General features: G+C 47.8%; 1 protein-coding gene across 1 annotated transcript; it reads left to right on the plus strand.

Annotated features, from left to right (window-relative positions):
* The first annotated feature begins 8216 nt into the window (after positions 1–8216).
* Slc6a11 (solute carrier family 6 member 11) lies at positions 8217–117340 on the plus strand. The gene is made up of 14 exons (XM_051203690.1): positions 8217–8492; positions 11501–11635; positions 11750–11890; positions 15482–15572; positions 37930–38062; positions 67474–67608; positions 95129–95232; positions 99560–99684; positions 105949–106061; positions 108625–108762; positions 113453–113555; positions 114350–114450; positions 115204–115374; positions 116903–117340. The coding sequence occupies exons 1-14, from the start codon at positions 8252–8254 to the stop codon at positions 117053–117055; spliced, it is 1884 nt and encodes a 627-aa protein (XP_051059647.1). The 5' UTR covers positions 8217–8251; the 3' UTR covers positions 117056–117340.
* The last annotated feature ends 26839 nt before the right edge of the window (positions 117341–144179 follow it).

The raw sequence follows: 144179 nt of genomic DNA on the forward strand, positions 1-144179 counted from the left end.
AATGGCTGAGCCATCTCTCCAGCCCCTAATCTTATGAGGCATTTTCTCAATTAAGATCCCCTCTTCCAAGTTAGCTTTGTGTCAGTTAGACAAAGAACCATCAGTACGGATGTCTGTTTCTAACCAACTGGTACTCCTTCTTTCACCCCACCTACACTGCTGGGGACCAAAGCCGGGGCCTCCTGCTCCCCCTGAACTGTACCTAGCTGCACCCCTCTCTTCAATAAGGGACTTCTGATCTCCACTTGCACCCAATTTTCTTCAAGAACAGGGCAATCAAAGGCAAGTTCATGCTTTTATGGTCTGTCACAAATAAAATGACAGCTTGACATTTATTAAGCACCACCTGTGTGCCACACCTTGATAACATTCTTGTGTGGATTAGACTGCCATTTTCCAAAACACAGGAAATGTCTATTAAGCATGCAGCACACAGACAGGTGTTACATCAACACAGTCTGCAATGCCTGCTGCCAGGAGTATTTGGCTTTGAGAAGTGTGTGTGTGTGTGTGTGTGTGTGTGTGTGTGTGTGTGTGTGTGTGTAATTGCATATGTAGTATGGAGAAATGACTCATACAATAAAGTACTTGCATATGTAGGCATGAAGATGTATTTGATCCTCAGAATTCATGTAAAAAGCCAGACATGGACATATCTACTTGTAATATCAGGGCTGGGAGAAGCCAAGAAAGGCTGTGTAGCCTAACTTTGTGAGCTGCAAGCCAATGAGAAACCTTGACTCACAAAATAAGGTAAATGATTCCTGAAGAAGATATGTGAAGTTAACATTTGGAAACACACACACACACACAAACACACACACACACACACACACACACACACATGCGTGCGCGTGCAAAAAGGGGGACATACCACATGGATGTAAATTCACACTGAGATTATATAGTGAGCTCTCTTGGTGGTTTGGGTCCTATACTGTGGTATCATGCCAGCTCCTGAGAAGTTCTGGATTGGAGACTCTTATGGATTGTGAACCTTTGGATCATGGATGGCTAACCTGTTCTTCCATTATGCATAGGCTGCCTCCTATCACAGCAATAATGTTGCCACTTCAAGTTACAAGGTAAAGTCTTCTTTTAAATAAATATGGAACTGGGCATGGGTTGTACATCTGTAAGCCCAGCACTTGGAAGGCAGATACAAGAGGATGTCAAGTTTGAGGCCAGCCTGTTCTAGGTCAGTGTGAGCTATAAAGCAGAACTCTGCCTTAGAAATGAATCCTATAAAATGAGGAAGGAGAACAGAGACCAAAGCCACAGCCAACCATGCTGCACCCATTGGGATGGTTATAATTTCTTTTTTGATCACAGATGCTAACAGATGTTGGGAGGGATGTGCTGCAGCTAGAACCTTCGCACCCAGCTGGGGGAAAGGTCCAACAGTTCAGCTGCTTCAGAAAAACAAAAGGCTAGAAGCACCTCAACATGCTAAACAATTACCTATGACCTAGCAATTCTCTCCCAAGGCTCTACCCAAGAGTAGTGAGAACATATGTCCTTGTGAAAAAGTTCATACTGGAATGCTCAGAGAAGTAACAGCCCCAACCTGCAAGAAACCCACATGTCTGCTGATGAGTAGATAAAATCTGGTGGAACATTCGGATAAAGGAAAGGATAAACTATTCACCAAGGATCAATCTCCAAAGGGCTGTTACAGGGAAGGAGTCGGTGGGTACTGCTCTAGTCATGAAAATGCTCAATATGTGAAACCACAAAGGCAGAGGATAGAATAGTTTAGGGCCAGAGGGAGGCACAAGGAGTGACAGCTCAAATGAACAGCATCCCTTTATCTTTGAGGAGATAACAGAAATTGCAGTGTTTGGAAACTGCTTATGCTCATCGATGTTGTCCACTTTAAATGGTGGGCTGCAACACATGTAAAATAAATATCAATAAAACTACTATAAAATACATGCAGAAAGTGCTAGATATGACTACAGTTGGTACATGAAGTTAAGAAACAATATACAAGGAGCTAGATAGGAAATCTGTGACACTCTCGATAAGCAACCAACCTAACAACCTCTGGAGAGTATCAACATTTTCCTGCTGTCAGAGCAGTTAGCCTCCAGGAATAAGCTCTCCACAGGCAGATGATTCTAGGTGTTTTCAGCCTGGCTTCAGCTAGCTGCAAAACAAGAGACCTGCTACATGGCTTCAGAGGACCCTTCCTCAGACTCTGCCCTTGATACTGGGTTGATTCAGCTTCTAGCTGTGCTTTATGTGAGGTATCCCAGGAAGGTCTGGGTGAGATGTGACCTTCACCAGTCAACATCACCTCCTGGTGAGTTCTCAGAAAGCTGAGACAAGAGAGATCTGCACTGGAGGATGACTACAGGGGTAGGAGGCTGAGGTCCGGGTCACACAGGTAAGTAGTCAGGTGGCCATTGACACCACTAAAATTCCTAGAAGGAGCACTATGGCCACTAAACACCTTATCTTCCTCATGGGAAGAGCTTGCCCTGAAGGGCAACATTGATGACATGTTTATCCACCTATAACTTATGTCCCCAACTCTCTTGTAATGTGGTGTAAGCTAGCCCAACAAAGGGTTCACATCTGAACTTACTGCCTCCTACTGCGAACCGGAGGGTAACATTTTGTTGCTACATAGCACTGAACAAGCAGTCCATTCTTGGTCCTCATTGCTCTCTAAGAAAGAAATATTTGAGCACCTGTATGGATACACGGGGTCTCTGTATATGTCCAATTACTTTCCATTGTTCCAGTTACATATGGTCAGCCATAGTCTGACAATATGAAAAAAATCCAGATATAAGTTCTGAATTTTATCCAGTGATTTATTGAGATGAGAGATCCACTTTGTAGATCAGGCTGGCCTTGAACTTAACAGAGAACTGTCTACCTCTGTATCCAGAGTGCTGGGATTACAGGCATGCACCACTATGCCTACCTTTTAAATTCTAAGTTTTAAATAGTTTTTCTTGCAGTTGTAACGCTGATTTCATTATTTTATTATTGTTCATCTCTTCTGGGGCCTGCTTTTAAATTAAACTTTATTTACGGTATGAGAAAACTAACTACATGTAGGGTTCAGAACTGTCTGCTGCTTTAGACATTGATAGAGCACAGCTACAAGGCACTGTGTATCTGGGACCACAGGACATGTCATCATCAGGAAGTACGTGAACAAATTTGACAAGAAGGAACATGCATTTTACCAACTAAAACCTGGGGTCACATATGACTTGTCCTAAGGGGTTCAGGGTCATCATGTTGCGTAATTTCAGGGGCCACCGCAGAGGGACAGCAAGCATGGTGTCCTGCAGCAAGAACATCCTGTGTGATGGATGTTATGCTCTCAGAAGTCTCACCTCAGGTAAATGCAAATGTCCCTAATGTGTCACTCACTGGTTTCACAGATCTGAGCCCTAGAACTGAGCAGTGAAGGTGCAAACTAGGGCATTCTCAGTCTAGAAGGAACCATGTGTGCTCATATGCACAGATGCTAGGCTGTTCCAGGTGCCAGGCAGTTCCAGAAAGCCTGCACTCACAGGCAAGATTACACAGAATTGGAATTTAAAAACCATGCATCCATACAAACAAGGACCATATAAAGGCTCCTCTAAGGGTGGCATTCCCTCCAGGACACAATGACTCATTCTGAGCTAACACGAATGGGCTTGTTCCCCTTAGATGAAGAAGACACAGACTCTTTTGCCCCCAACCTTTTCTATCATAGTGAGTTGTGTGATTCTGAGTAAGTTATTCAACCTCTCTGAGCCACAGTTTATTCATCCACAAAAGAAAGGTATCTCCATGCTTATATCCCTCAGTGGTGTGTGTATGAAACTGTACAGAGGCACACGTGACAGTCCATGCACAGCCTGCGGTGTATTAGCCATCCTTTGCTGTGTAACAATTTCCTAATTCACACTGGTACATGCCAGTGAGCATGGTCTGTCATCCCGTGACACCGACAGCCTGACTTTAGGCTTTGAGTTTGGAGTTTGGCTCAGGTGTGTGTGCTCTGGCCTCATTTTGGAGCCTAGACTGGATGGGCAGCAGCTACCAGCCAAATTCTTTACATGATAACATCACCAGATACTAGAGTAAGGCAACTTCAATCAAGGCCAAAGTAAAGGTCAGAGACATGAGCCTACCATGGGGCCACAGCAAGAACAAGGATGGAGGAGACAAAGAGGCAGGATCACTATGGTATAAAATCAGGATATACACTCCCACATAGACATTCATTTAATTATTGACTGGAAATCCGGGCCAGTTTTAGCATATTCTTCCAGAAGGCTATCCTATGTAAGGTGGCCCAAGGTAAGCACAATCAAAAAAATTAGATTACCAAGGGGCAGGGAAGGGAGGCTTACCAGGAAAGCCTGCCCATCCTTTCATGTTTGTTCTGGTCCAGCTGTGAAGATGGCTCCCTGAGCCTGAACAGACAGCATCAAAGGAACAAGTGTTTCACTAGTTACCTGGCCAGGTTACTTCCAAAATGTGACGAGTGAAGTACACAAAGCATGACTTTCTCCTGGGAGGTGCCCTGAGTCCTGAGAGTGTACCAAGTACTTTATGAAAAGGGGAGAATTAAGCTGGACTTACAATGATGACTTGAATCATGTGGGCAAAGAGGGGCATCTAAGAAATTGCATGGGCTTAGCTAATACTTGGTGGCTCAGAATAGCACATTGACTGTGCTAGAGTTGGAAGTAATGAGGCCAGCAGATTGGACTGATGACGGTGGGGATCTGAACTAGGATAGCCTGGAAGTTTAGGGTGGGGTGGAGTGGGCCCTCGGTTAAGTCTTAGGTTTGTCCTGGACACTTCAGCTAAGATGGGACTTAACTTTTCTCCTGAGCTGCCCGAGGAAGACGATTCTTATGGCACTGACAGAAGCAGAAGGCAGCAAAGCTTGGGACCAGGGCCAAAGCAAGCCCATGGTGGAACCCTTCTGCTGCAAGGCCTCTGCAAAGATATCTAGAAAATTCCACAGCAAAACAAGGTTTTGAGAAAAGAAAAATGTGACTCAGACTGTGTGCTTGGGAAATTCTATCCTAGTCACCTCCAGGGTTCTCTGTGTCATGATGACAGCCCAGAGTCTAAAAGTAGACAGCCTTCATGTCTCTGCTTTCTGACTTCAGTGTTGAAGTGACCGATTGTCACACACTCTGCCATCATGATTTCCCTACCATGGAGGTTGTACCTTCAAAACGTGAGCCAAATAAATTGCTTTGGTCAGGTATTTTGTCACAGTGATGAGAAAGAGAATGAATCATAATAGCTCAGAGAACTCGGTCCTTGAAACTCACCCTGCTGAGTTCCACACGATGCAATGGGTTTTACTTCGGTTTTGAAGGAGCTTTCCCGGGGTTCTAGGGTAACAAGCTCTTCAACACAAAGACTCAGGAATGAACCTCTGACTTTTAACGCAGTTGTTCAGAAAACAGATTGAGTCCTAGTTGCCATGTGCTGCCGGATACTAGGACACTTAAGTTTAAAATGAATTGCTCCCATAATTGTTATTTTACCTAAAGTACTAGTGGTCACCAGAAGGAAGGGAAATAATGGTCTGACCATGTGAGAAAATTAGCTTTGATTTGGAAGGGAATTGTGGGACAACTATAAGGGTGAGAGAACTTGATATCAAGGTAAACAGTTTGGTTTTCTCTGGTAGGAAAAGCAGAGCCATTGAAGGCTGTCAGCAAGAGAAAGACATCTCTTCTGTCTCATCTTCTTCCTCCTCCTCATATTCCAAGTAATAGGCACTGTTCAGAAACAAACCAGGCCTGCCATCTTCAAGTCATTCTGAGGTGAGGAACAATGTGAACCCATTTGACAGATGGAACCTAAGCAATGAGGAGACAGTTTGAGTTTCTGTTGCTGTGAGATACACTGTGACTGAAGGCACCCTGGGGAGGCGAGGGCTTACTTAGTTTTATAGCTCTCAGCCCTTCACTGAGAGAAGCTGGGCAGGAACTCAAGGCAGGAATCTGGAGGCAGGAACAGAGGCAGAAGCCACAGAGCTGATTGGCTTGCTCCCCATGGCCTTTCAGACTGCTTTCTTATTTAACTTAAGGCCACCAACCAGGCCTTCCCACATCCAGCAATGAAGAAAATGTACCACAGCCTTGTCCCAAGGGGCATTTTCATGGAGGCATCTTCTCAGTTGAAGCTCCTTCTTCCCAAATGACCCTGGCAGTTGGCAAAACACAGCCAGCAGAGATGTGTGTAAAGCCAGGCCTTTCCTGAGCAATCAGTAGGACCTTAGTTTTTTAACACCTGACGAAGGGGTACCACAGCCGGCAGTTCTGTGGTTCAAGGACAGATCAGACCAAGCAACCAGTGACAGGGAGGCAGGAAAGAGCAGGTCAGTGGGAACTGCAGAGAGGGAAGGAGGTACACAAAGCTACCTCGGGCTCAGTCAGGCTGTGGATGGAGGAGCCTAAGAACCAATATGAGCAGGTCTGAGGATTTACAGCCTGCTCTTCAGAGAGTAACCCCTGCACTCCATTTATTCTTTCGAGAAATGCTGGGAACTAGGCAGAAAGGTATCTACCTGTCTGAGTGCCACAGAGCAGGGTACTCGGGAGCCCTGGGACCAGAGGGACCCAGCACTACACAGGGAATCTGTTCTGGGGGTGTGCAAGAAGCATGAACCTGTCCACACAGGCCACATCATCACAGCCTCTCCTTCCTCCCCGTCAGTCAGTCAGCTTTTCAGTACTGAACAAAGAGCTCCGAGAACCAACTTATACAGAGGACCAGACACTGAACTTCTGGAGGCTCCTGCACTTTGGGGTCACCCTGAAGCAGTGTGCCATGGGGCAGGGAAGGCTTACCTCGGGATGGCAGGAAAGATGAACCTGAGGATGATGGGCTCTCACATTCCCAGCACACACATGCCCCCAGTAACCTGGAGACCCTCCTGTAAGGCCCCTCCTCTCAAAGACCCCACTGTCAGCTGGTGGCACCACAGGCAGGGGACCAAGCTGTCAACTCACAAATGGCATCCAAACCAAAGCACCTCCATTTCTATCCCCCACCCCCCGACACTTGAGCTTGGTCCTAGGAGTGAAACTCAGGGCTTGGCACCTGTTAGCAAGGACTATTCTACTGAGCGATATGCCCCTCCCCCACATTCTATCTGCAAATATTTTCTAAGCATGCTATGCTAAGTTCTCTGTCATTGTCACAGGATACTGTGTGCTGTTCATACAACTGATTGGAGGAACATATTGAACAAGATGGATACATGTATGAATTACATGGTGACACTAACCGCTAATGGGTGGGTATTGACAATTTCTACTGTAGGAGTACTTTATCAGCATCTTGTCATTAAACTTTCACCACACAGACCACAAAAACAAAACAAAACAACAACAACAACAAAAAAAAGCAAAACAAAACGAAAACTTCGAAACAAAACCCAAAACAAACCTAAGAAGATGTTGGAAACACCATTTGCAGACCAGGAAATGAGGACCAGGCAATCAGGAGACTGACCAGAGACGCACAACTCATATAGCTGAAGCAAGACATCCAACTTAGACTTGCCTGCTCCTGTTTCTGGATGTCTCTATTCAACGCCGCACCTTGGTGACTCACCTGTGTATAGAGCAGGGGACATGGGTAGAATGAGACCTCCATGGTAGGGGCAGAGTGGGGCTTGGGGCTTAAGGCCCAGTACCATCAGCAGCATATATGAGCTTGCAAAGTGCTTTCCATCTCTCAGCCACCCCTAACCCAACCAGGCCTATCAAAAGTTAGAGCTTCCCATTCACCTCTGAGTAGAGATGGGAAACCTGAGGCTCAAGCATCGAAAGATCACAGAGAGGGGGCAGAACTTCAAGTGTCACATTCACAGCCCACTTGGGCCTGGATAGAGGACTGCACTGACATCTGTACTCAGAGGTCAGTTGAGTGGGGTTACCGCAGGGCAAACTCTGTGCACCGAGAAAGCCCAGGTGCATGGTCAGGGGCTGAGTGCAAACAAAGTGATGGGCATGCAAGGTCCAGATGCTGAGCGAGGTGCTAGGCATGCAAGGTCAAGTCACCAGACTTGCAGCACCCCGAGATTCAGAAGGGCCCGGAGGTGGCCTGGGTACCATGTCCCCATCCCGTGTGGCCAGGCCTGGCGGCTCCCTCGGCTCCACCCCCGGCTCCCCCGCCCGCCGCTCGAGCCTCTCAAAAGCCCGGGTGCCCGGGGCGGCGGCGCAGAGCCGGGGCCGGCGCACGAGGCGGCAGGGCGGCCATGACTGCGGAGCAGGCGCTGCCCCTGGGCAACGGGAAGGCGGCTGAGGAGGCGCGGGGGTCCGAGGCACTGGGCGGCGGCGGCGGGGGCGCGGCGGGGACGCGCGAGGCGCGTGACAAGGCGGTCCACGAGCGCGGCCACTGGAACAACAAGGTGGAGTTTGTGCTGAGCGTAGCGGGCGAAATCATCGGGCTAGGGAACGTGTGGCGCTTCCCCTACCTGTGCTACAAGAACGGCGGAGGTGAGAGCGGCGGGGACACCGGGCCTCACCTATGTGGGGGACACCGCTCGTGCTCGGCCCCGATCCCCCCTCCCAATCCCCATGAGCTGAGGGGCTGCGCGGGGGCCCACCTGTTCCTCTGCGCCTGCGTGCAGGGATCCGCTTCGCACCTGAGCGCGCCACCACCTGCCACCTGCCACGGGGCCCAGAGCAGCGTCTGTCACCTGCGTGAGGGGCCGACCTGGCCCAGGAGCTCTGCTTTCAGGCAACTGGATGGCGTTTTGGGCAGAAGTCCTTTAATTTAGCCTAGGAGGTTCAGCTGTCTTCACTGGAAAAGACGGATAAGAGCAGTCTTTTGGAGAGGTCCCTTAAGTGCCAGGATCCGGGGCTCAGCTTTACACTTTCTTTCTTTCTTTTTTTTTGCCTCACAGTTGCCTTGGAAAGCAGTTCTTTTACCGATATCAAATTTGATGAGGCTAAGGGTCCAAGAGGCACTCTATCTTATTACTGCCAACGGTGGGATTCTGACCCCAAAGGCCTGGTTTTCGTGCAGAGTTGAGCTGACTCCGGGAACAACTTTTGGAAAGGCTTTGCGGTGTGCTCTTCACTGTGGTCTTTTAAATTTGCTCTTCAGGCCATTTCTAGGGAAAGTATTTTAGGCCTCTCTGGAGGAAAACCTGGCACCAAGCAGCTTCTTTTACTGGGCTCAGACTCACCCACAACAATTGCAACCAAGCTTATTTGGTATGTGTAAGATGCTTAGATATTGGGGAAGGAGACCAGAGTCCGTTCCAGTGGTGGCATCTCAGAGTGCCACTGAGCAGGAGGGGGGTGGAAGCTGTGGCTCCTAATGCAGCTGAGAGCAGGGCTCAGACGTCCCCCCCATATTCTCCCACCCCTCATATTGCAGTAGGATGGTAGAGTAGCAAGGGATACTATTAAACCCTTCTGTGGTGGCACAGTTCCTTTCAGAAAAGGCCTGTCTTGGCATTTCCTTACCCCTTTGTGATACTCTGATTTTCAAGAAGATTTTCAAACCCTAAAAAAGGTGGTGAAGGAGTTGTCTGGCATTGACATGAATGCAGGGCCTCCTGTTCGAACAGCAGAGGAGCCTGTGAACCACACTTTCTGGTCCTGGCCCTTTCTTTGGGGACATTCACCTCAAAGGCACAGGCTGCTCCAGGCCTGCACTGCACTGGTGATGAAGTGGCCAATAGTGCCCGGCTCTTGGCAAGGGGAAACAGCAGGCCCAGACTTAGAGACACAAAATATGCCCTGTGCCCTCAGGCAGGCCTGGGTCTCACTTTGCAGGCTGAGTCTTTAGAAGCCACTGTGTCCTCTGAGGAAGCTATGGAAGCCCTTTAGGGTGTTATGAGACAGAAACTATATTAGCATCTTTATTCGTCTAGGAAATGTTTGGCCTAAATAAGAAGTGTTGTGTAAAGTCGAAAATGGAGATAAATTGGGTTAATCACAAATTCTGCTACAAACTGTTTTTAAGGTTGTAGTGAGTAAAGTTGAAAAAAATGACTCATTGTTGGTTTTTCCCTCTTTCTCTCTCTTTTTCTGTCTTTGATTTGCCAAGAGCTTCCATCCGTGCAGACACCCGGTTTGGTTGTTGGTTATTTTAAGAATTACAGTACTAGCTGTGTGAGTACACAGGCCAGCTGGCTTTCACCCAGTGTCATCTGTTGAGCTCTTGGAGGCTCACAGGTGAATCACAGGTTCTTAAGGGAACCACTTCAGCTTTTTAATCAAATAGATTTGGACTCAGGCTCAGATGCCATTTACTGTTATACAAGTCCTTGCCTTCAATCTAGCTGGGCTGTGGTTTCCTTTCAAAACAATGTGTTCACAGGCTGCATTTACCACAGGGTAAAATCTTAAATTAGACCCTTGCCCAGAAAAGGCTAAGCCCCTCTCAAAGCCGAGTAGATTGATTCACCCTATCAGGATTAATCAGGGTTGTTGCTATTAATCCAGTGGTTAAAGAGGCTTCATTTAGGAAAAGCAATTTCAGGTAAAGCCCCCATTCATAACAAAAGATGAAGAATCTGTGTTTTCATGCTTTGTTATTAGGTGGGAGAAAGAAAATGGGGAGTTGGGGGGGTGTCCATCTGTGTCTAGGAGCTCATTTCATTTATTTTGCAGAAAGGCACAGGCCATGAATATTGCGTTTAGGATGGTCCTTACCCAGGCTGACCCTAAATCAGTTTTGCAGGGGGATCCTTGATATAAATTCCTTAGGACTCAGCTCCATACCCTTTGAAGGCCGGTACTTCTCATTGTATGATTTTTTTTCTTTGTGAGAAAAGTCTTTCAGGGGGCTCTGTAATAAAATAATAAGGGGGTGTCCTTTACCCATCTTTTGAGATGGAAAAGAGCTTAATCTGTGCTGGAGGATAGAACTGGTAGGGTGGGGGCAGGAAACATGGCTCAGCTACATGCTTTCTCTTCATGCATGAAGGTTGAGTTGGAGTCTCCAGCATCCCTATAAACAACCAGCATGGTAGTACAAATCTGTCATTCTAGCACTGGGATGGTACCCGGAGCTCACTGGCCAACCAGTCTAGCTGGATCAGTGAGCCCCGGGTTCAGTGAGAGACCCTGTTTCAAAAACAGGGTCAAGATTATAGAGGAAGAAATTTGGTAATGATCTCTGGCTTCTACATACATGTGCACAAATAATTATGTATGTATACATTCACAGAAAGTAAATCACACAAAAAGAATTGATCAAACAAAGCAATTTTTTTTTTGACATTCCCAGTGGCAGATACTACTCAAGTCCATTTTACAGCTGGAGAAGTTGAGGTTGGGAGATATGAGGGAGAGTTGCATAAGGTAAAAGGTGACAGAGGACACGAAGCCCCCTTCCATGTTTTCTGGCTGCAGCCCGCCCAGCCAGATGGGAATTCCATCTGGAAGAGCATTGTGTGCTGTCCTGTGGTAGATGGCCACTGAAGAGCACTGGTGCTGATGGGAAAACAGCAGGGCAGTTTCCATGTCAACTCTCTGCACCCTCACAGGGGCATTCCTGATTCCCTATGTGGTGTTTTTCATCTGCTGTGGAATTCCTGTCTTCTTCTTGGAAACGGCCCTGGGGCAGTTCACAAGTGAAGGTGGCATTACCTGCTGGAGGAAAGTCTGCCCTTTATTTGAAGGTAAGTGTTGATTTGGTGAGCAAAGAAAACTTTGCCGCATTGTTGACAAGTTTCCTGGTGCCACCAAAGGCTGTTTCAAAGGTCAGAGACCCCAGCTGCTCTTTTCCCTCACAGGCATTGGCTACGCAACACAGGTGATCGAGGCACACCTCAATGTCTATTACATCATCATCCTGGCGTGGGCCATCTTCTACCTAAGCAATTGCTTCACTACCGAGCTCCCCTGGGCCACCTGTGGGCATGAGTGGAACACAGGTATGGTCTCCAGGCTGTGTATCTCCTGGTCCTGTGGAGGGATTTGGGGTTGAAGGTACATCCTGAGCCTCCAGGCTCTTGTCATAAGTTCAGTTTCCTGGGACTGGCTTCTGAAACAGTGGTCACCTGACCAGGGTATATTCAACAGTTACTGGTGAGGTTGATCCCTATGACTGGAGTTAGAGTGTGACCAAGCTCCAGGCTGTAACTTGGAGATCAGGAGTCTCTCTCCAGCCCTGCCTGTCTGAGTGGTTCATTTTCCATTAGATGAAGGAGTTAGACTAAATTAAGGACAGTTAAGATGATTGCATTTATGGTAATGAACACAAACTAGAAAAAGCATTTGGTTGCCAGAATTTGAAAGTCGGAAGACATTGTGTAGAAATCTGATTTTCATCTTCTCTCTTTTTAAAGACTTACTCTAAGCTTATGTGTATGAGTGTGTGTCTGCTTCAATGTATGTAACCATATGCATTCAGTGCCTGTGGAGACCAAAAGGAGGTATCAGATCCATTGGAACTGGAGTTAGAGATGCTTATGAGCCACCATGTTGATGCTAGGAATTAAACCCCAGTCAGCTAGTGCTCCCAACTGCTGAGCCAACTCTTTAGCCACCCAACTTCTCTTACAGAATTAAGTCTCTGGCAACCTCCCTACTTGATAGCAGCATTCCTAACCTTGACTGGGAAGCAGCTGTTACTTATAGATAACATAGTTGCCATCACCACACCCAAGTTACTTGTTTGCTTTACTTCAAACCAGCTAAACATCGGAAGGCAGAAACATGCCCCCCCACACACATCACACACAATGAGGAGTCTTGTAGGTCACCTTTGACTTTGATACACTGTTTGCTTTTAATCTCTCATCCTATCAGAATTTCTTTGACATTCTTAAAGAGGGAATACCTGTCCAATCTTTTCTGAGATTGTTGTGCTCAGAGCAGGCATCACCAATGGATTGTAGCACTCTTTTTCTAAGACAAACCTTGGCCTTGGAGCCCTTCTCAAAGGTGCTTCCTTTTGTTTGGAACTGGGACACATACTTAGAACTATCCATCTCTGTCATCATCTACAGTTAGATTATGTTTCAGAGAGGCCTATCACCCCAAGGGCTGCAATACAGTGAGCCCAGGTACTGTACAGAGTCTGCCTAAGAGAAGCAGCCACAGGTGTTAAGTATAGAAAGTAGTGCAGTCTAATTTCTAGGCCTCTGTGACTTTGCCTTACCTACATTCCAGTCACTTCTGTGACTGGAATTGCAGTCACATTGCAAACTCTTTTCAGGCCCAGGGTTATGTCAGCCTCCCTTTGGCAAGGGACCTCATGGAGATGTTTACCAAGTTAAAATTTAGAGATGCATCTTTAGATTCCTGACAGTTGGTGTGCTAAGGATGCTACAAACCTGCACATGTCCTGAGTCTTCACCCCAGTCACCACAGTTGAGGACCCTTGGGAGATACTGTTGCTTGACTCTGTGTTTGTAATTTCTCAAAATTTAATTTTTAAATCCTGTGTCAACAAGACATATGTGGCTCATTGGCTGAACAATTGGCCTAACATACATAAGGCCCTGGTTCCACCAGAGTGCTGGAAAAGGAAGGAAGGAAGGACAGACATGTTAGTATAAGCTGAGGCATGCTGTGAAGGGGAAGGTCTTGCAGAAGGGTGAGCTGAGGAAGTCTGGGGGAATATGCAGGAGTCCTGCCTCTGCTGTCAGATCTGATTTTCTACTAAGAAAGCAGTTTATTACCAAATGGGTTATTCTGCACTTCCTTGGAGGGTATAGCTTTGCTTTGCATGGTGTCAGTTCCCCAGTTTAGTTGGTATTTCATTTATAAAATTAATTAATTCATCTTTAAGATGGCCTCATGTAACCCAGGATGGACCTGGAGTTCCTGGTCCTTTTGCCTCCACTACCCAGGTGCTGAGAGTACAGATGTACACAGGGGGGCTTTAACTGGTGGTGTGTGTTATCTTAGACCAAAGGCAGAGAAGCAAATGACTTACTATAATTAATTTTGTTTATCTAGCTTTGAGAATAGTACCTGGTTTATAACCATTGTTTATTTATACAGAACCAATTTTAATAAAAATGACAGTTTAATTTTGAATGTCTGAAGAAGTGTGTGGTGTGTGTGTCTGGGTCAGTGTCTCTGTCTGTCTGCCTGCCTGCCTGCCTGCCTGCTTTGTTTTACTCTGCTTTAGCCTCAAGCACACAGAGATCCTTCAGCCGAGTCTTCAGGAACAAATCACCACACTCAGTTTCTTTTCACTCTAAGGAAAACTATTTAGGAAGCATCATTTTAGAGTCTGATACAAGCCACCAACACTGTCATTGCAGAAATAGGCAGGGGTTTATATCCAGTCATTTTGCTGGTAATGTCAGGTTCTAGGCTCCAGTATAGACTCCCTGCGGCGCTCAGACCCACTTGCTTTCAGGATAAGCTAGCACTAGCCAAGAGGAGAGAATGAAGCAGACATTGGGCCATTTATCCCCAGTGGATCACAGTCCTCCCTGGCTTGTGATCCTCTTTCTCCAAAGCTGGTGACATGAATGCCTGCTGTGCCTCAGATGCTTCTTCCATATGACAGGATTAACTGGGTTTTCTGTGTGAGAACCCAGATGTTGCAGCACCTGCCTCTCACTGGCCTCTGAGTTGGATGAATTCCTGGCTCCCAAAAGAGCTGGTACAGGAGGCCCTGCCCCAGGGAGCCTACAGACCAGTGGTCCAGGCAGCTGTGTCTGCAGATGGCAGGGTCTGCAGTAGTCAAGAGGTTCCAAATCAACCACAGCCAGCAGTGGAGCCCTGGCTGGACTTGCTCTTGGTTCCGTCTTTAGTGGGTTGTGGACTTGACAGAGGGAGGGAGAGGGTGTACATGGGGGCCTCAGATATTCCTTGGATTCTTTTTCTTAATAATCAAGAGAGAGAAGGTGATTCCTTGGAGGGTCTTGGGGTTTTTATTTACTTAAAATTCGGGAGAGGGAAGTCAGGGAAGGCTTCCTGGAGGAAGAGGAGCAGGAGGAAGGTGAGACAGCTCAGAAATGCCCTAGACCTGGACATAGGATGGTTCCGCAGCAGACCCTTGGCGATCAAATGTTTGAGAAGAGTTGTTCAATAACTGATTTTTTGACTCATTGAAATGAGTGAAGGGATGAGAGAACCAAAGGTCTCCTCGGTGTGTCCCTGCTGGTTCACCCAGCCCTTAGCCCTTCATAGGACCGAATGGGAATCACAGCTCCATCAGAGCTACTGGGGGTGATTGGCCTATTCTGTTCATTCCAGGGAGGGCCACTGGGCAGCAGAGGCCAAGGCCATGGACAGGGCTAAGCAGAGAAAGAGAAGACTAGAAGATGGTGCAGGTGTGAGGCCAGGGCAGAATGTGGTTAGGTTCTGGGCATAAGCAGAGTCCCTGCTACCACTCCCTCTTGTTAGAGCCCGGCCAGGCCACCAGGGAAACTTGTCAGAGCTTGGATTCTCCTGTGACCTGTTTGCCAACACCACCTGCCTGTGCATTAGCTCCTGGTACTCACCCGGTTCAGGCCCATGAAGCTTAATTTCCTCCTGTGTTTTGTCTTGTTCTCATTCAGAGAAATGCGTGGAGTTCCAGAAGCTGAATGTCAGCAACTACAGTCACGTGTCCCTGCAGAATGCCACCTCCCCGGTCATGGAATTCTGGGAGTAAGTGAAAGATCAGCTGGCCTTATCCTCATCCCTGTTTCCCCATCTTTGCCCACCTTCCACACCCTCCTGGAAAAGCCTAACCAGAATCCTTCCATTCCACGCTCCTTGGCTCCTGTGGCCATCTGACTGCTGTAGAAGCAAGCACATGTGGAGGTTCTTCTGGGGTGTCCCATAGGAACAGCTGAGAGAAACTCCTTCTGGTTCTTTGAAAACATGTCAGCGTGCCTAGTGCTTATTAGGGCAGGAAGTACTTGGTAAAAAGACAGTTTAAAAATTCATTCTGAACATCGGAGAAGCTAGAGCTCACTTGCCATAAGCAAAGCCGAGAGTATATTTAGCCTTAGAAAGCTGAAGTCTCCAGTGGGCGGGGTGGGGGGGGGCTATCTTGCTCTCGATGACTGAAGTAGTGTGTGAAAAAGTAGATTTACTTTAATGGAGAGAGGGTGTGGAGAGGCAGGTTTCAGTATTTTTTTTTTTAAAGAAGGATGTGAGATCAAAAAGATCCGTAAGGTTGTGAGCACTCCTTATCCCAGAAAAGGGCACCATTTTATCCAGGTTCTAAAGCATTGTGATTCTCATGGGACTGAGAGATGCAGTTGTGTAAGCTGTATGCATGCATAGGGAGCATCATTCTGAGATGTTTTCTGAAGTGTGCACTGTAGAAGTGTGAGGTGCACAACCTGCAGGATGTATGCAGTCACCCTGACTTCTGCCACAGTAGAGCCCCCCCCACCAGATATAGATAGGTGGTTTTTGCACATGTTGAATGCTCCCTGTCTTTCCATTTGCTCTGCTTACATCTGTGCCTGCAATAGAGCAGAGGTCCCTTAAGTATTATAAACATTTCCAGGACTAGAATCCAAGCCTTACATTTTGATTCTACATTGTTTCTTTTCTCAGCTGTGATTCTAAGAAGAGTCTATATTGATACATCAGTTCTGGCTTCTTTACACACACACACACACACACACACACACACATCCTCAATAGTGTTGCACTCTATGAATGGTTACCTTGTATTTACATCTTCTTGATGGGGTTAGACTGTTTCCCATTGCCACAGTGGTTGGGTAGCTGTGCTTTCTTGACTGTTTCTAGTTTGCAAGCCCATCTTAGTCTGTTTTATACTACTGTTAAAAAAGACTTGGCGACTTATAAAGAACAGAGGTTTATTTCCCATACTTGTAGAGTTTGGAAGTCCAGGGTGGAGAGCCTGGTGCTTGGCAAGAGTTGGCTGTTGCACCATCCCATGGTGAAAGGCAGAAGGGCAAGAGAAGAACAAGGAGTCCAAATCCAGATTTTCCTTGGGAATCTGTGTTGGGCTCATGGTAACAATTCAAATCCATTCCCAAAGCCACCTTTCAATGCTATTGCACTGGGGTTTCACACTCCAAACCACACTGCAAGGGAACACGTCTAAATCATGCACAAGAGTGCAACTGCTGGGTTGTGGGCCATCCATGGTACCCGTTTTGTCATATAAAGCAGAGATTGCTCTTCTGTGCATCCTAAATATCAGCTTGTAAGAATTTCTGCTGCTCTACCATTCTTATTTTCCCCAGTGATGCTTATTTTTTAAAAGATTATTTTACTTTGTGGGTGGGTACTGTGCCTCCTTGTATGCCTGTGCTCCACATGCATGCAGTGCTTACAGAGGCCAGAAGAGGTCGTCAGGTCCCTGGAGCTGGAGTTACAGATTATTGTGAGCTGCCATGTGGGAACCAAACCCAGGTCCTCTACAAGAGCAATATGTGCTCTTAACCACTGAGCCATCTGTCCAGCCCCTAGTGAGCGCTCCACTTTCTACACAGCAAGTGGTTTTTGTTGGCTTCATTTTGTTCTTGCCGTGTAACCTGGTTGGCCTGAAACTTGCTGTGTAGACCATGCTGAACTTGAACTTGGGAGCAGTGGCCCCTGCCTCTCCAGTCAAGTTTTATTTCTCCTGGGTAATAAGTGTGAAATGGTATTTCACTATTTTAAACTTGCATTTCTCTAGTTTTCTGGTGAGGTTATTTTTTTTTCCATAATTTTGATCCATTACCCATAAACTCCAGACTTCTGTCTTTCTCTGGTTTGTGTTTTCTTATGGACAAACATTCTTAATACTTTAATTTTTTTTTTTTTTTTTTTTTTTTTTTTTTTTTTTTTGCTGTAGGATCTTTTCTCAGTGTGTGGGTTTTCTTTTTTATGGAGTACAGATTTTTCTACTTTACTGACATTGTATGTACCAGTTTCTCCTTTTGTGGCTGGCACAGTTGGTCTCTTATTTAGGATGACTTTCCCTCCCTCAAATTTGAACAGTTTCTGTATTTTCTCCCAAGAGTTTTGAAATTTTTGTTTGGTTCCATTTAGGAATGCCATGGGTGATTTAAAATGTAGCTTTTGCTTTTTACCTAAATACTGGCTTTCTTCAGCAGTTACCCACTCCTTACCCCTTTTCAGTCAATTTGCAGTGTCTCCTTGACTAGACATGATTTTCCTAAGAGCTGGTCTGCTTTGATGTTCTTTGCCCATCTAGTTATCTTTTTGTCTCTGTACAGATGTTGCCTCAGTGTTGTTGTTATGATCCTTGACTTGGTCATGCTTTGTCCATTTCCAAAATGATCTTGCTGTTCTGAATGACTTTTAATATCGCTTGTTTAGCCTAAGCAACAAGAAATAAATGAAAACAACTTAGTGGGGATCAGGGTGAAAGTCTATTGACCTGTTAGCTTAATTTGAAGAAAGTTGCCTCTCTTGTATTGAGCTTTCAGTCCACCAGGTCTTTATTTGGGTCTTTTAAATGCTTTTCCATCAGCGTGCTTCTGCTAGCTCTTCGTTTATTTGGGTCTTTTTAATGCTTTTCCATTGTGGCCTTTGGAGCAATTAGCCTCCGAATCAGTGACATCTGCCTAGTCAGTCACAGTCTCAAAAAGGAGCTTCTGGAAAGTATGCATCAGAGAGGAGGCTTCGGTTCTGGGTGGGACAGGAGGGTTTTCCCCAACCACAGTGGACTGGGGTTCCCTGAATACAAATAATTAAAGATCTAGGGAAAAAAAAATCTGTGTAAGGCCATTCCTTTTGTAACATATGCATAACCCTTTGTTTGTTTGGTTTGTTTTTTAAGTTTCCCTTGTATTACTATTCATTTTTAAGGGGATGCATGCATATCTCAGTGCATGTTTGAAGGTCAGAGGACAAGTTTTGGGGTTTGTTCTCTTTTTCTACCATGTGGGTCTTATAGACTGAATTCATGTCTCAGACTTGGTGACGTTGCCTTTACCCATGGAGCCACTTTGCCAGCCCAAGTCACTGTGTTTGTGCAATGTGTTTGCTTCCAGTCTGTGTTTCTCAGTCAGTATGTCCATTGCAAGGCTTAGGAAGGCTGTCGGTGAGTATTGAGAGGATGAATAGATGGAGTAGGAAGGCTAGACAGTTGGTACAGTCTAGAAAACTCTACATGAGAAAGGGTAAGGTGTAGTGAGATATCCACCCCCCCCCACCCCACACAGGTAGCACCGAGTATGCCTGTTTGGGTGTGGTCACAGGTGTGGATATGATGGAGGGTAGGACTAGGTCTGGGGTCCCTCTCTTGCTTCCTGTCGGACCATAGAGAGCAGCCTGGGTGTGGATCCTTGGAGAGGGAACTGGCAGCGGTCATCTGTTTCTTGTGTAAGTAACTTCTCCCCAAATAAAATTATACTGACCTATATCAAACGTAGTCTCGTGAATCTCTATCCACGAATCTATAGCAAGGGGGTGGGGTCCTGGACACCACTGCACAGTGTCTTCACTAGGCATCAGAACAGCAACCTTTTCCAGCTGCCTGGTCACTTCAGGCGAATGGTTGTGGTAGACAGCATCTCTTCAGTGGGTCTGCATTATCTATGCTGTCTTGATTGCTGGGTTCTGACAGTACTTCCTCAGGTGCCTCTGGTCACACTGTAACAATTCCTCTTCTCAGAAGAGAGCTCGGAGCACACAGAGACCTGGTAAGGGCTCACACCAACCTGTGAAGATCTTAGAAAAGCCAAGAAATTTGAGGAGAGCCAATGGCTGTGCCATTTGATGGGATGGATCATCCTTGTACCTTTGATCAACCCAGATTCCTAGTCACCTTGTATTTGCTGGAATCGTTTAGACTCCTCTTCAGCGTGCCTTTGCCATCATGAACATTCCACCAAACCAGTGCTGGGGAATGCTTTGCTGGGAAATGGTTCCTTCTTGCTTTGAGTTGATAGCTGGTTCCAGGGCCCTGGAAAGAACTTTCTAGTTTTCCACCTTGTATGTTGGATCAGTTTCCCCAGAGGTATCCCTCCGCCATGCTTCCTGGCCTCTCTCTTTTGTGGCTTGTTCGGATTCCCCATTTGTACTCAGCTCCCCAGTGTGTCCCTGTTTGTCACACCAGGGCCACCATGCTTGGTCAAAGCATTGGCTTAGGCTGCCTGCTGGTTCATTCATTCTACAAATGCCTGCTTCTTGCTGCATGTAAGAAAGACACTGTATTTGAGGGGAGCAGAGATGAGAGATGCCAATCGCCAATACACAATGAAAGAAACCCACAGATTACCATCAAATCCACAATAAGTAGCTGCTTCTCTGCCCACAACTGGTATGGCTTCATATTGCTGAGGGCACCCATCCCTACCCACATCAAAGCCATTTAAAAATTTCCTTTTTGGAATGTATTTGAAATGACTCACTCAGCCAACAAGACAAGCCAGACCCTGCATCTGTCCTGGTTCTGACTCTGGCAGGGGCTTGTAGGGTGGGACAGCTTGTCTTTCTAATGTCACATTTCAAAATCGGGCCATGGTGGTTTCCCTTAGTAACCATTATGCACCAAGTCCGTGTGCTTATCTAAATATGTCTGCATTTCTAAATCTTGAGTCTGTATCCACGGGTGGGACTGACTTGACGGCATTAGACGGGCCTCGTGTTCACTACTCTTTCTCAATCTCCTCATTCTCCCCAGTCCCTGGGTTTTATGAGCAACCTCAGACACACTCATCTTGGGTACAATTACAGTCACTCTGAGCAGAAGCCCTTGTGAGGAACTACCCTAACACATGCTGCATGCTGGGCTGGACTTAGGCTCTGAGGGTTTTCAGCTTTTTCTTTATCAGGACCCAGCCTTGTCTTTCTGGGTTATCTTTATTGTGTGTGTGTATGTGTGTGTTTCCTTTGGATTTTGAAAAGCCCCACAGATATCTTAATTCTTCGTCTTTGGGCAGAAATCAAGGCTCAGAGAAACAAAACCTGTTCTTACTGTGAGACTGGGCATCCATCTCCCTTGCTGCTCATTGCCCTTCTCTCTGTATTTTCCTCCTCTTGCTCTTCCTCCTCCTCCCTGCTGGCCTCCCTCCCCTCCCTATATTTTCTTTTTTCTCCTCTCCCCCAATCAATGGTCTCCCTCCATTATCTTCCTCTTCCTTCTCTCCTCCTCCTGTAGCTGGCTTTTGTTCCTGCCAACCCATTTTTGCCTTGTCCTGTACCCACACTCACCTGGCTTTTGCCCTCCCTTTGCCTGTGTCTGGCTCTGTGTTTTCACTGAGTCTCGATTCAGATGTCAGCTCCCTCCTGAGTGGCACAGTGAGGTGAGATGCCAATGCTTTCTCTCTGCATAGCTCTTTTCTGAACACCTGCGCCTGTGAACTGGCTCATTCCCCTCAGCCTTCAGTGTAGGTAAAGCTCCATGCTAGCACAGCCTTTATCCTTTGTTCATTGCTGTTTGCCAGCACATTTGAGGTGCTTATAAGACACTGTCAAAATCAATGAACACAATAGTGAGGGAATGGATGCATGCATGTTACATAGCCCCTTCCATTTCAGCTGAAAGTTGGAAGTGGGTATCTCCACCTGGAAATATTGGAGGCAATGATATTTCTCCTACACTAAGCTGTGTGGACAGGTTTGGTGCACAGGTGGCATATTTGTAAATGACTCTTCCACCTGTGAAGTGGGGACTTGAGCTAGTCAGCATCCCTTGTTGTGGCAAAACACCCCAGGTAAGGAGCTTCAAGGAACAGGAGGGTCTGTTTCTGCTCGTGACTCACAAGTTTCAGTCTTTGCTCACTTGGTCCTGTTTGGGTCCATGGCGGCAGAGTGCATTGTGGTGGGAGTAAGTGATGAGGAGGCAGCTCACCTCATGGCAACTGGGAAGTGGACAAAGACGGGAAGGGGACTAGGTTACGGTGTCATCTTCACAGGCACACCCTCTTAGGCTCTTAGACACCTCTTAGACTTACCCCCTCCATGCCATTACTGGGTGTTAAGTCTTTGTGGGGTCATTTAAGATCCAAGACATCGTGGGGATTATTCCTGTTCCTTGTCTTACCAGCCTGCCTGGGTAGCTGTGAAGATATGTGACACAGTAGGATGTGTGGGCTGTAAGCCCTGGGTGGGCTGTAAGCAAGCAGACACACTGTTCAGCTCCTGTTTACTGAGTGTCCTAGTTAGGGTTACTATTGCTATGATGAAATGCGATGATCAAAAGCAAGCTGGGGAACGGGGCATGTATTTGACTGACACTTCCACATTATGGTCCATCATTAAAAGGAGTCAGGATGGGAATTCAGACAGGGAAGGAACCTACAGGATAGGGCTGATGCAGAGGCCATGGTGGAGTGACGCTTACTGACTTGTTCCTTATGACTTGCTTAGCCTGCTTTCTCATAGCCTCAGAGTGGCCCCATTCACAGTAGACTGGGCCCTCTCGTGTCAATCACTAATTAAGAAAATGCCCTATAGGCTTGACTGCAGCCTGATCTTATAGGAACATTTTCTCAGTTGAGGTTCTCAACTCCCAAATGATTGGTTCACTTAGCCATGAGGTGGAGTAGTGTCAACATCTATGCAGCCAATCTGTGGCCCGAAGAAGCTTTTGTATCATACCCCTGCTTCAGGAACAGAAGGATCCCAGACCATCTCCCTAGGTCAGAACTGAACACTGTAGTAGCATCTGCTTCCTGACCCTGTTCCCCCCTCTCCCATCGCCCTCCCCATGGCTGCAGTATAGATCTCAGGGGGTAGGTGCTGTGGCCCACCTGGAGTCCCTGCTTTCTCTTCCCATGAAGGGCGTGCCCCTGGGTGACTTGGGTGACCTCTGGAAGCCTGTGTGCTCCTCTGAACATAGCTGGCTGTGTCACATTAGCATCAAATGAGACACTGTTTACAGAGCACTGAGCATGTGGTACACGCTCAATGAACAGCTTTGGTGTTTTTCAGACTTCTCCTGGGTGTGCTCACCACATCTGTATCCACAGACAGGAGAAGCACCCATCCTAGTAGAGGAAGCCAGTAAGGGAGGGGGTTGGAGTCTCTGAAGTACATGACAATCTCTGTGTGTTCCCCTGTTATGACCTTGACACCCCTGGCTTGTGGAGCTCCTCCTCTCTCACTTTAACAGGGGAGAGGGGAGAGAGAGAGATTGCACAGGTGCACAGGTCAGTGGTTGCCAGAGGTGTCTTTCTCGATCACTTCCCACTGTCTCTCTCTCCCAGGTGTGTCCACGCTTTTATACGATGCTTGCCTGTCAGTCACTTATAGCATCTTGGTCAGATGCTGTGGTGACATGAAAGTGCTTGTGTTCAGGTGGCCTTTTTATTTTATTTTATTTTATTTTATTTAACAATGGCTCAAGCATTGGAGGCTGGTGCTGGAATTTTAGATGTGCCAAAGAGGAGTTAGCAAGTGCTTTATTTACAGAAAAAGTAAGTCAACCATTTCACCTCACATCCTCTCTCTCTCTCTCTCTCTCTCTCTCTCTCTCTCTCTCTCTCTCTCTCTCTGTGTGTGTGTGTGTGTGTGTGTGTGTGTGTGTGTGTGTGTGTGTGTTAAGGAGCCATTTTTCTCTTTAGCCTAGGATGACCTCAGATTTCTTATTTGTTGAAATTTGTTGAATTCCAACTTGACTTGGAATTCACAACGCTCCTACTTCAGCCTCTCAAAGGACACAATCTACACTCAGGTGGCCAAGACCCTTGCTTTATAAATTTGACTTTATTGTACATATAGTAGTATAGGGAAAGCATGGTGTATATAAAGGGCTCACGGCTGTGGTTTCAGACATCCACTGGGGATCTTGAAGCATCTGTTCTGTGGATAAGGGGGAACAGCCATGCATGTCTTCAGAGAAAGCTTACTCTATATCAGGCATCAGTGGAGATCCTGAGGTACGTCATGAGCAAAACCAAATGAGAAAGTGCCCCCAGTAAATCAAGGAAAACACTAGAAGGCTAAAGGAACTGAGTGTTGGGATCAGGGTGGGGACCTTTGGGTGGATGGCATTTGAAGGAAGTGGAATTACAACTTAATATGTCAGGTGCAAGTTACAAGGCCAGCGGAGTAGTGCAGGGTGTAGCCCCACTATGGAGGACATGTGTGTGTTCTGAGACTGACCCACAGACCCCATATGCAAGATGGACATTTCCCGATAGCCACCCGAGAGAGGCCCTGACTTGTTATGCTTTCTATTGCTATAATAAAGACCATGGCTAAAAACTATTTGGGGGCAGGGCAGGGAGGGTTCCTTTAGACCAAATAGGCCATCACTGATGGAAGTCAGGACAAGTACTCAAGCAAGAAGAGAGGCCAGACCATGCAGGAGTGCAGCTTACTTACTCAGTCTGCCTTTTCATACAACTCAGGGCCACCTGCCCACCCATAATGAGCTGGGTCCTATACAGACTTGCCTACAGGCCAATTTGATAGGGGGCATTTCCTCAATTGAGGTCCCTCTTCTCCAGTGACTCTAGCTTGTGTCAAAATATCTACCCAGCACAGACCCTAAGTCTATCTGGACCTAATTCCTTTGTGGTTGGAAATTATTCTGTAGACTGCCTTGAAGGAGCCTGCCTTATGGCTCTGGGAATAAAACAACTCTTCCCTGCATCCCAGGGGTGTGTGTCTGGGTGTGGCCTGGGTGCAGGAAACTGTTTTCTGCCCAGGCAGAAGGAGGCTGGGGCAGGACTGTCCTCAACTGTTGGGAAAACAGTAATGGAAGCAATCTTGGAGTGTGTTGGTTTATTCTGCTTAGCTGTGCTGTTCCCTGAGGTAGATGACAGACCTGTGGTCCTGCTTTACTAAGGCCCCACCAGTGCCAGCCCATGCTTTAAGATGTCTTTCGAACTCACTCACCACAATTTGAGTAGGTCTTTCCCAATAGACACTCATGGTAGGCTCCAAATTGGCCAGGACTCAAGGTTCGTGTCTTTTGTTTGTTTGACAGCAACAGGAGTTGGTTCTTACAGGTACCAGCTTTGGGGCCGTACATGTGCATATCCCATTCCTGAAAGCCTTTTCTGGGGTAAACTATATGTTTAGCCCAAGCATGCCCATGGAAGCACCATTTGTGATGATTAAAAAACAACAACAATGACAAAAACCAAATGTGAAGTGTTCCATGAGTAAAATTTTGCAGCAACTAGAAAGAGAGAGAGAGAGAGAGAGAGAGAGAGAGAGAGAGAGAGAGAGAGAGAGAGAGCCAGGCAGGAGAGGTGTTGGCAGAGCGAGGAGCTTTGATGCGGTGAGAAAAGAGTCAGGTGTGGAGAGGGGCATATGCAGGCTGAGGTGCTGTCATCTGAAATGTTGCCCCCCTTCCTTGGCTTCAGGAGTATTTGCGTAACCACACCGATTGGTCTAAATATGAAAACATTTATTATGGAGGTGTATTTAGTATAAAACCTAAAGGTAATTTGATGTTGTTCTTTTGGGTGCTGACCTTTCGACTGCAACTTGTCACATGAGGTCTACTGTGGAATGTTGGTATTCAGAGACTTTCATATAGGCCTGGGGAGATAGCTCAGTGCATAAAGTGCTAAGAACATTGGCTTCAAGGCACATAAAAGACAGGTGGGCATGGTAGCCCACCTATAATCTTAACACTTGGAAAGTTGAGACTGGAGATTCCTGGGCAAGCAGGGTAGCTGCATTCAATTGGTTAGGTTAGCTTTTGGTTCAGCCAGAGACTCTGACTCAGTAAATAAAATGGAGAATGATCATGGAAGATACCAGACATCAACATATGGCCTCCACATACATGCAAACACACATTCATGAGTATCTGCACATATGTATGCCTCCTCCCCACATGAGCATTGCATATACTCATGTGCTCATGTACACACACACACACACACACACACACACACACACACACACACGAAGAGCAAGAGAGAGAATTTAAGATTTAAGAGCATTTCAGATTTCAAGTTTTCAGATTGGGATATTCCACTTGTATGTATGTATGCTCGAAGATACGCACACCCTTTCCCACATAGACATGTCTGGAGGGATACACGAGATGCCATTTATCTGCAGACAACCCAGAAGTAGAACATGGAGCAATGGAGTAGATAGTGGCAGAGTTTTGATTCCCTGCTCTGTGCTCTCTCCTAGTTACAACTAACAGCATGGTTATCTTATAATAAAAGCAGGACTCATGGTGCTGGTGAATAAGCTGTCAATCATGAATTTCTTTGCTTGTATGACAGCTCCCCTTAGAGAGCCCCATTGTGCTAATACTTATCTCATTCTTTTTAATATTAACTCATTTAATTCTGCAGTTAGCTACAAGAAGTGGGCAGAAGACAAATCTCTATCTTCCCATTAACCACCACAAGGGCATTGCCTCAACTCATGGACCTGAACCCTAAAGCCACCTTGGCTTCCCCTGTGAGCACCTGGTCTCTGCTGCTACAGGCCACGTGTATGCAAAGACCTCACCTGTCATAGAAAGGACCCTGCTTGTCATTGCCCCTTCACTGAGGCACTGGGGACCCTTGAATACAGTTGAGGAGAACAGGGAAGGTGTCAAAGACACTTGCTAACTTAAATCAAATGACTTCGTTGTTCCAGCAGGGTTGTGGCCTCTTTATTCTAACTATTGAATATGTAACTGGTTGCAACAATGGTAGGTGGAGTTCTTAGTGAGTAAGATATAGTAGATCTATGTTTCTATAGTAGATTGTAAATCACATATTGTTCCCCAACCCCTAAGAAATATCACCACTAACAATTCACTCTCTTCCTGCCCCTGGATTCATGTGTTGTTGAAGAAAGAAGACTCTTACCAAAATCTACTATTCTGGCTTCCTTATATCCAACAGAACCTCTCTGGCAGCCCCGCAAGTCTCCAAGTGGAGCCAGCCTTACATTCTACTGCCTATGGCATTTGGGGGCCAGAGAGGGCCCAAGGGAGACCTCTGTTTGCTCTTGTATACCATATGAAGCTATCTGTCCTAAGCCTTCCCCACTAGGGTTGTCTCCTCACCCAGGCCCATCTCAGCAAGGACTAATTTATGTTCCAACATGGTCTGAACCCCATAATGGAAGTGTGGCCGAGGGCCAGACATTGCTTGAACAGATGGTTGTGAAAAGCTATTTAATGTCATGGTGTGATATGGGGATTCAGAGACTTGGGCCTCAGGGCTAGCAGTAAGAATCATTGTGTTGTTGCCTTGGGCTTGCTACTTACAGCTGCTGCCCCCACCTTTGTGTAGCAACAACAGAAACCGGCCTTAATAAATTTAATAAACTGCATAGTTTAATTGGGGCCTATTCTTGTACATTTGTGACCATTTGGGCAAAGATACTCATAAATACTCTGAAATTAGCCAGGAGGGCACTGGCAATTTTAACTGACACCTTATACCACATGCTAGGAAGGAGCCAGTTGATGCATAGGTCCCCTTTTACATCCTCACAGCTACAGTAGAGAAAGGGGAGTCATCTTCAGGTGGTCCTAACTGGGTACACTGTTTTGACACAGAACTAACCCTGTTCCTTCCTTCTACCCCCTGCTCGGAGAATGATTGCGAGGCTGACACCTGCCATGCACATCGCAGGGAATAGAGGGGTCAGAGGTTAAGGGGCTTGTCTGCAGTACCTCTCAGGGTTAGTCTGAGCCTCTGACCCTACCGGTCCTCCTATGATTGCCTACTCTGCTCTTCTACCTTGTCAGCTTCCTGCTACATCTCAGGCACGTGCCGCCCACACAGAGTTCGACAGCAGCCCCTGCAGGTAACCCTGGGAGATCTTCATTAGACAGGGAATGTTTGTGACAGGAAAGGAAGGGAGGGAGGCTGGAGGAAACTCACAGTGGGCTCCAGAGTCTGTACTGCACCAACATGCGCGGTGTTTGTGGTTCATCTCTCTTGGATTCTAAGAGGCTCCTTTAGGAAGTGACTTGAACCTTGTTTTAGAAAAGCTACCTTGGTGTCCAGCTGGGCCAGATGTGGAGTGTGAGAGTGGTCCTCAATGCTACCTGCTGGGAAGATGGAACTGGTCAATTGATGCTGGCTCTGCTGTGCTCTCTTGTGGCCCTCTCACTGGTGGCAGGAAGCATCAGTGAGTAAATGACTTTAGTGCAGGGTCAGGAGCAAAGTGGCTTAGATGGCTGTTTCATCATCACTCCAGATTGCTTTTTAACACAGTTATAAGAGCATATTACACTATCAAGATTTACATGCATACACACATTCGCACATGCACACACACACACACACACACACTGGTCCATGATGGCTCCTCTTGGTTCATGGGCTCCTGTCACTCCCAGCAGCCCTTCCCATACTCTCTGTTTAACTCTCAAAGGCATGAAGGAACAGGACAGAAGTGGCCTCTGGCAGAACCACTCCTCATTGCCATTGCCTGTGTGTCTCTTGACTATTATCTGGTTATCACAACTGTGGCTCTCAGCCAGAGTCTATGAAAAGCCCCGCCCCAAGTGTGAGTGGGACACAGGAGGCTGAGTGTTCTTGAACTTATAGTTCCTCCCTAGTGTGGAACAATTATGGGCCTGGCTGTGGCTTGGACAGTGCCTCTGGGCTCCTCCAGTCCTGTTGAAAGGTGGGAGGAGGATCCTTGTTTGACAAACAACCCTGAGGTCCCATGCATAAGGACAGATTACGTTGTGAAGCTGCACTGAGACCCCAGAATCTATGCAGTCCTCTGCTTCTCCATCTTCCCAGGGTATACTTGTCTCTGGCCTGTCTCTGTGTCCTTGCTGTCTTGAATGTGCACACTTCTAGACTCACTGTCCCCATCTCCTTTCCTCCTGCTCCTCTGACCACACCTTACATCTATACACAGTGCAGCAGAAGAGGCATTGAACTGATGTTAGGGACACTAGAGTTCAAAACCAGGCTGGGCCACCCATCAGCTTCGTGATCCTTGGCAAGTGCATTAGTTAATTTCCTATCGCTGTGATAAAATACCTTGGCCAAGGCAACTTATAAACGGTAGAGTTCACTCGGGTTTGTGATCCCAGAGGCTTAGAGTCCATCAGGGGTGGGAGGGATGGCATCAGGCGGCAAGGTGACAGGTCTGGTGGCAGCAGGCGGCAAGGTGACAGGTCTGGAAGCAAAGAGCTTACAGCCTGAGCCAAAAGCCAGAAACAGAGGGCAAACTGGGAATGGAGTGGGTTTTAGAGCCCCAAAGCCCACACCCCATGCGTGATGTAACTCCTTCAAAGAGGCTACACTTCCTAAACTTCCCCAAGTAGTGACACCAACTGGGAACCAATCATTCAGACACATGGTCCTGTGGACAACATTCTCCTTCAGCCACCACACAAGTTAAACATGTGTGTGGCACCTGTACTTCTTCTGAACGATGGTTGTAAAACAAAGTGGCAAGCGTAAGTTTCTGGGTCCTGTCTACATCATGGCCAATGCTTATTCTTGAAGGACATGCTCTAAACCACACAACTTCAAAACCACAGGAAATTTGAACCCTACAGATGCAAAGGTTTTTCCTACACGCCTGTGATAAAGTTTAATTGATAAATTTGGAACAGTAATTAAGAACAATGACTAATAGTAACATCAAATAATAACACTGTGACAAAGCCACCAAATCCACATTCTTGCACTTTGTGGTCCTTACTAAATAAGATAAGGGTAGCGTCTAAGGTGGGTAGCATACAGACTGTGGACACATTGCTCAAAGGGCCAGACAGGATGGTAGCAGTACTACTAAGTGAGAGTTCGCCACACTACTCAGAATGACATACCATTTAAGACTTAGAAATTATTTATTTCTCAGATTTTCCATTTAACATTTTCAGAATATGACAAACCATAGGTAACTGAAATCTCAGGACAGTTGGAGATAACCTTAGACTGTTGGGGACAGCCTTGGAAAAGCAGAAACATACTGGGAGGGCACTTCCTCCTGAACAGCTGCTTAGTAGACTTACTGCGGTACAAGTTGCATGGTATAAGGTGAGATCAAAAACTTACAGAGGGCAACATCACAGCACAGGCTTAGACCATTCCCATCTCCCAGATTAGTCACTGCTGTCTACTCCTGCCTCCAAGCTGCTTTGTCTCCATGGACTCACCTGTCTAGACAGTGTGTAAGTGGGACTGGGTCTTTGGTAATTAGCTTCTTTCATACAACCATTCGAGGGTTGTTTCATGAACCTACATCCTGACTCTGCAGGAGGGGTGTCCTTAATCTTCACTGCTTAGGACCAGGAGTGTTTCAGACTTCAGATTTTCCCCCCTAGCTTTTGGAATATCTACACCAAGTTTTCTGTTTCACACGTAGTTCATACAGGCAGAGTGAAGGTAACCTTATGCAGTGCTCCAGTGTGTCTGGATTTTACTGTGACCTGTTTCTGTAAGACCAGGTGTGGAGTTTTCTATTTATAATGTCAAATTGCCACACACAAGGGTTCTGATTTTGGAGCACTTTGGGTTTGGGTTTAGGAATCCTCACCCTACACCTTACTCCCTTTTTTTGTTTTTAAATAATACAATCTATATCATATGAGCATGGTACATTTTGTTGGTATCCATACGTTGATGGACATTTGAGCAGCTTCTCATCAGGAACATTAATGTGTGGGTTTGGGGTTGAGCCTCTACTTTCTACTTCTGGCCAATGTGTATTCAGGGTTAGAATTGCTAGGTGGATTCCTTTTCATTTAGATCTTAGTGTTCTCTCTCTCTCTCTCTCTCTCTCTCTCTCTCTCTCCCTCTCTCCCTCTCTCTCCCTCTCTCTCCCTCTCTCTCTCTTTCTGTGTGTGTGCGCGTGCGTGCGTGTGTGTGTGCATGCGTGCCTATGTGTGTGTGAGAGAGAATGTGGACATGTATGTATGGAGGTCAGAGAACAGCTTTCAAAAGTCAGTTGTCTCTCCACACCATGGTTCCCGAGATTGAACTCGGGCCATTGGGCCTGCATGGCAAGAACCATTACCCGCTGAACCACCTTGCTTGCCTGAATTGTTTTTGTGTCTACTTTTTATAAAAGTGCCATAGTGCCCCCCAGGGCCAATGACCTATACTGCATCTCTGTGATTTATGAGGGTCTATTGCTTCTTCTGGTGCTGTTTGTTATTTTCTGCCTTTTGCATTGCAGCCATCCTGCTGGCTGGGGACTTGGGTGTTACTGTGGTTTTGCTCAGTATCTCCTTGAAGGATGCCTTTAAAGGCATCTGGGGAGTGCTAGGTCAGATAGAGTGATTTGGGATGTTTATTTCAGGCCTTCTAAGAGAGTCCCTTGGGAAGACTGGAGTGGGCAGCATTTTCCTGAATGAGGTTCCACTGTGGTCTGAGGACTCAGAGTGTCTTGGAGAAGTCACAGGGGTCAGCAAACTACTGGCCAAATCCCTGTTTTTGTAAATAAAGTTTTATTTACAAAATTTGCAGATTGCCCCTGGCAGCACCCACACCAGAGAGGCAGAGCTGGGGGCTGGAATGGAGATAGATGCCTTGCAAAGCCTGGAGCATTGGCTCTCTGACCCTCCATAGAGCTGTGCATACTTCTGGTGCACAGTGATATGTCAGCACTATATGTAGATGACCCTACTGTGGGTATGGGAACAAGGGGCATGCAGGGTGGCCCGTACTTTCTGAACTGGAGTGTGTGGGGTGAGTTTGGGGGAACTGAGAAGGAGGTTCCCTGCAGAGGTAACAGGAGAGTGGATGGATACAAGCAGGGAGCAGATGAGAGATTTGTTCAGCTATCAGCAAAGTTCTACAGAGACAAAAGAAACTAGAGACAGCCCCAGATACTCCACACCAAGGTCTTTTCTTGACTATGCACTTTCCCCTGGATTCTGATGGTTCTAATGCCACCCACAAGATGCGCTTCTGATCTCGCTGCCCCTAAGACAAGGAGGAAGGGTCTCACTCTTCATTCCAGTTTGGTCGTGGGGGCAGCTGTGCTGTGGACACTGTAGGAGCCCCTCAGGCATGGGAAGAGTGAAAGAAGCTGAATTCATTCCCAGAGGAGTGTGAGTAGAATCTGGGAGGTAGAATCCAGGAGGCAACACTGGCTCCCCAGAGGGGCCAGGAAAGCACACTTGTTTTGGTGATAGGCCTTTTTTTTGTTGTTGTAGTTGGTTGCTTTGGGAGACCAGCATGGCTATTTATAGCCTAGCCCCTCTGGGCCAGCTTTTAGGGCAGTCCATGTCCCTGCCAGCACTTCCCCACATGGCAGGTTAAAGAAAGGTGATCTGTTTCCAGGCTCCGTGCAGGACATGAAGATGAGGCGTCCCTGGGGAGGGTGGGAGCTGTTCCTTGCATAGCCTCGCTTGGGCTCTAATGGAGGAAGGAACAGAAGGAGATAAGGGGGAGGGGCAGTGCTTGTCTCCAACTACACAGCCTCTGATCAGAGCCACCTCATCCTGAGAGGCCATTGCCTCCTGCCCAGAGCCAGCACGGTGGGTAGGTGAACCACCTAGAGATACAGGAGAGGGATGCTTAAGGAACCCACTGGAGATTCCAGATATTTCCTTTAGGCTGTCAGAGACAGAACTTTGAAGCCCAACACACCCTCCCCTTGGTAGGTCTCCACCAGGCAGCTGGTGTCAGCCAAGGTACTTAGCTTCAATCCTATAATCCCACCCTGGGCAATTGCTTCATCAGCCTGGGCTCTAGTTTAACCATGCATGTGTGTGCAGTCAGTATTTAATATCTGGGTTCTGAGTCTCAGGTTTCAGCCAAGCGCAGTCTGAAGATACCCAGAAAAAAAAAAAAAAAAAAAGAATCGCATCTGTCATCAATGCATTGACTTTTCATGAGTCCCTAAACATCACAGAGAAGCTCAGTGAAGAAGACTGTGGCCTATGAGGTGTTAGCAGTACTTGAGCGATGGTTTAGACCACACAGCAGGCTGTGCCCGGTTCTGTGCAAATACTTCATGATGCTTTAGAAGAGCCTGGCATCTGTAGGGACAAGAATTGATGCTCCGTGGACATAGAGGATGATGGAACTAACTCCCTGGCAGTAGTTGTTCAAAATGAAGTGAGATGAATACCCCTACCCATAGCACCTGTCACAGCCCCCCACCACACACACACACACACACACACACACACACACACACACACACACATACACACACACACGTGCACGAGCACACACACAGTGAGCTGCTTCCGTTCATCTCCTCAGTCTCTTCATAGGGAAGCACAGCGCATGCCCCAGGCGTGGCTTCTATCACCTTGTATCTCTTTGGTAGAGAGGTCCTTCCCATCCCTCCTCTCATGCCCATGCCAGTGTCTGGAACTCTTTCCTCCCTCGTGACCTTTTTTCTGACAGCTCTTATATCTGTGTCCCTTTAGCCCCCTCCCTCCTCTAACCCAGGACTTCCTTCCCTGAAAGAGCCACTTCACCGAGATCTCTCCTGGAATCCATTCTCCATGGGTCTGCCCTGCAGAGTGAAGCCCTCTGCCCCATGATGGTGGGAAGATCAGTCACTTGCCCCCATATTCTCCCTGCTTTGTCTTGGAGTTGCCCTTGCCCATGCTGTCTAGTCTTCCTGTCCTGGCTGTACCTCCTTGAAGGGTTTTCTCTTCCTTCCTGAGCCCTGGACTTGGGGTTCTGGGGACCAGTTGCAGATCATCTCCCTTCCCCAGCTCTCTCAGAAAGGCCCAGAACCAGGGTTTAGGTATGACTCTTTACCCTGCTTCTATTTCCCAAGCTTTGGGTCCAGAGTCCCAGTGGCCTCTGGGTTTTTCAGTTACTGAGTATCTTGAGCCGTCTGACCCACTCTAAAGTTATCTGAGAAAAGGGAACCACAGCTGAGAAAATGACCCCATCAACTGGCCTGAAGGCAATTCCTGTGGGACATCTTGATTGACGATTACTGGGGAAGGGCCCAGTCCATTGTGGCAGGCGGTCCTGGGTTGTATAAGAAAGCAGGCTGAGCACACCATGAGGAGCAAGCCAGGAAGCAGCGTTTCTCCATGGCCCTTGCTTCAGTTCCTGCCTCCAGGGCCCTGCTGTCTCCCCTCTGTGGTGGACTACAAGCTGTAAAATGAAATAAACCCTTTCCTCTCCAAGTTGCTTTTGGTCATAGTGTTTTGTCACAGAAACAGAAAGCAGACCGGGACACCAGCTTGTCTTAAAGAACGGTGGCCACCCACCACTTTCCCCTCGGCCTCACCTGCCTCGCTGCTGTCCCTGTGGACCTTCCCACCTCATCTGAGGGGTCCTCAGCCACCTTCTGCCTCTGCCACTTTCAAACTCATCCACCCCTCACCCCTGACACTTCCCACCTTGATCCCAGCTGCCCCCATTGCTGCCCTAACTAAGGCCAAGTCTGCACCATGCACCCCACATTGCTCCATCTTGATAATCCATCCTTCTTCACACAGCTGAAGCTGGGTCTCCAGGATCACCTGTCTGACCTCACAGGGAACCACCCCCTTTAGAGTCTCCTGGGTACACACCACCCTGGTGGGATGTAGCCCCACACACTGAAAGAAAGGCACATGCTCTGCCTCCTCTACACCTCCGCATCCACACCGACCGCGTATGCCCCACAGCATCCTTTCTAGCCTCTAGCTTTTGCTCTGGGTTGACCTTCTGCCCCCAAACCCTTTCCCTCTCTCTGCCTTCTTTGCTAACTTCCTTCCTACCTTTCAATAGACCTGCCCACCCCCCATTCTGACACTGGTGTTAACCCAAGTGGCAATGTCCCACTATGCCTTGAGACTTCACTGTTCTCTCCATGACTGACAGTTTCCTTATGTTCCTGTTCCACTGGGTCCTGAGCTCTAGACTTGGCACAGCACCCACCATCCCAATGTAAGCGCTTGAATATAGTGATCCTTGAGTGGCTCTGGATTAGAGCTGGAGTTAGTAAAGCTGGAAGGAATACAGTGGGAGGCCCAAGGGTAGCATGGAAGCTTCCAAGTTCCTATCCAAGCTCTGTCACTTGCTGATGCGACTCTAGCCAAGTTCCTTAACCTGGTTGTACTTCAGTTTCTCCATCCTTGCCTCAAGGCTCATGGGGGTGAGTTAAGTTCTTTCATGCCTGGGCAGCCTTTACCATTAATGCCTTTCTATGGATGAGGAAGCTGAGGCCCAGAGAGGTGATGTTCACAACCAAGGAGGAGCACCTGGCTGGAAACAGAGCTGGGCTTCAGCCCGGCTGTTTGATGTGTGCCAAGGGCTGGAGACACATGGCCCTATCTTTGCAGGCTGAGACCTCAGCCTCTAGGGGGAAGTCTCCAGAAATATGCTGAAAGGTGCTCTCTCTGGACCTACTCCAATGCCACCATGTAGTGCTCAGCTAGTGTGAGTTGCATACACTCATCTGCCCGAGGAGCTCTGGCTAGTCCTGAGTGCTGAGTGCGTCCGCTCTGGGCAGTGTCCAGAGGTCCGGTCCTGGGTCCTTGCCGGCCAGCCTGTTGGCAGCAAGCTCTTCCTCATTGAGCCGCCTCCTGTGCTCCAGTGCTTTATGGGGGAGGGTCATTAAGAAAGCTTTTTCCCAGGAAGAGCTGTGCCTTCCCTGAGTCTCTGCTGTGGAGTGCCCCAGCCCCCACACTCTCAAAAGCTGCCCTTGTGGGTTTCAAAACAACCCCACAGCCCAGCAAGCTGAGAACCCCACCCCCTGAGCCCACTTTTCTCCAGAACCTTCTGGGTGACAGTTAGCTCTAGATCAATGCAAAGAAAATTGTTTGGAGATGTTTTCAGATAGAGTCTGGTGGAACAAAAGAGCAGTTCATCCACTGTGGCTTTTTTGTGTGCTGTTTCCCAATTGGGAAATGAGGTTGTTCAGTTAAGTGAGGGGGTGCCAGAGGCCTCTGAGCCTTGCAGTTTCCACAGTGCAGGCCTGCTCCCTCCTTCTCCCTGTCGCTGTGTGTTTTCAGACTTCAGATTCCCAATTCATCAGACAAGTCCACCAATAAGAAAACACACACACACACACACACACACACACACACACACACACACACTAGCTTGGTAACCTGTATGTATTTTCATGAGCTGTCCCAAACCTAGAGCAGACAGATGTAGAGCGTGCCATGTCATATCCATGCCTAGGGACCTAAGGTCTTGTGTAGGTTACTCCTCCTCTCTAACCAATGGGCTGTCCTTTGGGGTGTTTGGGGTACCAATTTATATGACTATAGATGTACATCTGCTAGTGGGTTCCTAATATGCAGACAGGAGAGGCATGGGGCATCCTGAAATTCTATGCACAATTTAGGGAGTTACGATATCTCTAGTGAGAAATTCTATCCCTGCAGCAACTCATTCAAAGGAGCAAGAAAAGAATATTGTTGCTTTCCACCTTTGAAATCTTTTGTGGGGATGCTTGTTACTGTGGCAAAACTCAACCTGTCCTGACTGCTACAGGAGCCCCAAAAAAACTTCCTGTAAGAAATTATAGGTAAAACATACTTTGAAAGGTGAGCTAGGAGGGGAAAGGAGAGGAAATTTCACCCCCAATTCTTGTCAAGAAAATGGCAAAGTTAAAAATAACTTCAGTGGCAAATGTTGCTTTCTTCTCTGTTACTGGGGTCCTGCTTCTGTGAGTCCAAACCTTTATCATTTGGTAAGAAATCCACATAAGTCATGGCCCAGTGCTCCCGGGGATCTACTGGGTAAAGAGGCTTCTTAGTTTTCACAGTAGGCTTTCTTTAACGTCTTTGTGAGGTGTGGGATCCTCCAATGAATTCAAGCACTCAAAGCAAGAACCGTGGTCATTGTTGGGACTGGCCAGCCGACTCCTTTCTTACTTAACTTGCAGTTCTCTTTCATCCAGCTTAGCCTAGTTGAGCATACTGACCTATTCTTGGAACCTACAGTAGTGCCCAGTACGTACTAGGCCCCTAGGAGATATGTTCTGAGGATGGTTGCTCCCGTTTCTTCCGTGAGCTGGTTTTTAGTAACCCACAGTCTGATTTTGTTTGGGGGCCTGCCTGATTTCTTCTGCAGGGGCTGGGTCTGCAGGGAGCCTGCTGACCAGTGCTAATTGGTGTCATTGAGTAATTAATGCAGAATCAGGCCCGAGCTGATTCCCAGGGAGACAGACACTGAGGGTGGCTTTCATGCTTGGTGGGATGGGAGTTCCTTTCTCCGGGGACATTCTCAGAGCACTAAAGGCAACTGGCACCGTCTGGTGGGGGTGGCTTGGCAGCCAGAATGGGGTTCGTGGAGCAAGTGTAGAGGGGGTTTGTGCTGGTGCCATGGTTGGACACAATATGGAGCGTGGCAAGTTTGACTTTAAAGAAACACAACCCCAGGGTGGGCTCTGGGAGCCAGGCATGCATCAGCTCTGAAAAATTGATGGGGCTTTGGAGAAAACCAAGGCAGAGACATTTATGGCATACCTGGTATCCTTGCTGCTCTATGACCTCTTGGTATGGGCACCCCTCCCCCTTAGCATGAGCCCTCCTCTATCTACTCCTTCCACTATTCCGTCTGTCCTCTGCACCCTGTGCCTCTGTCCCCTAAAATGCACCACATCTTATCTCTAGATGTCTAAAAGTCTCACTTATTTTAGAACAGTCACCTTCCTTCCTTCAGAGTGTAGATCCTGCACTCCTTCTCCCAGGAAGCTTCCAGGGAGACCTGAGTGATGCAACCCACTTATTGCTTGCCTTGTGTCTTGGGCAGTCCCTTAGGAACAGGAGTTACTGGAAGCCTCCTCACCTTGACCCTCTTCTATAATCGCAGCAAGGAGGAAAAGGGGGAATTGGAGAACCACAGCATCTGGCTCTAGAAGCTTCTCTCTGACTTGACACGTGTTCCATAGTGCTGTGGCTGCCTTTGAGTTCAGCAGGGCAGCAATGTGTAATCTCCTCTTGAAAACACAGGCCATTTACACAGCAGTGCAGTCTCCTAGATACCCCAGACTCGATGGGGTGATTCGGAAGTCCATTGTACCGTGTGTGTGGTTTTTTCTTACTTTCCTCCAGCACATGGCTCCACAAAGTCACAGGCTGTGTCTTGTCCTTTCCAGAGGCCTCCTTCCCAGTTCACTGTCTCACAGTTGGTGAACAGTGGAGGATGATGGGTGGTGGTATTGGAGGACAGCCCATCCTCGTTCCTCTATTGCTGTGGCTCTGCCACAGGTAGGGGTACAATGGGATGTCTTCGATCTAGTAACTCCCAGTCTCTTTCCACAGACGCCGGGTCCTGGCTATATCTGATGGTATCGAGCACATTGGGAACCTCCGTTGGGAGCTGGCATTGTGTCTCCTGGTGGCCTGGACCATCTGCTACTTCTGCATCTGGAAGGGTACCAAGTCGACTGGAAAGGTAAGAGGTTAACTGTTGAGTGGCGAGCCTCACGAAGAAGCTGGTTTTTGTACAAGCTTAACAAGTGACCTATAGATCACCAAGAAGCTCCTGCTGGAAACACCAGTTCTAAATGGATAGGTCTGAAGAGCACTGGACAGGGAGTCTACCTGAGAGGCAAAAGAGCAAGGGCTCTTCTGATGTGCTTAAGCTTTGGCTTTCTTCTCCGTGAAATAGCAAAGTGTTATCCCCCATCTCTAGGCGAGTCAAGAGTCACATAAGGTAAGGTGGGATGAGATGTCTTGAAAACTGGAATATGCTAAACCACTAGGACTATAATTCTTATGCTGCTGAGTCTGACTCCAGTTACGTAGCAGGACAGCCAATGCTGGCTCCCCATTAGCCATCCTAGGTGTCTCTGTCTCATGTCCCTGCAGTGTGCAGGGGAAACAATGACTTCTGTCTTACAGCCTTACTATGCCAGCTGTACCAGGTGGCCTCCAGGGTCACCGGGGAAGAGAAAAGGGAGATAATAGCCAACTCTGAACTGTCTGGGGGATTGTATGAGTCTCCTCCACTTGAAAGATACTGGTAAGAACCTGGGCCATAGCCTCTTCCATCCAGAGAGGATCTGGAAAGCACAGGGTGCCTTGGGTCAGAGCACAACATAGAGTGTGCCACCACAAGATTGACAGAGGAATCAAAGTGTGACATTTGTGGCTCACTTGTGTAGTTTGAACAAAAAAGGAAAGGAAGGAAAGAAGGAAGGAAAAATGTTAATTCATTGGCAATGTTTAGAATTCAGGTGTTCTGAATCCCCTCCCCCACTGTCCTCTGCTGCTCCTGTGGCAGAGTGTCAAGACCATTACTCTCTAGTCTGAGACTCATTTTAATATTTTCTTACAAGAAATAGGAAAGGAAACACACCTTGTACCTGAGCCTCCTTGACTCCATCACTCTTCATGGAGGTGGGTGACATGGACAGTTGCTTGTTACCTGTGCTTTAAGTTCTTGACTGGGACAAGAGCCTGAGGTGACGAGGCCTCCAAGGACAGAGGGATCAGTAACTCTCAGTCCTCTGCTGGCACCTGGGAGGTGGGGTGACCCACAGGAGGGCAGCTGGGAAAACAGAGGCAGAGAAGAAAGGCATGAGTGAAGCAGGCATGCTGGAAGGCTGTCCTGGAGGTACCTGGAAGGCCAGCACGGAGAACAAGGACGTTTGTGTCCCTCCAGCCATGGTGATCAGCTAGACTTTGCTTCCGTGGGTTAGGATGCCATAAAGGCAATAGGACTCCTCTGTTTTCACAAATAAGGAGTGCTGATAGTTTTGCTGTACTTTAGGCTGTCACCTTGCTCCCCACTGTGCCTCTCCTTGCTGCCTCCTCTAGCTGAAGAAGAGGATGACTGGATGGTTAAGAGCCAGCCTCGGTGGCTTGAGAGCTGGCTAAGCAGTTGAGAGTACTTGGTGCTCTTGCAGGGGACCTGAGTTCAGCTCCAAGCACCCATGTTGAGTGGTTTACAGCTGCCCAAAAGAGTCCAGCATGTGGCTACAGTAAGATATATAGCATTCAACCCTTGCACGGACTATGTGCTGTTGTCTGGAGTGGTAGGCAGACCTGGTGTTGGAGAACTCCTGTTTTGGGCTGGGCTCCAGGAAGGGCAGGTGCAGTCTGGGGGATTTCAAATGAGGCTGCCAAGAAAGAGGAGAAGGAAACATGTCTTTCACTAATTCATTCATTCATTCATTCTTCTTTTTTTTCTGAGACAGGTTTCTTTGTGTAGGTTTGGAGACTGTCCTGGAACTTGTTCTGTAGACCAGGCTGGCCTCGAACTCAGATATCCACCTGCCTCTGCCTCCCAAGTGCTGGGGTTAAAGATGAACACCACTACCACCCAGCTAAGCAAGCATGTCTTTAGCCATGTCTTCCCTCTTGGCCCTCCTGGTACATCTGCCTTGGCAACCCCTTTCCCCTTTGTGGGGAGTTGCTGTTCTGTCTCACAAGTGGAGAACCAGAGACTGATTGATCAACAGTCCTGGTTCTAGGTATCTTGTGACTGTGCCTCAGCCTCGCCTCAGAACTTCACCCTCTCCTCTCAGAGTCTTGATCCTCCTGCCTCCACCTCCTGGGATTACAGATATGTGCCACCACACCCATTGGCATACCCTTGACTAACATGTAGACTATTGTAGTGTCATGAGGGGCACGGCTTCCTTGGCCCCCTTTGTGACATCTTTGGTAGGAGTGACAACCACAGCTGCAGTCATAACCAGAGTTCTTGGCGAAGCATTGCCATTCACTGTGCTGGGTATGGTGGCTGTTCCACTCAGGCCTTGGAACATCCCTGTAGGATGGGAGCTCGGTAGCCCTGTTCACAGAGGTAGCAGATGGAGTAACTAACTCAAGCACCCTCAAGCAGGCAGCAGCAGATGGGGCTGGAACCTTAGCTCTGGTGGCTGCACAGCCCATGTTCTGCAAAGGGGCACAGACATACCGTCTGCAGTGTCCTGAAGACAGTGATGGCTTTCTTGAGATCTAAATATAAAGAAGTTAAAGAGACTACTTAGCACATAGTAGGTACACAGGAGTTGCTGCATATGTCTGAGCAAGTGCTTTTCACTGATGCTGGATTTGGTGAACTGATACTCTTGCAGGCTGGCATCCATAGGATGCTCCTGTGTCCCCAAGACCAGGGTGACATGCAGGGTGAGAGGTATTTTCCCAGAACTAAAACTCCTTAGTTTATGCATGAAAAACTGAGGCATGGGCACAAAAAAAGGGACTTGTCCAGTGTCAGATAGCAAGTGTGTCAGACCAGACTCCCAGCTTGTTATGAAGGGTGGGATTCTAAAGCCACACTTAACAACCTGTGGAGAATGAGGGCCCTGAGTTGTTGTGTGGGGGTTGGGTGGGTGGAGTATAAGGATGGCATGGGCTAGCTTCTGTCTTTCACCCCACTGCATCTTGGATATAAGTCTGGAACCTAGAAACCTTTTAGATTCTGTACAAAAACATCTGAAAATAAAACATGGATAATCTGAGGTGTCCTGTGTAGGCAGTGGTTGTTCATGGTCCCAGAATGGGGACCCTATTCAGAGCTGTTTACATGGCATTCCTCAATGAAGGAGGCATCCATCTTCTCTGAACTGTCCATGCCTCTGGACATGTTGGTGTCTCCTCTTCATCACTTTCATTAAGATCCAGCATGCCTTCCAGAGTCAGAGTACAGCAGACATGTTTAATTGACATGTTCATCAATGTGAGAAAATTCCCTGGTCCCTCCCATCTTCAAGCTAAAATCTGCTTCTGACTTTAGCACAATTTTCTCAGTTCTTCCCATGGTCAGGAAGGCAGACAGTGCTGGTGTGACCTCATCATCAGTGGATCTGGGAACAGATCACCAACATACAGATCCCAGGGGAAGCTGTGACATACCACAGGTAAAATCCCCATAGCACTGGTCAACAGTCTCAGTGTTCAGGATGGCCAGGATAAGCCATAGGGCTTTTCTGGCATTGGTATCTCCCTCAGAAGATGTGTGACACCATGGGGGCCAGCAGTCAGTGTCTTCTGGAGTCTGAGGAATAATCCCAACCTCAGAAGATGCTTCTCCAACTGGAAGGGCTGTAGGAAAGGACTCTGTCACCCACTTGTTGCGTCATGAGCTGGTGGGTGGAGTGCACAGATCCCACTCCATGCAGTGAAGACAGTGGACAGTGTGGTCCTGGATAAGCTTGCAGTGTGCAGCCCTCAAGGGTAGGTAATATACAGCCTGTGAGAGTGGGCATGCTAATAGAAGCAGTTGTAATTGAGTGCCCAGATGCGGGTCGACAGTAAAGCAGCAGCTGAACAAGTCAGATCCTGAGAACTGGTAGAGCCTCTAGAATTAAGTGCATTCGCCCCTGGGGGCATCTTTGTTTTTAAGGCAAAACTGTTTCAGATGGCCTTGAAGTTGGTCCAAGACCACCCATTGGCCAGGAGCATCACTAAAATTCAAATTCATGTCTTACCTGTCTGTGCCCTCAGTGAGAAAGAGTGTGTAGCAGATTCAAGGACACGGCCTTGATTATAGTTTTGAGCACATAGGAGCTGCTCTTTCATTACTTTCTTTTCCTGCCTCAGAAAAATAGCTGAGGTTTCCATGCCATTTCTTCTCTCTCAATACTGTGGAAGCTCCATAAGTTTCCTGTGGATTAAAAAGAAAATCAAATGGTTTGTTATCATATCATACATAAGCCCTGCATGAACAAGGCTGAATCGGGACTCAATACCTCCCAGGTGATAAAGTGTCACTGTGGAGGACTAACACCAATGACCCAGATCACTGATGTGACTGTGATTTTCTTGTGTCTATGTTTTAGACATCTACCAAATTCACTATGCTTGCCTCTGCTCTCAGCTCTCTTTCTTAGTCCAAGAGTCATGAAACCAGAGTCATTTTGGTCAATTCCACTAACCTCTCAACCAGTTCTCAACCAGTTTGCTGATAATCTTTGTGCAGACAAAACCACTTTTGTGCATAGACCAGCACACTCAAGTATGTTGACGAAGCATAAAGTGAATTCTCGAAGTCCTTCTTTCACGCCATCCAAGTAGAACATGCTATGGTTTGCTATTCTTTTGCTTGTAGCTCTGTGTATTCGGTCTGAATTCTCCTGTGGTGGCTTTACTAGGCCTTTATCTAACCCAGCAGTTGGCCAATCATTGCTCCAGCAGATCTGACCCACTACCTGAATTTTTAAGCTGCACCTGCCACTCCAGCGTTGGCCGGCTACTTCTCATGGTGGGACTAGGGAACGGCAAGGGGCCTTGTGTTCCACAAAGACTTCACTTGTAGGTTGGACATCCCTTATCCAAAAACCTGAAATCCAAAAATATTCCAAAATCTAAAGCTTTCTGGACACTGATGTAACACCTGAAGAAATTCCATATCTTGAAACTGTTTCTTATACAAATTTACAGAAACATAAAATTTACCTTTAGACTGTGTATTTAAGATGCTTAAGAGCATAGTTGAATTTTGTGTTTAGTCTTGGACCTGTAGCCAAGCTATCTCAATGTGTACAATATATATATATAAATATCACAAATACATGCAAATATCCTAACTTAAAAATCTGAAATCAAAAACAGTCCTGGTTGCAAAAATTTTAAGTAGCTTTGATACATAGTTCCATACCATAGTTCAGTCTTCTAAACTGGTTATAAGAGATGACTAAAAACTGGTGTAACTTAATGCATGGGCCATTTCAATCACTGACAAGCAACAGTGACTGTGAAGGATTTTTCACACACACATTGCTGCCAGATGCACATACACACACAAGCACACACATATACACACACCACATGAAAAACATACATAGGAGCATATATCCAAATTCACATATTCACATACATGCACACAAACACACATATAGATACAAGTGTGCACGTATACATGCATGCACTTACAGACACACACAGACAAAAACATGTACATACATATAACCCCATTAAACATGCATGTACATATATACATATAAACATGCACATATACATACATTTATGTACATATACATATATATATGTATTTACAGAACATGTATATATATGTATATATATATATGTGCCCATATACACAGATACACATATACACACATGTACATGTAGATACATACAATCATACACATATACATATGTACATATACCCATGCATATGCATACACATACATATACATACACATAAACATGTACACAAATGCATATACACACAGACACAACTATAGACACATGCACATATACACAGACACACCTAAATACATATGCAGATATCCATACAGACACATGCAAACACATACATAGGTACATATAATCACACATAGATACATGCACACACACACACGCACATATATACACACATATAGACAAATGTGCACACACACACACCTGTGTGCCCACACATACACTCACAAACACACACTGCTTTTTCTAGCTCTTCATACAGTATATCTCATGTCCAGATGTTCTTTGGTGTGTTTGAGGTTTAATTTGTTATTTTGACAATGCTGAGGTGCAGCCCAGAGCCTTAGGCATGATAGGCAAGCTAGTCCACCACAGAGCTCCTATCTCAGCCCAGCACTTAGTTTTAGGCCTGATCCTTCTGTTCAAGCCTTCATACCCCACCCTGCTAGCCATGTACCCACTCTATACTTCACGCTATGTGGGGGCTCTTTTCAGTGGCAAGTGGCACAGCCCATGGAGCCTTTGATTTCCTGCAGAGGGAGGGAAATAAGTAACAGAAATGCTGTTTGAGGAGTGATGGGGTCTGACAGAAAGATGCAGAAGAGGCTCCCCAGAGGCAGCGTGGAACCACAGAGGAGGGTTAAGCCACATGATGCAATTCCCCGGGGTGGGGATGCCTTGATGAAGTCAGGACCATTATAAAGCCAGGGCAAGAGTTGATGATTGACAGGCAGGGAGATGAGCAGAGACATGAATTGGGCCTTCTGCACCGTACAAAGGGGTGGGACACTATTCTAAGGACAAGGAGACCTTTGGAGCAGAGGAACATGGCTGACTTTCTGCTTGTTGTTGAGGGGTTGGTGGAGGAGAGACTGAGGTCATCACTACTCACAGTTAATCATGGATGTGGTGGCAGAGGCATGGGGCAGACAGGTTATACCCTAAACCCTTTAGGATGGTGTTCTTGCTCTGCATGCACAGGACACTGAGCCCTTGCTGTCTTCCACCTTTGGAGCAGAGGTGGTCAGCCCAGCTTCTGGCTTGGACACTTGGCTTTCAGTAGAGAGCTGTCCTCCCCAGCAGATACAATGTACCCTCAGGCTGTCCCAATACCTCCTCTTCAGCTGGCACCCTGTCTTTCCCTGTTCCTTCTGTCCTTCACCGTGGATGATTTATGGATTTTTCCCCCTCATTTCCTGGTCTCCAGGAGAAGTGGTTGGGAGGGGAGGACCTATAAAAACAATTCTGGTCCCTTCCCACCTCCCCCTGCTGCCCCTTCAGAGGAAGCTGCAGGATTAGCTGGGATTTGAAGAAGAATCCTGTCTTTTCACTGCTCTGGGGCTCTGTTGTTATTCCTTTCAAAGCCCCAGGACACCAAGGCAGGGAGAAAAAAGTTAAAAAAATAAAAGCCACACACACACACACACACACACACACCCTCGCCCAGAACAGCTGCAAACAGCCTTGAATTGAGTTTGTTTTCTTTCCCTCATTCACCCACAAGGAGAGGAACTGGAGGTGACACAAGGACTCCCAAACAGTCTCGTCTAGTCTCTTCTGGGTGTTAGACATAGTGAGGCAGACGACTGAGCTCCTTCACTCAGACTCTTAACCCATTCTGTCCTCACACAAGCCTGTGAGGAAGGTGCCGCCATTGTCCACATTGTATAAATTAGAAGACAGGGTTTCACGGCCTGCAGGTCCTGAGGGATGCTGTCAGAGTCCATGGAGGTCTGGGAGGAGCTGGCAGATGGAGGCCTGTGGGTGCAGGTTTTGTAGATGGAGCTGCAGATGGAGTTAGCCCGAGGGGCTCAGAGGACTCTAGCCTCCCTACCACCACTGAAGCAGAGCTGACAGCAAAGACAGGAGTCCCACATGGGTGATCTATGCATCAGGAACACCATGGAGAGCCTAATAGGTTCAGTGAGGCATGAAGGAAGAATGAAGGGGGAGGGAAGTTAGGGAGAAAAGTAAGAGAGCAGAGGCCAGGCCCAGAAGCAGACCTGGGCAGCCCTGCCTCCCAGCCCTCAAGGAGCCTTGGCGGTGGGGCTGCACCAGTGGAGGGTGACGTCTGCTCTCAGAGAGGAAACTGGAGCGATCATGAGAGGCATGCAGAGCACCCCAGCAGCTGCCATGTGAAGATCCCAGCCAGGGCCCCCCAAACTCAAGGGTATGGAAGCCACGCCACAGTGTCGGGGTGCTACTCACACTGCTGCAGTTTGGGAGAGGGGTAGATTGTGACATTAAGTCAAAAGAGTCCAGCATCCAATTCAGCCCTTTCTCTGCTGTTGAATAGCTGGGCTTCACCTTTAGCGGGACACTGGCAGCAAAGGGGACTTGGAAGGGAGGAAGCTTTGCTACTCAGTAATACTGTCTTTATTAAAGCACAAAGGCCCCCCAAAGTCTGAATGATTGCTGGGGGGGGGGAGGGTGTTCTGCAGGCCCAGCCAGCTCTGGAGAAAGCCTGCAGGATCTCAAGTGGGGCCTGAGGGGAGGCAGGCACTGTTAACCCTTTCCAGTCCTGCCCTGGCACCAGGCACTGTGTGGAGCCTTAACCCCGTGTGGTTGGTGGGTCTCCTGGGAGCACAGGGCGCCATCATTCTGCAAGGTGGACACAGAAAAACCAGAGAGACTTCTCCCAGTAGAGACAAGCACTGTGCTGTCGGGAAAGCAAGCCAGAAATGAAGGGAGCTTTTGCTCTGCAGCCATGCACTGTTGGGGGCCCAGGGGATGGTAGAGATGACAGTTTACAGGCAGCAAGCAGGAGTCAGGAGTCCTGCCCTTTCATTTCGCCCATGTTGTTATCCCAGTCTCAGTTTCCTCTTCTGTCAAGGTGAGCTTAATAAGTGCAGAACTGTGGAAGATGCTTGTTCTCTAGTGTGTGGTACAGGGTAGGAGGATACTGTGTGTCACCATGTGTTCAAGGCTCAGGATTAGGTTACCTGAGGGCCAGCTCTGTGGATGCATTAGAACTGTAGTAAGGAAATGCCATGGGGGGGCATTAAGGGTGAGTCTAGCTGTTTACTGGAGAGCTAGCAGATGGTAGACAAGTCACACCTGTCATACTGTAGTCCCCACACACTGTCACCTGCAGACCATTGGCCAGCTCACTCTGTGATGAATGGAACCTGCTCCATTCCCTTAGAAATTGCCACATCCCTGTGTCAGTGGAGATGTTGCCACCAGGATTAGCCTGCAACTACTCAAATATCAGAGCTGTGTGCCACACATGGATACTTTAGTCAACAAGGAACCACCCAACAGTGGGGCTGAAGATTAGCAGTGAACGGGCAGGCTCCTGTCAGTTACATCAGAGGCACTGTAATGTCACAGCACAGGTGATCCTTCCATGCTGGTGCTGATGTTGGTGGAACACAGTGGTTGTCCTGGCTGTATAAAGGATAGCAGGCAGCTAGTCATGGTTCACTAGTGATGAGGAAGTACCTGGCTGTTTTACAGTTTCCTGTACCACACTTTTGATAGTGAGTTTAGGGTGTGGTTCTATTCAGCCAGGCTAATTGTAAGACAGCCTTCCTCCTCTTCCCTTCCTTCTTGTAGACAGTGAGCAAGGTCTACTGCATGCAGGTCAGGGATGCTGAGAGTAGCCATGACTTTGTCCCCAGAGGAAGTCCCACAGAGGCACCAAATGATAACCTGACAGATTTAGTGGTTCAAAGAGCATGTGATGCCTATTATGTGCAAAGACCTGCTGGACTGAGGTGACAAGACACAGCATCTCCTGGGCAGTCACACATCAGTCCTTCTTGCCTCCTACACTCCTGTACCCACGGTGGCTCAGGAAACAGTGGTGGGAATTGCTATTTGGGGGAAGAAGATGGATGTGGGCAAAAATGAGTGAGAATGTAAAGTGACTCCAAGTGTGTGGGACCCTTGTCTGAGAATGAGCTTTACATGGAGGGTGACCAATAAATGAGGGGGGAAACAGGACCATGCTACAGAACCCATCTGACAGCAGCCAGACAAGCACAGGCTCCAGGTTCAGGCCTTCTCCACTGAGCTAAGGAGCAGCATTCTAGATGCCTACTGTGTTCCTGACATGGAAACTTGACACGTTGCTATCATTGTGTGATTCAGCCTTCACAGAAGGTGTGCGTGTGATTGTAGGCAAACCCACTTTAGAAATGGCACTAAGGTCCAGAGAGATAAGTCACATAGAGAGTCACACAGCCAGTAGACGAGCCAGGGTTCAACCCGTCTGCCATGGTGCCTGACTAGCCAGTGTGCCATACAAAATCCCCTTGCTCGTCAGCACGTGGGGTAAAGCAGAAGCCAAGTGCTCTGTCCCTGGGTCCTGGAAGATATGGCTTTCAATGAAGCTCTTCCCTCCAGGGTGACCACTGGCCCTTCTTTGCCTCTTGGGATACAAGGAAACCTACCTTGTCATGAGGTTTCTAGAAGGTGCTGCATGTAGAAATGTTCTCGGTTTGTTTGTTGCAGGCACATGTAGAAATATTCTAGTTTGTGTGTAACAGGCACATGTAGAAATGTCCTAGTATGTGTGTAGGAGTCACATGTAGAAATGTTCTAGGTTTGGTGTAGCAGGCACATGTAGAAATTTTCTAATTTGTGTGTAACAGGCACATGTAGAAATGTTCTTGGTTTGCGAGTAGCAGGCACGTGTAGAAATGTTCTAGGTTTGTGTATAACGGGTACATGTAGAAATGTTCTAATTTGTGTATAACAGGCACATGTAGAAATGTTCTAGGTTTGGTGTACAGGCACATGTAGAAATGTTCTAGGTTTGGTGTAGCAGGCACGCTGGCTGGCTTCACTAGGTCTTTGACATCTCTCTGCCTTGTTGAGCTTGTTGTCTGGCTCCATGTAGGTGGATAAGATTGAGCCCCTCACCTGCAAATATTGACAGAACCCTTTAACAAACAATGATGACAGCTCTTAATCAGAGGTGTTTTCAGACAGTGGAGGTGGCACCAGCAGGCCTCACACTGTGCCCTCTGTGCTGTGACAGCAGCTGTCTTCCTGTTTAACATCCTCAGGTGTGTTATGAATGAGAACCCCCAGTGAGAGCATCGGGGAAAGAGAGCACTTCACTCTCCAGAAGCCGGCAAAGTCTTTCTCCCAATAAATCGCTTATGTTTGGCCCAGTGTGTTGATCATAGCGCTAGGAAGCACTTGCTCTATGCCAGCCTGGTCCAGATACTTAGGGCCCCTTAAACCACTCACAGCTGCGGTGCGTCCTGCTTATAGCTTCATAACACACCTTCACCAGCCGGAGATGCCAGCCACAGTCAGCCCTCTCGGATCAATTCCAGAAAACCTAGCTTCATTACAGGAAAAACCAAAGGCAGCTTGTATATACAGCACATCTGTAAAGATGTGAAAATTCAAGCAGGCAGGCAACACAGTGAGGTCCACCAGAGGTTACTCCAACTGAGAGGCCAGATGGAGGCAGAACTATTGCTCTGGACTTTCCATCTTGGAAGAAGAGCTTCAAGTAATCACAGATATTAGTTCAGAGTGCCCATGATTTGATTACAATGACCATAAACATGGCGGCACAGGAGCGGTGCCCTGGTCAGGAGGGTTATGAGGATGTTGACATTGCAACATGATTTATCTGAAAGGAGGTATGATATTTAGATGACCTGCCTCACCTCACCTTGAGTGGTGATTGCATTTGTGGAAACCTTGGTTTTAATTAAAATGAAAAAAGGAAGGAAGGAAGAAAGGAAAGAAAACATACTCAAACTCAAAACACTTGGCTGTATGAGGCCCTAGATTCACTTGTTAGCAAGCCCAAATAGAAACTTTCAGTTTCATATAAAGCAAACTTTAAGCTCAGTGGTTAGAACTCCCTACTTGCATGGTTGCCTGACCATTTAGAAACCTTGGAAAGCAAAGCTTTTTGTTGTGGTTGTTTGGTGTATGCTGTAGGGTTCCCTAGTTCTTGGATTTTAGAGCAGTGCCTTGGTCTCTCCTTTGGCCCACAGGAGGCAGGACTGGTGTTACTGTAACCACCAGTTTGCACGGTACCACTTAACCTTCCTAAGAATCCTTTAGCATTTATAGATAATCCATGTGTAATGAGGTGCCTGCAGGAAGAGCTGATCCAGGTCTCATGGCAGAAATGAAGCATATGGTGCTGCTTCGTTGTTTTATGCAGCTGGCCTTCTTGAAGCAAAGTCAATCAGCAAATGTTTTGACACCTGTTTAGACCTTGAGACAGTAATTGGGTGGGCAAGCCTAGAGAGAAGGTGAGAATGCAGCCAGTCACAGAAAGGCCTTTTGACATTGTCACACAGTGTTGCCATCTGCATATATATTGGGCCACATTCATAGCTATCCTGGGACTCATGTGGCCCACATAACCCAGCTTGGACATGTCTGGAAGCTAAGGGGTGGCATGGCCTGGCTTCCTTCCTGTGGTGCCTCTGGAGTTAAGGCATGTGAATAGGTATAGGCAATTGTGGAGGGAGGTCCAGCTCAGAGATGGTAGGTGGCTTAAAGTGGAGAGAAGAGGGTGGGGCTAGGAAATGCTCAGAGTGTGAACCCTTCCATCTGGTAGAGGTGGGTTTAAGAGGCAGAGGAATTGATGGTGAAACTGGGGCTGCAAGCTAGATGGTCAGAGCCAGGTGTGGTGCCACTGGGGAAAAGGGAAATACACTAGGAATAATACATAATGGATAATAGAATAGAGGCTATAATTCACTCTTCTGAGTCCCTATCAAGATTGCAGTTGCCCATGAAAATATACAGGGAAATGCCTGGAAAGTCACTGAGGTGTGTGGGCCCAGAAGAGGCATGTGTAGTGGAGTAACATCATGCATGTTAGGATTATTTATCCAAGGCCTGTAAAGATATCAGGGCTCCCATGAATCCCTAGGAATTCTAAAAAAATCATGGGGTTATTTGGGTATATGCATTTTCTATACTTGGAGTCCATAGATACCATCTGGTTTATATTTTATGCCCAATTATGTCTCTCATCAAGATGCAACAGAAGTCAGGAAGGTGCCACATCTAGGTTGGCACTATGGCAGGATGGTCTGTGGTACATCAACATGGACACTTGCTGCTGTAAAGGTTTTCCCACAGGCTCCTCAGCATCTCTGACCTCAGATTGCTGGCCAGAGCTTTATCATGCGATGTATGTGCTTAGGCCACAGTAACAGAACATGTTACAGCCTCCTCTGCCTATGGATATCTTTTCTTGGATCTGAAAAGTACTGGGTTACTTCAGGAAAATGGAGAGTGTGTTATTGTTGTTGTTTTGATTTGTTTTTTTGGACTCAAAATCATATTTCTAAAGTTTGCTTTTTAGCATCAAATTCTACTAACTTATTTTGATACATTCCTTCAGAAAAAAAATAGTGTCATCTTTTAAAGATGTTTTTAACTATTTTATTATAAATTTAGTGTGTGACATACCACTATGTGGAGGTCAAAGAACAATTTAAGGGAATCCGTTCTCTCTGTCCATAAATGGCTTTTGGGAATTGAACTCAGATCCTCAGACTTGCTATCCAGTGCTTTTATCCACCAAGCCATCTCACTGGCTAGAGACAATCTGAACATTAAACAGGTGTTCTAAATTATTTTTAAATTACTTTAACCAGGGATTGAACAGACGGATCAGTGATTATGTGCACCGAGTACTCTTCTAGAGGACTCATGTTGGATTCCCAGCACCCACGTGGTGGCTCACAATCACCTATAATTCCAGTTCCAGAGGATTTAATATCATCTTCCGGCCTCCACAGGCACTAGGCATGCACATGGTAGACAGACATATGTAATTGTAGAGAAAACACTGATGTACATACAAAATTAAAATTTAGCTATTTTAACCAATAAAATGTGAGGCTCAGGTATAATTATAGGGATGATAAAGGCCCTGGTGACTTGCATTCTAGCAGTTTGGTAGTGGACTCTCACTTGGATGCACACCCTGCCATGATGTCATGAGGTGTTGACCAGTGCTGAGCTGATGCATGAAGGCGGGGTTTTAAATGAGTTCACCAGACCCAAGATAAATAATAAACAGGTGTTTATTAGGGAAGGACTTACACAGATAAGAGTAAATAACTACCTTGGTTCTCCTGCTCCAGAAGATGCAGGCAGTCTCTGCCCTTCAGATGCTCTCTGAATCCAAGAGAGCACGAGCCAGCCCCTCCTCTACCTTAATTGGTCATGTCTGCACCTGAAACCATGCCCAAAAGATGTGACCACTACAAGTTCGATGGCAAGGCAAGGTGTCACTACAGATGCAAATGTCATTGCCCCTGTATCTCCCGAACTGCTACCTAAATAAGCCTCTTCTCTTTATAAAGTTAGCTGTCTCCAGTGTTTGATGATAGTTAACAAAGAATAGACAAATGCATCGATTCAAAAGCATGTGTTATAGGACATGGAATGTTATTGCAGACTGTGGGGGGTCTAGCCCCCACCCCAGATCTACTCCAGAGTAATGAAGAGAAAGCCTCAGAGTAGTGGGGAAGATTATTATCTGAGAGTTACTAGACTTTTCTATCTGAGGGGAAAAATAAACAAGCACACGCTCTCTGCTGGTTATCTAAGGAAAAATAACATGCATTTTCCTGATTTTATTTCATTCTTTTATAATCTCTTTCTTGACAATCTCTCTTTATATATAAACATGTCTCTCCTGCCCAGTACATATTTTTATACTCAGTTACAGCTACAGATCTCCACACAGCCACAGCTACTCATCTCATTTACATAGCCTCTTATCATATGGTGCTTTACACAATTCCTAGGTGCAGCTTCTCTATGTAGCAGCTGTCTCCTACAGCTTTCTCACACACTCACTCACAAATGCATACTTCTACATGACTCATTCATTCTTTACTCACTCTCTCGGATTCATTCTCTCACGCTTTTCTCCTTCTTCTTCACCTCTCAGACTTCTTTCTCCCATGGAAGCCTTCTCCTGCATATCGCTGCCTTCTGCCTCTGTTGCCCTATAATTGCTGTCCCTTCATTCTCTGCCTTGCCACCACCCTCTCTCGCCTCTCCTCTGCTCTCACTCTCCTTCTCTGTCTTCTGCCTGTTCTACACTGTCTTTCCTCTCTCACAGCTAAACTCTGAACAATTATAGGTTGTTTTACATGGTCCTACCCAAACTCAAAACATAAGTCATGTAGTTTCTCTCAGGCTAGGAATGTCACAATGTACGTAGCTCAAAGTTGGTGAAAGTTCACAGACAGAAAATGACATTGGAAATCAAGACTTAACAATAACAATTAGTTAGCTGATCCTTGAGTGGTAAGGAGTATGTGCAAGCTAGAGTTGCTTTGAGCTCTAGCTTTGAGTCAGCAAAAACACCTGGGGAAATGACCTTGTGCATGTGTCTCTAGGGGCAACCACTCTGCTTTGAGTTTGCTCTAAAGTCTAAGGTTAGTTTGTCTTTGTGAAAGGCTGTCTTTGTGACTGAAAATTATTTCCATTCATCAAAATTATGTAGCCTAAGCATTATCTTTTTGACTATCCACAGTTATATATGTGCCCAGCGGGTATCAAACACACCATCAAAGGGCTGTTCTTATTAAGGATGTAAGTAAAGGCACTCAAGAATGTTGCTGACAGGAGCAACCAGTCATTCGTTGTCAATAATCCTACTGACTTTGCCAAGTGGAGCTCCCCCACAATGTCTAGTGGGTAGGTTTATTAAACACTAGTTCTCACTGCTGTACATTCCATGGCCGTTGCAAGATGGAAGCTATGTGAGCAAAGGGTTGCTCGTGAAAAGAATGCAGGAGAAGGTGGAGGAGTGCCAGTGGAGCCTTGGGAAGCACCAACATTTAAGAGATACAGAGAAGGGGAGTGAGGCCCAGACGAGCAAGGCGAGAGTGCGCACTGAGGCTGGCTAGCATGATGAGGGCAAGAACCAGAGTGCAGAGTGCTGAAACCTCTGTAAGTAGTAGGTCTTTCTTTGCTCATTTCCAAATTCAAGCTAAGGGTGAGAAAAGGAAGCTACAGTCAAAGGAGACACACGGGGCCAGAGTCTGGTAGACACCATAGTCCAAGGAGAAGATGGAAGGAGGTGAAGGTTTGGGAGAGAAGGTGAGGACTGTATGTTTAAATATAAAGCTTTGTAGATCCATGTGGAGCTGTGGAAAGTCCAGGCAGATATAATCATAAAGGATTTGAAAATGTGGGTCTTAAATTCTGGGATTCCCACCAGCTGCTGAGTGGGTTTAGGAGGCACTAATCCATCTGCAGCCTCAGAGACCATAGGAAAAAAATGGCTGGGGTGTGGCTCAGAGGATGAGAACTTTCCTAGTGTGAGTGAGGCCTTGGTTCAATTCTAACACACACACACACACACACACACACACACACACACACACACACACACGCTGGGTATAAGGGCACACCTTTAATCCTAGCACTCTAGAGACATAATCAGGTGAATCTCTGTGAGTTCAAGGCCAGCCTGGTTTATAGAGAGCATTCCACTCCCTCCAGGGCTGCCAGGAATGGGTGCAAGGAGAGAGGGAAATGTGTTATCTTAGTCTGTTTTCCATGGCTATAATTAAATATCCAAGGCTGGCTGGCATTTATTTGTTTGTTTGTATTTATTGGTGAGGATGTTCATATGTATGGGTGTACATGTGTGCATGTGTATAGATGCCAGAGGTCAGCCTTGTGTGTTTCTCCTTAGGAGCCATTCACTTTTTTTGAGTCAGGGTCTCCCACCTCATTGACCTCATGCTTCATGTTTTGAGGGTAGGCTGGTTGGCCAGCAAGCTTCAGTGATCCTCTTGTCTCCACGACCTCCCTGATCTTGGATTATAAGGGAACATCACTATGCCAGCCTTTTCCATCAGTTCTGGGGAATCAAACTCAGGACCTCAGGTTTTCACATAAGCACTATAATAACTGCAGTCTCCCCAGGCCCAAGGCGGAGCACCTTAGGAAGATTTTGCTTATCAGCATTGGTTGATTGGTTCATTGATTGTTTAGTTGATTAAGCGAATACATCACAAAACAAAGTGAGGCAAGAGACTTTTCAAATGGGAGGAGAAGCAGAAACAAGTGTAAGGAAGGGAAGTTTAAGTCTTATCAAGGCAGAACAAAGAAACTGTCAGGCTGGAATTTTCAAGGTGAGCACGGTGTTTTCAAAGATGCCAGCTGAGTAGACATGGGACAAAAGACTAACAGAGACAAGTGTGGGACATGAGCTGAGATTCTTTTCTGCCACAGATCTAGTTTGGCTGAGATGAGGACTATTTTCAGGAACCTGGCAGTGGCTATGTTCCCTGATCAAGGCTTTGCTATTGTTCACATCTCCATCTTTACAAGAATATTCAAGAGAGCCAGAACACATGGGGTGACACACACAGACACATACATACATACATACATACATACATACATACACACACACACACACACTTGTGAATCCACTCCAGGAAATGTGTGCTTCCTTGGTGGACTTGGTTGCTATGGTGACAGAAGCCTTCTAGCCCAAGAAGATGGATAGGGCTTAAATTGTTATTAGTCAAGGTACTAGGAATGTTTTTCAGGCAGAAAGCAATAGCTCTTAATACCAGAGTAAGCTTGGCTGGGCACAGCATGGAATATTTATGTCACTCAGGTTTGTTTTGAGATTGTTTCCATTTCTTTAGCCTTTATGGGAGTGATGTAAAAATCAATAGCATTGACTCTCTATCTAATCTTAATGCACCATGAAATAGGCTTAAACCCTTGCCTCCTGAATCTGGTCATCTTTCGATATGCTGTGGACAAGGATTTCAACTGGGCTCAGACATCCTAATGAGCGTGCAAAAATGCCCTTTGTTTCAGGACTGTGTCACCCAGCATGCGGGGCTCATTTCTGTCCCTGGAGATGATGTTTTCCCAGGCTGACATATTCTGCCTTGCAGGGATTTGCTCTCACAGTGGTTTCTAGGTCAGGACTGGAGCTATGGGGGCTTCCTGTACCCCTTAAAACCTCCAGGAGCTATGAATCACCCTCCCAACAGCTACCCTTCCATCTAGTCTATTCTAGTGTCTTTCAAGGTTGGTGAACCAGCTCAATCATAAGCCTCAGCCTGCTCTCAGAAGCAAGCACAGGGCCTGGCCACAGTATGTGCAGCAACTCTGACTGTCTGCAGTTGGAATTCAGTAGAAAGATCTCCAGTAGAAGGAGCAGAGTAGCCTCAGTCCCATGCCAATGGCCTGCTACAGACTTGTGAGGGAAGGGGCTCACCTATCTTGAGCCAAAATCTGAATTTCATAGTATTTAAAGTGTTCAGAGGACTTAGCAAGAAAAGCTTAAGAGCCTGTGAGCATATGTACAGGCCTTAGCCTTGAGCAGCTCCGAGGAAAGGCTTGGCCAGCTGTGTCAGCAGCTGCTACAGTGTAGGCCTTAAATGACCCCCAAAGGCCTGCATGTTAAAGACTCAGTTATCAGCTGTGGCAATGTAGGAACATGGTGGAGCCTTTAGCAGGTAGGGCTTGGTGGAAGGAAGTTAGGTCATTGGGGGTGTGTATTTGAAAATGATTTTGGGATTCAGACTCCTCCCACTCCTCTCTTTCCACCCTGCTTCATCCTCCTTCTCTTCAATCTCCTTTTTCTTCTTCCCTTTTCTCTTCCCTGACTCTCTTCCTCCCTGACCACAATGATGATATAAATGGGTCTCCTCCTCATCCTCTTCCTCCCACCATGTTTCTGCAGACCCCAAATTACCAGAACAAGCCACCACAGGCCAAACCTTCCCACCTCTAAGCTGTCTGCCTTGGGTGTTTTATCATGGAGGTGGAAAGCTGACACACACATCAGCTAACTGCATAATGAAGCAAGATGAAGCAGAGCTGAGTAAAAGGAAGACCGTTGCCATTTACTGCTGATGCTGTGTGTACAGTGGCTGGGTTAACTACCAGAGTTAGCATAGAGGTGGGCACTGTCATGGCAAGAGCCTGAGGCTCAAAGGAGAGAGCTAATGAGCGGTGGTATTATTCTCAGTGTAAAGAAAAGAGGATCAAAACCCAGAGGCTGGGTTCATGTCTGTGTTGTGTTATTGTGCTTAGTGTTATGAGCCATGCAAGGGTGGTTCATATAGCCTGGCTGAAGGCGGCCATGATGAAGGAGGCTGTAAGAAATGGTAGGACAGAAGCAAAGGCCTCTGGCAGGGAAGCACAGGAAAGCATGGGTATGAAGATTCTCGTTGGATCACAGAAGGCAAGACTCTCACACTGGTCCATGTGGTGGTCAAGGGACAGGCTTGGGAGTCAGATGGATCCGGCCTGAAATCCTGTCCTTTTCTGGTTGTGCAAGTGTTTCCTTCTGGACACAGTCATAGGTTTTTGTTATGAGCACTTTCCTGCCAGCCTGATCCCACATCTGCATCAGCCCCAAATAACACACAGAGACACTGTATTAGTTATGAAACTGTTGGCCTGTTATTAGCGTTTCTTTTTGGCTAGCTCTGTCCTAAATATTAACTCATTTCTATCAATCTAAGTGTTTCCACATGAGCTTATCTTACCGGAGAAAGGGTCCAGACCTCTTACTCCTCTTGCATCCTACCTTTCGAATTTTCTCTACTATATCCCCCAGAATCCTCCTTGTCTCCTAGTCCCACCTATCTTACTTCCCTATAGGCCAACAGTACTTTATTCATTAACCAATAAGAGAAACATATTTACAAAATGATGTCTCCCATCAGATTTTTTTAAATAGAATTAGAAATTGTAGGAACAATGTAAATAGAGTGGATGAGGAGGCCAGTGTCATCATTAGTGGCATCTCCTGAAAGCACATTCCCTTCTCAACCCTCTACTTCTGCCAAGAGTGGCTTTGGTTGCTGAATGGTAGATGAACAGAGCTCAGAGTTAGAATGAATCATGGGTAGAGGTGATCTATGGTCCCAGCCATCATGAAGAAGACAGCATTCCCAAGGCTTCTGAGGGCTTGGGTTTCTTGCCCTCCATTTCCCAGGCTTTGAGATTTTTCTGTAGCCCCATCATCTACCGTGGCTGACACTGGGTCTCCCAGATGATTCTCTTGGCAGGGGCTGCTTGAGCTCATTTCTGATGCCCCCACCCCTGCTTCCTTGAAGAAGTCAGGGAGTCATGTGTATGCCTGCATCTCTCCTGGCCCTTTGCCCCCAGGTTTCCCCAAGTGAATTAGCCTCCCTTAACACCAGCTTTTCAGTCCTAACCCAAGTCTATTATTGAGGTGTTCTAAGGATTTTCCAGAGCCATTGCCCTGACTCCCTCACAGCTGGAATGGGGCCAGTACAACCTCTGCCTGAAGTCTAGAACCCCGATACATTGTTCCACACACACAAAGGCTACTTATTTGCTAGGATGAGAGAGAGGCCACTCCAGCCTTTCTCATGACTGTGTGATAGTGACCTCTGATGTACCTTCATTGTTTGTGTGGGGATTGACCATTCTTTGCAAAACAGGAAGATGTAAGCTTGGAGGACCATGTGCACACCTTGCACATGCTATTGCACCATAAGTAAAGATCTCTATCAACACTGTTCTTCAACCATGGCAGGGAATCTTGAAGCTTTAATTTTATAACTGAGCACTTTTTATCTGCTCATATTTCTGGTTGACTCCAGGGATAGCAGATGGTCACTTTCAATGGCCTACTTCTAGGATCCTCAGGTCATCTTCAACATCTAATGTGTCTGTCAAAGGGAAATATGGATCTCTTAGCCAATACCTTTATTTAACAACAGAACACCAAGACCCAGAGTGGTAATAGCAGTACCTACCCAAGGTTAGAGAGGCATCTGGTTCCTACTTAGATTCTGTATTGGACTAAGGCTCATCCCTTCCTTCTCACCTGATGGGCCAGCCTCAGGGGCCCGGCCTTTCATTCTGCATCCTGGCTATCTTAGGGTATTTCCCTCAGTTTCATAACCATGAAAAGGCAAGATGGAAAGGTAGCCCTTCCCTTCACGGGCATGACCTGGAAGTGGTACACAGCACCTTCTTTTGTCTTATTAGCTAGCTGTCATCTCATGACCACCTAGCTATGAGGTAGTTTGGGATTAGGTAGCCATGAGGCCTGTTAAAAGTGAGGGGCCTTTGGCTGGGGAGATTTTTTTAGTCAATGAATAGTTTGTATCCCAAAATCCACATAAAAATCTTGGTGTAGCAATTTGTACTATAATCCCTGCAGCAGGAAGGTAGAAAGCAGCAGGAAGGTGGGTTTGCTGGCCAGCCAGTCTGGCCAAATCACTGATCTTCATAGTGAGTGATCATATCTAAAATGTAAAGTGGCCAATGATTGAAGAAGACATCTATAAGCATCCCCAACATGCACACCCATTATAAAGAGAGGTCCCTCATGATGTTGCGATGAGTTCCAAGGTTCCACTGGGGTCCTTCTCTGATGCTGTCCCACAGCACCTTCCCCTCTACTTCCTTAACCCATCCCAGGGATGCCAATGTGAAACATGCATCCTGAAGTGGCCCAGTGTTTAGTGATAGTCATGCCGTCTCTGCCATTATTAAAACACCACTAGTTGGTTGGTTATTGCTTAACAATTGTCTCTTTAGCTGCCCAAGAAAATGGCACTGTCTTGTTAAAATACCATTACCTCCATGGGGAGATACCCTTATTATCTTGTGAAAACATGACACTACCTATTCCAGATTTAGTTACTTAGAAGTATGTTTTCCCCCACATATACAAATTTTGTTAGGATATTTTTGGGAAAACACTCAAAAAGTAATAAAAATGTGGGAAATTAATTTTGTCTATGGCAGTTTCCACTCTTCAGATTTTCATCTTCTTTCCTTTGTCTCAAGGTCCAAAAAGTCCTTAGTGGAAGGTATGTGTATTTGGTGACTGTTAGAATATTCTTCCCTGGCAATTCTGGGAGAGGTTCCTAGGAATCCAGGTAGGAGGAATAGCAGGGATCTAGTAATAGTAAAAAGGATGGTTGTCTAGGACCTGCATGTTTAGTGTTGTGTTTTCTAGTCCACAGGATAGGAAAGTGTGATGGAATGACCATCTGGGGAGGGGCATTGTATAGGCTTGCCATGGCCGGAAGGAGTTTCTGTCAAAATCAGTTAAGCCAGAGGCTCTGGGTTAAGGATAAACATGGAAAGCATGCAGAAACTGCAGCATGAGGGTTAAGAACAGGTGTGGAAACCATGCAAAGGCTGCAGCATGGGGGTTAAGGACAGTTATGGAATGCATGCAGAAGCTGCAGCATGGAGAGGCTGAACTTCTGAGTGCTTCCAACTGTGCCCAGAACAAGCTACTCCCTAATATTTGAGTGTTTCAGTCTTCAAAGTATACAGAGAAACCCATATAAGTGATGTTGAAAGAGATGATTGCATGAGCCATCTCTGGCATCCTGCAGATACTCAGCTAACCAGAAGTGTTGCCTAAGGCTCTGGGCAATTAGCACAACCCAAATCAGTGTCAGGACCCTGGAGAGCGCCAGGGAGTCATGGTTCTTTGGGGAAGCTCACATTTGAGGAAGGAATAGTCTCTTAGAAATGCTGAGAGCTGGGGAGGTTGGGATACTCACATAGCATCCATCTGGTCTTTCACTACAAATATGGAAGGAACTCTACTAATGGCGAGCCTCAAATGATCTTATCCAAGTGAAACGCAGATAAGAACATCCAGTCACATTTAATTTTACAGTTACCCTCCTGTTGGGGCTCAGAGATAGCTTGCTGTCTTATGGAAGCACTTTCCAGGTTCTTTGTCATGTTTGGTAACATAAAAGGCATCAGGTAAATAGCAAAGATTAGCACACATACGTGAGTCCAGTTGTGAAATATAGTGTAGGCATGACTGAAGCTTGAATTAGTCTGCCCCATCTTCTCTGTAGCATGCCCTCTGCCTCAAGGCTGAACGGAATATGCCTGAGGAGCCCTGGATTCTGCATCTGCTGACCCCACATCAGTTTACTTTCCAAGTAGCTTTTGAACAGCACTCCACTTTATAACTCACCCCACTGTCCTGAAAAACAGGGAGGGCAGGCCCTTCTGCAAACTCTATGGCATTCCCAGTGACCAGACAGTCTCCCTGCTATGAAATAAATAGCTGTGTCCTGGAAGTAGGGGGAAAGGCACCCCAGGATTCCAGTATTGGGATGCAAATGAGCAATTAGAGTCAATTAAGACAGGATACAGTGTAATTACCACAATTATGCGACCTTTCTGTGCAGAAGGAGGTGACCTGATGCATGGGGATTAAATAATAGTGAAACTCTTCATTAACCTAGGGGTGTGCCTAGGGCATGAAGGCCTCACAGCCTGAGCCTAAGGAAGCTGACAACTGGGACCTTCCCTCACCCATGCCCACCTCCCTGGGTCTGAGCCACTGCTGGCAACAGCAAGGAACAGCTTGGCTGGGTGCTACCTTGTCAGAGAACATATTGTGCCTGTCTCAGACACCCAATCATCTAGCACAGACTCGAGTGTTGTGCCTCTTCCAGACAGACATATGCCCCAGACACCTTTGGAGGAACCCTATTCCTTGCCAGGGAGTACCTTAATCATGAGATCCCTGACTCTCAGTGTCTGACCTCGGGGGTCTGTTACAAGGGAATCCCTTGTGATAACCTTCCCTATAAACAAATCTACAATCCAACACTCACCCAATCCATTTCATGTGGCTCCAGCATTTCACGTGGGCCTGGTGTAAAACTGTACTCTAAATGAGCAGCATTCTAGCCTAAAATGTGTGTTTCTGCTTTTCTAGCCAACAAATGGCGACCATGCCAATCTCACATGCCCTCAATGCTCTGGGACCTGTGGGTGTAGTAGAAGTTAAACAGGAAAGTTCATCCTTCCATTTTAGAAGTCAGGAGCTTGTAAATCAAGGCAACCATAGTATTTGGTGCTAGAGAGAGCTGAGATGGCTCAAGTGATGGGTGATAGCCATTGAGTAGGAGTGATGACATGGTAGTCCTTATAACAACATCTGGGCTGGCAGTTTTGTTTATCATTTCTGAGGTGAGCAAGGCATGTTTTGAGTCAACCACTGTGAGCCACTGCTTCCAGAGCTGTGAGATGGGACAAGGACATCCCGGTGGAGGGCAAAACATGTGACCTGGAAGAAGCTCAGCCAGCTGTGTGGGGACTCAGACACACAGAGGGTGAACACTGTGGGTGGCCTTGAGCTGGCGATGGACTCTGTGGACAAAGAGGCTGGGAAAAGGCAGGGGACTTGGAAGAGTCTGGCATGCTCCCTAGCAGTGAGGAACTGGCGGTGGGGATGGGTGAAGACCTGCCAAGTCACACAGCAAGAGGCAGGATTGGATGCTCACACTCTCCACCAAAACTCGACCCTTTCACTGCACCCCACCTTGAGCATGGTCTGCTGGCTGAGACTACAGGACAGAGGTGAACCAGATCTTTGTTTCTGAACCTGAACATCACTGGATTGTCACAGTGACCCAGAAGGAGGGGAGGGAGGGAGGGACCCTTGCTGTGAGTTCAGAATACAGTGAGTGGACCAAATGGTAAGAATCGACTGTAATGGCATGTGGAACAGCTGAGGAAAAAGGGTAACTGCCCATCACCCCAGTGACCACCTGAAAGCTTCTGCGCCTGTCCCACACCCGTGGCCTCTGTCACTCCCGCTTACCCAGGAATGCCCAGCTCCAAACCACTTTTACAGCTCCAACTCAGAAACCTGGGAAGTCTTCTTTTCCTGTGTGATCCTGCTGCATAGTGTGGGGACCCCAGGGACTCAAATCCACAGGCACATAAGTCTTTCCTTAAGGATTAGATCTGAGTCTTATACATCCATGGACATGCAGGAAACTGGAAATGCACATGGGAGATATGGTGCAGATCAGACATAACAGATGGATTGCATGGCTGGCTCTGAGGCTGTGGGTAGGCTCAGTTGCAAGGAATGCTGAGATTGATTAGTAGTGTCTGACAAGAGCACAAGAGGAGTGGGTGCCAGCACTTGTTTGTGGGCAATCTCTTGACTGCCAGATCTATAGGCTGATAGTCAACAGCTGCTCTTGGGGGGAAACAAAGATAACAAATACCTGGAGTAGCGAAAACTAGAAACACATCAGAAGGGATTTGGGGAGATATTAATTTTTAACTTCGACCCCACTCACACCTTGTGTATATTATGCAGTGATGCTCCCAAACTACCCTTTGTATTCCTATTGATGCCCTCAAACTCTGGTTTATGAGTGAATCTTACGTAACACATTCCAGCCAGTGGTTTCATTCTGGCAGTAAACTTGCCTGCTTGTGGTCTGTGGGCAGCTCATTTGCACATTATCCTTCCTTTATGGTTTTATTAAAAGTGTTAAAAGGAAGGTACAGACACCTGTCGGGGAGTATGCTGTCATAATGTAATAGAGAAACAGCATCCCCTGGGAGCTGCAAGCTGTGGCATTGCTTCAGAACCATCAGCCATTTAATGGGTCAAACCACCACCATTTTGAGGCTCAGGCTACTGTCAACACTACCTGGACAAAGTGAGGGTCTTAAGTGACTCCCTGAAGGACACTCCAGTAACCCTAGCCACTCAGTAGAGACAACAGAGGAAAACTGGCAAATTCAGCCTCACCAAAGTGGCCTCATAGGCTGAGGATTAATTGCCATGAACGCGGGTCATCCTTATGTTTTCATTCTCATCCTTCAACTGTGTGAGCAAGGGCTCATGGAAGGTGAGCCGGAAAAAGAGCTGTGGGGAGCCTGGACATGGCAGCTCCTGGCCACTGCACCTGATTGGCACATGGATGTTGCTAAATGACAACAGTCCTCCTTACGTTTTATATGTATATATATATATGTGTATATATATATATGGGCCAGTGAGATGGCTCCAACAGTTAAGGGCATTTCTGCCAACCCTGACAGCCTTAGTTCAATCCCTATGTGATGGGAATCCTATGACTTGCACCCCACCCCTGCCACACACCCACGCCCACATAAAATAAATGAGAAATCTATACTTTAAAATATTTCATTTTTCTTTATGTTTTAAATTATGTATAGGTGTGTGTGTGTGTGTGTGTGTGTGTGTGTGTGTGTGTGTGTGTGAACATGTACACAAATGCAGGTGCCCTCAGAGGTGTTAGATCCCGAGGCACTGAAGTCATATACAATTGTGAGCTCCCTGATGTGGGTTCTAGGAACCAGACTTGTGCTGCCTGGAAAAGCAGCAAGTGCAAGTCCTCTTAACCACTGAGCCTTCATTTCAGCCCTAACAAATGCTGAATGTCTGTCATTGACAAGATCTATTAAGCTGTGTGGAAGAGGATATTTTAATAGCAGACAGCTCCATGGCCAACAATCAGCCACCCTTGTTGGTTGGTGGCTGACCTTTTTCTTATTGTTGATATCAACTGCCCACTGCTATTGTGTGTCTTACTTGCATACTCTTTCTCTGGATTACAATATGTGACAGTGTGTATGACAGTAAGAGAATGCATCAGTCACATGACATGCCTAGGAGCTCATGATTCATTTGGCAGCCCCAATGCAGGCATTGGTGGGCTGGGGGCTGAGTGGGCTACAGGCAGCACTATCATTGAAGATCAGACATAACACTCACATAAAATATCCAACCTTCCAGGTGTTTCCACCCCAGCTGATCCTCATGTCCCTTGTCTGAGGGCTGTGTTTAAACCTGTGCTTTGTATTAACCAAATGACTGGACTTCTCTCAGATGGGAGAATGAACAGGGTACTTTTAGGAATGTCATGATGATCTCATGTGTGGTGGGATGTGAATAGGTGGCCTTGGGAGCAAGCTGACTTTGCTATGAATCCACACCCAGCCATGATTCATTAGCTGGGTGACTTGGACAGGCTACTGAGCTCTCTGTCCTTCCTCACATATAAAATGTGACAACCATCCCTACCCAGAGCACCCTATGCACTTGCCCAGTGTGCAGACATGTGGATGAGCAAAGCCAGTACCACTATCATGTGCATGTATGTACATACAGTGTGTGTGCAGGCATGTGTGATGGATATATGTGTATATGCATCTGTGCAGGTGTGTGCATGTGTGTGTACATGTATGCATATTTGCATATGTACATTGTATTCATGTGTGCCTATGTGCACATGTGCCTGCTTTTGTGTGTTTATATTTGTGTGCCATGCATGCCTGACATGCAGTAGAAATTTCCTTTCCCTCTTCCTTCCATCCCTGGTTCCCATCCCTGAACTCCTACTCCTTTATGATCCAATGTCTGGGTCACCTCCTTGGAGAATCCCACCCTAACTGTTCTTGTCTTGGTGAAGCCCATTCTAACTGTTCTTGTCATGGAATGCTGCCTCCCCATGCCCACCACTGAATGTATTATCTGTCTCTGTGTCTGTCTTTTCCACCAGTTAGAAGCCTCTTAGAGAAGAAAGGCCCTCGGATCGAGTCTTACTCACCTGGGCATAAAGCTCAGTGCTGACTGCACAGGAATGGTTTAGTGCTGAGTGAGTGCATAGGTAATCAGTAAGTGAGAAAGTGAATAAAGGAATGACATGGGGGACTGGAGCCCTGGCCAAAGCAGGCTCAGCCTGAACAGAGTGAAAGGTGGTAGCAGAGGCAGCCTGCTCAGAGCATACGCTCTTCCTATGATATCCAAATCCCAGCTGCCAGCAAGCCTGTGCCCTGTATTGTGTGCACCAAAGACTGTGCAGAGCTAAACTGGAGTCTAAGAGTGGCCCTGGCCCTTGAATGGTGATAAGTTCTCTTCAGAACAGGAATGGGGAGGTCCCAACAAGGGGGGGCACAAGTGACTAGAGAAGAGAAAATGACAAAGGAGAAAGGGCCAAATCTGGCAGGACACTGAGTCCTGCGGGTCCTCTGATTGGAGGAGTGGCTGGCATCTATGTGGGGCCCAGGACCGGGGTCTTGGGCATGTGGTGTATTGGGGCTCCAGAGGGTCTGTGTGTCCTTGAGTATACTGTCTCCGTTTCCACACGGATCTATGGCTCAGTCTCTCCCCGTTTCTCTGGTACAGGCATCTACCTCCAAGCAGACCAGGCCCAGGTAGCTCCAAACAGTGCTGGATCCTTCCCACCCCCTCAGCTTCCCCCATTTATACTGCCATCTCCCCCGCCACGCCCCAGCCCATCTTCTGTTATTAAAAAATACTTTTATTGAGAACAGTTCTTTTCAAAATTGTAGGTGTTGGCCCCCTAATGAATTGTAAGATAGATTTAAAGAGTCCTGGCCAGGTTTAAAAGGTTGAAACAGGACCAGCAGGGTGGCTCAGCTAGAAAGGGTGCCTGTTGCCAAGCCTGATAGCCTGATGACCTGGCAGCCTGACAGCCTGAGTTGGATCCCTGGAACCCAAATGGTGTAAGAGGAGCGCTGACCTCTGCACACGTGCCATGCCATGCACACACATATACCATGCCATGCACACAGTCCCACACAGTAAGTATATCAATTTTAAAATGAGCAGAGTCTGATAGACAGCATTAGCAAGTGCCCACATGGAAGAGATTTGGGGAACTTACTTCCAGAGCTCCATGGACGGGGTTGTGATTTCTGTTTCTTTCTGTGGGTTTGGCAGTCACTGCTGTCAGGTCCCTCATGGGCCCTCATACACTTCCCCTGGGGAGTAGGTAGAGGGTGACAAACAAGGGCATGTGTGGGCTGGGGGTACCTCTCTCCACGGCTCTGGTGAGGCCCACCTTCCTTTTCTGATTCTGTTTATTGCAGTAAGAATCTTAATGTGAAACCTCCCCTCTCAGTAATGTTTAAATTCAGGACACATTGTGTTGACCATGTACAGCCTTGGATGATGCATCTTCTTCTCATGTTCCTCTTGGTGGACAGGAAAGTCACATCTGGCAAGGGAGGCACCATCATCCCACTCTTTGCTTCTATGAGGCTTGCTTAGGTACTTGTTATCAGTAAAGTCATATAGGAGCCACATCTGTGAATTCATAGAATCTCGTTTAGAAAATAATTGAGTGGAGGTTTGCATCAGAACTGAATGTGTAGACTTTTTCCTTGCCATTGTTCTCTAGATAGCGCAGAGTGCAGATTGGTGCTTACATTGTATTGGGTATTGTCAGTCATCAAGAGATGACTTGCTATACACAGAGGATTGTGGGACTCTTTGCCAACATGGTATTGATATGGGATGTCCTTCCGTATGCTGCGAATATGTGTTGCTTTTATTGGTTGATAAATAAAGATGTTTTGGCCTATGGCAGGGCAGAATATAGATAGCTAGGTGGGAAATCCAAAGAGAGATAGACAAAAAAGAAGGCAGAGTAAGAGAGACACCGTGTGGCTGCCAGGAAAGCAAGATGTGAAGTAACAAGTCATGAGCCAACATGATAAAATATAAACTATTAGAAATTAGTCAATTTATATGTAAGAAGCCTGAGCCATCAGCCAAGCAATTATATTTAATATTAGCCTCTGAGTGATTATTTCATAAGTGGCTGCTGGCAGGAGAGAAACTGGTTGAGTGGGACCATGTGAGACAGAGAAAAACTTCTAACTACGAGGGGTCATTTAATGTGAGAAACATGAGCATCCAGAGCTACTGGCAGCTATGGAAACAAGACCCTATAAATGCTCAGAGTTGACTGTCTTTCTCAGCCTGGGCTGCACAGATGGATACAGAGAATGTGGTCCATGCATCTAATCAAATTCAGGGCAGCCTTTGTCAAGGACAGTCTGCAGTGTACAGCAGCATGGAGAGGGAGCTGTGCTAAGTGAAATAAGCCATCATCATCATGCTTGCCTAACTCTTTTCTCCTTCCTCCTGGGCAGGTCGTGTATGTCACTGCAACTTTCCCCTACATCATGCTGTTGATCCTCCTAATCCGAGGTGTCACGTTGCCAGGAGCCTCTGAAGGCATCAAGTTCTACCTGTACCCTGATCTCTCCCGGCTCTCTGATCCACAGGTAAGGGTTGAAGCTAAAATCTCGGTGTCACACATTAGCCACTGAGTCTCTCAGGAATGTAATTGTTAGTGCATCAGTTAAAGACAAAGGAAAGCAAATGTAGTAAACTAGAACTGGAAAACATTTAAAGGAAACTGTGTGGCCTGGGGACACGGACACTTCTTGGTTAGTGGCTTCAGCATACCTCCCACACAGGACTGAGAACTGCAAGCCAAGTCGCCCTCACCTGCAATGCTTAGAATCAGACGTTTCAGATTAGAGATTTTTCTGAATTTTGGACTATTCACATATATTTGATGAGCATCTTGGAGATGGTGCCCAGTTGTAAGCATTAAGTTTATTTGTTGCATGGATGCCTTGTATATGTAATTTTAGTTGTTTTGTATGTGTAATGAAATCTCTTGCCATGCTATGTTGATATTCTGGAAGTTTCAGATTTTGGATTTGGGGGTCAGGAGTGCTCATCTAGTGCTATAATTTCACAGCAGCATTCACCATGGATATTTTATTTTTTATGTATTTGTTTTTCATTTTAATTCATTTATTTTAATAATGCATATGTGTATATATGCCACATGTGTGTGGTTGTTGGAAGAGGCCAGAGGTGTCAGATCTCCAGGAAGCTATGTTGTGGGCTGCCTGGTGTGGATACTGGGGATTGAGTTCTAGTGTCTGGAAGAGCAATGTGCCCTCTTCGTGTCTCTTGCTCCACCATCGGTCTCTCCAGTCATCGCCACAGGTGTTTTAGCTAGCCGTACCACCACTGTATCTAGGCTTTCCTTTATGAGGGGTCTATGGTTTGCTGATAGCACTCATGGTCACAAATGAAGGCCATGCTAAACTCCAGCTAGGAACTGGTTAAAATTACTTATTTTTCCCTGCCTGATGTCACAGACCTGCCACAATGGGCATCTTGATGCGAAGGTGTGTCCTTACTGTGATTAACTTTTTCTACCCCACCCCCAACCTCACCCCCACCACCACCCCACACAGAGAATTAGAGAAATTGGCTCATCTACCTACCCCTAGACTTTAATTAAGCCTAGATTATTCCCGCCATGAGTAACAAGTTCCTGGGAGTGGGTTAAACAGAGATTCCCTCATCAGCCAAGCCCTCTATCTCTACTTCAGGCCAGAAGCCTTCAGGAAGCTCCCTAGACTCTAGCCCAGACCTCTCTGGTGTATGCCCAGGTCTGCAGTAATTCCAGCATAAGAAGCTACTTTCCCAGGGTTGTCTCTGTCCACCAGGAAATGCCCACTTTATATAGAAACAAACACATGAGTCACACAGAATTGGTGTCTAACTTCCAGTCAGAATTTGAAATTTCCGAGAGATTTCCAGCCCGTGGCTTTTGGCTCCCTCTGTCTGGGCAATATGTATGGAAGGATTTGCAAAGCACTGATTGTTTAGTGCAACTCAGAGGTGTCTGTGACAGTGAGCGATGAGGCCAGTGCAATGGGACACATGCTCATCTTTGCCAGTTTGCTGTCCCTTGGGGTGCTACTGGCTTCCTACATCACATCCCAAATCACAGGCAGGAGCTCCAGGAGGAAGGGAATTGGATCCTGACTGATGATCTAACTCTGATCAACTCTAACTGAAGCAGCAGTTTGGGGCTACACATATCCCATCACATGTCCACTTTCTCTTGCTAGGTCTATACTTCCAGTATCAGTAGAAGACAGGTTTCTGCCTGTCTCCTCTGACTTCTCCATTCTCCCTTCCTGGGCCTTAAGGTCCAGTGAAGAAACCATGAGCATCCTCTACAGTATCTACACCTTGACAATCATCAGGGGACCTGAAGCTTGTTAAAGATGCATGCTACAGGGTAGTCACTTTTAGTAGGTCTGGGATAGCTACAGGACATCCAGATATGTAACAGCCAGAAAGGGTTGAGGAAGTCCCATTGCTACTTCCTCAGAGCCCTACAGGCACACATATATCATACATAGATATACATACACATACATACATACCCACAGACATACATACACAGACACAGAGAAAAACACACAGATTAATACACACGAGCACACATATGCCCATACAGATATACGAGTGCACACACATGCACACAGAGATAACAAATACACCTATACACAGTTACACACACAGTGAGAAACACATGCACACTGATGCACACACAGAGACGCATGCACTTGTATACAGATGGACATGTACACACATATGCACACAGATAAACACACGTGGACACACACTCTGAGAGCACAGATAAACCAGCACACACACACAGTCTGAAAAAAAGCAGATGAGCCAAAGGCCTAGCAATCCATTCAGCTCTTCCCTGACCATTTCAGGTCCTCACTGTCTTCCCACATCTCCTTCTGAGCTCAGTTTTTCCACCAATGACCTGAAAGGCTGGGTTTTTCCACCAATGACCTCCTGCAGCCATTAGCAAATAAAGAATTACTCCATGACTATCCACACTTCTGAGACCCAGGGAAGAGACTCCAGGAGGTCAGGGAGAGCCTAGAGCTCCAGGGCATTGCCAGGTCAGGTCAAGTCTCCAAACCCAGAGCCCTTGGCCTCAGGATGTCCGTTCATAGCCTCAGGGTTGGGGGAGTGGGCTATCTGGTGAAATGATCAGCAGGTGGGAGTGTCTTTCTTAGTTAGGAATCATGACAGTCCATGAGCAGTTGAATGGCTGCTGAGAGTTCTTCTATAGAAGCTGTAGGCTTGTGCCCAGCAGTGTGCATTGTACTAGATCCTGGTCCTTGATCCTCAGCCTGGGGGAGAGGACAGTCAGGCTATTCCCCCACCCAGGTCTCCCTCTTGAGAAGAACGAAACAGGCTAGGGTGAGATCAGAGGTTTATGTCCCTCCAGAGGGTACAATCTGCAGCAGAGAGAGATCCACCAGACAGTCTGGTTGGAGGGGTCTCAGCCAGGCTACTCACCTTCTCTCCTTCATTTCTAGGGCCAAAGCCTGCATCCGATGCTCATTGCCCCTCACCTGCCTTCTCGGGCCTTCTCCCCTCTCACATCTGGAGCTCCAATGCGGGACGCTTCTGCTCCCTCTGTGCACAGAGTGCACATGGAGTGAGGGCGGCACTGCTCTGCACTCCCTCTTTGGAACCCTGGGACCATTTCAGTTTCATCATCCGTAAAATGGGGCTAATCTCCTTTTTGTGGACAGAAAAAGATAGCTGTGGAAATTGTTTTAAAAATCTAAAGGTGTACCTGCATCTATTATAGTCACCAGGGATCCCTGAATTTACCACTCCACCATGTCCTTCCCGACACCCATATCTCTAGCCAGTCCCCAGGTCCCTTTTCCCACTGCTGCTGGCATCTCAAAGGCTGCTGGGCTGTCACTGCTCTTGTTCACTCTAGTGTAGACTCAGGCAGGGAATGTACCTGCTACATTCACTGTTTGATGGCCAGCCCTGGCACAACCTATAGTAAAGGGAAATGATCAATGACTAATTTCTTGGAAGGAAGACAGCTGCCCCTAGGGGCTCTCACTGCCTGAGTCGTGGTGGTCTAACCTTCCAGCACTTGCGAGCATGTTCTTAGAAGTAGTGACTTTGGAGTACTTAGCCAGTCCACTGCTGCAGTCCAGTTGCATGGCTCCCACCCTGTGCCTTTACCTCTCTGGGCTCATGGCTCTCACCTGTCTACTCGGATAGGAATGTTTGTCTGCCACACAGCGCAGGTACACATACATGCTCCAGCCCTTACATTTCTCACTTCTGTTACCCAGCCTGGCACATAGTAGGACCCTTGATCATATTGGGCTATGTCTGGCTCTGAGTAGGGCAAGTCAGAACCCCACAGCCCAGGAGGAGAGTGGCTTTGAACTAGGAACCCCAGGCTTGTACTGTGGATGCCAGAAATTAAATTTCTTGTGAAGAACTTGAAGGGATGCAGTAGCTCACCCACTGTGTGCCTGTGATTTGCGTTCTGTGGTTAGAAGTTTCTGAACATCTGCTTGTCTTCACGGTCAGCCCTGTGTTTTCTCTCAAGTGTAAAGTGCTCCAACTCCATTTTTACCCTCTCAGATTTTCACTTTCTGTCTTTTCTGTCTTTGGAGAGCCAAGGGGATCTTGCAAGAAATCCCATTGTTCTTGTCCCAGATTTCTGCTGCTCTCGCTTGTCATTGTGTTTCGGGTGTGTGTTTTCAGGGCGAGAACAGAAAGGTTTGTCACAGAGCCAACTCGCGGGTCTGCTCTCCCCTGCAGGCCACTTATACACCGCTTCCCTGAGCTGCCTCCTCCATGGAGGGAGCAGTATCTGGGGAGGAAGTGTCCAACATGCTGGACCTCAGGACAAGACATCTCCTCTGCCTCCCTGTCTCTCAGGAAGTCAAATTAGACCACTGGAGGAAGACAAGAACCTGGTTTGAAAACTTCTGAACCCTGAAGAAGACTCCATGAGATTACTGCCACCTGGTGGTGGTATACTCTGATTCCATGCCAGGATCCAAAATAAAAAATGGCCTCTAGCCTGAAACACTTTCAAACCAAAATATCCATGTCTCCACTGACTTAGATATAGCAGATTTTTTTTTAATGAACATCTCTGGCATGGAGGCCACTCCCTGAGAGTGGAAATCCTTCAGTGTTCTTTGCATGCATTTGGTTCTGTACTAAGTGGTTTCTATAGCACTATGGGTTTGTTGTCTTCGTTCAGGCCTAGCCTTCCCACTACACAGGGCTCTTGTCTTCAAGGAGGTGCTGTCTCTTGGGAGAGGCATGATTAGGTCAGTAATAACAATGGGGGGGACAGTACTGAGGACTGAAACTGTCATACAGGCATATACGTCTTATCTAACCAAAGACAGCAAATCTCCTTGTTTTCTTGGCCCATGGAGTCTGAATTTCTGGACTCCTCCTTGGGATTCTGTGTACCATGGAGATACCATTAAAGCATCGGAGTCCCAGGGTTTCTCAGACTGAAGTTCTTTAGCTGTTTCAGCAGTGTTGGGATAGGAGAGCTGCTGGCATGGCCATCAACGTAATCACATAGCACATGCTTAGCTCACCACCTAAAAAGTAACTACTGATGGCTGACACTCTACTAATCATTACAGCTGTCTTGTCTTTTCAAGTCACTCAGCCACCAAATGATTACTGAAAATCATCACTCTATGTATGGGGACTAGGTGCTTTTCATAAAGCAAAGTTCTCACAAGATGTAAGCTTAAAATCCAGTTTCACAAATGAGGGAACTGAGGCTTGAGGGCTAAAGTTCACACATATATCCCCGAGCCCAGTGGCTTGTGACCCAGCTGAGCAAAGGGCACAATGCCAGAGCCAACATGTCTGACCATCTAGCAGCTTCTCTGCCTGCCCAGTCCCAGCTGCCCTTCTTGATTCTTAACTCAGAATCAGAAGTAGCAACATGAATGGTTGGATAGATGGTGTTTGGCTGGACAGTTGAGTAGATGTGTAGTGGACAAATGGCTAGTGGAGGGTAAGCAGATGGAAAGATTGATGAATGGGTGTGTAGGTGAGTGGATGGATGTATACATGAATTGATAGCCATTGGGTAAGTGGATAGGTGGGCAGATGGGAGGATGGGTGGGTAGAAGCAGATGAATGGTTGCCATATGGTATTTCATCATAAAGAATTCCAACTGTCAGAGGTGAATAAGAAAGTTCTTTCTGGCTGGCTGTCCAAGAGAATTAAGGAGATTTGATTTGCTGCTTGAAGTAAAAGAAAAGATTGTTTGAAAGCAAGCATGAATCAAAAGAATGAATGTCTGCATACATACAGGAAGTGGCCAAGAGCCATGATTACAGGCAGGAGTTGGTGTCCAACCACCATGTATAATGTAGCTTTAAAGAAAGAAAAGTATGTTACTCTCTTCAGAAACCATGGCTCTCAAGCCAAAGAACCTAGACTTCCTTTGGTTGGTCTGTGGGTGGTTGTGGAATGTTCCTAAATGAGACATTAATTTGTGAGAAGGGAGCTGTAATTTCAGAAGGCAACCCAGCTCAGGGCGGACTGAGTGAAGCCAGTCAGAGTGTGCTAGGGACTTGGCTGCTTCCAAATCTGCACTTTGCTTTTCCTGTGTAGCTATGGCTTGGAAACTTGCCCTCTCTGAACTTCAAGATATCCCCTTGTGTATTTCTAGATGGCAGGGACCCATTTTTACTTGTTGCCTGTCCCCATGTGGAGGATACTGTCAGGCTAGATGAGACAGCTAGTGTGAGCCTCTTCCAGTGTCTAGAAAGGATAGGAGAACAGTAAGGGAGGAAAGAGGGAGAAGTGGCACCATATATCCAAAGAGTTGTTGGGGCTTTAGCAAAGCAGGCATCTATCTGATGAGGATGTGAGCTTGTAGTGCCACGGAGTCATAAGAAAAGCACACCAGCTATGACATTATAGGTGGCTGTGACTCAAGCTCAGAACTCAAGCTCAGAAGGCTTGACAGGAAAGAGGGAGCGGGGTTACTTCCACAAGATGCCTGAAACTCCCCATGACATGAGCTCAGTGGTGTAGCTGACAAGATGAGCTATACCAAAAGAAGCATTCAACCTGGCCTAGATCCCAGAATGGCCCCCTGGTTGGATCCCTCCTGAGCTTATTTGCCCAGAACATGTTTATGGAGTTCCTGGCTCTGCTTTCATAGACCAAGTGACCACTACTGCTAGTCATTTGCTGGCCACTGTGAGAGAGGGTGGAGCAGGTAGGTAGATATGGTTTCTGTTTTCTGGGGCAGTGTTTTCTTAATTGGGGGGGGTCTTTGATTAATATGTTTTACTTTTTGAGTGTTAAACTTACAGAAATAGCAGAAAATCCCAAGGACTTCGTTTCCCTAATACCTTAGGTTTTCTGTCATTGTTAGGGTGGTCCATTACCCAAAATCACAGAGCCAGTGTTGATGTCTTATGTTCACTGAAGCCCATTATTATTTATATTTAACCTTGTTTATTTGTGTGTGTACACATGCAACCACAACACATGTATGGAAGTCAGAGGACCACCATGGGTGTTAGTTCTCTCTTTCCACCATGTGGGTCCTGGGGTCAAACTCAGGTCATTAGTTTAGCATAATCCCTGCATCCTCTGTGTTAGACATTCTGTGGTTTTGAACATCTGTGTAATGACATGTACCCAGCATTAGAGTATCAATACCATAAAACATGGCCCTAAAATTCCTGTGTTCAGCCCATTCATACCTACTCTCCTTCTGGCATTTTCCCTGCATCCATAGTTTTGTCTTTTCCACAATGATCTGTAGTTGGAATGATGCAAATGTAGGCTCTTCATACTGGCTTCTTTTGCTCACACCTTACCATACAAATTGCTTTCTGGCCAGCCACACTCCAGCCCATCTCCAGGAGCTCCTCAGATGTGATGACACTCAGACTCCATCATGAGCCTGTCCTGTCAGGACCCACATTTCAGCAGTACCCTCAAGTGACTGGCACACAGGTGGAGGTCCAAAACAGTCTGGTCTAAGAATACATTCCAGGTAGGTGAGAGCTGCCAGGCAAATCAGAAAGGGCCAGTGTCTGATTAGGCATGGTCCCAGGGACAGGTAATCCAAGAAAATATTTTTTGAAGCCTTCTTTCCCACTCCAGGACGGGAAGAGGTAGATGAGTCCCCCCAGGCTTCCTAGAGGTGGAATGCAATGTCTCCCAGAGGACTACACCCCTAGAGCTGTGCTATCTAGTAAAGTAGCCACAAACCATTTCTGCTTCAACTGACTGAAGCTAAATCACATACACAGTTCACTGCCTCCATTTCTCCAGACAAGTTCCAGATTATTAATGGTCATGTGTGACCAGTGATCATTAAACTGAGGAGTGTATTGGCTGGGGCTCTCTACAGCAACTGAATTAAAAGGACCATGTGTTAAAATGAGGCTTAGGTTGGTTCACAGGATGCATAGTCCAATAATGGCTGTCTCATATCAGAGAGGCCAGCAGCCTGATATTGTTCAGTCCATGATGCTGGATGTCTCATTAGTTCCAATCTGGTGCCGATGGCTCCCAAGGAGTCCTGGGGACTTCCTATCTTCTTTCCATTATCAATGAAGGAATCAAAAGTCGGGGAAGCATCAGGGTGGAACTTGCCAGCAATCATGAAGGTATGCAGAAAAGTGCAAAGCTTTTTCTGTTTTTATCTGTGCAGAAGGTCTGCCCAAACAGGGTGGGGCTTCTCATTTCAAATAATCTCATCAATAATATTCCACGTAGGGGCTAGAGAGATGGCTCAGCAGTTAGGAGCACTGACTGCTCTTCCAGAGGTCTTGAATTCAATTCCCAGCAACCACATAGTGACTCACAATCATCTATAATGGGTTCTGATGCCCTCTTCCGGAATGCGGATGTTATAGCGTTCATATGCATAAAATAAATATAAAAAAAATAATATTCCACATAGGGATGCCCAGTGGCTTGCCTTTTAATCAATTCTGGATCCAAGCAAGTTGATAACAATGTTTAGTTATCATAGAACATAGCTATGGAAGATTTTTGCCTTTGTAGAAATATCTGTTGAGCAGTAATAATGTTTAGGGCTGAAGGCCCCAAAGCAGGAGAATCTGTAGAAACGACCACTCAAGTTTCCCTGGGGACCTAAACATGGAGCTGTCATCTTGTCTTCCTGAAGCTGTGCTGTCAACTCTTGTGGATGCCCTTCCTCTAGCTTCAGGAGGCTGCTGGTCTCCAGCAGAGTTCAAAGGAAGCCAGTGAAGAGTCAGGGCCAGAACTGTGGCCACTGTTTATCTGGGTAGGAAGAACCATGAAGAAGTTCCCTGTGAGCCCTGTAGGAGACTGTGATGACACCATTTTGGGAAGACAGGGTCCTTGCTGAACACAAGGTGGAACATTCCAGGGTGGATATCACCCAGCCTCATCTTCTGTCTGAAAATTCATGGTAGAACATACAATTCTCTCTAAATACCTCATACATCATCTCAGTTATTGTTATCTACTTTTGAATTCTGTCTTACCACTTTTTGGAGGAAAGAGATGGATTTTATGCCAAGATTTAGTGCCATAAAAATCCCTATAATTTTCATTCTTTTCTATAGGATACATTTCTTCCTTGCTAAAGTAGATCTTTTTCTAGTTCTTTTCACATGGGTTTTTAGAGGAACATAAATATCCCAGCCTATGTGTGTCTAAAAGGGATTTATTTCATTTTCTCTTGAGTGATAGTTTTAGATGGGTGCAGAATTCCAGGATGGAATTACATGTTGAACTTGGGCATCTATATTGAAACAGCAATGTATGGTTATGTATACACCCGGTGTCTCCATGTTGGGTCCTACGCTGAAAAATAATTTTGTCACTTCTTATTTTCTATGGGAAATTTCATTTTCTGCCTCTCAGTTCTTCATAGTAAATCATCTTAACTTGTGGTCATGCCTAGGGCTCAACATTTTAACTGTATCCTCAGGAAGGTGTTTGAAGCTTAGCCTCGTAGGCTTTTGTTTGCTCAGATGTCCTCACAGGTTGCTGGAACTTGTTTTCCTCCTCAACTTTCATCATTGACATCTCTCATCTTGGTCAACAAGGAGGCATTTCTTTCTTCCTTCCAAGACAGACTATGAGTCTAAAATGCCAACTGTGTTTCGTGCTTCTGAGTTGTATGTATTTCCCATGACAACACCCTTTATCATCAGTTTTTGTCTCTCTTTATTTGTTGCTCTCAAGTCTGGTATACTTACTCTTTGAGCCTCAATTAAGTATTCAGTGAAGCCCTCCCTAGTCACCCTTAATTCAAATGTGACCAAGAAAAAGTCAGAGTTCTTGGTTGATGGTTCCCTAAAAACCACATTTTGACTGTCAACTGGCTTCTTGTACAGGGCACAATTACACTTTTTAAGGTGTCTGATAAGGAATGCAATGCAGTTAACTTCTTTCCTATGTTAGCAAGCAGGGAAACAATATCTGGGACCAACTACTTCCTTGATGGGGAGTACCTCAGTCCCAGAGAGAGGATGTGGCTTACCAAAAACCAGAACTGGACTAGGACATAGGACCCCAAATGACACATCTGTGACACACCTGCCACCTTTCCAGCTTTTTATACTCTGTCTCCTCACCTGTGAAATAATGAGTCTAGACTGACATGGAATCAAGTCCCAACTCACTCACTAGCTCTGTGACCTCAGACAAGGGGTTTGACATCTCTGGATTTCCATATTAATTGGCCCTGTCCTTTCTACTTCAGTTGGTGGCAGAGAATATCAGATATACTGAGAAGCTCCCATGGAGGAAAGTGCTCTGAGATTTGCAGAGGTGACTTCTGATGATTTCTGACCCAGCACAGCTTTGTGAGAGCATGAGGTCTCTTTTGCCCATGAGCAGCAAGATGATGGGGCGTTGATAGGTCTTGGGTGACTGGAATTGTGACAGTTGATGTCCTCCTCTGTGCAGACTCATTGGTGTGTGAACCTCCTGCCCCATTTCTTTCACTTCTCATACGCAAGCTGAGCTCTAGAGACCCACAGGGCAGCACCGCCCTGCTTTTTGCTCACAAAGAGCTCAAGCCTGGCTCCACTCCTTGATTAGAACCTTCGTGACATTTTGCCAGGCACAGGCAAGGAAACACAGCTCCTCCTCCAACCCTACAGAGGCTTATGTCATTGTCTAGCACACTTTACCTAAGGAAGCTACTCTGCATGATGGGACTCCAGACTCTGGAGACCCAGCACTATCTCTGACCTTAAACAAGCCACTGTCTCTCCCGGTGCCAGAGTTTCCTCAGCTAGAAAAGGTGGGCATTGAGCAAAATTGCTGGCTTTTATCTTTTTACTGGCATTCTCCACTTCTGACTCTCCCACTTGGGCTGCTTCATGCCAAGTGGAAATTCCTCTTCACAGCGTCATGCATCTGAGTCATAAAAGTAAGAAAAAACAAACAAACAAACAAACAAACAAACAACACCCCCTCCCCTGGCAAAGTCCGGGAATTGATTTTAAGGGTGTCTCCTGGGGAAACCAAGGCCCAGAGAAGAGAGATGGTTTATCTGTGATCCTGTGAGTGTTTTTATTTTACAAAACATCTGAAAAGGAAAGATTAATGTTGGTCTAAGAGAGCACATAAGTAAACCTGGTTTACTCAGCCACTGCTCACATGAGCAAACTCTTCCAACGTTTGGCCAACATCTTACTCCACTATCCTCTTGAGAGCACTCGTGTGCTGCCCAGTACATAGAAGATGTTCACTGAATGCTTTTTGCAGAATCTCAAATGTATGCTCTTGCCTGGAATAGTGGGTAATGTGGCATCCATGTAGACGACAGGTGACAGCTGGTAGAAGAGTCATAGAGTAGAGAAGACATAAAGAGCACCCTCTGAACACGGCATGGTCTTTGTGCATGTCAGCACTTGTGATTACCTGCTCGAGATCAAGTCAGTTAAGACAATTCAGCATGCATGTGGGCGGGGCCTGAGGAATTACCTTCAAGTCAGTTAAAATATTCCAGTATGAATGTGGGTGGGGCCTGAGGACCTGCCTTCAGCAGAATAGTGAATAACTGCTGCTGGCTGCTGAGGGAAGGAGTGTCACTTTCCTTTGGAAATGTGACCGGTAACTGTGCCTTGATGGATGCATGCTGTGCATGCCTGTGCTTATGGAAGCACTCAGTAGACCCAAGATTAGCATGACAAAAAAGAACAAGGAAGGCATGGAGTTGGGAGGGGAAGGGGGGGCACTAAGGAGAGTTAGGGCCAGGGAGTAGTGGATGAATATGGTCAAAATATATTGGATATATGTATACAATTTTCCACCAAAAAAAGCATTATTTTTAAAAAGAAAGGGGTCCCTAAGAAATTCAAATGGAGGAAATAGCAACAGCCACAGGCCTTTTTATTAACTGTGTCTGAGACAGAATTCCCAAACATAGGGCAAAATGGAACCAGGGAAACAAGTTCATACTTGCAGTTGGTTTGTCCTTCTCTTGCTCTGGATCTCGGGGGGGGGGGGGTCTGCCCCACCTCATTCAGGAGGGATGTGTGGCTGGATGTGAGGGGTAAGAACCATCCAGACAGACACATGGCTTGCAGATGGATGATATTAGGAGTTTAAAAGTGTCATTAGTCTGTGAGGTGATGTCGGCATAGATGACTGAATCCCCAGAACTCTTTGGTTTTCTGGTCACAAATTGAATGCTGATCTTTGTTCTAACTGTTGCCAAATAGAGCAGAGATTTACTCAGTTTGCCTCCACAGGTGCAAGCATGTTTGCTGCATGGCTTTTCCCAGGGAGGTGTGAACAAACGTTCATCCCAGAAAGGGCACAGTCTACAGACCAAAAGACATGATCTCACCCAAATCTTGGCTTGGTGATGAAGCAATGAGTTTACTCGTGTAACTCCAAGGCAGGTGTGCCACTAAGAAGTCTTCTCAGCATGGGTGATGACTCATATACCAGCAGCTCTACCAAAAACTCCTTTCCTTACTCCTTCCTTGTGAGTCTTGTAGTTCTCTGTGCTTTCTGAACCTTATGAGTTTCCTGAGCTTCCCAAGTCCTTTGAGCCTCCCTTCTCCCTCTAGGAGAGAATGCTTCAATTTAGAGGCAATAGCTACAAGACAGTGAACCCCTTCCTGGACTGGAGTGGGTGGTTATTGTCTTCCATTTATGCCTGAGCATTGAGCCCCTGTGCCAGCAATAGTCAGTTAGTCTCAGCAGCTTGAATGGTTAGGAATCTTAAATCTACACTTCAATAAAAGAAGTTTCTTTCTGTGACTCAGAGTAGCAGCAGCGGTATTCCATGGCAAAACCAAAAATGTTTAAAAGCAACTTGACAGATACATTACATCCATTTAACAAAACAGTAGAAGTTTCTTCCTCATGGGAGCCTACGATTATATCAGCTATTAGCTCTGGCTCATAGTACTAGACTTAAGTTCCCATCTAGGCAGTGGTCCTTAAATCCAATTGGAAATCAGTTGGTTACACCCTGAATAGTATTAGTTCTTCTGCAAACACAATCCTAGCAGGCCAGTGAGCTGGGCATGTGTACCAGAGGACATATCTTACCTGGCATGTTGTTATGTAACACTTAGGGTCCATATCGAATAGTACTGTTAGCAGCAATTCTCCCTGCCTGCCTAGTACCTTCCAGCATGACAAAAGCCAGCCAATAGAGAGGGGGCTTCCATCTCAGTCCCAGCTTGATTTCTCTATGTCCTAGATGTGGTGACTTCAGCAATTGGGTCTTACCATCTAGTTCTGACATACAATTGAGAGCAGTGGCAACAGCCTGAATTAGGGTGGAGGTAGCTATTGAGGTGGTAATTCAGAAAGTGGTAGCCCATTGCTGACCCTGAGATTTCTCCCCTAACAACTTTATGGCTCTTGGGAGCATCTTCTCTCACCCATGCTGGTCTAAATCAAAAGTGTGCATGAACTTCTTCTAAAGCTTGCAAAGCCACTGACCAGCAAAGCCACTGAAATCCCAAGATCCCTGCTGATGTAGCCTCTTTCTTAGATCTTTTGTGAACACAGTCCTAGCAGGCTGGTGAACTGGGCATCGAGCACCACCCTGCTCATGCCCAATTCTCTCAGTAATATCTATCCTTCCTCTGCTCTTCTTCAGCCCCTGATATTCTTAGGGAGGTTAGCTGACAATGGCCAAGGTGTCACACATGGCTTTCTGAGGCAGTGCATCAGGAACTGATTTCCTTTGTGTTGTGCCAGATTCTGCGCCCTTAGTCTCCAGGGAGGATGGATAGTTATGCTACACAGTTTCCCCATTTCCACAACACGTGGACTGGCCCCATATTCCCACATCCTGCAGCTTCAAACCAGGCTGTGAGGGCTCTTCCAGTACTTGTTTCAGTCTTTCCCAATCCAATCAGTTCAGAGGAGTGTTTTCTGATTATCCATGTCCTGTACTGAGCCGACATTAAGGGGTTTCTTTCCCCAGTGTTAAAGATCAGACCTGCAGGCTCTCTTCTATCACTTCTGTCTCACTCCTTCTCCACACACAACCTGATTCTTCTCATGATTGCTGAGTGTCTGTGTCCGAGGAGAGACTCTTTAGTAGAGTTAACTACTGTCTTTTTCCTATACCCTGCCAGCTGTAAGAAATGGCAGGCCAGTACCTCCATCTCTGCATCTCCCCTCTCCTTACACACACACACACACACACACACACACACACACACACACACACACACTTTTCCTGCCAATGAAGACAATAATGTAAAGGCTAGCACCCACATGTGTCCTTATCGTAATTCTTCCTTCTCAGACAGGTTCTTTCTGGATAAACAGCTGTGTCTCGATTGTGTGTCTTATGATCCATAGTAAAGACCATTCACCCACCAGCCACCACAGCCTGTATGTGCTCCTAGCTTGTAATGCTACTCTTGGGGTGGCACTATATTCTCTAGTCCTGTCATGAGGGTATTCTTGTGTTCATGCAATTATACCACTCCTCAAGGAGGCCTACCACCTAAGATGTCTGAGATGCTCATTGTCAACTTAGAAGGATCTGGAATTTCACAGGAGGCAAGCCTCCAGGCACACCTGTCTGGGTGCCCTGACCAGCGGGGCAGCAACGAAGGCCTGAACCCCAAAGGACCTAGGACGAAGGACAGGAGACATGAGAAAACTGGCAGCAAGACAGGCTTTCTGCTCAAGCTGCAAAATTTTATTTTTCTCAAGCATGGTATAGTGTGTTAGGGTGGGGAGCTAGGGGAGGTAGAGATTCAGATTCGGGGAGGTCGTTGCCTGGTAGCCGGACTGCCTGGTGTTCTTAATCATAGGTCACTGAAGGTGAGCAGGATATCGGCTAAGAGGAAATACAGGTAGAGATAAGCAGGTTGTTAGCAGGGGAAGGGGTCTCAGGAGTTGCCAAATACCCTAAATGCATAAGGAGGGGCTACCAAGTAACCTAACTGCATTCCTGTAAGCCCCAAACTCTACCTGTCAGGAAGTTGGGGAGGTGAGAGGGAGAAGGCAGATAGGGACTGAAGGTAGCAATCTTCTAACTCAATGAGCTATTCTTTAAAAAAGCTGGCAATCTCTAAGGCTTATACCATGATCACTCCCAGCATCTGGGAGTATATGGACTCTAGGCATGCCTGCGAGAGATTATCTTGATGAAGCTAATTGATATGGGAAGCCATTTTAATAGCAGGTTGGACCATTCCCTGGGCTGATGTCAGGAATGAATTGTCTCTTTACCCTGATAGGATACGGTGGGAGATCAGGAGATGATCCCACCCAAGTCTAGGTGATAAACCAGTGAGCTCAGCAGCTGCTGCATCAACAAAATACCCACCATATCATCAGTGACAGCCAGGAAAACTGCCTTCTTGGAGTTCCACTGAAGAGTCTCCTCTCCCTTGGTACCACTCCTGCTTGTGTAGCCTTGGGAGTGGCCTTGCGAGTCTTGTAACTTTCCAAGCTCCCAGAGTATTGTCTGCCTCCCTTCTCCAGGATGTTTCCCCTCAGAGGGGATGGCTACACAGCAGTGTAGTTGAGCAGGAATCATGTCTCCTCTCCAGGATGTCCTGGAGAATGTCTCCCCTTCCTTTTGTAGTCTTGACTATCTCTTGCAGGGAATGTCCCCTCTGCCACCCCTATGGGTACCACCCTCTCCCCCCAAGATTCTATTATTGGAATTCGCTGTGCTTGCTGCAGCCTGGACCTCTCCAGCCCTCCCTCCATCCAATTTATCTCCTATGCATTTTAAAGTGAGTTGTAGATGTATGTGCCCTTCTCCTGGGACATGTCAGCCTTCATCACTTGATTTATCTTCTTAATGATCATTCTTAGTTTTGCTGTTCAAGATATAGCCCTGGGAAGTCACCTATGGTGGCATGAGTAGGACCTTGGCTCACTCTCTGTGCCTTTGCCTCAAGGCCCAGGACACTGCTTCCGAGAATCTTTGGGGAGGGTGAGTAGCAATAGCTGCCATGACTCCTATTTGTCTTCCTGAAGAAGCCAGCTCTCCTGCATGCTTGCCTCCAGACATTGCTGTGATAGGGAGCAGAGTGCTTCCCCAAAGACTCTGGCCAAGGGCGGCCAGTCACACAAAGGCTGCATCCTCAACCCTGTGCATCCCACATGGACCACCATGTCAGTCAGACTCCCATGTTTCCAGAACTTTTAAAAGCTGTCATCTCTTCTCATCAGATGAGCCAGGGACAGGCCATGTAAGCAGGTGGCAAGGTGGCCTTTCAATTTGGCAAGAATTTTGAGAGCTGAAAGAATGCTGTGGGAGGAGGTGGGTGGGTTGCCAGAGGTTGGGCCTCCAGATCTGTGGGAACACTGAGTTTGGGGAAGCAGAGGCTGGGGACAGATGTGCAGTCCACTTGGGGATTCCCAACCCTGCTCTGGTTAGAGATGGCAGTAATTCCCCGAGGGTTAAAGATCTCAGAGAAGGCAGGAAAGACAAGTGGTCTCACTTCTGTGTGGAATCTGAAGAAGTCAGACTCAGAGAAGGCAGGGTCTGCAGGTTAAACCAATCTCTGTTCAATAAACAAAACTGCATCTTCACTGAGCATGAAGACTGTCTTTCCACTATTGCTCTCTAAAGAATGTACGACAGCTCTTCCATGGATTCGAGCTGGGTTAGGTGTTTTCAATCACTGACAGACAAGATAGCGTGTAAGAGGAATACTATTTAATTTAAGGGCTGGGTATCCTGGCATTTTTGGTATTGAGGAAGGTCCTGGTACTGGTCCCCAGTAAAATCCAAAGGATGGAATATGTGGAAAACACTGAGAGAGTGGATTAAAGTGTTCTCACCTCGGGCCTCACAGGATGTGAGGGAATGTATGTGTTAATTGGTTTGATCTGGCCATTCATACTCTTAAGAGCTGTCTCCTGCCTGAGAACCTGGCTCTAGGGTCACCCAGGGACCCTGGGGGAAGCCTTAGAAGGGACTCCCTGAGAAGTGTTCACTGCCCTTAGGAGAAGAGACGTTGGTGCCCAAAGAAAGCTAGCAGGAGTGGTTGTTGGAGGTGGGGTAGTTATGAACCAGAATGAGGAAGCCAGGCCTGCTTCCATGGTTGAAGCCTCCACAACTAGGACTGGGTGGGAACAGGGAGCAGCTCCATGCAGGACTCAGAGCACACTTTCTTCTGCTCCCCCAGCTCAAGATTGCACACTCAGGCCTGGACCCTTCAAAAATCCTTTTTTAAAGGTATAGTCAAGACATTTTCTGGCCACTTAGTGTTTCCTGCAAGCCCTTTGTGTGATCACAGCCATGAACCGGGAGGGCGACCAGACCACCCACGGCTGTGCCTTCATACCCACAGAGACACAGAGGCTTCAAGAACTGACCTCTCCAAGGTCTCCCAGAAGAGCTGAGGCTCCACCCAGTCAAACTGACCCTGCAAAATCCATGCCGGGTGTTTGCCTGAGTTCCTTTCCCCTTGTACACCTGCTAGGTTGCAGGCTCCTAAGCAGAGGGTCTTGGGGTCTGGCTACTTCTGAATGCTTGTATCTGGAAGTGCTTAGATAATGGTCAGAAAACATGATTTAGAAAGAAGTCTCTGTAGCCATTCAGCTTGTCAGCATCAGAGAAGCTGGGAGACCTTCTGCCCAGACTTGAAGAGCAGTGTAGAGGTCTCATCACCTGCTTCCTCCTCATCTCCTGCCTCAGGGGGCTCATTCTGGCCTAGACTCTCAGCCAGGAAGGAAGCTCATTGGCTTCTGTGACTGTCTCAAGTCCCCAGCCAACATGGGTTGCCTTTAGGAGGCTCCTTAGGGACTTGAGTGTGTTCCCACTCAGCGTCAGAAATCTGTTCACCACAGGATTGAGTAGTCACTTCCTGCGGCCTCCTTGTGAGTCCCGTGGACACATTCCTGCCTGGTAACTTTGAACAGCTTTTGATCAAAGACACATTGATAAGTTGGTACCTGATCTATGGACTCCAGGGGACTCTGGGAGGCCCATCCCACCCCAAACTCAGCCCCTTGCTTGGAAGTGCCACTTCTTGGCAACTCCAGTCTCATCCTAGCTTTCCCAAACTCTGGGCCTTTGCATCTTGGCCATCTTGCATTCTTCTGGGCTCCCAGGCCAATACATGCTCCAGTGACCCACTAAAAAATGTATTTCTGTGAGCATACCATTTTTTCTGTACTGGGCCCAACTAATCCTGAAATCTATCTACTACTTCCTTGCCTGAGATGTCAGAGCTGGATGAATCATCTCTCTGATTTTACTCAATCGCCAGGTCTAGCAAGTAGCAGACACTTCTCACCATAGTCAGGCTAAAGACAGACGAGAATGTGATTGATTAGTAATGTCTGCCATGGGCAGCAGTGAGAGGGAGATATTATGTCACATACTGGCCAGCTTCATTGCTGTCTAGTTCCTGCATTTTATGGATTAGGAAACCAAGGCTAATGAAAGAGAATACACAAGAACCTCAGCAACTATCTGGAATGGAACCCAGATATTCTGGGCCTGATAGGATTCTGCATGGACCTCAAGGACTATGTTCCTGTATGCTGAGTCTTAAGCAGTGATGAACACTGTTGAAAACTTTCCAGGCAGGACACAGAGAGCTGGATGCTCTCATGGAGCTCCATCCTTGCTAAGACAGGCAAACAGTGTTCAGGGAACACAATGGCGTGCTGGGAGGTCCCTTTTCTGTGTTCAGGCAGACATAGTAAAATGGGCTCTCTTCCACTGCACAGCTGTATTCGGTCTCTCCTCCAACCCCAAGAGAGCCTTTTCTGTAGACTAGACCACATTCTGCCCATGGCCTTCAGAGGGGAGAAAGCATCCCTGACTTTGAATCAGTGCCACAGTTATTAGAGGAAAGAATGTGGTCATAGGGGGAGGGATTAAAATTTCAGCCCAGTGCCAGCTTAGCTGACACAAGAGAGCATGCCAGCTCAGGACTGGACTTGGGAGCTGGAGTTTGGCTTGGTCCGGGGCACACTGGCCTTGTGCTGTCCGTGGGTGAGGGCTATTTCTGCCAGCCCAGACCCCTGCCAAGACAAGGCTGGACCTCTGACCTGGGTCATTTAGAATAAGATGGGTTATCAGTTTGGTGTCCACAATGGTGGGGGTGGGGAGCACCTGCAGCTCTTAGTGGCAGCCATGGGGCTTATGTATGCATACCAAGTCCTGCATGGGGGGTGTGATGTTCACAATGCCAGCAATGATCTCCTAATAGGGGAGATCTTGGCTTAACGGGACCTCTGAGCCCATGGATAGCCCTAGATGGACGCTCAAGCTGAGAAGGGGCCCTGGCTCTGTACCTCCTCTGCAGAACCCTTGAAAACCAGGGCTCAGCACCTTACATAATAAGTTGGGGCAGGTGTGCATAGCCCCCAGGATTTTATTACATAAGGTATCAGAGGCCACTGCCATGTAGCTGTTACCATCCACCACCCATCCACTCCCTCTGCTTTCAGTGCCTCAGACACAACTGCTCAGCATCCTGGGCAAAGGTCCAGCCACAGTGACCCCTGCTCACCACTGCACACACACATGGGCCACCAGGGTCAGTCTACACACCCAAACTCCCCACACACCAAGCCAGCCAGCTCCTTACTGCCCACTGCTCAGCCCTTCAGCCTGCTGACACTTTACTGGCAGGTCCTGGGGTGACCAAGGCCAGCTGCCCAGGGAAGGGCTTGGCACCCCCTCGAGAAGCAACAGAACATGTTTCCAGAGGGGTTTCCAAGCCAAGATCCCCTGTCCCTTCCCACCACCACCATCCTGCTGGCTCTGCTGGTCAGCCAGCCCAGCACATTAGCATTTAAATATATCCCAAGTCAGCTCCCCCAAACCCTCTTCCCCATCGAAGCCACCAGGGAGGAACATTTGAATCCTTCTCCTGGACTCCAGGCCCCTCATAATGGCCATACTGTATTCACTTGCTTCTGTATGTGGCATTAGCAGGGAGATGGAGTGAGGGCGCCTAGCAACCCAGAGGAGGCTGGGAAAGAGGTGGGAAGGAAGCGATTCTCATGTAATTATTCACTTCTACAAAAGCCGTTGTCAGGTACACACTGGAAACACAGCTGTTTCATTCTTCTCCTAACCTACTTTTAATCCTTTCAGAGGCCTTCCAATAGAAAAGGTGGAAAGAAAGACCTTGATTCAGCCCTTTGCTGCCAGGCTATATAAGTTACGTTTTTTGCTTCAATTGAGGGCTCCACTTAAAACTGAGTGTGTGTGTGTGTGTGTGTGTGTGTGTGTGTGTGTCTGTCAAGGAAATGTTCAAGAAATGTTGTAGGTCACCAATCCCTGTCCTGGGTCCCAGATCCAAAAGCCAAAGGCCGCATGCACAGTTGGGTCTGACGGTTTTCATGTATCATCTTCACCGGGCATTGGGAAGGCAGGGACCCTGAGAACAGAGGTTGGCTCATCCCACCCATCACTGGTTCTAACTCCTAGCCAAAGGAGGCAGGCATGTCTGTGTACTGTTGAGTAGTGTGGAGGGAGGTAGGATGTTGGAAAAGACATGAGAGTTTGTTTCCTTACCATAGTTGATAAAGACATCAGAGAAAGGGGCAGGTGCCAGCACCCCCGTTTCATACCTTCTATTCTGCTGTTCTTCATGAATGATAGACTGGAGGCTCAGAGAGATGGAGAAACTTACCTGGATTCACACAGAAGGATAACAGAAGAGCGAGAACCCGACACCCATCTGCCCACCTTTTGTCCTATCCACAAATCCCTGTGAGGGAGGCTCAGAACAAGGCACCTGGTGGTATTTTGTCCCCAGAGCCATTTGTTCTGGAGCCCAAATGTACAAGGACCCCTCTCTCCAAAACTGAGTGGGTGGAGCTCCTCCCTCCAGCTGCTTGCTGCTGGCTCGCTGGTGAAGAGCACCCGTGCTGACAGTGAGATCCAAGGGCAGCTGAGATGCACCGTGTGACCCCCTTGGTGTCCTAGGCTCTGACACAGCTGGTTGGAACCACTGTGGTGATCAGGGTCACTGTCAGCAAACACCTGTTCTTACTGGTGGCTTCGTAAAGTCCACTCTGACACACGGCCATCGGCTCTGACCAGAAGTGGGCTCTTTGCAGACCTCGAGGTACATTCTGGCTGGAGTTCCTCTGTGGTGGCCCACGCTGCCTCAGATGCCTTCAAAGAGCACACCTCTTCCAGCTCACTCTTGGCTCCCTCACCTGTCTTTTCTGCCAAATGGTGTTTCTTCTCCATCTTTGTCTATACTGGGAGGAGCTGGGTGGATTGTGGTCCACACTGTGGTCCTCACTCTCAGAGCTCAGGTGCATCTGTGTTACAGGGAAAGGGATACAATGAGACCCCTCCACCCTGACCCCTGTCTCTCTCGGCTCTATATGTTTGAACAGGGGCTGTCCTGGGGAAAGGTGAGTTCTCTGGGCCCCTTGATTCCTTTAATGCTAGGCTAGGCTGCTGTGTCCCCTGTGGGTGCTACCCCTAGCTCCCGGGGCATGGAGCCTGATTCCATCCTTTGTGTGTGTGTGTGAAAGAGAAAGACACAGTCCCTACCTGTTCACAATGCTCTGTACCCCAAGTGCCCTGGCTTAATCACCCCTCTCTGAGAGGCACTGAAAAGACACAAAGCCTTTGTCTTCACATGTGGATAAAATTAGACATTCCATAGGTAAGCTCAGGGCAGGAATACAGGGAGAGGATAAGTGAAGCATCCACTTAGGCATATCTCTTCCTTTGGGATGGATGCCAGCCCCAGGGGCAGGTACAAGACTCACAGTGCAATAGAGTGAACTGTGGAGTGCTAGTCCTGCTGATTAGGCCACCCATCCTGGCATTACAGCCTCTGAGCATGGGGAGAGAATTTGTCTTCATACCTGCAGCTGTCCTTCCTGAATCCCAAGGGTCCCACCCGGCAGGCAGGTAGCACCCTAACCCATGTGCTAGCTCCTTGGAAACAATTGTCCTGAAAGCTGTGAAGGGGCTTTTCCTGTTCCCACACAACTCTGCCCTAAAATCCCTAAATGTGGGCTGGCCTTGCATCAGGGCCAGCACGCCCCCCATTCATCCTGCAGAACATGGGGAGGATCCTCTCCTCCACTGACCCGGCTTCCTTAGGATTTGTTTAGTGGGTCTATTTTCCCTTCATGTTGTGCAGGGGGCAGGGATAGGAAGCCATTTCTCCTAGCTGCCTCCACCTCTGCAGCTCCTGGGAGATGCAAGCAGAGGGCTGAGGTGTGTGGTCCCCAGTTACCAAGAGAGGGCCATTTGTTTTGTGGAACTCAGGGATGAAGGTGCATGCTGAAAACCTGGGGACTCTCCTGCCTTTCTCTGAAACATAGACCCACACAGCCACAGGCTCAGACCTGAGTCTCCTTTAAGAGTTCTCTGACCTTCAATGGTCCATTTCCTCTTCAGTGAAAGCACAGATGCCAGAACTTATCCCGCAAGAACATCATGCAAATCCTGAAATTTGTGCATGGAAGCCTCAAGAACTTGCTTCTCTTTGACCAATGTTAAATCCAGTCTCTTCCCAAAGAGAGCACCAACTCCATGGAGGGGTTAGGAATGTTGTTTCCACTGTTTTCTTCACCCCACTTTTCTTTGTTGTCAAATTCTTCCATGACCACCATGCTTTTATTCCTCCTCCGTCCCTCCCTCCTTCTCTCCCTTCCTTCCATATATATAAAATTCCTAGTAACTTAAGAAGTTTGGGCATGATGTAATGTTTTAGAGATAATGACGTGGCCCCTAGCCATTTATCCCCTCTTATTGGGAACACTTCCCAGACTCCCTTGCCTTTATTTAGGATCTCATGGCCTGGCCCTGGTCATGGTATGTGGGCAGAAGTGATAGGAGCCAGTCCCCACAGGCCCCGGAAAGTTTCCCGAGGAAGTTTCTGAATCTTTGTCTCTGCCCATAGACTGTGTAGAAAGCTGTTATTGGGGTGTCAGGAAAGGCTTGGGTCACCATGTCACGGGTGGAAGACAGTCCCTGCACAGGCTACACCTGGCTCGGTGGGGGTGACAAATAGACATGCCTCTTTGGGGTGACAAGTAGAACCCCCAGAGGTCAGGGCTCATGTGTGGTCCAACAGTCCTCACCATAACAACTGTAGCAGCTCAGTGATAAATAAACTCATTAGCTTCTGTCTACAGAGAGGCCAGGCTGGCAGCCAGGCATAATAGCATCTTCTTAGCCATTATTGATGTAAGGAACCTCCCAGACTCCACATGAAGACATGCTGTGGCTCTCCATGGTACTCTCTTAAGAAACCTTGTCTGGGCTCTGAGATACTCAAGATGCATGTGTCATTAGTAGAAAGGTTGACATCAGAGCTGTAGAGATGGCCAGTTAAGAGCACTAGCTGCACTTACACAGAACCTGGATTTGCTTTCCAGCACTCATATTAGGTGGTTCATATCCATCTGTAACTATAGTTCCAAGGGTCCAGCACCCTCTTCTTGCCTTCATGAGTACTACATGCATGTGATGTACATACAGACACACAGGTACACATATACATATAAATAAAAAGTTTAAACATTAAGTAAACCATTTTAATTTTCTTGAATGGTTAACATCAATATGAATTTTCCAAATATCAGAGGTGGGGAGACCAATGGGAATGTCTGTGATTCAAAATCAAGAGTGTTAAGTTACTGCAAAAATCCCAGGGACTTTTCATCTCTACATCTTCATCTCAGACTAATGTGTTTAGCCCCAGACTTTATAACTGTCTCCTGAGCATCTCCTGATGTTTCAAACTTGCATTTCCAAATGAGCACTTTACCCATCACCCCAGGAAGCCCCCTGTCCCTTAAAAGAGAACCATGTTGACCTGGGGTATTGCACTGTTTCTGCTACCTGCTCAATCTGTGTACTACTCTTCTCCAACCTCCACTTTCAAACCTACCTTCTCCATGAGGACCATGGAGACAAGATAGCAGAAGAAAATAAATCAAAGCACACATTTTCATTTGCCAGGTCCCTAACCCCATCAGAGAAGCCAGGCTGCTATGAGAGAGAGCTATTGGCAGGGTCTTCCCATTGCTGAGGGGATTGCATGAACCACAATAGCAACAGCATGACAATTGAATAAGCTGGGGAGAAGATGAAAGGCAAGCTGTAGGCTGAATACCAGGAACCCCAGGGAAATTTAAATGCTTGCCCTGAGGGGCAGAAGCTGGCTGGTCTATCCAAGGATATCTGACCAACCCAAGAGGGACCATGCAGAATGCAGGTCCCCAGTAATGGGGGAGGGGGCAAGTGAGGTCCCATGACAAGAGGCATGACCTTAGGGAGAACCCAGTCTGAGCAGGCAGAGATTGGGACAGAGAGGGAACACAAAGACATTTTGGAGAAGAGTCGGGGGTTGGGGGGGTAGGGATAAAAGAACGATGGCTTCAGAAAGCATCAGTGGCACCACCAGCATTTTAAAGACTCTGATAGTCACTGAAGGGGAAATCCTAGAACTGCAAAGGCTGGAAAATATACCCTGAGTCATCGCCACCCCTCTGCACAGCAACATCCCCTCTCAGTTACAGCAGGGCAGCAGAAGAGTACTTGGGTCCCATCTCACACATGGCTGCTATAAGAAAACCATGAGAACACCTATTCTCATCTATGTTTTCACCTGTATTTCACCATGGGTGAAGAATGTACTATAGACAAAACCAAAGAACAGCCCAACCCGGCAGTATCTCATACGATTTGTTTTAATCATATCCACCCCTTTCTTCTGGCAGCCTCCACTTTGTGTTTTGTTTTTGTAGACGACACTATGTCATAGCAAACATCCTGGTCCTCTGGCTCTGACAGTCTTTCCTCATTCTCTTCTAAGATGTTCCTGAGCCTTAGGTGTGGGGATGTGTTGTAGATGTATCCACTGAGGCTAGGTGCCCATGATGGGTTGTTCTCTGCCTTTTGACCAGTTGTGGCTTTCTGAGATGGTCTCTGCTGCAAAAAAGAAGCTCCTTTGATGATGGGTGAGAGCTGCACTTATCTATAAGAACAAGAATAAGTATTTGGAGGGGACTTGGGAACTATGCTGCTTTATAGTGCCTGGAGCAGGGTCTCCTCTAGGACCCCATGGCCTCCCCAGCTGTGGATAGTTGGCTAGGTTTACAGTGCCAGGCACAAATTCGCTCCTGTTGAGCAGGCCTTAAGTCCGATTAGATAGCTGTTGGTTACCTCAGGATATATATGTCATTACTGCATCTTTCAGAATATCTTGTCATTCTCATCATTGTTTGGGTACACTGGTATTACACCTGGATAGAACTGATGATTTGATTGCTTTTCTCCTCGGCAGCTTCCATGGTTCCTTCTGATACTATGAGGGCTGGTCCTTAAGGAGGAGGCTTCCAGGTTAGATCCAGATAGATTCCTCCTATGTCCAAATTATGTGATGTCCATAGTAATGATATCTTACCTTCTTTTTCTAGAAGGCATCAAGGGCTATGGCTAATTTGGGGAGTGGGGTTCTTGGACTTATCCGATCAATAACTCAAAAAGAAGTTTCCCATGCCTGGCATTGGGGTTGTTATTAGTCTAGGGCTACTGAGGGGTTACCCCAGGTGGCATAACTTTAATTAAACACTCTGTGTATATGTGGGTGTAATTTTAAGTAAGCACAAAATAATGATTTCCTACAACTTTTTTCAAACATTCTTGGTTCATCTCTATTTCTAAATACCCATGTCTCTGATACCAGCACCATACATGAATACACATTCTTCATACACACACACTCACACACACACACACACACACACACACACACACACACACACACACACGATGAATGTACTCATGGTGTTTCTCCTCAGCTGATGTTCTAAAGCCAGGCGGCCTGGGATAGGAAAAGTTAGCAGACATTCCTGTTATGCTCAGAGCACTTCTCATATGTTACCATTGGATATTTTCACAAACATGAGCAGACGCAGACAGGATGACCCGTTCCATGTGAACAAATCCTCTAGAAGGGATAATGCCTAGAATGGGGATGTTTTGGGGGTCAGAAAGCTATGGGGATGCTGCTCTCATGTGCAAAATAAAGCTATGGTCGGAGTGACCCAGAATCAAACACCAAGAAAGGAGAATTCTCACATTAGGCAATGACTTGCCCATCAGAGTTATCTAAACAAGAAAGATATGTCACTCCCCATTACTGACAGTGGTCAGGCGGATGTCCATCCATAGGACTAAAAATAGAGTCTGTTATGAAGTAGTTATGAAGTACCAGAATGCAGAGGTTGGTTCTGAGCCTGCATGGGGGCTGAAGCTGTGTTTCTAGAAGTGGGTCTGTGTGCGTTTCTACCCATCATGTCCCAGCTGTGTGGTCTTGGCTGGAGGAGCAGGCTAAGAGCAAACCATGCATAGGGCTGTCCAGTACTGCTGACATCCCTAGGCAGTCTTATGCAGAAGTTCAGCAAGGTGCCTCGCATACCAAAAGTGCTTAATAAAGGCTGCTACTGTCTGTGTTCAGTGCTGAGTCTTGCCTCCAGGTGGCGCTGGATGCTCAGCTCAAAACCAGCTTAAATTTCAGCTGTGGCCTTTCCTCAGAGATTTCTAGATGCTGAGCTTCAAGCCTAAGGGAATGGGGGTGCTTGAAATGCCAGTGTGGTTGACACTGTTATGTCATGCTGTTGAGAGAAGTTTTAGTCAGAGGGGACTTTGGTGACTAAGAAGCTGCTGGCTGGCTGCACCCAGGGAAGCTGGCCCTAGGGAATCTACTTGGGCAGCTTGTGTCAACGCTTTCTCTGTACAGTCATGAGAAACTGTCTTCATGGTAATTTCAGTTATGAAGAAAAGGGAGTGTTTTAGACTTAAGTGTGATGTGAGATAGAATCAGGACCCATGCCCAAGGCTCACACTCTGGTACACTAGTCCTTGCAGCAGGGCAGGCCTGACAGGGTCCTTATTTTCCTACTTAGCAGATGAGGAAACTAAGCTTCGGGACATTAAGTTACTTTTGCAAAGTCATACAGTTAGAGTGGGGCCCTTTCTTTTTTTGAGACAGGGTCTCACTATGTAGCTCTGGCTGTCCTGGAACTTACTCTGTAGACCAGGCTGGCCTAGCACTTACATAGATCTGCCTGTGTCTGTCTCCCAAGTGCTGGGTTGAAGGTGTGCACCACTATACTTGGTTTTATTTATTTTTTGGAGACAGGGCTTTGCTATGTAGCTCTGGCCAGCCTAGTCATTAAGTAGACAGGCTGGCCTTGAACTTTGCAGAGATTGCCCTGTCTCAGCCTTCTTAATGCTAGGCTTACAGGCTTGTGCCCAGAGGCCCAGCTTGATATCCACATTCTTGTTATGAAATAGATTATTATCCACAACCTTTTGGAAGGTAATTAAGTATTTACTTAATATCTATTCGTATCTAGTATTTATTAAGGAAATTTCTTTTTTAATGAGGTGGTCCCAGGAATATAAATGTTTTATTAGGAGTTCCCAAGAAAGTTAGGAAATTTGATATTCCTGTCCTAGAATTTCTTTTTGGGGAAGTATCCAGAGAGCAAGCTCCCTCTTCCCACAGTCTGACTCTCCCTCCTCCCACATCTGACTCTCAATCCTCCCACATCTGACTCCCTCCTCCCACATCTAGTTCTCTCTCTTCCCTCATTGGACGCTCCCTCCTCCCGCATCTGACTCTCAATGCCCACGTTTTTGTACCCTCCTCCAGGTGTGGGTGGACGCTGGGACGCAGATCTTTTTCTCCTACGCCATCTGCCTGGGCTGCCTGACCGCTCTGGGGAGTTACAACAACTATAACAACAACTGCTACAGGTGAGCCCAGCTTCCAGAGCCTCGCAGCTGTCTACAGGGCAGGGCCCAGAGCACAGAGAGCTGCTCGTCAGCCCTGCCCTGCCCCCAGGACCACAGGGACTGAACACAACAAACCCACCCCAAGGCCGGCCTCGGTCAGAACACCAAGGACCTTGTTTCTGCACCCTTTTGCTTTTCACAGGTCCAGGGGGCCCTCTCTTGACCCACCCAGAGTGGTTGGGCCCTCTGTGGCCCACAGTCCTCTTGACCTCCTGGCCACATGGGGTCCAGGCAGGGAGGTAACCAAGGCTGTGGAGCTTCACAGGTCTGCAGCCCGCATGTCACTGTGCAGCTAAGACCCACAGAGGGCCAGGGACACTCAGCTGTGTGTGTGGGAAGGCAAGGGGAATAAGCTCATTCTGGGATCCCTGACTGCTATGACAGTGTTGGTGTCCTTACATGGAAGAGTCCAGTGCCTGGCATACAATAGTTGGACACCTGCTGGTGGATGGACAGAGAGAGTATCACACTGTGAGAGCCCGAGAGCTCCCTCCATAGGAAGGAGACTTTGAAGTTGTGATGGGGTACCACATGAGCACAGGCCAGCTGAGAAAGGGCATCTCACCTGTATCCACCCTATATATCAGCTAGCCACAGAGAGACACTACCCTAAAGTAAGGAAGTGATTGCTGATTTGTGGGTGTGAAAAGATGGAAGAAAACTAAAATGGAGTCCATTGAGAAGGGAGTAACTGGTGAAAGTCTACATCATCTCACACTTGGAGGAAAGAGACAACTGTTAAACTATTGCATCGGGAAGCCTCACTTCCCGTCTTGACTCCTACACATCGAAGGCATCTTTGTTTGCTCTGGGTACTTGTTGCTTTTATTTTTATGAATAAAAAGAAAATAGAGTCAGGAGAGCCAGGCATATTAGCATACAACGCCAGCAGACAGAGGCTGAAGCAGGATTGCTGTGAGTTTGAGGCAAGCCTGAGCTATCTGAGTCCCTGGCCAGCCTAAGATGCAGTGAGATCCTGTCCTAATCCTCCCCCAGGCCCATCCCAGCAAGGAGAATCAAATTAGTACAGATGTCATCTATATATTATTTAGCCCTAAATCAAATATAAAAATTATTTGTTGAATTAGAAGTCGTAAAGTGGCATGTAACATGTTCGGAGGACCATATATGTAAAGTTGAATGCAAGTGATTTTTTTTTCAACCAGCAACCAAGCAAGCTGAAAATGCAGAGTGTTCGGCACGGGTGTGGGGCTAAGAGAGGAGCCTGTCCCGATCCACAGCTGGCAGGGGTTCAGCAGGCAGGATTTTCCCTCCTCTCCCCGTCGCTCAGTGGAACAAAGCAGATGCCTACAAAAATCTGTTTGCAGATTGTTCTGCAAACAGGTCTGCCCAGCAGTCAATTAATCCTCTCTCCTGACAGCTTAGTCACCTCTGGAGCTCACGCAAGCCCAGCTCAGCCCCTGCTGACTTCAAAGCTCTGGTTACATAAGCCTTCCCCCAGAGACTGCAGGGACGGCAAGGTTGGGGAAGGCAAGAGAAAACTAGAAGGGACAGGCAGGGCCCAGCCTTGTGGGCTGAGTGTGCTCACAGGTGGAGACTGGCACCCTTGTACAGAGCTGAAGGGGCCAGAAGTCCCTGAGGACTCAAATAGAAGGAAGTGATCTGAGAGCCTATGGGGGAGATGGGATTTGCAGAAAGGGACTTTGGCCTTCCCCATCCTCATGGTGGCTGAAGGTAACTGCTCACAGTGGGGCCTTGGAAGCATTGATTCTTAGGAAGTGTCATTGAGCCCCCAGAAAGGGCAGCTGAGAGACCTGGATTCCCGGCTATCACTTCACCGAGAACTGACAATGGGACCTCACCTCCGATCTTGAGATTCGGAAGACCTAACACAGGGCTGGCCTTTAACACGACAGGAGAAAACCAGAAGGTAGCAAGCATGGAGTGGAGTGATGCCTCCTCTCCAGATCCTCCCATTCCTGCAGCTGGATACAGCAGGGCTATTTGGCTTTAGGTTGAGTAGAGGATGCAAAGGACACCTTGACTGGATTTGGGGTAGCAAGATGCTAGTTAACATGTAAGTCAGTCCCTGTTGCCTCAGGAAGAATGTGGTCCTCTCTTCACCTGGGCTGAATTTCTTCTACAGTAGAGGCAAATGAGGCTTTAGGCAGTAGTCAGAGTTAGCAGCTCACTGTGTCAGAAAAGGTCTTTAAAGCCCTAGTCCCAGGGCTGAGCATTTGTGTTCCTACTCCTGGGCTGAGGTTGACTAGGGAAATTGTCCTGCCTATGAGTGGGTGGATTTGGCTTCAGGTCAGGCTCAAATCTTCTCTTTGTATGTACATCCTGTGGTCCAAGCTAGTTCTTGGTAGTTCTTCCCATGGGGGAAAAATAATCCCAAGAATGATAGATGATAAGTCCAGTCAAGAAGATGGCAGTCAAATGTCTGCATCATGTCACAGCTAATGTCTTTAGTGTCCAAAAATAGGCTACATGGCAAAGTCGAAGTCAGTGAACCTGAGAGTTCCATTCTGCCCACCAGGTGGAGGGATTAGAAACAACCCATGACAGCCTGGCATCACAGCCCAATGTTCAGGAGGCAGAAGCAGGTGGATCTCTGTGTATTCAAGGTGAGCCTGGTCTACAGAGTGAGTTCCAAGGCAGCCAAGGCTACACAGAAAACCTGTTTCAAACAAAAACAAAAACAAATAAGCAAAAAATCCCAGCCCATGAGGCTGGCTACCAAATGCTTTATCATGGTCAGTCCCAAAGAAAAGACCTGCAGGGGGAACCATAGATCCAGGCTCCTAACTCCTTGTCTAGTACTCTCTCTCTACTGTGGCTTCATTACCAGAGTCAATGCTGGTTTGTTACCGACATTAGTGTTACCTTTGGTTCTATTACAAAAAGCCTGGTGCAACAAGACAGGAGAGTTCTCACCCTGTACATGATAATTGCAGAGCTCTGGGTAAGCCAGAGCGCACTACGGATGGGGGACAGGATGAAGGCGTGATAAGAAAACTGGAGTGTTAGCTGAGAGAACAAAAGGCTAGGGGGCTCTTGTGCATAGAACAAAACCACACTGTCATGCCTCAAACTACTTTTTATTTGCAACTACATGATTTCACGCAATTCTTCTAAATAATGACACAAAATAGATTCCCTTGTGTATAAATACATACTCTCCATAAAGTAAATGCTCAAAGGTGCTAGAACACATTGCCCACTCCTACAGTGTTTTCGTATCCAACAGAGTCAATGCACAATATATAAATACTTAAGTCCAATGTTAAAAATTCAGGCACTTGACTAACTTTAATAAAGTTTCTCAAACTATTTCAATGTATCTAAAGTGCATATAGATAGACTCCTTTAAGAAAGATTATTCTCAATAATTCTATAAAAATAAGTTTGATGGTTTAGTCCAGCTAACTTCACTACAAGTATGAACTTTTAGTATATAGTAAGGAATATTCTTCTATCAACATGACATCAACACAGTCAAGAGGACCTAGTGAGAAGCCAACACGTGAGGATTAATCCAGTGATTTCGGTCACAGTGCATTCCAGGAGGAGGCACCCACGTCACTGGAATTGGACGGTATGGTTTATTCTTCCTTCCTGGATTTGGATAAACAAATGGAACAGGAAGAGGGCAGTGACTCTGGTGGCCATTCCCTCGATGCATTCCTGCCTTTTTCCTGGGCAATGGGTGCCACACTGGAAGAGGTGCGAATATCAGTTCTGAAATCTGTAGGAAAGAGAAAGCATTAAGTAAATTCAAAAGAAAAAAACAAAAAACAATCCATGTTTTCAGTAAAGATGACCACTAGTGAAGTTTGTTTGGTTATGTTTAAATACGTGAAGAAAGAAAAACCCACACCTCATCAATAGGTCATGTGTATTTTCTGAATGAAGAAATAACTAAATCTTCAAGCAACAATGATCTAACACAGAATTAATGGTAACCCTAAGAACAAAACAGGTTTGAGGGTAATTAGTTAAGCAAGGAGTCACTCAGGGAACTTTTTCTCCTCAGGAATCAGAGCAGTGTTTGTTTCTTGATTCTTCCCTCTCTTGGTGTACAAAGCCACGCTCCCTTCCTTCTGTCACACCCCTCTGCCTGTGACCTACCCCATCTAGCAATGCAGGGAAAGCTGCATGACTGTGGGCCAGCTATCTTCTCTCTTTGAACCACAAGTACTTCATTTGGAAAATGCGAGGCTTCTCTGCCTACCCCACAGTGTGCCCTGCTCTCATATGGGGAAAGTTCCAGCAGCTGTCTACCCTGCCCACACTGACTGGGGCCCCTCTTACTGCTTCCCCACAGGGACTGTATTATGCTCTGCTGTCTGAACAGTGGCACCAGTTTTGTGGCTGGGTTCGCCATCTTCTCAGTCCTGGGCTTCATGGCGTATGAGCAAGGGGTGCCTATTGCTGAGGTGGCAGAGTCAGGTAAGTGTGCAGAGGTGGGATGTGGAAAGCCCGAGCTTAAGGGGGTATCTAAGGGGTGGGGATAATGTGGTCCCTGCAGCCTTCCTGTCCTGGGTATGTTTCTTAGAATGTGGCCACTCTCTTCACCTTCAGGGCAAGCCCTGACCTTGGGAAGCCAAAGGCTTCATTTACTCCCCAAGCTACTCCGTTTCCTGCCCCTGCCCCATCGCCACTCACTTTGGACTTGCTCCATCCTCTGCTCAACCCCAAGGTGTCATGATCACAAAGCAGCCTCTGGCATATGCTAAACAGCCTTGGGTTGTTGGAGCCATCCCATCCTCTTCACTACCACTTGGTCTACTCACTTCTGCACAGTACTCCACAGACTCTTTGCACATGCCACTCCTGTGCTTGGAGAACCTACCTCCCCTCCCCTCCTCCACCTCCTTCTAATATAGTATCATTATGCATGTCACAGCCTGAGTATATAGAGTTGATATGTTTGAAACAAATATGCTGTGATCAGGGTGATGGTTCACCATGATGACAACTCCTTCTTGACTTACATGGTACTTGGATTCTGGAAAGGCACACTGTAATAAAAGGTACTGAGGGTCCTGAGTATTGAATATAAAGAGGTTGGGTCAGATCAAAGTAGATGACATCAGCCCTTATTCTACAAATAATACAGAATATTTTGAAAGCAAAAAAAAAAAAACTATTAGAAAAGATTAACAAAAGTCATAATTCCTTGGCAAAACTACCAAGGAAAAACATTAATACAAATTGATAATGTATTAATAACTTTTTCATTGCTAGGATAAAATGCCACTAAGTAAAGCAACTTATGGAAGAGTTTGAGTTATACGTTCAGGGGATAGAACATCCATCATGGCAGGAGGGCATTGCATGGTATCAGGACCAGAAAGCTGAGAAATCACATTTCAACTACGTCCAGAAAGCAAAGAATGCCAGCAGGAAGTTGGGAAAGGCTATAAACTCTCAGATCCCACCCCCAGGGATATACTTCCTCTAGCAAGGTGACACCTCCTAAAAATTCCACAACCTCCCCAAACAGCACCGCTAACCATTCAAATACACAAGCTGATGTGGGAGAATTCTCATTCAAACCACCACGACTAATATCAACAGTGAAAGGGGGCCGGTGCTATGGAATAATCCATTCGTACACTGTGAAGATGAGTTGTTCTCATTGGTTTAATAAAGAGCAAACTGGCCAATAGCTAGGCAGGAAGAAGTTGGGTGGGAGAGCCAGACTGAGAGAACACTGAGATGAAAGAAGGCAGAATTGCCAGGAGACAGAGAGAAGGAAGGTGAACTCGCTGTGTTAAAGAAAGGTACCCAGACACACGGTAGAATGGATAGGAAATATGGGTTAATTTAAGTTGTAAGAGCTAGTTAGTAACAAGCCTAAGCTATTGGCTGAGCATTTATAGGTAATAAGTCTCTGTGTGGTTATTTAGGAACTGATGGAGGGACAGAAACTTTCACCTACGCATGGTGCCCAATACACATTCATATAAAGCCTAAGAAAGTTTTTTTTGGGGAGAGGGAGGTTTTGGGAGGATTCAGAACAGAGTCAAAACAACTCTGTGGATAAAGGTATTAGCCACACAAGCCTGATGACCTGAGTTTGATCCCAAGAACCCACATAAAGATAGGAGAGGACTAACTCCTTAAAGACATCCTCTGACCTCTACAAGTGTTCTCACACACACAACATTTATATGTGCACACACAATAGTTAAAATAAAAAAAAAAACTTTAAGTCTTTTTGAACAGTGAAGGAAGAGGCAGATCTATAGACTCCACAAACATTAGCATTAAAGTAAGAGGCTACTGTGAATAGCTTCAATGTGGATTTGATCACACGGGTATATGGGTGAATGTATTTTAAAAGCCAGTGTGCTCAGACTGACACAGAAGGAACAGCAAAACTGAACATCTGTATATCTTTTTAAAATAATTTTTTATTTAAAAATTGGGGGGCTGGCTCGTTGGTAGACCACTTGTCACCCAAGCATGACAGCCTGAGTTTGGATTCCCAGAATTCATGAAAAAAGCTGAGTGTGGAGGAGTTTGCCTATAACTCCAGCCTTGGATGGAGAAGGGAGAAGACAAGCAGATCCATGGAGCTCATTGGCTGGAAGGCATAGCCAGATAAGTGAGTTTCAGGTTCAGGGAGGAACCTTATCTCTAAAAATGAAGGTGAAGAGATAAGACACCCAACATCACCTTCAGGCCTCCACATGCATATTCACACACACACACACACACACACACACACACACACACACACACACGCATGCACAAATCCACACATGTGCACACACACGCAGGTGCATACGTGCACACACATGCACATACACACACGCACACACTCGCACACACGCATACACACATATGCACGCACACACACACACTATATATATAGGGGGGGTATGGCTATACACCACTACTAAAAAATTTAGGAATAATAATCTCCCATAAATTAGTAAACAATCATGATTCCCCACAAATCAGCTATGAAATATAAAAAACCTTTCAAGTCCACACTCTGCAGTTATTGCCATTTTTTTCTTTTCCTATAACAGAACACTTAAGATTTGGTAATTTCTGAAGATGGGGGTTTTATTTTAGCTGATAGTTTTTGGAGAAAAGAAGATCTAGTGGCTGCATAATGTATTGGAGAATCTTGGGTGGCACCATGAGACGTCCCATGCATGGCAGAAGCTCATAGGGAGTGAGGGGAATCATATAGGGAAGTGTGGGTACAAAGGAATTGATCCTGTCTAACAGTCTGCCCTGGGACAACCACTCTATTCTCAAAAGAACTAATCCAGTTCCCGGAGACAGACCTAGTCGCCTCTTCAAGACTTAATTGCCTCTAAAAACCCACCTTCTAACACTGCTACCCTGACAAGCACATTTGAGTATGAAAATTGGGCACGGTAGTACCTGGCACTGACCCAGAGGAAGATACAAGAGACAACAATAGAAACAAACTAATAGAGAAAGCTCACTGTAGTAAATACTGTGGGAAAACATGGCAATAAACTGATTAATGTGTCTTGACCAAGAGGAAATATTGCAGAAGTAATACAAGGTTGATTACCATTAGGAGTTCCATTAATAGTATGCACTGTATTTGTAGATTAACAACAACCTTGTATCATCTCCATAGTTATAGAACATAATATCATGTCTATATGTTAAAAATTATTAGGAGGGGATGGAGAGATCGCTCAGCAGTTATGAATGCTTGCTATACTTGCAGAGAACCTAGATTTGGTCCTCAGCACCCACATCAGGCAGTTTATAACCACCTGTAACAGCAGCTCCAGGGGATCTAATGCCTTCTGGCCTCCATGAACACTGAACTCATGTGGTCACATAAACTAACAGAGGTGTACATGTGTGCCATACATACAAATAAAAATAATCTTAAATTTTAAAAAAGTAATCAGGAAAATATCAATCGAAGGGTATTTCTAAAGTGATGTATGTAGAGAGCTGGCCATGGTGGTATACCCTTAGAAGCCTGAGGCAGAAGGACAGTGATGCCAGCCTGGGCTACACAGCAAGACTGCCAAAAAAAAAAAAAAGTATGTATTTAAAAGTTAAAAAAGTAATTATCAGTGTTCTTCTATATCTCTCATGGGGGAAAGATAGAGAAGCAACACAATATGTGTAGTTAATGTGCAAAAGAGGTACAAAGAAGGCTGGGAATCAGAGAAAATGGCTACCGTTGTGAAGGGCAGAACAGGGTGAAGGAGGGAGGGATGGGGCCAGGGTGAGTTGGGGGAAGGCAAGGAAACTAATTCCCAGAGTGTTTCCCTTAATAGCCTTGACCCTGGGTGATGTCTCACACCCCATCCAAAGTGGGGTGGGACCCAAAATGAAGTAGAAGCTAGTAACAGTGGCCTCACTTTGTTGTAGAATGACAGTGAGTTGTGTAGCCACAATGGATACTAAGGAGCACAGAACTAACAGAGAACAGACGTGGTGTGCAGAGCGGGTACTGGAGGTTAAAGAGGAGAAGACTATAGTTGCAGTGTATTTGGGTCAGGACAGGAATCTGAACCAGAGATTCTACTGAGTGGAATATGTGTACCGGGGTGGCCTACACTGGTAAATGTACATAGATCCCAAGGCTGCTATTTCCCTCTGAGGAGCAGATACTAGAATATACTGTATTGGAAGCCACAGGATATGTATGCTTGGACTTCTGGTTTCCATGTGTGGATAGAAACATGTGGACATGCACAGGAGGGATGAATGTGCTGGGGGAGCCACCTGCAATGACTCCCAGTCAGCAGACATGCCTGTGTTCAGGCCTGGGTTGCTAAACATCACCGTCTGCAGCCAGGGCCCCTTGAAGAGGCAATCAGGTCCAGGGCTGGACCAGGACACTGAAGCCAGATGAGGCTGAGGCTGTGCTCCCGAGAAGCCTGGGGACACATCAGGAGGCTGAAGAACCTACCTGAAAGAGCCCCCAATGGCCTGTGCTGGATCAACTTAAACAGTGAAGTAAATAATGATCATTACTGGATCATGGCCCCGAGAAAAAGACTGAGCACTGAGGAGCCCACAGGAGCATGAACCCATCACCTAGTGAGTGACCTTCTCCTGATGAACGGGTGTGAGGGAAGGAGGCTGATCCATCCTCACGCAAACACCATCATAACAATGGCTGTAGAAGCAATGATCAATGGAGGCTGAGACCACAGGGGAGGCTTAAAAGCAGGGTCCTATGTGCCTCAAAGTGCCCCTCCCCTGTGAGAGGAAAGACACTGCTTCACCATGGAGACGATGCCAACACCAACCTAGCTAAAGGATGGGGTCACATCAGCAGCCCGCCCATTTTGGTGTTTCTCTGAAAAGGACAAACAACACTTCCATGATTTTTTTTTTCCATGAGAACTGTTGGATTTCACTGGGATCAAGCATAAAAAATTATAAACACAAACATCTCAGTTTTTATTTTGCTAGCAACAAATAGTTGGGAAAAATACTTCAGAAAAAATAAAGACAAAAAGGCTGGAAAGGCGGTACAATGGTTAAGAGCACTGTCTGCTCTTCCAGAGGACCTGAATTCAGCTCCTAGCATCCACATGGTGGATCACAACCTTGTTCTAGAGGATCCATCGCTCTCTACTGGCCTCTGGGCACTGCACACAGACACAAAGGCAGGTAATAGGTCTAGAATATAAATAAATAAATAAATAAATAAATAAATAAATAAATACGGGCCAGGCATAGCCTGAGAGGAAATGTCCACAATGCCTACTCTCCTCTGTCTAACAACAACAACAACAACAACAACAACAACAACAACAAAAACCCTGCTCCAACCCAATAAAAAGGAAATAGACCAATAAAGGTGGGCAATTGTGTGACTAGTAAGCACCAGAGACACCTGGAAACACGGATTAAAACCAAAGTGATTGAACAATACATTGTCACTGTAAGGACTGAAAGAATAGCAGTGCCAACTGTGGGCAAAAACATGAAGCCTCAAATGTAAAATGATAGAACAGCATGACTGCATTTGAAATCAACATTTCGTAGGTGCTGTGTGGGGTTGTCACCCCAGCAATTCCATCTTAAACAGCACAAGCAACTTAATCTAAAAATTATTTTAAAAGCTGGAGAGGTGGAGAAGTGGCTCAGAGGTTAGGGACATGAACTATTCTTCAGGTAACAAAATTGCCTATGACTCAAGCTCTAGAGTATCTACCACCCCCTGCTGGCCTCCATGGGTACTGCACCCAGATACACACACACACACACACACACACAGACACACACACACACACACACACACACACACACACACACACACACACCTTAAAAATAATCATGTAAATAAATAGAGCAAAACCCTACCAATGGTTGTCCAGGATGCTGATAGAGGTGGTAAGCATCTAGAGGCGACATCTAAGAGTCACTTTCAGGTAGACTTTTCCTCTCTTGCTTAGACTCAGCTGCTGTCCAGTCCTGGTGAGAATATTTGAACAATGTGAAAGCAGGTGGGAGGTGGACACAGAGGCAGATCTGTGGGTCAGACTCTCCTGGTTTAACCTTGACCTTCCCAGACCCTCTGCACAGTGACACAGTTTTCTGCAGGTCCATGTTAACATGGCACTGTCAGCACAGTAGGGGCAGTGGATCTGAGTGGGACCTGGGTCCAGTGACCAGCAACTCTGCTGCATCCCTGCAGATGCAAAGACTGGAAGAGTGACCTCTCTCCCTCCCCTCCAGGTCCTGGGCTGGCTTTCATCGCCTACCCCAAGGCTGTCACGATGATGCCCCTCTCCCCATTGTGGGCTACCTTGTTCTTCATGATGCTCATCTTCCTGGGCCTGGACAGCCAGGTGAGGGGCAAGAAGAGAGAAAGGGATGACGGGGAGGGGGACATCTAGGTCATGGGTGGGGGATGGGAGGGGAGAACCAAGTCAGGTAAGGGGAAGGGGAGGGGAAAGAAGAACAGGGACTTGACAGGCCAGGTGCTACAGCTTCTAGACCCCAGGCCCTCTCCTAGCCACGGACATCAGGCCACCAAGCAGCCCTGCCACTTTCTTGGTAGCTTCCAGTCATAGACATGTCTATTTGGTGACCCTCCACACCTTCTTGTCTACTTAACTCCAATTCCCAATTTATTCCCAATTTAAGTGCTTTGAGCTTTTTTATTTTTGGTTTTGGTTTTAGTTTCCTTTGTTTTAATTTGTTGCAGTTATTTATTTACTTACTTATTTCATGTGTGTATATGTGTGTACACATGCAGAGGTCAGAGGACAACTTGTGGAGATTACTTCTCTACATTAACCATGTGGGTCCTGGGGATGGAACTCAGGTCCCCAGATCCCAATTCAATTTTTTGGAGAGGGCTGTTTGTTTTTCAAGACAGGGTTCCTCTGTGTAGCCCTGGCTGTCCTGGAACTAGACATGTAGACCAGGCTGGATTCAAACTCTTAGAGTTCTGTTTGTCTCCACCTCCAGAGTGCTGAGACTAAAGACAAACACCACCATGCCTGCCGGGCCCCCAGTCGAAATTTTTTAAATGATGCCCTAAGTCCTTCCATTCTGATAAATGACTCTCAGCCAGAGGTCCCTGCAAAAGCAGAAACAAGTCCTAAAGAAGGTGGACTGTGGCTAATTATAACCAAGGGTCTCCATTCCTACCAAGCCATGGAGCACTTGGGACACAAGGGAGACAGTTTCCTTCCTCGGGCCCGTGATGAGGTGTCTATGACCTGTTCTTGGCATCCTCTTGGTGCCTCAGCAGCTGTGTGCCCACAGGCCCCATGGACCTCCGTCCATCCCGCCCTCCCTCCCTCTGTCCTTGGAGCAGGTACCTTTGCTCTAGGAGTAAACTGCATGTTCTTGCCCCCTCATCCCTTGACACCAGCTTGTCCTCCCTCATCGCTTCTCTCCATGCTCACGTTCATTCTCCCTATGGCCTCTCTTTGCCCCACAGGCATAGACTGTAGGCCCTGCCTGCTGCTGAGCACAGCTGGCTGTCTAGGGCCCACAAGAACTGCTTCCAGCCATGTTGGTGGTGGTCAGTAAGGTGTGTGTCCTAACAAGCCTATGCTGTGCAGACTCTTCTGCTTTGACAAGGGAACAGCCATGATCCTCCAGCCGTAAGGGGAAAGCCGGTGTCCAAGTTAGCCAATGAGCACTGCTCCCACTCACGACCTTGCAAGAGTTATTGAACACACAAGGCCTGGCCTGTGTGTCTGTCAATCCAGCCACATTCATTTTCTCTCTGAAGCCAGAATCCTTCCCCAGAAGCCACTAAGCTGTGCTGCAGACACGTCGGCCGGCTGTTTCTGCTGATAGCATTCCCTTCCATTGTTGTTAGCAAAGCCTTTCAGAAATCAGGGCTCTCTGCAGCTGGTGTGTGACAGAGGTTCCTGCCTGACAGCGGGTGTGGGGCTGAGGCGTGGACTCTGCTCATGCCTCACCGAGTGGGGCTCACTGGCTCTTCTGCCATGTGCCTGGGCCATGTTCAGCCCACCCTCTGATAGTCACATGAAGGTGGACCCCAGTTCAATGCCTGGGTTTGAGAGTAGAAGCCAGTGTTTAGAGGTGCTGAGTGACTTGCTGGGGCAGATATCCAGGTCACTTGCCCCTTACCTATATGTGTCCACACCCCATACCTCATTAGCTTCCTGGGTAAGCAGCCTTCTTTGAATCCCATCTCCCTTCTGTAGGACCCTGGGGGAAGGCTGGCAGTATTGGCCGTTGTTGTGGGGCCAGTGCAGAGGACCAGGGTTGAGCATCAGCTCTGAATAGGTCCCAGCGGTGTGACTTTGAGTGCATCATCACCCCTCTGTAGGCCCCAATCCTTTTTGTGTAATGGACACACATCTATCTGGGAAGATAGATGTAAAGCAGACAACATGGTGGCTAGCAAACACAAAGGTGGGAGACCAACTCAGGAGCAGGTGGTTCACAGCTGGACGCTGCTACCAAGCACCTGGGTGACACAGCTGGGTGTGGATTTCCACCTGGCATAGGGCAGGGCACTGCCACAGTCCTAGAAGTCAAAGGCAATAGCCAGAGCCAGCTGGCAGCAGATTATCAAGCTCCGAGGACAGTTCTGAGACCCCTGCTTGGCCTCAAGCACACAGGCTGGGTCTCTTGTAACCCATGAACCCCAGAACAGGAAGTGACAGCAACGAGGGAGAAGGAAGCATCACAGTCTGGACTGCATGCCATGTGACCCTGGGCGGGAGCTTCCCTTCTATCAACATCTTTGTCCTGGTCCATTCAATGATGTACTGGAGCTAGTTGGTGCTGGGCTTGCTTTCATCTCTGTGGGATGGAGTGTGAAGGTGGAGGGCAGGAAGTGAGAAGGAAGCCCCTGGTATATGGATAGGGTGCCACGGCTGGCCTTTTCCTGGGCTTCATGTGTTGTATCTCTCCCTCTAGTTCGTGTGTGTGGAGAGCCTTGTGACTGCTGTGGTAGACATGTACCCCAAGGTCTTCCGGCGGGGCTACCGGAGAGAACTGCTCATCCTGGCCCTGTCCATTATCTCCTATTTCTTAGGCCTGGTGATGTTGACAGAGGTAAGTGATGTCAGCAGTGTTCCAGCACATTACAGCTCCAAGACCTCAGACCCTGTGCTGTGAGCAGACCCAGAGCCCTCTCTGTCAGGTACCTGGGTGCCTGCTCTTCCTCATGGGCACTGAGAATGAACACAGACTCCCAGCGAGCTCTGATACAAGGTCCCCCCTGAGTCAATACTGAAGGTGACTATTGCTAGACAGGACAACTCACGTGGGGACTTGTCGGGCCAGCCAGTTGTTTCCTAGTCACCCATTGGGAGACCCTCCAGCGAAGAGAACAGTGTTAGCTGTTGAGCCCAGAACTGGGTCCTTGTCATGGCCTCAAGTTCAATACTGGTTTTTCTGGAACATCTCTCAGAATAGCCCCCTGGGCGACATTTTCTGTGTTCCTCCTCAGCCTCCTTCCTGTCCTGCAGGTGAGGTGGGCTTCTCCATGACTCTGAATTGAGGTTATCTTCTAAACCATGTGCTCACTCCACCCCACAGCCGTTCTGTCCCCATCCTTTGTCAGGTATCTTTGGAAGGTGAGATTAGGTGTCTTTCTCCTCATGATGCACCAAGATAATTAATTCAGGGAATCGGGGATGGGGAGCTCTGTTGCTGAGAGACATGGAGGTTGTGTGAGAAATGGGGAGGAGTGGGGAACTGGAATCCATTATGCAGACGGGGTGAAACAGAGGCTAGCCATCTCCAGAGACCTCTTCCATGGCGTCCCAGGCCACAGTCTCAGGGAAGTTCCCGTTAGGCTTCCTGTCATCTTCCCACCCCGGGCCTCTGTGTTCCCAGTTCACTCCCTGTCCCTCTGGCTGTTCCAAAGACCCCTGGCCAGCCTTTCACCTGTTCTGTCGTCTCTCCTGGGGGAGAATAGGAACCTACCATGGTCAGCCCAGGGACCCTGGGGGCGGCTCAGGTCTCATGTCCATTGTGAGTTATTGCTGTTCTTACCTGCTGTCACATTAATGAGAGTGACAGTCGCTGTCTGAGAAAATGAGTGGGGTGAGGGTCCAGTTCCTGCTCTCCCTGCAGTCATTCTGCCTTGTGTGTCTCCATGAAGGGAGGCCGGGCTACAGTGAGTAGGGCCTCATTAAGCACTGGTTAATTGCACAGAGAGGATTCATTTGTCCCATACAAATTGGGGAGAGGCTTCACCTGATGCCTTGAAGAAGCTAATGGGAAGGTGTTGCTGTGGGTATCACTGACTCGGTACACAGCCTGCCCTAGGTTACCCCCAGTGTACAGAGCTCTTTGCAAGGGTGCATGGTGACTCCCAGAGGCCATCAGGGAGCCAGCGCTCCAGCCAGCCGAGACAATTAATCAGCAGGCATTTGGGCTTCACATGCCAGCCCTCCACCCCCACAGTGGGTTATCTTCAAGCCATTGTGCTGAAGAAGCTCACAGTGGGCCCAGTGAGCTATGCCAGCCTCAGTCGTCCTGGTAATTGCCTGCCAGAGCGTCTCTCTCATTTACACTTGGTTAAAGCTCAGGTCTAAGAAAAAGCCAGGCTACCCACTTCTTGTCTTCCACCACAGCAGTATGACTGGTGGCTAAGACTGTGGGCCCTGCCATTCAGTTCTCAGTCCCTATACTCAGCTCCATGACATGCCACTGCAAGTGGCCTTGCTTCTTGGTGTCTCAGTTTCCCTGTAGGGACATTGAACAGTAATAGTTAGGCCTGTTGTCGCATTGTTGGAGGAGGAGGGAACCAAGAAGTACATTGAGATGTGGAAACGTTAAAGCCAGTCTATCAATCCTTTAATGGGGCTGTGTGCTGAGGAAAATGTCACCAAGTGATGGCATATGGACATCAGAGCAGGAATTCTTAAGCTTTGTTACACACAGCCCCTTTTCACCCATGAAATTTGTATGTCACCCTAGGTATGTAGGCATATAAAATAGGTATACAGGGTCTGGAGTCATGGCCCAGTGCATAAGAGCACTGGCTGCTCTTGCAGAGGACCTGGGTATTATTCCCAGGACCTATGTAGCAGCTCACAGCTATCTGTAGCTTCAGTCCCATGTTCTCCAATGCCCTCTTCTGGCCTCCACAGGCATTTTACACATGTGATGATGTACAGACTGAATATGTTATACTGCAGGACTTAGAATGTCTTTAATGATTTTCAGAGCTGATCAATATTTTGGTTACATATATATAGTTCACAACTTCTGAAGCATGTTCATAGTCATTTCAGAAATTGTGACTCTGTCCTAATCCCAAGATAAATTTATTGAATGATCTTTTGTGCAACTCAAACAGTAGTTTTTAAAACCAGACATTCTGAGACTGGCAAGATGGCTCAGTGGGTAAAGTTGCCACCAAGCCTGACAACCTGAGCTTGGTCCCAGAACCCACATGGTAGAACAGGAGAACTGATTCCCACAAGTTGTATTCTGACTTGCACACATATGCAGTCTCATATGCATACTCTAAATGTAAAGTTAATATCAATCATTCTAAAAATACAACGCAAAGATATCCTAACTTGATACACATTGAGAAATGACTGAGAAAATACTGAAAGTCTTAGCTTTCCATAATTAAACTGTTAAGTTTCTGGGAGGACAGATACCTTTATATGTACAATAAAAACAATGCAGTTCATAACATGTAGTCTTGAATCTGAGATGTTTCAGACAGTGTTCACTGGCACTGAATAGCATGCAGGGTGTGCATTAGCTCAACCCCCTATGTTTTTCAAAGCACCAACATCACCAATAATGTTAAAAAGAGAATTTTTTTCCTGTAGAAATTTACTTCTGGCCCATTTCAGAAAATCTGCACACCAGGCCTCACACCCAAGCCCCCTAATAACCATTGGCCAGAACAGTGTGGTCAGACAGTGTGTGGGCTCTGCAGTTAGCCACAGTCTCCACATGCCCTGCACACTCAACCTGCTCTTCACCCTGATGTTATACGTGGTCCTGACTTCGTTATGATGTTACCTCAATCTCTGGAGGAGACTAATGATCGAACACATGGTCTCAATCTATGGAATATACATGATAGAATAGGAATGTGACTGGGGGACTCTTGTACCCCGACTTCCCCGACCTGACCATTCTAAGCTCTTTCACATCGTCTTCCCTGCATCCATGCTCTTTGGGTACCGTTCTACCAGGAACATTTTCCCTACAGATGTCATTTCTGCTCAAATCTAGACCTGGCCTCCCCTCCCCCTCCCTCCCACCCTCCCTCCCCCTCCCTCCCCCTTCCTTCCTCTCCCATGCTCTCAGCACCACCAAATCCTCATGAAGGAGACTTTGAATGGCAGTTTCCACTGAACTTCATCTTCAGACTCTGATGGTTATCCCTTCACACCAGAATTCCATGAGCAACAAATCTGCGGCTTCCTGGGTTCCTCCTATTTCATAGGACCAGCATACCTCCTGCCATGTATGCCAATCATCTCTAGTTTGCTCACAATGCCTACCATCACATAAATCGTATGTGAAGAGCTACATTGTACTGTTTGAGGGAGAATTACCAAGCAGTCTGCTAGGGATCTCTAGGGAAATAGAGTATAAAAAAGGGGTTCACTAGGATGGCTTACATGGTTGGAACTGCTCCCTGCAGAGAAGAACCTGGTAGCTACTTGGCCCATGAAGCTGGATACCCCAGCAGTTGTGAATTGAAACTGGAAGCCCAGGAAGATCACTTGAAAGCCATAGGATTGTGTCTGTGTTGGAAGGCTGGAGAAGCTGGGGTCCATGGATGGTGGTGGAGGCCTCGATAGAAACTCTCTTTACTAGGTGAAGACATGTTTTCCTCACATTTCTTTCTATCTGGGCTTTCTGAGGGAAGACACTGCCTAATCTGAGGCCAGGTTTTTTTCACTTTGGTCAGTCCCTACTGTCCCCCAGTGGCAAGTTGATCCTGATTTTGGTCAAGTTGACATTAAGGCCAGCCATCAAGGGGCCAACTATGTGTTATAGAGCTGGCCCAAAGGCAACCCTTCATCAGTAATTCATCCCAAAGATGAGTTATGCACCTACTTTGTGTTCATTTCTGAGCTCTGGGCAAGACAGCTAGTAGCACGTCACAGAGCCCATGCTCCAGGTGATTCTGCTTACACCTTGTGGGGACCTATGTGCACTGGGCCCTGTGGTGAAGGCTGGAGGCACAATAAGGGCAAAGGTGGGAGCTTACTGGGCAGAGCTCAGAGCTCTCAGCTGCGTACAGGCGTCTTCTAGGATTAAACAGTGAGTTCAGACAATGAAGTCTAGAAGCCTGAAGAAAGGGCGAGGCTGAGGAGGGAGGGCTTCTCAGAAGAAGTGACATTTTGGCTGAGCTTTGAAAGAACTTAACCAAATGCAAAGTGAGGCCACTTTGCTGAGATTGGGTGGTGGGACAGATTGGAAGGAGAAAGGGTAATTTTAAGCCTCTGAAAAGATGGCAGAGAGTAAGACTAGCAGCAGTGAGGCTGGCCTGGAAGCTTCTGGAGCTGACCATCTGGGGAGAGGTGTTGAAGCCGTCTGCCCTCCATTCTGGTTTCAGTGAAACCTCTGATGCCTATCGGCCACCTACAACCATGACATCTCTGCAGGATAGAGCCTTGTGACAGCCAGCTGCAGAGTGTAGCACAGACTAGAGATGAGGAAATTACTGGCTGGCAGCTGCCAAAGGAAAGAGAGAGGACTCAGTGGAGGGTGGCCACTGACTGTTCTGTCTGTCTCTGTGTCTTGCCCACAGGGAGGCATGTACATCTTCCAGCTTTTTGACTCCTATGCCGCCAGTGGCATGTGCCTGCTCTTTGTGGCCATCTTTGAGTGTGTCTGCATTGGCTGGGTATACGGTAAGTGGGGGCTGGGCCCCTGGGACTGTAACTGTCTGGGCACTATCCCTGGGGACACATACTACTGTGTCCTGCTGCCATAAGGCCTTCCTGTTTTTATGCTGGCATAGGGTGTTCAGGACCCAAACACCCTGCTCTCTGACCAATCCTACCCTAGGATCAGCTTCCCACCTTGAGAAATTTGTGTTCCAAAGAGAAACTTCAGGCAGAGCCGCTAACAGGAGCCACACCCTCATTCATTTCACCTTCTGGTCCTCACATAAGCCAGGATGAGAGCTGCTGTCTCAAGCACAAACAGAATGTAGCTTGGGAATAATAACCTCTCGTCATACAAGCAGCCCAGAAGGTCGTGGCCTCGAGAGCCCAATACCCTGGGAACCCCCGTGTCCTCACCTCACTTGTCCATTGTGTTCACTGGTCTTGCGCCACTGTGAAGAAAGTCCTGACATGGCTACTTCAGGAGTGGAGGGCTAGCAGAACTCATGGTTCCTGAGTTCAAGCCAAGATCGGGTGATTTCATTGCTTCCGGTCCTGGTGAAGGCCTCTCATGGTGGGAGTATGTTTTGGAGAAAGCCATCACATCTCTAGCCAGGAACAGAAAGCCACACCACCGCTGGCCTACTTCCTAGAGCACAGTAGGAAATCTCACCTTTATACCTAATAATGCCACCCAAGGGACCCAGATTTCCTTGCAGGTCCTCAAGCCCAGGCACTCTGTGTCCTGTGCTGGGGAAGGTAGGCCCACCTCTCCTTTACTGTGAGACATGTTTGTCTGCGTGTTTTCCTCCGGATAGGAAGCAACCGGTTCTATGACAACATCGAGGACATGATTGGCTACCGGCCACTGTCACTTATCAAGTGGTGCTGGAAAGTTGTGACCCCTGGGATCTGTGCGGTAAGGCCTGCAGAAAGCCACCTCCAGTCCCTTCACTTGCTTACTAGCCACTCTTCAGCTCCAGCCAGCTCGGCTGAGGCTGGCCCTGAGGAGGGTCACATAGCCCAGGGCCCTGCCACCTGCCACTGCATGGAGCTGATGTCTCAGGTCTGCCTCTGGGCTTGCCAAGGCAGGTCTCACTCAAGTTCCCACCTGTGTGTTGAATGACCCTGAACACGTTTGTCCCCTGTCAGGCCTGACACTGGTCCACCTCTCTGGGGGCCAGGGGCTTGCAAATGTGAGTGAGGAGATTTGTTACTGAGAGGGTGACAGAGGTGAGGAGAATGTCAAGGTTTAGGCTCTGTCCTTGGAACCAGACCACAGACCAGCCTTGGTGAGAGGAGGCTTAACATAGAAAAAAGGTCTCGCTATTCTTTGCCCTGTCTTTGGTTCTGGGGGGGCATCTGAGCTTATCTTCCCAACTGAAGGGGTCAGAATAGCAGACTCAAGATAGCCCTAAGATAAACTCTGAGTGGGAAGAAGCCGAGAAAGACGATCCTGGGAAAGGGGACAAATAGCACAGCTCTGGAGAGGCCCCAAGTCCCCTGAGAGTCTGGACCCCAAGGCCACACACAGGCCTTGTGTTCTGACAGTTGGATCAGCTTCCTCCATGGTTCTACCTCTGGCTCACTATGGATGGTTGAGGTGCCTGGGCCCTTGGAGTAGGATAGGGCTGAGGGGCACCGCCAAGAACCTCCATCTGCCTCTCCACAGGGCATCTTCATCTTCTTTCTGGTCAAATACAAGCCCCTCAAGTACAACAATGTGTACACATACCCGGCTTGGGGCTACGGCATTGGCTGGCTCATGGCTCTGTCCTCTATGCTATGCATCCCACTCTGGATCTTCATCAAGGTGTGGAAGACAGAGGGCACCCTGCCTGAGGTGAGCAGTTGGTAGAGGGCCTAGGGGTAGGGGGATGGGTCTGGATGGAAGGGGAATTGTGGCAGGCTCCTCTTTGGTAGGTGTTCATCCTTAAAATGTACCAAAACAACCTCTGTGAGATGCCTGGGTTAAAGCCAGATTCTGTGAATTCTACCTCAGCCTCCCTACCTGCCAGACAGGCTGGCAGCACCCCTTAATTGATAGAGGGTATAAGAGGTCTGGGGATTCCCACAGGGAAAGCATTTGAGTCAGGATCTGAACTGAGGTTTGGCCAAACATCAGTTATGACAGGTCACACAAGTACCATCCAGAATGCATCCTCCAGCTCCCTGCCTAAGAGGGCCTGGGCTCCAGCAGAGGCAGATGGATGGGGAAGGTCTCCTTTGTTGCTTACAGGAAGTGTTGGTCAAGGGCAACTGGTTAATTGATACTGAGTCCAAACTGTCCAGAGGAAATGGACAAGGGACTTTAAAACCTCAGCCTCAGGACCCCTGCTCAACCCTCCCGCCTCCTGGTTGTTGTGAGCCCTTTCCTGGTTTCTTCCTGTCACCCTAGCTCATACCCTGCCCACCCAGACAGCAGTCTTGTTACAGAGTGAGCCTCGGATCCTGTCCGGCCTCAGGCCTTGAGACCTTGAAACCTTGAGACCTTCACCTGTCCATTCACATCCCGAGCCAGGCACACAGGAGGCACGGTTAATCAGCTCCCATCAGTCTGAGTGTTAATCCTACCTAGACAGTGTGGCTTCCACCTGAAAGAGGAGGCCCAACCTTGTCCTCAAGTACTAAGCCACCCCAAAGTCCTTGCAGCTTTTTCTCAGGTAAGGGCCCATGCTCAGGAGGGCTTCCTAATCCTGGTCCAAGGGCAGTGCAAATGGTGCTGATGTTGGGCCCATGCTTCGGATGCATTCTGAGAGATTGAGGCTACACATCGAGGCCAAATTAGGGATGACGTCTAGCCTCTAAGCATAGCTTGAGGAGCTCAGTACATGGAGCTTCCCCTGCACTGCAGTTGGTATGGTGACAAACCCAGGGTAGGGTAGGACTCTGATTAACCAACATTCACATCAGAAGCCCTGGAAGCCTCTCACCCTCTCGACAGCGCCTGCCATCCTGGCCCACAGATAGAGGGATGCAGCCAGAGATCAGCAGACTGGCTGGCACAACCATCAGGCCACTTCAAAGCCCAGCTCCCCCTGCTGCCAAGGCAGGGATGCAGTGGCAGGCCCTGATTCTGGCTCTGTAGTCTTGGTCACCTTCCACAGCCATGCTGCAGAGCTTGTCTCCATTTCCTTGCTTTTTACCTACTGCCTGGAGTAGGACCTCAGCCACCCCCATTTCTGGTGGTGGGAACTCAAGGAGGTAACACCTCACCCAGAACTGAGGAGCAAGGTAGAGCCAGGGCCTGGCCCACGGTCTGATGGCTCCATAGCAGCAAGGAACATGTGTTCATCTGGGGAGGCAGAAGTGGACGGACCCCAGACCCCAGCAGCATTGCTCATACAGCCTTCTCCTCTCCAACCATCTAGAAATTACAGAAGTTGACAGTCCCCAGCGCTGATCTGAAAATGCGGGGCAAGCTTGGGGCCAGCCCACGGACGGTGACCGTTAATGACTGTGAGGCCAAGGTCAAGGGCGACGGCACCATCTCTGCCATCACAGAGAAGGAGACACACTTCTGAGTCCCCACCAGCCACTCGGATCCTTTTCCCCCATTTCTTCCCTGCTTGTAAATGAATCCTGAACCTTGTACTTCACCTAATGTTTAGGGGCTTGCTCTTCTGCACAGGACTATTAACACGTTAACTCCCAGCCAGCCACTGTGTACCCTGTACCCTTGCCTCACTCCTGTGATCATGGGTCTTTCCACCTTACCAAGATAATTCTGTACAGTGACTAGCAGATCCTGGCCCAGGGTGGCTCAACCCATGTTTTCTAGAATCCTTGTATTATATTGCCAACCTTCATGCTGTGGGCAAGTGGGGCGAGGGAGCAGTTCCTGTCCACCTCTGGTTTTAGCCACTCCTGACTTTGTCCCTGAGCTTCTCTGGACATCCTCCTCTGCACCCTAGGGACAGTTTGTTTTGTTTTGTTGTTTTCTTTTGGTCTTCCCCCTTTCCAATGACAGGACCTTCCACATTTCAAAGTTGCAAGACATCAAAGAAAGCATCCCACCATCCTCAGGGCTCCTGAGTAATCAGGGGTGGACGACTGTCTCATCCAGTGACTGCAATCACTCCCTTCTCTCCCTTCTCTCCCTTCTCTCCCTGTGCTCAGTTTCTCCATCTCCCAGGTTGAGGGAGAGGACAGAGTAAAGTCTTCCCCTGGAAGCAGGGAAAGGTTCCCTGCCTCACTGCCTGGAAGGGCTGCTCTGACTTTGACCTGAGGAGACTGGCAGGCCTCTTCTCTAGCCCTCTTTGCTATGAGGCCCCCACCCCCACTTAAACTCCCCTTCCTCCCCCTCCCTTATGTTAAGTCAAATCTATCACAAACTATGTTGGGGAAGCTTGTTTTCCTAACAAATGGAGTTTTATCTTAGTCCTGATCCCTGGAGACCAGCCCATCCCCAGCCCCCGTGGCAGGGGGTCCCACCATCCGTCCAGCCTTCTTGACTGTCAATCTGTCCCTCCTTATTAGGTAGGGATGGTCAGGGGGCCACCGCCTCTTCTTGCAGCTGCCTGGCCAGGATCTATGGCCATCCTAGCAGAGGAGCTACAGTGAGGTTAGGGCTGGATTCCACCCACAGCCCTGCCCCTATTACACCCTTCCCTCCCTCTTATTGTCCCCTGCCCTCTTCTCTACTTTCCTGCCACTCCCTGTAGATCCTGTGGGCAGACATATTATTCTGGAGTCATTGCACCTGCCTGGGTGTGAGGAGCCTTCACTTACCAGAGGGAGGAACTGGGCATCCATCCCTCAGGCTCTTCCTCGGAAATGGAGAGTAGATGTGGTCCCCAGGGGGAGGCTGGTGCTTTGCCCTCCTGCCTGGCTCAGACCTCTTGGACTGACCTCTCTCTTCCTCACCTGCTGGGTTTTCAAGTTGCTTTGTCTGCCCAGCTATTGGGGGATGGGATGTGGGGGAGTGGTGTCTTTCTCTCTTCCTGTAATGTCCTGGATTTGTCTGGTGGAAAGGTGAGACTTCTTCACACTAAGGCTCTGGTGTCCTGTCAAAGACCTGAATGCTCCATGTCCCCAAAGCTTCTGGACTCTTAGCTGTTCTGCTCAGCACCCCACATCCCACCTCTTCCTAAAGCCTGAGGTGGCTGAGCCAGTGCCCAGCACCCCCCCCCCCAGCTAACTGGGCACTTGTCCAGGGCACCCATCCCCAGTTGCTCACAAACAGGCCATGAATTCCTTCTGGGAAGGCCAGCATCATACTGAAGATGACCTGTGGGGTTGGTCCTCAACTACTGTCCCCTACCACCCCTGAGGAGGGAGGCTGCCCATTGCTGCTATTGCTCCTCACCAACTCTCTCATGGACAGATAGATGGACAGATCCCTAATGCCTGTCAACACAGACACACGTGTTGACCATGTGGCCCTTAACACTTGACACTCTTAACACTACTCATGGGGCAGGGTAGAGGGAGGCTTGTGGATTGGGGGTTCCTGTTTTTGTTTTGTTTTGTTTTGTAATTTCATACTAGTATTTGGGTAACTGTAGGGAGGAGGGGAGGGAAAGAGGGAGCAAGGGGACATGTCATTGTGACAACTTTTTTGATATTCATTAGAAATGATACAATATATCCTTTCTGAGATATTTACAGTATTATTAAAAATGAAAAGGGTTGGAACGTTTTGCATAACAAACTTTTTATTGGCAACCCAAAGAGCACAAGATTGTCTGTCTGCTCCTTTTTAAAAAATTAAAAGATATGGATCAACTCCCAGGTGGCTGTTCTGAGCAGGAGGTATTTATTGGGTTTTCCTCCTATCTTTGGGTATCTTTACAGGGTAGACCTTCATTACCATCTGTAATTAAATGCTATGATCTCCACTCAGCACTACAGACCGCACAACATGGGGGGGGGGGAGCAGTGTTTCAGGCCCCATGTCCATAGACGCCTTCGCCATTCCCATAGTCACTACTATGTACAGGACACGGTGCCTGCTTTACAGATGCTTCGCTTCTCGTGAACTCAGTGTTAGCAGATCTCTCTCTCTCTTTAATTCTCACAACCACAGATAAAGAAAACCAAAGCACAAAGAAGTCAAGCTATTTGCCCCTCCCCCCGCCCATGCTGCCCCAGTCATACCACTTAGAAACACAGAATCTGTCCCTTGCCCCTGTCCTTGCTGACTCAGGTGAGTCACTGAGCTGAGGGCTCTTCTGCTGGCTGGCTGACAGCCTGAATACTTGGGCTGTCATAGTAATGTGTCTCCTTCCTGCCCAAGAAACCTGAGCTGCAGACCCTTCAACCTACAGGATTTAAGAATTAATTTGCCTGGTGCATCAGCAGGCAGCGCAGCTGTGTGTGCTAGTGACCCCTGCTGGCCATGTTGTGGCTCTGCAGCCTAGCTCTGCAAGACAAGGCCTGTAACCAGAATAACCAGAATCTGGGAGAGGAAGTCTGAAAGTGAAGTCAAAGACCCTGTCAATCCCAAGAAGTTTCCTGTGGGTGATGGAGGGGTCCAAGCATCAGAGCAAGACATCTGCTGAAGCCTGGTCTCATCAAATCCTTCCACGCACCCAGTAGGCAGTCTCGGAACACCTACCGGTTTCCATTCCAGGACCTTGCTGTAGGATATAAGAGCAGCCCCCTTGTTCAAATGTTTCTGCTCTTAGTCAAAAGGAGTGGTGTGCACAGCCTCTGGATGGGGATTGTCTGTGAAGGAGCTGCCTCCCTGGCACACTGAGTCTGCACGCTTTCTGGGACAGCGCTCACCTCGGCTGTCTGTGATGATGAGCAACAACACCCAGGGAGGACATGGCCCACACATCCCCAGCCGTCCCACATAGACCTTCTCACAGCCCCCAGGGTGGAGTGTGGCTGCTGGGAGGCAGGTGAGTCATCAATTTGGCCACTCATCACTCAGCAGTGAGAGACCCCTTTCTGTATCCCCTTTAAGAAAGGGCTGTTCCCTAGGAAACACTGGAGATACAAACTAGTATCTATTGAGGTTAAATAAGGATCAGGATAAACAAATAGGCTGAACAGATGTTTATTCAGGGAGAAATAACTTACAACCTAGACAGATGAACACCAAAAAGTTCCACCAGATGCTCTCCTGTCCGAGTCCCGCCAGCAAGAGCACGTACCTTGTTCTTTCTTAGACCTCGTTCCACAGGTTACTTCCGCCCATGGCTCCACCCCCAATGGGCGTGGTCAGTGCCACAGAAGGAGACCAAGTAACTATCTCACTACAAGTATCTGCCACCTGTGAGCTGGGCACCCAGAGAAGCTGTTGGTGCAGCCCCATTCTAGTGGGAAACCCTTCGAGAAAGAAGTCCTCGGCCCCAGCAGAGCAAGTTCATGCCTCCTCCACCTCGCTCTTCTCTCCAGGCCCTCTACAGAGGGCATGGTGCCACTCACATGGGCTACTTGCCTGGTAATCCATGTTCCACCAGCTACCTGGGCACTTTCTTAGCCCAGTCAAGTTCACACAAGACTGGCCTTCAGGGGCTCTGGAAAGCTGCCAGCCACCAGCACCACTGGGACCCAAGAGCATGCAGGGCCACCAAGAGCATATAGATACCACTGGAGGTTGTGAAGAGAAGGTCTTGAAACCCACCAGTAACATGATGCCTTTTTCAAAGGTTCACATTCCCCCAAATGATGGCCACTAGAACTTCCTGGGAGCGATGGGGACATTGGGGGCTGCCAATAGGCATTGAAGGTAGGAGATACCACCCCCCACATACACACCTGAAAAGACATCAGGTTTCCTGGTGGATGGTTGAATCACTGAGTCGTGAGTGAGTGAGGGAGCATTGGAAGTGGGTGGGACAAATGATAGGAGCCTGTGGGCAGGGCCAGGAACTCTGGGAATAGGAGTGGCCGAAGGCCAGCAGAAAAATCAGGGTTCAGACATTACTAGGTATTGTAGCTACCCACAGGACTGCAGGAGGACATGGGATGACCCCCAAGGAGCACACTGCAGGATGTGGCATTTTGGAAGGGGAGGAATAGTAAGGACCCTCCCCTTACTGCACACCCATCCTCCCTAGGGCAGGTGACAGCAAACCAGCCCCCAGGGGACACCATTGCTAACCTCAGGCCATGGAGGTGGGAGCTGGAGCTGGGACCTGCACTGGAGACTGAGGGGACATGGGGGATGTCCCAAGGTCTTATATGGGTACCCAATTGCAGGAACAGAAAGGCTGCCCTACACACACACACACACACAGTATAATTCATCCTCCTCTTGCTCCACCCTGACATCAGCAACCTTTTTCCCTGACTGTGTGACCTTGGACAAGTGAATTGACTTGTCTGGTTCAGTTTCCACCACTACACAAAAGGGCTGAGTGCAGGTGTCTGACCCACCTTGAGTCCTTCTACTCAACTATCTTCAGAAGGACCTAGTTGCCTCATTTCCAAATTTGCTACGCTTTGGACAAAGTCATGTTGACCCTCTGAACAAAGCGGATGGAATCTTAGCTATCTGGCATTTGTTTTATAACAGGGACGGTGATTACTGAAAATCTTCTCATAAAACGTTGGGCAGGGTGTGGGGAGATGGCTATGGCAGTGATGACCAGGGTCATGATGACTAGGGGCCCACGGTGGCCTGTGGTTCTGTTCACTAGCCTTGCTTCACCCCAGCTGGCTGACCCTGTCCCATCTGGACAAGGAAGTCTGCAGAACAATCCCAGAGGACAGGACTGGGATGGGGGTGGGCACAACACCAAATAAGGATGATGAAAGTTCCTGGGAAGATTTAGGCCAATTTCTCTTTTTCGCTTTCTTTTCTGTACCATCTAATTATATATATTTTTTCTAAACAAAACTCATCTATTGCTTTTTATTCCAAAACACGAAATCAATGACGCTATTTTTAAAAATCCTCCCTTGGCCACTGAGAAGTTGGTTACAAATGCACGTTCTGAGGAAAAGAAAAATGACAGGCATGTGGTTGGAAGAGATGGTGAGAGGAAGCAGAGTGGAGGAGGGAAGCCAGGGGGTGGCTGCCTGCTCTTGCCAAATTCGTCAGCCCAGCAGTTCAGTTCTACCCTGAGAAACAGCAAATGAGCAGGACCTGAACTTTGTGCCACAGGCAGGACCCCTCCTCTGATGACAGCATTGATGGACATTGTAGCTATTTACAGATTGTGGCATCTTACAGCTAATGTAGGAGAGAGGGAAGACTCCCTTATCAATGGCGAGTCCAGTCCTGATGACCCTCCTGTCTCATTTGCAAATGATGCCAGCATGCCCCCCAATGCCCACTGAGGGCATGAGGTCACTGGCCCAATTCAATGTATAGATGGGTGAACTAAGGTCTAGGCTTGCACCACCAACTGCCCTGAAATTGTGTTCTCTTATGTGTTCTTCCAATTCATTTCTCAGGTGAATTCAACTCTTACAGCCTCTGCCCCCACCCAGTCTGTTCCTCTCCATCTCAGGTCCATCATCCAGCTGCTACCTGCATTCAACAAATGTCCATTTTGTGTGCCCACTGTGTCACACAGCTTCATCCTGGTAGACAGAGACAGCATCATGAGCATCACACAAGGTACAAGTAAAGAGAGGGGCAAAAGCAAATGATCAGCATGAGAATCAAGTGGGGAGGAAGATGCCTGGGAGAGCCAGAGAGCAAGGAAGGGGTTAAGCACTCACTAGAGTGAGGGGATCTAAATAGGCCACCCAGGGAGGGTCATCCTAAGAGGCTGAGAGCACACCAAGGCCATGTAGGAAAGAACATTACTGGAAGAGCATGTGCCCACGACCCTGTGGTAGGAGCTTGTGTGTAGTGTTCCCAGGTTTGCAAGGAGGCCAGAGCAACCAGAGCAAAGTGCTCAGGGGAGAGCCCTGAGTTGGAAGCTGAGAGAGCCAGGAACCATGGGAAGGTGGAGCCAAAAAAAAAGTACAAGTTCTGATTTCTGTCTTTGGTATGTATGCATGCATGCATGCATGCATTTATTTATTTTTCACTTTGTTTTTATATGTGTATGTGATGCAGGGGGGCACTGCACCCCAGTGTGTGTGTGTGTGTGTGTGTGTGTGTGTGTGTGTGTGTGTGTAGGTCAGGGGGCAACTTGCAGGAGTTGGTGCTCTCCTTCCTGGTTATAAGGATCAAACTCAAGCCTTCAGACTTGGTGGCAAATGCCTTTACCCGCCGAACTATCTCATAGGCTGTGGTTATGTTTGATTATGACCTTCCAGCTGCTGTGGGGGCTCAGGTGAGATGGCTGTTAGAACCAGAGGAAAGAAAATAAAAAGATGGAATCAGCTGTAGGAGTCATGAAGGAAACACAGATTCTTGATGTGGTTGGAAAATGGGCTAAGATCTCTTGGTGTCTGGAAGTGAGCATCTAAGATGATCAGTTGAGATGGGGGTGGATGAGCAGTGCTCAGGCCCCGCAGCCTATAGGGAGAACATCTTCTTGATGACATGAACTAGACCATGCAATGGCTGGAATCAAACTCTTCAGCAAATTCCCCCACCTCTTGGGACCTTGCTTTGTCACATCTGCAATTTGGAAACCATCGTTCTCAGCCCTCAGAGTTTTGCAAGGCCTGAGTGAACCATTAGCATGGTGGTTAATGCTAGCTAAGGTCAATGTCTCCTATAGCCTGAGGTTCCCCAGACAGACAGGATCCTTGCTCTAACTGGGTGACCTTGGACCAGACACCCACCTCTTCCATCTCCATCAGCTCCTCTGCAAAAAGGAACCCACTTCACAAGAAGCAGCTGTCCATGCTTCCAGCACACAACAGGCCCTCACCCAGGTGGGAAAAAAAAACATGGACTCTGCCCTTGTGCAGCTAGACCCATGTTCCCATACCCACTCCTGGCTAGGGCAGCTGCAGCCCCAATAGGGCATTTTTATCTCTGAGATTTCAGCAGGCTCCACAGCGGCACTGTGGCTGGGCTGAGTCCCTGCGTATTCGGGCAAAGCTGCTGTTCCAGAGGATCTAAAATTGCTTTCCTCTGATTGCTGCTATACAAACCGAGACACTGCTCGTTTTCCCCATCCAGTTGGGTCTATTTCAAGAACACATTGATGAGCACTGATTGAGCCTTGATTACTGCAAGCCGAGCAAGTGAGCTAGTGCTCGGGCCAAGCCCCCTCCCCAGCCTTAGTGGGGTGGGTTCACTCCCACTCTGCCACCACGGCCCACTGCCACCCAAGAGCCCCCTGAAGAAGCAAGGAAGGGACATAGCACAGTATATGGCACCTCACACACATCTACCTCCTAAGACACTATATCTTATATCTCTACAGAGCCACTCTCCCTGCCTGTCAAACCTCTGGATTCCAGAGCAAGAGCATGGGGAACAGAGAGATTTGCATGTTGGGTTTTTAAGACACAGGAGTTATTGGCCAGGGGGAAAGGATCTTCCATCCATTCCCCCCCCCCACACACACACACGAGCAGCCACCTTCATCCATGCACATGTCTGGCTATGCCTGAGGCCACCCAGCTCATTGGGCTGGACCTTAAATGTCTCTCCTTCCCTCTGCTGAACAACGCACAGACTTCCCTCAAACACATGGCCACTTCAAACCCCATGGTCACTTTTGTGTGTGCACATATGAACATACATGTTCCTGTGGTGGATAGGGGTGAGTGAGTACATGCATGCAGATATGTGTGTAAAAGTTACAAATCAACCTTCTCTGTTGCTCTCTATCCAGTCTTTGAGACAGATCTCTCGCTAGACCAGGACCCACCTGTTTCCACCTTCCACTGATGAACCCCAGGCATAACAACCACACTCACTCCACTTTCCCATGGATTCTGCGGATCCAGCTCTGGCCTCATGGTGCTCCACAAGCACTTTACTGACTGAGCAATCTCCCCAGAGTCACGTTTTCACACACATTTGTGCCCACTTTGCAGGAGATGACACAGTCTGGTGGAGCTGGTCTGGATTGCCCTGAACCTGGGTTGCCCTGAAACTTAGATCTTTTGTGGGTATGCTAGTCCTTGGCAAACCCCTGGGGCATGCTTTTTAAAACCAGCCTCTGGCTTTTTCCGTAGAGATTTGGTGTCAGCATGGGTCTTGGCTGGGGCCAGGTCTGCACTGTCAGTACCTGGGTGACAGAGTGCCAGTGTGGAGGTGGAGAAATTACTGGCCCTCTCTCCTGCTTGTCAGGGCCTGAGGCTCATGGCACATGCAGGTTCCCAGTCTCCTCCCCCTACTGCTGTTATCCCATATCCCTAGCTCCTATTCCCCCTCCTTTCCCCTTCCTCTGCCACTGTCCTTTCCTGTCCCCTCTCTCTCCATCCTCTATCCACTTTCCACAGCCTTCTCTCCCTCCCCATCCCACCCTCTTCTTCTTGGCGGCCATCGCTCCCTCCCATCTGCTTGTCAGACCGCATAGCTGCAAGGGCAGACCCTGTGGCATTTGTAGACTGCACTATAGCTCCACCTGGGGACAGAATGCACACCCCGGTCCTAGGCTGTCACCCAAGCATTTCAGAACCCCAAACAGCCCTATTGCTCTCTTGATGAAGGAGAGAGGGACATCAAAGAGCCCTACCCTAATATTCTGAAACAGAACATAGTGGCCAGGGCAAAGACCCCTGGGCAAAGACCACCATGTTTTCCTTCTTCCTCCTGCTACAACAGCCCCACACCTAACACCTTGCTGTCTCTCAAATTTCTGTCCCAGGTATGGAGCTGTTGGCTCCCTATGCCTGGCACTGGGGTACACTTACACATACATGCACATGTACATGCCTGCACCCACCCACAAACACCCCTGCACACATGCACACATGTGCAGACATGTATGTGCACACACACACACACACACACACACACACACACACACACTAAATTTCTTAAGTAGGAACCTGGGAGAACCATTGTAAATTCAGAGTCTGGAGTCACACAGGCCTGGTTTACAGATGTTGACTGATGTTACAGATGTTATAGATGCTGGCTGTGTAATGTTGGGCAGGTCACCTAACCTCTATGGTTGGCAGTTCTTTTTCCCAGGATTGAAGTGAGTATTTAAGGAGTGGTGGCATACAAAGTGCTTAATTTCCAACCAAACCCAGTTTTCATGTCAGGGACTAGCCTTGTTCCAGATCTCTCATCTGGGGGTATAGAGTGGACTTCTGAACCATTCCCTTTGTTTGTATGTGGGTCTTTGGTGGTAGGAGGGGGCTCCAAGGTCAAGGCCCTCAGGTGCCTTTGGATCTATCATCCTCACAACCTTCCCAGTTCATGAGCCTGGTAAGATGACACGATGCCCTGCTGTACCAAGAAACCAATGATTGGAAGCCAGACTGGGCCGTATAGCACTCCAGCAAGGCCAGGCATGACCCCCTCCATTCCCTGGCACTGGGCTTCAGGTCTGTGACTGGTACACTGTCTCCAAAGCCCATGCCTGGGATGTGGGATTCAGGCAGGAGGCTTACACAGATCCTGGGATTCTGCAGACCCCTATCCCCTATTTCTGTTGCTAGGCAACAGCTGCTCATTGCTGAGGGTACTGGTAGATGATAAGCTGAGGGAGGATGCAGTAGCTGGTTCTGTTCTTCACTAAGAGGCCTGGGGAAGTTATCCCCAAGTAGAACACAGTGAAAATCAGAGTTCCTATGATAAGCAGAGACTTGCTCAAGATCACTAGAGATGTGAGTGAACACATCCTAACATCAGAGCTGACAGACTCCTGGGAGAACCTCATCAGGACCATTAATTCCTGAGCCCAGGAAGGCATTGCTACCTTGGCAGTGCAGCAGAGCCCACACTGCTGTGTGGTTGCAGGCAAGCCTCTCAACCTTTCTAAACCTGGTTCCACTTGAGCAGGAATAGTTTGATGTCAGCATTGCCCTCCCTAAAGTAAAGTATGTGTGTGTGTGTGTGTGTGTGTGCATGTGTATGCACATGTATGTGTGTGCATGCCTGTGTGTGTGCCACCACATTACATACCAGCCTTTTGCCCTGTGAAGTACAAGTACACAGATCAGCAAGGCAGGTGTGAACCCATTGATGTGTTTCCGGCATTCAGCAGACACTCAGGACGTGAGCAGAAGGGAGTGTCAAGGAGAAGCTGATTTCTGCCTTGGGCAACAGGTCAGCGCAGCAATGCACCCAAGAGTCAAGAGTGCAGCAGACTACAGGTGTCACCAAGCTCCCGGGAGGTTGATGGAGGGAGACCATGACCAGAAACCCTGACCCCAGAACTGAATCTTCCAGTCCCCTGTGGGAATATCTCCTTTCTCCCTCATTGTACAGCCAGGCTGTCATCTGAGGCCACCTGGAGGACTGAGTCTAGAGTGTTTTTCAAGGTGTCTGAAGTCTGTAGTACACAACCATTCCCTTGAGTTTCAAGATGTCTACAATTCTGTCCTGGGCCCAGAAAATATATCACCATCTCCTCCAACAAGGACAGAAAGACACAATCTCGTTTCTAAGGATCCCTCCCCTGCAATTCACCTTCCACCTTCAGAATGTGAACCTTAAAAGTAGGTTCCCAGCAGAAATGCTGGTTCTGATCTCCTGGGGAATGCCTCATCTAAGGAGCTTCTTAGGATGGGAACCATCCCTTCAGAAGAGATTGAGTCTCTAAGACAAAGCAAGAAACTAGGTCCCAGAAGCAGAAAGTTCTTGACTCTGAGTCTAGCAGACTCACTGTGTGACTCGGCCAAGTCCCTTAAATTCTTTGAGCCTTATATTTTATGAGGAAATTTAATGTAACTCCAACCCCTCTGGCCATCGAAAGAAAGAACAGGTTCCTAGTGCATAGCAAGTATTTAACCAATGGCAGGTGTGCTGTCATTGTCTTGGAAGTGTTTAACCAATGGCAGGTGTACTGTGATGGTCTTGGAAGTATTTAACCAATGGCAGGGGTGCTGTCATTGTCTTGGAAGTGTTTAACCAATGGCAGGTGTGCTGTCATGGTATTGGAAGTGTTTAACCAATGGCAGGTGTGCTGTCATTGTCTTGGAAGTGTTTAACCAATGGCAGGGGTGCTGTCATTGTCTTGTAAGTATTTAACCAATGGCAGGTGTGCTGTCATTGTCTTGGAAGTGTTTAACCAATGGCAGGTGTGCTGTCATTGTATTGGAAGTGTTTAACCAATGGCAGGTGTGCTGTGATGGTCTTGGAGGTATTTAACCAATGGCAGGGGTGCTTTCATTGTCTTGGAAGTGTTTAACCAATGGCAGGTGTGCTGTCATTGTATTGGAAGTGTTTAACCAATGGCAGGTGTGCTGTGATGGTCTTGGAGGTATTTAACCAATGGCAGGGGTGCTTTCATTGTCTTGGAAGTATTTAACCAATGGCAGGTGTGCTGTAACTGTCTTGGAGATATGTCCTTCTGGGTATTTAAACAACAACAACAAAACACTGGCTTGCCATTGGTTCCTACTCATCCCCTGTGGCCAGCAGAGTGTCTCCTTGTCCCTGCTCAGACAGGCATACTGGAATCTCTCAGGCAGGTCTCTTTGACACAGCTGAGGAGACCAAGCACGTGCTTCCCACTAGCAGAGGCAGGGAGAGACAGGGCTGCCACTGTCTTCAGCTCCTCTGTGAGAGGGGGATGGGACATACAAGGCCCTCACCAGGTCCATGTAGGGAAGTGGGAGGGGCCTGAGGAAGGCTCAGACAGGGCACAAGCCCCAAAGTGGGTCACCACTTCCCTGGATGCCAACCCACTTCCCGTCCCTGCTGCCCACAAGCCCACGGCCACAGGATGTCATCTTGAATTCTCTCTGCCCCTGCTTGCCCTGTTTTCTCCGAGGTCTCCTGCCAGTGTGGGTAGAGGAAGGTCAGTAAGGCCTGTGAGGCTGTAGAGAAAGCCATGGCAGGCACACCTCTGTTTGAGCAGACATCCCCCCCCCCCCGCCCCATTCTGACTTCATTTGCTGTGGGGACTCCAGGTGACAGAGACATAATGCAGCGGGTAAAATAAAACACGGGTTTTGGGGAAGCAGGATGTGTCCCTCTACTCCGGGCTGTGTGTCTTCTGGACTGGCTTCATTTCTTCTGAGCCTGTTTTCCTGTTCACAATATGGGATTCTACAGAGGAGTCTATAAAAACCTTTACCTATGCTTGCTGATGGCCACGAGAAACTGCCATATTTTTCTGGGTAATTAATTGCTTCAGGGTTAGCCAGACCTCCCTAGGATCCTGGCTTTGGTTCTGGATGTGTGGTAGAGGAACAAGTAACTACATTTCTCATCTGTGAGAGAGAGAGAGACTTACCTCCTGGGCCTATTGGTCCTCAGGACTTGTAGAGTTGTCATGAAGTCTCACAGGGGAGCTTGCAGATTAGGATGGCTTGGAAAGTCAGTCTCTGTGTATCAGGTGAGCACTTGAGTGACGGAGGGCACTGGTGGTTAGTAGTCAAGACACTGCTTGGGCTCCAGACCCCAGGAGAATTTACCAACAGGAAGCAGATAATCCATAATAGGTCAGAACTAAACTCTGTGCAGGGACCCTGCATGAAGATGCCTGGCTCAGTCTAGTCAGTCTGCCCCTGAGGGGTCTGAGACCCTTTGGAGGGTGTCAGGTGCTCATGTGTGAGTAGCTGAGAACACCCTGCCAGTATCCTAGTCTGGGTACCACCATGAGAGAGAGTGGCCTGTGTGTGCGCAGTTGCCTGTGCATATGTATGGAGGCTAGAGACTGGCAATGGCTGTCTTCCTGATTGCTCACCACCTTATATACCTTATGACACAGGTTGTCTCATATGAACAAAGAGTTTTCTAATTCACTAGCTGACTTGCTGTGAAGATCTCTGGGCTCTGCATGCCCACCCACCATTTACATAGGTACTAGGGATCCAGACTCTGCTGGCCCTTACTCACATTTGCACTCAAGCACTTTACTACTGAGCCGTCTTCCTGGACCCACTTGATAGACAAGACAGTAGAGTGAAGATAGAGTTCATAGAGTGGCTGAAGCCCAGGTCTGTTACACACAAACTTCAAAAGGGACCTGAGGTCTCCACATCTTGGTCTCATCAGCTCCAAAGTAGAAGTTCCCTGACATGGAGACTCCAGATGTCAGGAGACAATGCACACTGAATATTTTCAGCCAAATCCTCAACACAGAGAATCTGGTTCCAAACAAGTTACAGCTATAACTGAGATGGGGTCCAGAGACACAGGGCCACCCAGACACCTGCCTCTCTTTTCATTGCTGTCCTTCAAGTGGTACCCATCTGCTCTCTGTGCTTGGGTCTGTGAGGTGGAAGGCAGCCTTCTAGGGGCATCTCCCACATCCTACTCCACAGGCACTCCCACTCACAGGTAATCAAGGAAGGCCCCTCCCAGTCCTTCAAAGACAGAAATAGAGGGTATGCCTGTCAGTTATAGGCATGTGAACTCCCTTTGTGGGTTATTAATGTCACAGGTATAACTCTTTGTGACAGTATGGAAGAGAGTAAGATATTTGTCAAGAGTTAAGGTATTTATTTTACCTGCCATGGTAGCATGTGCAGGAGGCAGAGGCAGAAAGATGGTGAGTGCTGGGACAGCCTGGGCTACCTTATCTCAGAAAGAAATAGGGCAGAGAGGAAGAGAGGGAAGTGTTTACATCTAACAGCACATAAATGGTCTATATTGCGGAGATGCTTAGACTCAAGAATCCAGGAACCAAGAAAAGGGGAAAGATGGCTTCTGGGTATGCTATATTTCAGGACCGCGAGAAGCAATACTGGTAGAGAAGTAAGGCCCAGCCTTGGCCTAGGCCCCCACTCTACTTAGGGCCATAATGGGGAGTACCACGAGCTGTTCCGAGCTTGCGTGTCTCCTGCCTCCATGGCCCTCTGATTTCCAGGGTAGCAGTTACAGCTGCTCAGCTCTCCTGTGACATCCTGCTCCACTAACTGTAGCATCCAGTACCTGTGCAAATGGCACCCTCGGCTCCGAGAGCGATCCCTGCTCACTGTGGAGATTGCTAAGCCCCCTGTCCCTGTCACCTCTTGTCCCCACAACAGCAAAGTACTGGGACCCAGCCTGAAGACAGTAATTGTCTTTCTGGAGCAATTCAGGTGACTAATAGCACTGTGGTACCAGCAGCTGTGACTGCTAATGATGTTAGAAACTGTCAAACTGAAGGTAATAATTGTCTCCTTTAAAAAAAAAAAAAGCCTAGATAATTAGCATAATCAGAGAGTAAATGGGCCAAGATTTCTAACCCAATGCAGTGTGTGTGTGTGGGGGGGAGGGGGACAGGAATGAACATCAACAGTGATAGAAACCTGGGGGTTAGGGTCACCAGGTCAGAGGAAGAGGGGAGGGTAAGAAATGCATGTTTTGGGGGGGGGACCCTGTTGTGAGAGCCCAGGACATGTTATTCTGTGTAAAATGCACCATTGGCATTTTTCCAATAGGGCCCTTTGATGTGTATTTATTGAACACCTGCTGGGAAGACACCCTGGGAAGTCAGTCATTCTTGGCAAAAGGAGGGAGGTTGAACCTGAAATTCTCAGAGAGTGCTCATCCCTACCTAGTTCCCTCAGCTCTCTTCCCATTCCCAAAGGGCCTGGCTGCCTAGGTTGTCAAAGTAAGAAGAGATCTCAATTCTAAGTCACATGTGTCTGGCCGGTACCCAGAGGGCTCTGGGAATCAATAAGAATCATCTGTCACACTTCTCCATGTCACCACTCAGATCCAAGCAAACAAGGGCTGCCAGATCCATGTTCTCATGAGATGGATGGATACAAAGACAGGCTTTCCTAATCATGCTAAAGAGAGCCCTGCCTCTGTCTAAGCAGGAGAGTCCCGCTTGATGAAGCCACGATGATGGGAGGGTCCCAAGTAAGGAGGCTCATCTAACCAAGGCACCAACAACATAGAGCCAGAGGGGCAGACACAAAACCAGCCTGGCTTTGGGGCAGGCACTTCATTGTTCTGGATTCAAATCCTGCCTTCACCATATGATGGAGATGGGAGTTCCTGGGCAATGACAAAGTCTTAGTTTTCCTGAAAATTGTCCCTAAAGACAAAGAGGCAAGGTTCAACAGTATTTTTGGAAGCAACTCCAGGACACACAGGTAGTGAAGTGAATTTATTACCTTCTATACAACAAATTACCTCTACCACTTATCAACCCATTAGCTAATCATTTGTGAGGACCGGCAGCCAGCAAGTGGCTTTGCTGGCAGTTGCTGCTCTTAATGTGTTGGGGAATTCCAAGAGCCAGAGCATGCCCCACAGCTATGGCAATCAATGATCTGAGAAGCCTAGGAGACTGCCCATCTGATCTCTGCCTGTGGGTGGAGGGCTGGCTTCTCACCAAGGCATGAACTCTAGGTTTCTCAGTTGCCATTTCCCCTCTTAGCCTGTTTGATGACCTGTACACTAGACTGCTAGATTGACTTAATAAAGTGTAATTGTAGAGAGTCTTCCAGTGTTCAACGGAGTCTGTGCAAGTGTGGCTAATGCATAACTGTGGTGGATGGTCTTGGGATAAGCTGACAGACACACCATCCTTAGTAGGTCTCCATAGCTAGGCTCTCCTCAGTGCATTCCTATGACTCCAGAGCTCATGTTGTCATGTTCAGAACAACTCTAAGGAAGGGGACAGATGGTGTCAAATGTTTTTACCCACTTCAGCATGTGCGAGAGTTGAGGTTTGGAGAGCATAATGCAGGACCAACTCTTTGGATAGTCCTAACATGGGGCATAGCTGGGCCAGTCTCACCTTGCTTTTGCCGTTATTATTTGTGTTGAGTCTGTTTTACTCATCATTAACATGATGGATATGGGATCCATATCCCATATGGGTAGGGGCATACTCAGGTGTAAGAGCCTTTGGTGATGCCTGATGCTCTGTCCCTCAGTTTCCTATCTGTGCCTTGGGAGCCAGCCAGCCCCAAGGATGTAGGCAATCTCTATTCTTGTCTTGAAATTCTTAATGGTTGTTTTTATTTTATTGGTGTTTTTGCCTGCATGTATGTCTGTGTGAGGGTGTTGGATCCTGGAGTTACAGACAATTGTGAACTGCCATGTGGGTGCTAGGAATTGAACCCAGGTCCTCTGGAAAAGCAGTCAGTGCTCTAAACCACTGAGCCTTTTTTCCAGCCCTTCTTAATGGTTTTTGACAAAAGGAAAACATTTTTGATTTCCCTGGACCTTCACATCCAGCCCTTCAGACAATAGAAACATTTCAGTCAAGATTTGAAGGAGTTGAGGGGACAGATGCCTTCTCCCTTCCAAGAGCCATCCTGTGGCTCGGGATGCTGGTGAGAGACAACCTATCAGGTGCCCTTGTCCTTTCACACGTACAACTAGGCTTAGCTGATGTGGCCCCAGCAAGAGCAGGAGGTTGAGAGGAGAATGATGCCCAAGTCCAACGCTATCTACCTGTCTTGCTGTAATCCCCATCCCTGAATGCTGGCCACATGTTTATGGAGATTCTAGCTCTGTTGGATTCGACATTGGGTCTTCCTATTTCTAGACCTACACCCATTCCCACCATATTCTGGTAGTATCATCTCCCCTGGGTCCAGTTAGGCTCATGGGTATCAGCCTCAGGTGTGCATCCCACTTCATTGGTTTCCCCAACCATATCTTTAAATGCCCCCATTTTACACTCTGAGTGCCTTTTATTCCCACCATGACCTGCCTGGCTTGCTTTCACAGAATGGTAGGGAAAATTAAATAAAATCCCAGAAGTAACCCACTCTTTGGATCGCAGTATGTACCCAGCTAAAGTGCTCTGTTCCTCTGGCTTATCTGCATCCAAAGAGGGCTCTGAGGACTCCTAGGTATGGCCCAGCACCACACTACGGGGTTCATTTGCTGCTGCATTGACAACTAGACAAGCTGTAGCTGGGAGCTTCTGGCTTTGAGAGTGAAACCTAGAATTTAAATTGTCCCCAAAGACCTCTTGTTTCCAACCCAAGGCCCCTGAGCTGCTCTTTGATTCTCACCATGGGAATTTATCTCCCTTTCCATCTCTCTCTCCATATGTTTTAGTCCCTCTCCTATATGCTCTACAGAGTTCAAGCCAACTAGCTGGCTCAAAGGCTGCTCTGTCCTTTAAGGCTCAAATACCTCAGCCTTTCTATGACAAAGCACAGATTCACACATGGCCTCTCTCAACTCTACAGCCTCAACCACAGGGCAACTGGAAGACCAGAAAGTCTAAAAGACCTCTATAGTGTGACCAAGGTAGCACTGCCACTAACCAAAGGCACAAACTGTACCCAATGCTGACCCTACTTGGAGCAATGCTAGAGGCTCTCAGGGAAGGTCAACCAGAGGCCTCAACCCATGGAGCCCCAATTCCTGATACTGTTGTAGCCTGTGGATGGCCTTAGTGTCCCACAGAGATATTTGTGTCATTCATTTCCCATTGCCCACTGTGCTCTTGTATCCTGACACAGCCGTGAGCTCTCTTCCAAGTGTGATGAATGGAGGTGTGAATGTTCATGTCTGCAAGCTACTGTAGGGACTGGCAGGGCTCTTCCTGAACCCCTGAAAATGTTCAGAAGCCATGTCTTCTCAAGGCAATTTGATTCATGTAATATACACCCTGATGTAACACAATTTTATTTGGAGGGCAGAAAAACCATCACTACCTCAATTAATTCTTCTTTTCCCACAATTATCCCAAGTGTAGGATGAGGTAGAAGTAGAATTTTAAAGGAATGCTCTAAGGACACTTTGACAAGGACCACGGGGTGGAGGTGGGAGAGTTGCTGGGAGGGGAAGGCATGGCTAGACTGGGAAGGAGAAGTGTTGATATTCTCCAGGAAGGCTCCACTCCCAAGAATCCATTGGCCTCAAGTTGTGTCATACTGGAGACAGAACCTGAAATGGGGAAGAGAAGGCAAGTAGCATTTTTGGGAGGAGATGCCCAGAAGATCTGGTCAGGGCTGGAGGAAAGTGAAGAAAGGAAGCCAGTAACCATGGTAACCAGTCCAGGGCTGAGTGAATGAGTCTGTGGGCAAGTGGATCTGCATCCCAGAATAATGGAGCAGCTCCACTACTACCACACAGAGAGCTCTAGAGCTGGGAGCTGACCCTTCAACTCCTGCCCCATATGGGCCAAGCCTTGTTTCCAGGGTGTGTGTCCCTCAAAAATTCAACTGATCCCAGAGTTGGGAGAAAGTCCATGCATGGAGGTGCAATGGCCTTACAGGGGCAACTGTCACACTGCTCAGTCTGAGCACTCTGATGGTTACTTGACCCCAGCAAGGAGTTTTTGATGACATGCATGTTGATCATGGCCATCTCTGTGAGCTGCACTGCCAGCATACAGAGCTCCCTGTACAGTCTTAGGAGAGCCTGGAAGGTTTTGCATTTTACAGACTAGGAGACTGAGGCACAGGGATCATGTAGCATTCCCAAGATTGACACATGGTCAGGCATGGGGCATGCCTTTAATCCCAGCACTCAGGAGGCAGAGGCAGGTGTAAGTTCAAGGCCAGTCTGTTCTATATTTTGAGGTCCAGGCCAGCCAGGACTACACAGTGAGACCCTGTCTTTAAAATAAAGAGTGATACAGAGGGAAAATAAAGGCAGACAAGGTCCTGGGAATGTGAAGGGGCAAAATTCAATCAGGATCAGAAAAAGGATATCAGACATGGTAGCATTTATGTCTAAACTTATGAGTAGATGAGACAGGAGGGATCTGTATGGACTGGGGGAACTGAATTCCATCTGCTGGGAACCAGGTAAGAAGAAGAAAAAGTAATGCATGGATGGATAAATGAGGTGATGAGTGAATGGGTGGATGAATGAATGAATGAATAAGTGAACGATGGATAAAGGTACAAATGAGGGAGAATGTGAAGAAATGAATGTGTGAATGAGGGAGTGGAGGCATTAGGGAGAGAGAGTGGATGATGAAAAGGATTAATGAACTAATGAGGTGTGAATGAATAAGAAAATTGAAGAATGAAGGGATGGATGAATGGATGGATGGGCCTCTTTATGCTTCACAGATAAGTCTTAACCATTTACATTCATAGGGATATCAGGAGACAGGAGCAGGGAACAGGCCTGTGGGACACAGGGACCCAGCAAGCAGGCAGCCGGGTCTGGTAGAAACCTGAAAGTCTCAGCCACTCTTCTCCCCCACCTCATGCTCCCAGCATGGGCCAGAATAGCCCAGGAGAGCTTATGTAATTACAGACTTGAAAGACCCCCCAGGTGGGGAGTCCAGTCAGGGCCAGTGACAACTGCTTTTGTAGAGTACAGCTTCAAGAGGCCTGAACATCACAGAGGCCCTCTCATCTTCCTCCAGCCCACAGCAGTGGGCCAGGCCTCCTGCTCTGGCCCAGCAGGAGAGAGAGCAAGAAGCCCAACAATAACATGACATGAGGGGGCCCTCCCCCAGCTCCAAAGGGGACCAGAGACCACAGTGTTGCTGCCGATGCCTGAAAAGAGCATTTGCTCCCTGACCCAGAACTGAACATACACACACACACTCACAAGAGAAAAGTGGACAGAAGAAACACAAAACAGAAGGTAAAGAGGAAAAGAATGGAAGATACTTGGACCAGTTGTGCACTCATGTAACTCAGCCTTGCCCTAGAAGTGAACTCTATGGGTAGTACATCTTTTGTAGAGAAAGTGATATTCACAGAAGGTCTGTCACCGACTCCTGGGAAACTATGGTGAATGTGGCCTTTGAGGAGCTCTCAGCCAGACTAAGAATGGATGGGTTTGGTGGATAAACATTCAAAGGAAGTATTTTCAGGGTTGAGTGGGATGCAGACAGGTTGGTTAGACAACTTAAGAGAAGGCACCAGGTTGGGCTTGAAGCATAATTAGGAGTTTGCTCCAACTAAGAAGAGAGGCCTGGGCATTCCTGGGAAAGGAATGGTTGGGCAAAATCCCGGGAAAGGGCATGTCACAGTGTGTCCGAGGAGGTGCCAGGAGACCTGGGCAGGAGGAACACACAGGATGTACATAAATTGCTCTCTATTCCTCTCCTTTCCCAACTTCCTTAAGGTGACCACTTGCCCTTGCCATCCCCATGATCCCACAGTCCCCTCTTGCCCTGGGTACTGGAGGAGGCACTATGATGTTACCCACACCCTAGTAAGCTTTGTAGGCTAGGGAGGGAGACACAGGCTCCATGTGAACCTTTAGCAGATGTTGTGAATGGACAGTCAACATGGATGTGCAGCCAGCACTGTCCCCAAGGCATGGTCTTTCAACTGTCCCCCATACGCCACCCATCACTCTTCCTGGATTTAAAGCCATTCCTGTGCCCAGAGTGGATAAACAGAGGATCTCAAACAGTCACACAGCTTCCTGACTCTGAACTCAGCCACTCCCCTTGGCTGTAAAGCCTGCTTATTCAGCCAAGGTTGAGAGCTGAGGCCTTGACAATGAACAGTTGCCATGAAACCATCCCACTGTAGCACCATGGAGTGAACACAGCTGTGTCCTTTTCTCCTGTGTCCCTACTACCCAGGTCCTTATCAAAAGATCCCCCAGCAGTCACACTAGCCTGAAATGAGTGTGCATAGCCGATGTGTAGTGTGAGCTTTCGGTGGCTGACTTATGTGGAATGTGAGCTGATGAGGTGGTTACTGTTCTGTATCTGTCAGCTATGGCTGCTGGGTTCTGCTGCAGTAACAAACAGTTCTGCTGCTCAGAATTCTCAGTAGCTGAGACTGAATCCTTGGTGTCCACTAGTGAATGTACAAGTCTCCTAAGACCTTACTTCCTTCAGAGTGTCACTTGGGACCCAGAGCCAATAAGTGAACCCTTCCAAAGGTAGACAGCAAAGAGCACATGACAAAGCAGGCTCTTAAAAGTTCCAATCAGAAGAGACACACAGCTTTCCTGAGGCCAGCACCTGCAGATGGGAAAGTATAACCCTCCTTGTGATCCAGAGGAGGCTGTGAATAAGATTGGAGTGTACCACCCAGCTCACAGTAGGTCAGACGCCAATCAAACATGAGCATCTATGGGGAAGAAAGTCGGGTTCCCTGTGCACTGCTGTGAGAGGAAATCTCGAACGGGGAGTGGGAACATGTCCTCTGGAAGTAAACATGTGGTGGCCTTTCCTGGATGTGTGAGTAAAAATGCGGGAGAGCCTGGGAATGGACAGACTTGAGTCACGTGTGACAAGAACTGGGTAGGCAGAGGGTTTGTGTGCAAGTGTGTATATGCAGTCACAAAGGGCACATGGCCCAGCACAGCCCAGGCCCAGCTGCACAGGCCCTACCACGGGGAAGAAGGGGCCTCACAGATGGGAAGCCAGGCAGTTACTCCCAGCCAGCGGGCCACTTAGCAGCTTCATTCGTCCCTCATTTGGGGCCATCTGTCTCCTTCCACACTTCTCTGGCTCTGCCTGGCCTTGAGCTGTGGCTGTAGAGCACTGTGTCTTTGGCTGCTGACTCCAGTGTGGGCCCTGTCTAGGCCTCAGAAGTGACCCTGTGGGAGATGCTTTGAGGGAGGAGGATCCAGGAGGGAGGCTCTAAGGCATTAGAAGGTAGGTACATTCCAGAGAAGACTTGGGGACTTCTCAGCTGCTCTGGACTCCCCCAAACCACAGCTTTTCCTTCTTCTTGATCTGTGTCTCATTGATACAGTCACCATCAAACCCATGAAGCAGTGTCCCCTGTAGTCAGGTGAGGAGACTGCAGTCTACTTACAAAGGAGGGGCCTCGGGCTAACACCAGGCCAGGTGCCCTATTTTAAGAAACCTCTGCACACACAGCCTGGGAGGGCCAGGTCTGGGGCCAAGGCAAGACGGTAGCTCCATCCAAGGACTCTGGGGAGATGGCATAGTGAATCCAGGCTCCTGGTGTCCCTCCCCTGCCTCTGGGGGAGGAACCTGTGCCTGGAATAGGGCTCTCTTGGCTCTTACCTTCCAACCTTGACATGTGTTCAAGACTGGCCACTCAAGCCAGGTGGTTGTCATGATGCTTACACACACACACACACACACACACACACACACACACACACTTTCAACTCCAAGCACACTACTTGACTGGCCCCTAGTCTGGGGCTTCCCACCCTCCACACCTCTGCCTCAATTTCCTGGCACCCGTCACTTACCCTTCTCCTTGAACCTTTTGCATAAGTTGAGTTACCCACCAGAATCCCTCCCCTTCCTGTGTTCCCGGTGCACTGCGGGCCACCTGATCTCCTCCTCTGGAAAGCCTTCCACCTCAAGCCCCCAATGAGACTCCTGTCTGTGGCCTCTGGGGTCACTATCCTACCAACTCCAGAACAGTGGCCTTCATGTCACAGGGTTTCTCCTCTATCCGCTGAGCTGGCCCTTCTAAGACAACAGAGACTGCTATTCTGTTGCTCCTCCAGAAATGAGCCATGGTGAGGAAGAATGACTGGGGTTGTTGGCAGTTTTATGAAGGGTGATCATAGGCAGCCAGGGACAAGAGTGCTGAGACCGGAATCTTCTGGAGTGGGGGCTGTCTGTGCAAAGGTCCTGAGGTAAGAGCAGTTTGAGCATACCCAGGGCATTCCTAGGACCTGGAGTAAGAAAGCTGGGAGAGGGGAGGGGATCTGTGATATGACAAAGGAGGGTTTATGGGCATTTGTTTCGCTTTGAACCCCCCCACCCCTGACTTCTCCTGATATCTACCCGTGGTATCTATCAGAGATGGGGTCTTTTTCCAGTCTCAGAACTGAGCTCCCAGCTCAAGTCCTGTCTCTCCTGCTTCAAGCCCCTCTGGGCACCTTTGGAGAGGTCCCCAAACCCCTGTCCTGTCCTATTCAGAGACAGAGAGAGAATTTCACAGCTGGGCCTCCCCTCCAGTGCCTGATTCTGCGGCCAGCAGCCATCTGTGGGATTTGGCTCCAATCCCGGGCTGGATGCTGGTCTCCATATCAGCTCTGGCTCTAGCTTTGCTTAGCAGGCCCCAGGGGAGCTCAGACTGGACTAGCTGTCTGGTATCACAGATCCCAGTTTCCCTAGAGCTTCATGGTAAGACTCCAGCAAAGACTTGTCCAGAGCTCCAGAGCTCGAGGCAACTGCAGAGGGATCAAGCACACTGGCAGTCAGCCCCAGGCACCTTTCAGGGCAGGGTGTGAGGGGCAGAGTGATGACCCTAGGTGTGCCAGATGTTTCCAGAGAGATCAGCCAAGGTGGGGCAATCACATCACCCACAGATTGGGGACCAGAATGAGATAAAGGAGGAAGAAGGAGAAAATCCAAATGCAGGCATCTCTCTCCCCCTCTCTCTGCTTCCTGGTCACAAGGATGCAAGTTGCTCTTCCCGCCATGACGGACTGAAGCCTCTGGAACTGTGAACCAAAGCAGGTGATTTCTGTATTGCTGATTTTATTTAGTGCTGAGACAACACACCGTACAAATGCAATTTAAGGACTTAAAGACTAAGGGGTTTGTTCAGGCTTGTGATTTGGGGGTGCAACAAGCATGGTGGGCGTGGGTGTAGCAGCATGAGGTGAAGCAACTGGTCATGGTGCATTCACAGTTAAGAAAGTGCTGCTAAGCAAGAATAGGGGCCTCAGTTCAGGTCCCTAGCACCTACATAAAAGAGGGTGTGGCAGCATGAAGTCTTGTGCTGGGTGGGGGCAGAGGCAGAGGCACGAAGATCCCCAGAACTCACTGACCAGCCAGTGGGCTACAGGTTCAGTGAGAGACCCTGCCTCAAAAGGAAAAAAAAAAAGGTGGTGGAGAGCAATAGAGAAAGACACGGCACAGCAACATCTGTCCTCCACGTGTGCACACATGTGCATGCACACAAACATACACAGAAAATCAATGTCTGTCTTAAACATCACAATCCTACCTAAGTAAATAGATAGGAGTAAATAACTGAGACACCTAAAGAGGGAGGACGGAGGAGAAGGAAAGACCAGGAGGAGGGGAAGGACAGGGAAGTTCAAGAGCTCTGGAGGGTGTGTGAGGGGGGAGAGGAAGCAGTGTAGGGGGACAAACAGGTGCAAGGCTCCTCGCCCCCCTCCATCTGCCAACACCAGCCCCATCCCTCCAAATCTGTAATGCTCTGGTCTCCCCCACACACACCCACAAAATGGCTGCTCCTCTCCTGGTGCCCCCCCAGCCCAGACCCTCTATCCCCCTACCAGAAGGCCCATGTGACTGCCCAGCCCTGTTGATTACCCATTGTTTCTAAGGCTCCATTAACCGTGGGCTTTCCCTCTCAGGAGCTATTCTAGGACTGTCAATAGCTTCCGTTTTGAAGAAATATGCTGAATGCATGGTTTATCTCATAAATAAGGAGGCTGTGATTAGCTGTCACTCCAAAGGCTAATGAGAGTGGGAAGTGCTGGCTGCCCCCAGACTCCCTGAGATATAGGAACTAGGGGCCACAGCCCTGGTTGCCAGGCTTCCACTTGCCAGGCTTCCACTTGCCACTACCTCACCTGGGCAATCGTGACTATGGAGTGAGGAGTGCAGGCCCCTCTAGGAAGGCCCTGGAACAAACCAGACTCCCAAGTCGGGATTCTCACCCCAGTGTGTCACAGCCTAGTACTCCGTGAAGGCAGAGACTGGAGAGAGCAAACAATGCTGAGGTGTCCAGGTCAGGTGTCGCAGGCATGGCCCCATTCACTTCTCGGCTACCTTTGTCCTCACAAGCTGTAGTTTGCATCCGCTGCGTGCTAAGCTGGGTCGCCAGCTGGGTGCCCTGTGGAGGTGCAGGCAGTCTGTGAGAGCGGACCTCTAGTAGAAGGTCTTCCAACCCCTGGGGCGGAGTGTGCCTGGGAGAGGATCAATGGATGGCGGATTGGTTCTTTTCTCCCCTTTCTTTCCCTCGCCTCCTCTTCCTTCCCCTCCTCTCCCCTCCCCTCAGTTCCCTTCTCTACCTCCTTCCTCCCCTCCTCCCTCCCTCTCTCCTTCTCTCTTCCCTCCTCCCTCCCCCTATCTGTCCTCTCCTCTCTCCTTCTCACTGCCAAGAGGTGAGCAGCTTTACCCCACAGCACGCCCTCTGACATGCTGCCCGCCACACCAGCGTCCTTGAAGCAATGGATGGTAAGTGGCCATGGACTGAATCCATGAGCCCGAATAACCCTTTCCTCCTGATGCTGCCAAACCAGGTGTTATCACACTGACTACTGAGGAGCACACAGCCTAGTCCCCACTGCCAAGGACACAAGCATATCATTCATAACCGGGGCCTGAGCTGTCCTGGGTGGTTTGGTCTGCCTCCCCAACCATTATTGTCATCTGAGCATCTGGGAGTGTTTCTATGTTCCCCAAAGCCTGCAGTCCTTAGCCAGCATCTGTGGAAGTGACTACACAAATACCCAAGTGCCTCTTGAGAACTGCCCATCTCCACCTCCCAGTGCTGGGGTTATAAGCATAGGAAGCCAGACTCCTTATTGTTCTTGTTTGCTTGTTTTCACATGGAGTTGGAGAGTCATACTTGGGTCCTCATGCTTACCGAGCAAACATTCTTACCCACTGAGCCATCTCTCCGGCGCAGACTGTCTGAGTTTTAAAACCGCCATTTGAGTTGCTGACTTGAGTCTCCTAAAATCTGGTTCAGTGACTTTGGGCTTGGGATTGGAACAGAATTTCCAATGATTTCAGAAATGGCCTTAAACACACGTCTGCCTTTTAAACTGCTTTTCTGCTAGGGCATTCTCAGCAGTTTCAATTATTTAGACAAGATTTAATCTGTATGAAAAAAAATAAACACATGCATCTCATTAGAATGCAGATTTGTTATGGCATTATGTTGTATAGCAAAGAGCTGTTTTTACCATAAATTTCTTTACGATCTGGTAGTCGATGTTTGATTTGCATATCTGTTTTATGTGCCTTGAGCTGCAGAGTTTAAGAAGCCTGCTGTACACATGGCAGCAAGGGGACACCTCTCACCCAGTCCTGTGTGGGTTAGATGCATTTGTACAATCCTGGGCTTCCAACTCAGGTGTGTGGGTATGGCGGTTAACATTGACTGTCAACTTGACAGGATCTTGGATAAAAAAGAGACAAGCCTCTAGCACATCTATGAGATTATCTATATTAGGTTAGTGGAAAGATCCAATCTAAATGTGACTGTGTCATTGCACGGGGCCTACAGTGGGACCAGCTGCTTTACATTCCTGCCACCGTGACACCCTTGTACCCCCAGAATGTAAGCTAAGCTGAGCCTTGGTCACAGTGACAGCAGTAATATAGTGGCCTGCACCTTGGTTCTGTGGAGACGGTGCCTGCAATGAACTTGTAAGGAACCACAGCAACAAGTCCACAAGGATGGGTTGGGCAGCACCTCAGGAAGTGGCTGTGAACACTTCCCCCAGCCCAAAGGACTGTGGTACTCAGCTGGCTGTGGAGCCAGCTGACCGTAGGCAAGGGCCTAACCTTCCTGAGCCTCAGTTTTCTAATGTGTAAAACAGGGATGAGACTAGGATTTTTCTCACAAATCTACCAGGAGGGATGCAGAGAATGTCCTAATATGTAGCACGTGGTTGGTCCCTGTTTACCACTTTTCTGTTGTTGACAAGTTCCGCTTATCAGAGTGGGCCAATGTCAGCCTGAAGTGCTACCACCTCCAATAAGCCTGCCTGATTGTCCCCCAACTGTATATGATTTCATCTCTGCTAAAATTTCCAGACACAGCTCATTCCTGCTGTCTTTAGTATTCATTACTCTCCTCTTGGGGGAAAGGGACTGTGGTTTCTTGAAGCTTATACATAGTGAGACAGATGCTGTTGACCCATATGTCCCCTCCTGGTGCAAGGCAGCTGGGACCATTGAATTCCTTCATATAATGACAGTCTGCGTCCGGTCTATGGCATTA

The sequence above is a fragment of the Phodopus roborovskii genome, unplaced genomic scaffold, assembly GCF_943737965.1.
Source record: "Phodopus roborovskii unplaced genomic scaffold, PHOROB, whole genome shotgun sequence".
In the NCBI taxonomy this organism is placed as follows: domain Eukaryota; kingdom Metazoa; phylum Chordata; class Mammalia; order Rodentia; family Cricetidae; genus Phodopus; species Phodopus roborovskii.

What these genes read in the sequence shown, in the direction of transcription:
- Slc6a11 (XM_051203690.1), top strand. Translation starts at nt 8,252, where the DNA reads ATGACTGCGGAGCAGGCGCTGCCCCTGGGCAACGGGAAGGCGGCTGAG. An exon ending in GTGCTACAAGAACGGCGGAG is followed by an intron (nt 8,493 to 11,500) that starts GTGAGAGCGGCG and finishes GCACCCTCACAG; the next exon opens with GGGCATTCCTGATTCCCTAT. An exon ending in CTGCATTGGCTGGGTATACG is followed by an intron (nt 113,556 to 114,349) that starts GTAAGTGGGGGC and finishes TCCTCCGGATAG; the next exon opens with GAAGCAACCGGTTCTATGAC.